The sequence below is a fragment of the Pelophylax lessonae genome (genome assembly GCF_965119305.1).
Source record: "Pelophylax lessonae genome assembly, chromosome: 11".
NCBI classification, from domain to species: domain Eukaryota; kingdom Metazoa; phylum Chordata; class Amphibia; order Anura; family Ranidae; genus Pelophylax; species Pelophylax lessonae.
The window spans coordinates 120,965,412-121,100,010 of record NC_138778.1 but is presented as its reverse complement, the minus strand read 5'-3'; the positions used below and the strand labels follow the sequence as shown (position 1 = coordinate 121,100,010).

Genomic DNA, 134,599 nt, shown 5'->3' with positions numbered 1-134,599 from the left:
TTAACCTTGTTGGAGGTACTGAACCCCACCAGTTCCATATGCGCATTCACCGAACCCTTCTAAATTGGAAAAAAAAAATATATGATTTTTTCTAATTCAAAACATAGGTATATATTTAGGTATATATTTATACATAGGTGCACAAAATGAACAAAACCATTAAAGAACAAAACCATGATTAAAACATGATTTTCACACAAATACAAAAACATAATAATGAATATTTACTGCAAATCAGTGTGACGGGGGGGGGGCATACCATGGGGTGTCAGGAGGGCACACACTGGGGTGGGGTTGGGAGGGCATACCATGGGGTGTCAGGAGGGCACACACTGGGGGGGTTGGGAGGACATACCATGGGGTGTCAGGAGGGCACACCATGGGGTGTCAGGGGGGCACACACTTGGGGGGGGGGGGGTTGGGAGGGCATACCATTGGGTGTCAGGAGGACACACATTGGGGGGGAGGTGTTGGGAGGGCATACCATTGGGCATCAGGAGGGCACACACTGGGGGGGGGAGGTGTTGGGAGGGCATACCATTGGGTGTCAGGAGGGCACACACTGGGGGGGTTGGGAGGACATACCATGGGGTGTCAGGAGGGCACACCATGGGGTGTCAGGGGGGCACACACTTGGGGGGGGGGGGGTTGGGAGGGCATACCATTGGGTGTCAGGAGGACACACATTGGGGGGGAGGTGTTGGGAGGGCATACCATTGGGCATCAGGAGGGCACACACTGGGGGGGTTGGGAGGACATACCATGGGGTGTCAGGAGGGAACACACTGGGGGGAGGTGTTGGGAGTGAAATGGCTGTGAGTTGTCCCGACCGCAGCTCTGATTTCCCGGGGTGCGCTCGGCCTCACAATCAGTAATATTTTCTTGTGGGGATGAGCGGGGCGTGTCGTCACACGAATCATATGAGTTGGGTGTGTGTCTTGACCTCCGCCGAACCCGCGAGACTGACTCACCGAACCCCTGGGGTTCGATCGAACCCAGGTTAAGAACCACTGATCTAGAGGTTGCTGACCTTTAGGGTCTCTGCTTAAGAATATACAGGGCTTTTTTTTCTCAAAGAATAGGTGCAGGAACTCCCCCCTTCTGAGTCACTTCTTGTCCCCAGCCCCCTACCCACCTCTGAGCAACGTCCCTTGGTTCCACCCCCAACCCACCTCCCAGTACCGCCCCTTTTAGAGACTAGAGACTACAGAACCAGTTATAACATTTTGGTGATAAGTAATTTGTATGGAATTTGTTAATAATAACAAGAAAAGCAGTACAGTAGATCCCCAGCAGCAATATACACTTCCCAGCAACAACAGATTTCCCCAGCAGCAATAGACCCCCAGCAACAATGGACCCCAACAACAATAAACCCCAATAGCAACAACAGATTTCCCAGCATCAACCCAGCATCAATAGACTCTCCAGTAGCCAGCAACAATAGACCAGTCCCTCAACAGTAGATCCATCCCAACAACAATAGGCCCCCCACCAGCAACAATAGACCTCCCAGCAACCATAGACTGCCACCTAAAAATAGATGCCCTCCAGCAACAATAGATCCCCCTCAACAGTAGATCCCTTTCAGCATCATAAGCCTCCCCTCCAGCAACAATAATAGACCTCTGACATGCAAAAATAGATCCCCTCCAGGAACAATAGATCTCCCAGCAGCCAGCATCAATAGATTCTTCAGCACACCCCAACTCCTCTTGCCATTACACACAGTCAATGCTGGAGGTGCCGGAACTGCGTTCCCCCACGTTCCTACTGAAAAAAAAGCCCTGAGAATATATATATAAAATGCTTGGGGTTCTGAGTAATTTTCTAGTAAAAAAAATGATGATTTTTACAAGTGGGAGAGAAATGTCAGAATTGGCCTGGGCGGGAAGTAGTTATCTGAGAAACCTTTTAGGAAAAAAAAAAAAAGGGAATTCTGAAAGTGATGGAAGCAACAAAGCACAAATACACACAGCCCTTTGCAGCTATCGATTCTTAACCACTTCTGGACCGGAAGGATTTGCCCTCTTAATGACCAGGTCGTTTTTTGCTATTCGGCACAGCGTTACTTTAACCACTTTACCACCGGAGGATTTTCATGCTTTACGTCCAGGCCACTTTTTGCAACTTGGCACTGCGCGACTTTAACTGACAATTGCGCGGTCATGCAACCCTGTACCCAAACGAAATTTAGGTCCTTTTTTTCCCCACAAATAGAGCTTCCTTTTGGTGGTATTTGATCACCGCTGCGCTTTTCATTTTTTGTGATATTAATAAAAAAAGAGCGAAAATCTTGCGAAAAAATTGACATTTTCTACTTTGACAGTTAAAAAATATCCAATACAGTATATTCAATTTTTGTCATATATTTAGGCCAAAATGTATTTAGCTACATGTCTTTGACAAAAAAATCCTCAATAAGCGTATTTTTAACCGCTTTAAGACCGGAAGATTTTACCCCATTCCTGACCAGGCTATATTTTGCGATTCGGCACTGCGTTACTTTAACGGACAATTGCGCGGTCGTGCGAGGCTGTACTCAAATTAAATTGATGTCCTTTTTTTCCCCGACAAATAGAGCTTTCTTTTGGTGGTATTTGATCACCTGTGCGATTTTTAAATTTTTGAAAAAAAGAGCGACAATTTTGAAAAAAAAACAATATTTTTTACATGCTGATATATAACATTCCCAAAAAAAATGTAAAAATCGAAATTTTTGTAACATTTTAGGCCAATTTGTTTTCTGCTACATATTTTTGGTAAAAAAATCACTATAAGCGTATTTTTGATTGGTTTACGCAAAAGTTATCGCATTTACTAACTACGGGTTCGATTTGTCATTTTTATTGTTTATTAGTTTTTAATAGTAATGGCGGCGATCTGCGATTTTTTTTGTGGGACTGCGACATTGCGGCGGACAGATCGGACCCCTAACTGACATTTTTGACACTTTTGGGGGTACCAGTGACATTACTACAGTAATCAGTGTTATAAATATGCACTGTTACTGTAATAATGACACTCGCAGGGAAGGGGTTAACTTTATTGGTGATCAAGAGGTTAAATGTATGCCTCATGCTTACTGACGTGTGTGGGGGGAGGGGATTGTGTGACACAGACACAGATCGCAGGTTCAGCTATGCTGAATCCTGTAATCTGTGACTGTCTGTCACATAGGAGATCCGCCCACTTTGTTTACACAAGCGGGCGGATTTCCTCACTCGATCCCTGACGATCGGGGAAGAGCGGCGGTGATCACCGCCTCTCCTCCCCTGGCCCGACTCCCGCTGTGTCTGAATACAGCGGGAGCGAGGCTCCGGCGGCGCGGGATCCAGCGAGGTAGGTCTACGTCACTGGACGATAACGAGCCACTTTGCCGCAGTACCAGCTCAGTGAGTGGTCGGCAAGTGGTTAGTTGCGCAATCGTGCGACCCTGTACATAAATAAAATGGATGTCCTTTTTTTCCCACAAATAGAGCTTTCTTTTGGTGGTATTTGATCACTCGTGTGATTTAGATTTTTTGCGCTATAAACAAAAAAAGCGACATTCTAAAATTCTAAAAAAAAAAAAAAAACAATATTTTTCACTTTCTGTTATATAACATAAGCAAAAAAAAAGACAATTAAAAATCATTTTTTTTCATCCTTTTAGGCCAATTTGTATTCTGCTACATTATTTATTTATTTATTTTTACTAGTAATGATCTGCGACTTTTAGCGGGACTGTGACATTGCGGCGGGCAGATCGGACCCCTAACTGACATTTTTGACACTTTTGGAGGCACTAGTGACATTACTAAAAATATGTACTGTTACTGTAATAATGACACTGGCAGGGAAGAGGTTGACCCAGGGGTGAACAAAGCGTTAACTGTGAGCCTAGGGGAGTGATTTCTAACTGTATGGGGGAGGGGCTTGTGAAATAAACACAGAGAACTGTGATCCTAAATAGGAGGATCACAGATGCTCTGTGATCGTTTCAGAGAGAACAACACAGAGAGATTGTTCCCTCTCAGCGGGGAGTGTTTGCGGGTGCCCAGCGGCCTAGTGAGGCGAGCGCATGCTGCCGCCAGTATCGTGCGCTCGCCCCCAGGAGCGCACCCGCGATACGCCGTACAGGTGTGGCGGTTCTTGCAGCCGAGCCAGCCTGCTGCAGTATATCTGCGACGGGCGGTCAGCAAGTGGTTAATTAATTGCACCCCACACACTTTTTTAAAGTATGTACCATGCGCTTTGGTGCGATTTAAAAAAAGGGTCATGCACTTTGTGAGTTTTTGTGTGTACGGCAACCTCGTAATAGAATGGGCTGCCCTCCAGCTCTGTTCACACCATGCATGTTCCTCTGCATCACGTTATGGACCGCTTATTAATTTCAATGGGCGTCTACATGTGAGAAATGTACAAAAGAAATCCCTGACCCTTTTACAAAATTGTGTCACACAGAAATACATTGTGCTATGGCACCATGTGTTTTGTTGTGTGCGTGAAAATGCACACGGTAGCAGATGTGAGGGGGTGACATTAGGAAATAATGGCACCGCCATGCATCTTCTAAAGGGCAGTGCGTTTCTGAGCGTGTCATGATTTTGTATGTGCCCCTGACCCGCACAAAGTGAGCATAACCTAATGCCCGAATACAATGTACAAAACCCATGCAACTGCATTAGATGTGAACAGTGCCTCACACTATGATTTGCAATGTTAAGCGTCGCACACAAGCGTGGGTCTTTTTTCTTTGTATTGTCATAATGTGCGCCCATTTGTTTCACTTTGCACCCAGTTTCTGCACAAAAAAAGCATGTCTAGTTGGTTTATCTACAGTATAGTATGTATTGTGCACGTTCACATGCCGCTATATTGTGATTGGTTAGGCTTTTTGCACACAGATGTAATAACTTACTGATACGTAAACTCAGGATCTTGCAGACAGAAAGATCCTGAGTAAAATGTTCCATATAGACCTTGCGTATGCATATACAGTACATGCGTAAAATTCTTCTTCCTCCTTATCTAGTTGCTAGTGTTGCAGTATAAACACACACAGGTACATGCATTGTTTTCATTTTACGGTCTCACTGTATAACTGATCTTTACACAGCTGTGTTCAGATCAGTAAGGCTCTGTTCACATCTGCACATTCTTGGAATGTACGCTTTTCCACATGCGCACTTGGAAAGAACAGAAAAATGTGCATTGAGCTTGCAGTGCCATTGTTAATGGCCCCCCAAACTCAGGAAGCAAATGCGTGTTTTAGATGGCGTAACAAACATAAGGTAAAAAAAAAAGGTGCAAATGCTGCAAAAAGTTCCATGAGCTACTTTGTTACGTGTAAGGCAGCCCATAGAAAACAATGGGCTTCCCTATGCGTGTTGTGCAAAAACAAGCAAATTGGATTTTTGACTTACCGTGAAATCCATTTCTCTGATGTTCATTGACGGACACAGCTCCTGATCTACATAACCATTGGGTTATACTTCCCCCTACAGGAGTAGAACACTAGGCAGAAAAAAAGTTTGGCTACGCCTGTGGGCAGTCCCAGGGGGTATACTCTCTCTCTCTCTGCTATAGGTACTCCGTTTTGTTACAAGCAGTGTCAGAAGAACTACAACTCCACAGAGGGGTGGGTGCTGTGTCCGTCAATGAACTTCAGAGAAATGGATGTTACGGTAAGTCAAAGATCCCATTTTCTCTTTCATTGACCGACACAGCTCCTGATCTTCATAACCATTGGGACGTCCCAAAGCAGTGTTAAGCATATGGGGTGGGAACAGCAAAAAAATTCCCAAGGCTAAACAGTAGCCAACCAGGCAACAGGAGATCAACCAAAACAACTGGAGCTCACCTGAAAAAACAATACACCCTCAAGAGGATCAGGTCCTCTAAACAGCAGCCTGCAAAACTCTGCGGCCAAAAGATGCATCTGCAGATGCCAACACATCCACAAGTGCCCGAGTAGAGTGCGCCTTGACAGGCAAAAGAGGAACCTGACCCCTGATGGAGTATGCCTGAATAACCGTCTGTCTGATCCATATTGAAATGGTCGCAGAAGAAGCCGACAACCCTTTCAGAGGCCCTTCCATTAGTACAAATAGTTAGTCTGACTTCCTAAAAGACTCTGTAGCTGCCAGGTACACCCTAATTGCTCGGACAACATCCAAGGCATGCAAGGCAATTTCCTTCGGGTGTTTTGGCCTGGGACACAGGAAAGGCAACTCAATGTCTTCATTCAAATGAATCTCAGAGACAACCTATGGGAGGAACGACGGACCGGGGTGAATCACCAGTAAGGTGAACGACAGGATAACACTGCCAGTTCTAACACCCTGCGCGCAGAGGTGAAAGCCACCAAAAAAAGGTCAAAATCTGAGCCACCAAGGAACGAGGATGAACCTCAAGAGACTCACAACACACAATATACTTCTTCCACGTATGAAGGTAAATCTTCCTAGAGGTAGATTTCCTAGCTTTTAACAGCGTTGGAATCACCGACTCAGATAAACCTCTATCCATCAGCACCTGGCATTCAACAGCCAAGCCGTCAAAGCCAGCAACTGTAACGTAGGATGGAAGATTGGTCCTGGGGACCGTAGATCCTTCCTGAGAAGAAGCTTCCAAGGAACATCAGCGACCAACTGCACCATTTCGGCGTACCAAGCCCGGCGAGGCCAGTCTGGAGCCACTAAGATGACCAGAATCCCTTTTGCCTTGATAGTGCTTAGAAGTCTTGTCAGAAGCTTGAGAGAAGGGAAGGCGTAAATCTGATGATACTGACCCCATGGGGCCCCCAGCATGTCCGTGGTGTCCGCCAGAGGATCCTGTGACCAAGCCAAAAACTTCTGCACCTTTCTGTGTAGCCAAGACTCCAACAGATCCACCTCATAGTTACATAGTTACATAGTTAGTAAGGTTGAAAAAAGACATCATTCCATCCAGTTCAACCTATGATGTGTGTGTGTGTTTGCTTTTAACCGTACATTGTATAACTCTGTATGGTGTGGTCTTTAAGGTGCCCATCTAATAGTTTTTTGAAACTATCAATGCTCCCTGCTGATACGACTGCTTGTGGAAGAGAATTCCACATCCTTACCGCCCTTACAGTGAAGAACCCCTTACGCATTTTAAGGTTAAACCGCCTTTCCTCTAGTTTTAGTGAGTGGCCATGTGTCTTATTGTATTTCCTTACTCTGAATAGTTTGTTCCTTATGCTAGGGTCGCCTGTACAGTATTTGTACATTGATATCATATCCCCCCTCAATCGTCTCTTCTCCAGAGAGAATAGGTTCAGTGCTTGTAGCCTTTCCACATAGCTGATGTCCTCCATTCCCCTAATTATTTTTGTTGCCCTTCTCTGGACTCTTTCCAATTCCAGCACATCCTTCCTGAGGACCGGTGCCCAGAACTGGACAGCAGGGCCAGATTAACGTAGGGGCTATTGGAGCTGCAGCTCCAGGCCCCTACCTTTTATATAGGCCCCGGGTTGGCCATATTCACTGTTACCGCTCTTCTGTCACTTGTAAACACAGAAGTCTGGCTTCTATGCTCGCTTCCCCAGGCAGCACCCTCAGAACCTCCCCACACAGCGCGAAGGCCGGACAAGGAGGGACAGTTGCCGATGCATGGATGTGTTTATGGGCTTCAGAGACAGCATCCCATGTTGAATTAGGCATGCATGGCTGCAGCCTTCCTCCTCTGGGTGCATGCCAAGGCACGGCCCTTAAGGCCCTTCAAAATCCTCAGCACCAAGCCCATGATGCTCTTAATCCGGCCCTGCTGGACAGCATACTCCAGATGTGGCCGGACCAGAGTCTTGTAGAGCGGGAGAATAATCTCTTTATTTCTGGAGTGAATCCCCTTTTTTTATACATCCCAATATTCTGTTGGCTTTGCTTGCAGCTGCTTGGCATTGCATGCCACTGCCAAGCCTGTTGTCAACCAGTACCCCCAAGTCTTTTTCCATCCTAGACTCCCCCAGAGGTTCCCCCCCTAGTGAGTAGCTTGCTTTCTGGTTTCTGGCCCCCAAGTACATTACTTTACATTTATCAACATTAAACCTCATCTGCCATGTAGTTGCCCACCCCGTTATTTTGTTCAGGTCTGCTTGTAAGGTTCCACATCCTGCATAGAAGATATTGGCATGCTTAATTTAGTATCATCCACAAATACTGAGATTGTACTAGATATCCCCTCCTCTAGATCATTTATGAATAAATTAAACAGGATTGGTCCCAGGACCGAACCCTGGGGGACCCCACTTTCCACACCCGCCCAATCCGAGTATTCCCCATTAATCATCACCCTCTGGATTCTCCGCTGGAGCCAGTTCTCTATCCAGGTACTCACCTTATGGTCCATACCTACCTTCCTTAGTTTGTACAGTAAGCGTTTGTGGGGAACGGTGTCAAAGGCCTTTGCAAAGTCCAGATACACCACATCCACAGGCTTACCTTTATCTAGGTGGCAGCTCACTTCATCGTAGAAGGTTAATAGATTGGTTTGGCGAGAACGATTTTTCATAAATCCATGCTGATTACTACTAATTATATTGTTTTCATTACTAAAGTCTTTCATGTGGTCCCTTAACATCCCCTCCAAAATCTTGCCGACTACAGATGTTAGGCTGACCGGCCTTTAGTTACCCGGGATACACCTCGGCCCCTTTTTAAATATTGGTACTACGTTGGCCTTTTTCCAATCTGCTGGCACCATACCCGTCTGTAAACTATCCTTAACCACTTGCCGACTGCCTAACGCCGATCTACGTCGGCAGGCAGCCCCTCACAGGCAAAGTGACGTAGGGCTACATCACTAGCTTGTGAGGGTCTAGGGAGCGAGCGCGCGCCCCCGAAGGCGCGCTCCCGCGTGGTCACGGACCCCCCCCCCCGCGCGTGTGACCGGCGGACCCGATGTCCGCCGGTCACTCGGCGATCGGCGGGAGAGAGGGAGAATGTCAGGCAGCTTGTGTAAACAAGCCACCTGTCATTCTCCTTGCTGTTAAGACACTGATCACTCGGATCTAGTATGTAGATCCGTTGATCAGTGTCCTTACAGCTGAAGCCACAGCCAATCACAGTAGAAAGCACGCCCCTAGGGATACACACAGCCCCTCCCTCCCAAATAAAGTTAACCCCTTCACTACCAGTGTATTTTTACAGTAACAGTGCATATATATAGCACTGATTACTGTAGAAATGTCACTGGTAACCCCAAAAGTGTCAAAAATGTCAGTCAAGGGTCCGATCTGTCCGCCCCAATGTCGCAGTACCGCAAAAAAAAAATCGCAGATCGCCGCCATTACACGTTAAAAAAAACAAAAATGACAAAAATCTTTCCCTTTGTTAGTAAACGCGATAACTTTTGCGCAAACCAATCAAAATACGCTTTTTGCGATTTTTTTTACCAAACATAGGTAGCATAAAACAAATTGGCCGAAAAAGTTAAAAAAATTTTGATTTTTACATTTTTTTTTTTGGGAATTTCATATAAAAAAATGTGAAAAATATTGCTATTTTTGCAAAATTGACGCTCTTTTTTTGTTTATAGCGCGTGATCAAAAAATCACACAGGTGATCAAATACCACCAAAAGAAAGCTCTGTTTGTGGGAAAAAAAGGACGCCAAATTCGTTTAGGTACAGCGTCGCACGACCGCGCAATTGTCCGTTAAAGTCACGCAGTGCCGAATCGCAAAATACCCCCTGGTCGGAATGGGGGTAAAATCTTCCGGGGCTTAAGTGGTTAAAGATCAAGAATAATGGTCTGGCAATCACCTGGCTGAGCTCTTTAAGAACCCTCGGGTGCAAGCCATCCGGTCCCGGTGATTTATTTATGTTAAGTTTCTCAAGTTTAGTTCTAAGTCTATCTTCTGTTAGCCATGGGGGTACTTCCTGAGGTGTGTTGTTTAGTTTGGCCTTACAAGCTCGGGGATGCCCCACTGTTGACACAACTGATGAAACACCTCCGGGTGAAGAGACCACCCTCCTTGGTCCAACGCCAGCTGACTGAGGTAATCCGCCTGCCAGTTTTCCACCGGGGAATGTGTATGGCGGAGAGGGCTGAAAAAAAAACTGTTCTGCCCACCTTAGAATGCCAGCTACTACGGCTACTACCAGAGCCGCCAGGACACTTCTTGTGCCCCCGTGTTGTTTGACATAAGCCACGGCCATGGCATTGTCCGATTGAATGCGCACTGGACTTCCCTGAAGACGATCCGTCCATTGGTCCAGGCACAGTCTGATTGCTCAGGGTTCCAAGATATTTATCGGTAGCCTGAAGTCTTCCAGTGTCCAGTCCAATGCCCCTGAGCAGAATTTTTGCCAAGGACGCCTCCCCAGCCGGACAGGCTGACATCCATGGTGACCACTGTCCAATACAAGAGGAGGAAGGATTTGCCCAGCTGAAGTGCCAAAGAACGAAGCCACCATAACAGGAACCACGTATGGAACTATGTAAACGGAATCACCTCGAAGGTAGACACCATCAGGTCCAGCATCCGCATGCAAGTCTGGAGGGATGATCATCTGCTGGACAGCAGGAGATGAATTGCAGCCTGCAATTTCTGGACTATTTCCAGAGGAAGGAGCACTCTGGCTAAGGCCGAGTCCAGAGTCAGACCCAGACAGTCCAGCTTTGTGGATGGAACCAGAGCAGACTTCTGAAAATTCAGAATCCAGCCGAACTCCTGTAGAGTTCATATGGTGATTCCCAGGTTTTCCATCGAAGCAGTAGGAGACTCCACTCGCAAAAGGAGGTCGTCCACGTAGCCCAGTACACTAACACTTTTGTGAAGACCCAAGGAGCAGAGACGAGGCCAAAGGGTAACTCCACAAACTGATAATGCTCCTCTCCCAACGGCAAAGCGGAGGAATCGCTGGTGAATTAATGAATGTGAAGGTAAGCATCCTTGATGTCAAAAGAGGCAGGAAAATTCCCCCTGATGCAGGGATGCCACCACCGTGCGAATGGACTCCATCCTGAACTTCTGCACCCGCACAAAGCAGTCCAGTGCTTTGAGGTCCAGGATTGGACACACCTTGCCTTACTTCCTGGGAACTGTAAACAGGTTTGAGTAAAAACCCTGAAAACTTTCTGAAGTCGGAAACCGGAACAATCACCCCTTGAAATAACAGGTCTTGTACCGCCCCAAACAGACCCTGTAAGTGGTCAGGGGACAGGCGCAAGTTGGAAGGAAAGAACCTTGCCAGGGGACAAGAGCGAAACTCAATCTTGTAGCGGACCGAATGACTTCATGGACCCACTTGTCTTATACCGGGGAAGTCCAAGGGTCCAGAAACCAGCGAAGACGTCCGGCAATACGGGTGAGGGCACACCTTTTATGCTGAAGGAGCCTTGTCTGCGGGTCTGGAGAAGCCCGGTCTCGGCTTACCAGACCAGGTTCGTTTGGATCCTTCAAAGAGGGCCCTGAACGGCTTCGAGCCCTTGTCAGTCAACCCTGAGGGAAGAAAAAACGTCTTATAAGCCGCGGAGGAGGGCCCACGTCTATGACAAGGTTCCTTGCCCTTGGTATCCTATGGAAGAAAGGTGCTCCAAACAGGCGATCTCCTTGAAAGGGAAGATCAGTCAAGGCCTTTTTAGAAGTCTGGTCCGCAGACCAGCATTTGAGCCCAGATACATTCAGTGCTTCTACCATTGCCTTTTCGTGCACAATTGCAGATGTGGAGGAATCATCCTCACTATCTGAGGATTCCGGGCATGTGGTCGCAGACCCAGCAGAGAGACCCTTGTTCACCGAATAAGATTCAGGATCTGATGAGGTAGGGGAAAGCGGGGGGGGGGGGGGGCGCTTTTTGCTAGCCCGTCGCCTTAAAGCTGACTTCACTTGGGACACAAAGGACTCCAGGATCGCCATCAGTGCACCGATGGATGGATGGGTACCAGAGGGCCTCAAAGAGGTAATCAGGTGGGGAGATGTGCTCCAAAGATGCCAAGAGTCACCAGGGGAACCCCACAAAAAGTGTAAAACACTGCAAAGGGACAACCCCCACCATGCTGGCAGCACCACCCAGTCGCCAGGCACAAAGAACCAAGCAATCCTCAGCAGAGAGGGAGAGGACCCCACCAAACTCACCATCCTGGCTAATCTGCACTCCACGAGCGGTGATCAGGAAGTGAAAAGATCCAGGAGCCAGCACCAGGGGATGAGGAGGAGCTCCCACCGCCGAAATTGCCGTCCACAGGGCTCCACTGTCATGACCACTGCTATTGTCAATGGCAAACCACTGCAAAATGGCCACCGGACTACACAAACATGGCCACAGTGCATGGAGCAAACAGGCTACAACAAAATGATGGCCCCGTGCGGCACCCTGAGACTCCCAGGGACAAAGGAGGGATCTCAAGGTCGCAAGGATAGGCCCTGGCAGAAGCCCCCACCAGGTACAACCCCCCCCCCCTGCTCATATCCCCAGTATAGTGCCCTGCCCCCACCCCAGGAGGTCGACCAGACCACCTACACAGCTCCAGCATAAGGGGGGGGGGGATAGATGAAGGGGGGATGCCTGATGGGAAGGAGGGGAACCTGGGGCTCTGACTCTGCAAATGAGGGGCCCACATTCACTCCAAAACCCTCTAGGGGAAAAGCTACTAACCATACCAAGAACCAGGCAGGCACCGCTCCAGATAGAACCCCTCTCCATCTAAATGGAGGGCTGTTGGCCAGGAGGAATGCTGCGACTCGGGCCAACACCTGGTCATATGTGACCTCGCGAGGTGTTTAACTTGCAGGACAGCCCCCAATCGAGTGGGGCTATGTCACAGCTGACCTAACGCGGAGCTAGGTCTGCGCATGCTCACTGGCCAGACTGGGGTGACCACTGGATCTAGATTATCCAGCTTGTTGCCCAGTCCGGCAGTTGATTGTAGATCTCACAGGAGAAATGTTTTTATCAAAAAAGAAAAAATTGCCAGGACTAGAGATCCCAGCAAGGATCTAGGGTCTTACTTCTGACTAGGCAAAAAAAAACTGAGTGCCTATAGCAGAGAGGGGAAGTATACCTCCTGGGACTGCCCATAGGCGTAGCCAGACTTTTTTTTCTGCCTAGTGTCCTACTCCTGTAGGGGGCAGTATAACCCAATGGTTATGAAGATTAGAGACGTGTCTGTCAATGAACCATGGAGTAAAGTTTTTTTTCACGACACGCATTGTTTTCTATGGGCTGCCTTATATGCAACAAAGCAGCCCATGCAACTGTTTGCAGCATTTGCACTTTTTTTTCCTCATGTTTGTTACGCCATATATAAGGCCTTTATATAACGTGCCATTGTTTATCTCCCATTTACAAGAAGCCTATAGAGGGGGACGGACTGGCAGTGCTGAAATGAGAATAAACTAAGAGGACACCACGACTGAAACATGACTGGAAAGCCTGTGGGGGAGAAAAGCGGGAAGACACCACAGCTCACCTCACACTATCCGAGCAATTACTTTATCCCAGCCGCACATGACTAAACTCCGCCCCCATGAGCACTTTTCATTGGACCTCGACTTCAATGCACGTCATTGGCTGTTCGAAGAAGCACCAGACGCCATGATTGTTTGCATGTTGCTAAGCGACATGCTCTGCTGCTAGGAACACTGCGAGATAAACTTGGTCGGTGCAGGCGGCTGATGTGATCTCTATGATGGCTGAGGAGGCAGATGGAGAGCAGGGACCCCGCAGTACCTTCACCACATACATGGCTGAAGGGGAACAGCTTTACCACAAGGGGGAGTACAGCAAAGCCAAGGAAAGCTTCAGCAATGTAAGAGGGCTGGGACTTGTAGTTCTACACAAGGTGGAGACACTCTGCTGGGTAGAATGAGTAGGAGGGAGAATACATGTTGAAATGTTTTTAAGTGTATACAGACATTTGTTTTCTTTTCTTTAAAACTGTAAATTTTTAAAAGTTTTGTAAAAATTGTTTTATTCCTGCTGAGGAGATTTCTTGTCACTTCCTGTCTTGGAGGTTGAAATAGTGACAGTCGTACTGCCTGTGGATTTATTGTACAATCCAGTCTGAAATCTACTTGACTGGTCAAGGCCCCCCCAGCAGATTTCACCAGAGGACATCAAGGAAAACCTACAGACATCACACAAATGCTTCCTAATGCCCCGTACACACGTGCAGATTATATGCAGACTTTTGTCTTCAGACTTACCTTTTCTATGTAGTGCAAGGGCCTGCCGGATTGCATACAAATTGAAAGTGTTTAGGTTTGACCTCATATATGGTTTTGGTAAGTCTGCAGACAATCTGCACGTGTGTACAGGGCATTAGGCCCCTTTCACACAGGCTGCAGATCCGCCTGTCAGTTTTTTTGGCGGATCTGAACGGTCCCCCCCATGCATCCCTATGGGGCATCAGATGTCAGCGGAGACATGTCCACTGACATCCGACCCGATCCGATCTGTCAAATCTGGACGGATGGAAACCCTATTTTCAATCTGTCGATCGGATGGGATCGGATGAGAACGGACCGATGGTCCGTTCCAATCCGATTTCCCCCATAGAGATACATGGGGAACTGACAGCTGTGTCTCCGCACACAGCACGGAGACACAGCTGTCATCCTCCTGCTCAGCGGGGGGATCGGCGGATTGATCACCCGCTGAGAAAAACGGAGTCCGTTTGACAGACATAGTGTGTGAAAGAGCCCTAAAGCAGACAATACAATCTAATTGTACAGCTTCCCAATTTACTAACATCTGTATGATATAGGAAGCCCTTTCTGTATATATGATTGTACATCTAGAGAGGATTGAACAATGATTGTACAATCTGATTGTAATGTGTGTAGTATACTTAACCACTTTTAAGACCGGAAGGATTTGCCCCCTTCGTGACCAGGCCATATTTTGCGATTAGGCACTGCGTTACTTTAAAGGACAATTGCACGGTCGTGTGACGCTGTACCCAAATAAAACTGATGTCCTTTTTATCCCACAAACAGAGCTTTCTTTTGGTGGTATTTGATCACCTGTGCGATTTTTATTTTTTGCGCTATAAACAAGAAAAGAGCGACAATTCTGAAAAAAAAAAAAAAACAATATTTTTCACATTCTGCTATATAATATAACATTCCCCCCCAAAGAAATGTAAAAATCAAATTTTTTTTAAACATTTTAGGCTAATTTCTTTTCTTGCTACATATTTTTGGTTAAAAAAAAATCTCAATAAGTGTATTTTGATTGGTTGTGCAAAAGTTATCGCGTCTACTAACTACAGGAAAGATTTAGGTCATTATTGTTGTTTTTTTTTTTACTAGTAATGACGGCAATATGCGATTTTTAGCGGGATTGCGGCGGACAGATCGGACCCCTAACTGACATTTTTGGCACTTTTGGGGGGACCAGTGACCTTACTACAGTAATCAGTGCTAAAAATATGCACTGTTACTGTAATAATGCCACTGGCAGGGGAGGGGTTAACCCTGTGGGTGATCAATGGGTTAAATGTGAGCCTAGGGGAGTGATTCTAACTGTGGGGGGGCATGGCTTGTGAAATGGCCATAGAGACATGTGATCCTATATAGAAGGATCACATGGGCTCTATGATCATTCCAGAGAGAAGAACGGTCGGCTGTGTTTACAACAGCCGACCATCCTTCTCTCTCAGCAGGGAACGATCGCGGGTGTCAGACGGCAATTGGAGCTGCCTGACCGCTGCATCAGAGTCCCTGCTGATGAGCGCGCTTCCCCCCTAGCCTCCTGCTCGGGACCGACGTATAGCTACATTGGTTTGCCCAGGAGCGGCTGACTGCCGCAGTATAACTGTGGCGGGCGGTCGTAAAGCAGTTAAACAGGCAGTGAGGACCCTTTACAAGGCATTGTCACTTTGCCCTGCATGGACAAGCGGACACCGGGGTTGATTTACTAAAACTGGATAGTGCAAAATGAGATGCAGCTTATATAACTTCAGATTGTCCAATTAAGCTTTGAAAAAAAAAAAAAACTGGAAGCTGATTGGTTTCTATGCACAGCTGCAACAGATTTTGCACTCTCCAGTTTTAGTAAATCAACCCCAGTGTCTCTTTAAGGTCCCTTTCACACAGGCGGACCGTTCAGATCCGCCTGTCCGTTTTTTTGGCGGATCTGAACGGTCCCCCCATGCATTCCTATGGGGCGTCGGATATCAGCGGAGACATGTCTGCTGACATCCGATCCGTCAAATCTGGACGGATGGAAACCCTATTTTCCATCTGTCCATTGGATCGGATGGGATCAGATGAGAACGGACCGACGGTCCTTTTCCATCCGATTTCCCCCATAGAGATGTATGGGGCTCTGACAGCGGTGTCTCCGCACACAGAGCGGAGACAGAGCTGTCATCCTCCTGCTCAGCGGGGGCTCGGCAGATCGATTCCCCCGCTGAGAAAAACTGAGTCCGTCCGACGGACTGATAGTGTGAAATGTGCTCAGGTGTGACCATACAAAACATGTAATATGGAAATATAAAGTGCAAGGTGTAAATAAGTACAATAAAACCAAATTATACTAAGTTCTGGTACTTATTTACATATTCCATTTTATGTACGGTCACACCACATTTGACACTTTATTCACATGTCATTTTAGCAGATATTTTTGCACATAACATTGTTGCTTTCATCCTACCTACCTACCTTCATGTCTGTGAATGTGTCTTCACTTTCCAGGGGTCCTTCTCTGCTCTGCTGTGGCAGCCGGCGCCGGTGAGGCACTGCCGAGAACAAGTGCCTTTGATTTAAAAATGGCGCCATTACTTAACTGCACATGGGCCCAGCCGAGCTTGTACGAGCTTTCCCGAGCCCGGCAGGAATCGGAACGGCATATGCGCCGTTACAATGTCTGCCTGCAACCGTTTTTTTTAAGGGCAATTAACGGGCGCTTGCCGGGACAATGTAAATTACCTAGGACAGGCTCCAATTTGCCAAGGACTGTCCTGGCAAAAACGGGACAGTTGGCAAGTATGCAAAAGTAGTGCAGAAACTATGTTTGGTAATCGGTGCGGCGTCGCACTGATTCATACGGTGTCATTGCGGGCATGCGATTTGACGTGTCAAATCGGCCCGATGTGAACGGGGGCTAAGGGGAATTTTACCTATAATAACGATAAAAAAAAAGATCTTTAGCAAGGAACATACTTTCCATATTAACCACTTAACCTCCCTGGCGGTATGATTGTTTCCGATTTTAGGTGCTGAAAGCGGTACAATTATTTTGCATGCAATTCTTAATGACGAGCAGCCCAAACCAACTATTTATATATGATTTGTTTTTACTGTGCGTTCTTTTTTATAACATCTCGGGTATGATAACGTTTGAAACACAAAATCATTATTATAATATACAGTTGGTACGGAAAGTATTCAGACCCCCTTAAATTTTTCACTCTTTGTTATATTGCAGCCATTTGCTAAAATCATTTAAGTTCATTCTTCTTCCTCATGAATGTACACATAGCACCCCATACTGACAGAAAAACACAGAATTGTTGACATTGTTGCAGATTTATTAAAAAAGAAAAACTGAAATATCACATGGTCCTAAGTATTCAGACCCTTTGCTCAGTATTTAGTAGAATCCCCCTTTTGATCTAATACAGCCAGGAGTCTTTTTGGGAAAGATGCAACAAGTCTTTCACACCTGGATTTGGGGATCCTCTGCCATTCCTCCTTGCAGATCCTCTCCAGTTCTGTCAGGTTGGATGGTAAACGTTGGTGGACAGCCATTTTTAGGTCTCTCCAGAGATGCTCAATTGGGTTTAAGTCAGGGCTCTGGCTGGGCCATTCAAGAACAGTTACGGAGTTCTTGTGAAGCCACTCCTTTGTTATTTTAGCTGTGTGCTTAGGGTCATTGTCTTGTTGGAAGGTAAACCTTCGGCCCAGTCTGAGGTCCAGAGCACTCTGGAGAAGGTTTTTGTACAGGATATCCCTGTACTTGGCCGCATTCATCTTTCCCTCGATTGCAACCAGTCGTCCTGTCCCTGCAACTGAAAAACACCCCCACAGCATGATGCTGCCACCTCCATGCTTCACTGTTGGGACTGTATTGGACAGGTAATGAGCAGTGCCTGGTTTTCTCCACACATACCGCTTAGAATTAAGGCCAAAAAGTTCTATTTTGGTCTCATCAGAATAGAGAATCTTATTTCTCACCATCTTGGAGTCCTTCAGGTGTTTTTTAGCAAACTCCATGCGGGCTTTCATGTGTCTTACACTGAGGAGAGGCTTCCGTCGGGCCACTCTGCCATAAAGCCCCGACTGGTGGAGGGCTGCAGTGATGGTTGACTTTCTACAACTTTCTCCCATCTCCTGACTGCATCTCTGGAAACTCAGCCACAGTGATCTTTGGGTTCTTCTTTACCTCTCTCACCAAGGCTCTTCTCCCCCGATAGCTCGGTTTGGCCGGACGGCCAGCTCTAGGAAGGGTTCTGGTCGTCCCAAACGTCTTCCATTTGAGGATTATGGAGGCCACTGTGCTCTTAGGAACCTTAAGTGCAGCAGAAATCTTTTTGCAACCTTGGCCAGATCTGTGCCTTGCCACAATTCTGTCTCTGAGCTCTTCAGGCAGTTCCTTTGACCTCATGATTCTCATTTGCTCTGAAATGCAGTGTGATCTGAAAGGTCTTATATAGACAGATGTGTGGCTTTCCTAATCAAGTCCAATCAGTATAATCAAACACAGCTGGACTCAAATGAAGGTGTAGAACCATCTCAAGGATGATCAGAAGAAATGGAAAGCACCTGAGTTAAATATATGAGTGTCACAGCAAAGGGTCTGAATACTTAGGACCATGTGATATTTCAGTTTTTATTTTTTAATAAATCTGCAACAATGTCAACAATTCTGTGTTTTTCTGTCAGTATGGGGTGCTATGTGTACATTCATGAGGAAGAAGAATGAACCTAAATGATTTTAGCAAATGGCTGCAATATAACAAAGAGTGAAAAATTTAAGGGGGTCTGAATACTTTCCGTACCCACTGTATATATAATATTTTTAGATATAAATTATAATAAATAACTATAAGAAAGTTAAAGTGTGTGTGTGTGTATATATATATATATATATATATATATATGTGTGTGTGTGTGTGTGTGTGTGTGTGTGTGTGTGTGTGTGTGTGTGTATATATATATAATACAGTAAAACTGCAGGCAAGGGCACTGGGGTGCAAACTAATGTCAAATTATTTTATGTAGTAATGTAATCCAATAGGATTACAATATATCACTGTGTTTTGTGTGTTTTACTTTTCAAATTTGCCGCTGGTTCCACCCCCCCCTGCGAGGTGACGCTCGCAGCAAACGTAAACCGAGGCACAGAGCATCAGGCGGAAGATCCGGCCGCCGTATGATGCAGGAATACATGGCGGGGACAAGGTAAGTAACCTCTTCCAGGATCCAGCGATGCTCCCTGGCCGTACCCCGAGTTTGGATCGGGGTTACTGCTAATGGTACTGAAATTCCACCCCGAGCCACACTTGGGAATACTGCCTAGGAGGTTAAAGCGAAGTTCCACCCAAAAGTGGAAGTTCCGCTTCAAGTGCTCCTGACCCCCTGACATGCCACTTCCGTCTTCCGCTCATGCTGCCTAAGGGGCTCGAGCGGAAGTTATCCTCTCCCCCTCCCTCCCTGCAATCTTCTGGGACACGATACAGATCCCAGAAGATTCCCTGGCCACTAAGAAAGCACAGCGCGACTCGTACATATGCAGTGTGAAGCAGCAAGCTGTCACAGCCAGGTGACCACTCTTGTGATGCCGGCGGCGCGGGGAGAAGGAGGGAAGCGAGGCTCCTGCCGGCCACATTGCTGGATCGTGGGACGAGTGAGTGTGTGTTTAATCAAAGTCAGCAGCTACACTTTTTGTAGCTGCTGACTTCTAATAAACACAAAAAAGGCTGGAGCTCCACTTTAAGGACCAAGTCTATTTCTGACACATGTTGTTTACAAGTTAAAATCAGTATTTTTTGCTAGAAAATTACTTAGAACCCCCAAACATTATATAAATTTTTTTAGCAAAGACTTTGAAGAATAAAATGGTGGTCTTTGCAATATTTTTTTGTCACGCTGTATTTGCGAAGCTGTCTTTTTTTTTTTTTTTAACTCCTTTTATTGACGGAGAAAAAAAAAAAAAAAAAAACAAGATACATACAGTAAGGCACTCAACAGGAATGCCAACAAATCAAATAAAGCACATACAGAAATGGTGCATCAATTCAATTAAGCATAAAGGTAGTGTCCACGGTATACATGATATGTAAGCAGGTCACCATGGATTACAGATTGCACTACGCAGCAAAACACAATACAAGGTAAAGCAGGCAAACATGACAGGTAGGTGGAGACATCGCGCAGCAGTCTTTAAACGCAATTTTTTGGGAAAAAATACACTTCACTAAATTAACCACTTTACCACCGGAGGATTTTGCTGTCTTAAGTCCAGGCCACTTTTTGCGATTCGGCACTGTGCGACTTTAACTGACAATTGCGCGGTCGTGCGACGCCGTACCCAAACTAAATTTACGTCTTTTTTTCCCACAAACAGAGCTTTCTTTTGGTGGTATTTGATCACCTGTGCGATTTTTACTTTTTGCGCTATAAACAAAAAAAGAGCGACAATTTTGAAAAACATAACAATATTTTTCACATTTTTTTTATATAAAATTCTCCAAAAAAATGTAAAAATCTAAATTTTTTATCATTTTAGGCCAATTTGTTTTCTGCTACATATTTTTGGTAAAAAAAAATCACAATAAGCGTATTTTGATTGGTTTGCGCAAAAGTTGCGTTTACTAACTAAGGGAAAGATTTCTGTCATTTTTGGTGTTTTTTTTTTTTTTAACGAGTAATGGCGGCGATCTGCGATTTTTTTTTTTTTGTGGGGGGAGGTGACTGAGTGACACAGGGACAGATCTCAGGTTCAGCTATGCTGAACCCTGCAATCTGTCACTGCCTGTCACTTCGGAGATCCGCCCGCTCTGTTTACACAAGTGGGCAGATCTCCACACTCAATTCCCCGACGAGCTCCTCCCCTGGTCCGACTCCCGCTGTGACTGAAAACAGCGGGAGCGAGCCTCCGGCGGCGCGCACGCGCCGCAGAGAAGGGGGAAGTGTCTGCCGACGTAGGTCTACGTCGTCTGACCTACAAGAGTCACTTTGCCGCAGTAGAGCTCTAGTGAGCAGCGGCAAAGTGGTTAAAAAAAAAAAACTAAACAGTAAAATTAGCCCAATTTTTTGTATATTGTGAAAGATAATGTTACACTGAGTAAATAGATACCTAACATGTTTAAAATTGCGCACATTCGTGGAATGGCTACAAACGACTGTACCTAAAAATCTCCATAGGCGACGCTTTAAAATTTTTAACGCTTACCAGTTTAGAGTTCGAGGAGGTGCTAGAATATTGCTCTTGCTCGGACGATCATGGTGATACCTCACGTGTGATTTGAACACTGTTTACATTTGCAGGCGCGACTTACATATGCGTTTTCTTTGGTGCGCGAGCTTACAGGGACAGGGCGCTTTAAAAAAAAATTTATTTCCTATTTATTTATTTATTTTTTTCACTTTTATTGCAGTCACAAAGAATGTAAACATCACTTGTGACAGTAATAGACTGTGACAGGTACTCTTTATGGAGGGATGGGGGGGGGGGGGTCTAAAAGACCCCAGACCACTCCACTGCACTTCAAAGTATTCAAACGCTGAAATCAGCATTTTTGAATACTGACAGTTTTTTATTTTTTAAATCGGCGCCGTTGGCAGCCGAGCAAACTAGAAGTGACGTTGGTGGGTTACATGATCGGTGACCCAATCAAAGCTGAATCTGGGACGAGACGGGGGACCCGGGCAGAGTGGAAGAAGGCGGAGGGAGGGGGGACGCCCCCTCCCGCTCGCTGGGATAACAGCCGAGCAGCTGCTGAGCCACATCGATTGTTATCTCCATAAGGCCGACCGCCGGCTCTAAAAATTGCTATTGGGGTGATGCATCTAGCTGCAGGCATCACCCCGGTACAACCACTTCTTCAAACCGACGTACAGATATATCAGTTTGTGGGAAGTGGTTAAAAATGATGCTACCAAAATTAGTGTGTACTGTAAATTCCCTTCAGCATTGCTCCTAATTTTTTCTTGCTGGAGGCTGCCATTATGCTGAAGCCCAGAGCCCCTGAACATCAGTAAATCATAAAGCATATGGGTTTGAAAAAAGGTTAAATTCCTGGAATGCAGGAATTGCTAACTGTCACATTTTGCTTGTCCCTTCAACCAAACTGTCAAACCATCAAATGGTACTGATGCCATGTGCAGCACCATGGCAGTTGCAGATCAAACAGAAGCAGCTTCTTGGCTGTAAAGGATAGTAGGGTTTAATTCTGCTTTTGGACTGTCAGAAGATTGCTGTGCCTAAAAAAAAAAAAAAAAAAAAAAAAAGAGGGAAACTGAGCATGTGCAGAGCAGAGTGAGAAAATGTATTTCCGGATTTTAAACGGTATGCACACCTATTTTTAATGTTTTACATAGCTATATCTGCTAAAGGGGGCAGTTTTAAGGGATTTAGCAAGAATTTTCTGACTAAAGTTCCACTTTAACCACTTCTGGACCGGAAAGTGTTACCCCCTTAATGACCAGCCCATTTTTTGCAATTTGGCAATTGGGTACAGCATTGCATGACTGCTCAAACAAAATGTATGTCCTTTTTTCCCCACAAACAGAGCTTTCTTTTGGTGGTAATTTGATCACCTCTGCGGTTTTTATTTTTGCGATCTAAACTAAAAAAGACCGAAGTTTTTGAGGAAAAATATTATTTTTTTTCTCTGTCATTCTTCAAACACCTGTGACAAAAAAAATTAAATATTTAATGGGCTCAACATGCCTCTCAGAAAATTCCTTGGGGTGTCTACTTTCCAAAAAGTAGTAATTTGGGGAGGGGGGGGGGGGGGGGGTTGGTTGTACTGCCCTGCCATTTTAGCACTTAACAAAATGAGATAGGCAGTCAGAAAGTAAAAACTGCGTAAATTCCAGTATATACACCATAGTTTGTAGACGATATGACTTTGGCTCAAACCAATAAATATACGCTTATTGAGATTTTTTTTTTTTTATCAAAGACATGTAGCTAAATACATTTTGGCCTAAATGTATGACAAAAATTGAGTTTATAGGATATTTTTTATAAGAAAGTAGAAAATGTCATTATTTCTCTTGCATGCCATGGGTATATGTTGAATTAAACCCCAAAATACTTTCTGCTGCTTCTCCTGAGTACAGGGATCCCCCATGAGTGAGACTTTTTGACAGTTTAGCCATGTACAGGACCCCAAAAACCAATCACTGCCTTCAGGCTTTCTAAGGCCCCCTTTCACACGGGCGATATGATCCGCCTGTCAGATTTTCAGGGGGATCTGATCGGATGCTATCTCCATCCCTATGGGGCAATGGGTGTCAGTGGAGGCATCTCCACTGACACCCGCTGCCATCCGATTCTGATCCTGTCCATGAAATCCGGACGGAGGGAAACCCTATTTTCAATCCATCTGGAGGATGGGATCGGATGAGAAAGGACAGGCGGTCCATTCTCATCCGATCTTCCCATAGAGGACAGCGGGGATCTGACAGCTAAGTCTCTGCACACAGAGACGGAGCGGTCATCCCCCGCTGAGCAGAACGGACTCCGTCGGGGGCACCGCCCGTGTGAAAGAGCCCTGAGGGTGTAAATTGTTGATTGGTTTTCAGGGTCCTGTACGCAGCTAGACTGGTGTGTCCCCGTACTCAGGAGAAGCAGCAGAATGTATTTTGGGGTGTCATTCCACATATACCGATTGCCATGCGTGAGCAATATATCAGTGACAACTTTGTATAAAAGAAATTGTTGTTTTTCCTGAAACTTGTGGCAAAATATAAAATATTCCATGGACTCAACATGCCTCTAAGTAAATAGATTGGGGTGTCTAGTTTCCAAAACGGGGTCCTTTCGGGGTTGTTTGAACTGTCCTGGCATTTTATGCCCCATTATTAGAAGCTTATGCCACACATCCGCCACTCTTCTAACCACTTGAAGACGAAATCTTTTCTGATACTTTCTGTTTACATGAAAAAATTATTTTTTTTTTACTAGAAAATTACTTTGAACCCCCAAACATTATATATTTTTTTAAAGCCGAGGCCCTACAGAACAAAATGGTGGGTGTTAAAATTTTCTTTGTCTCAGGGTATTTGCGCAGAGATTTTCCAAACGCAATTTTTTGGGAACAATTTTTTAAATTTAATGCACAAATACACTATATATTGCCCAATTGTTTTGTAAAAATATAAAAGATGATCTTCTGCCGTATACATAGATACCAAACATGAAATTCTTCAAAATTGCGCATGCCCATGCAGCAGGAGCAAACTATGTACACTTTTAAAAACCTTTACAGGCTACCACTTTAGATGTACAGAGGAGGTCTACTGCAAGAATTACTGCCCTCGAATCTGATGTTCGTGATGATAACTCACATGCATGCTGCAATTGCTGTTTACATATGACACCAGACCGACGATTGCGTTCGCCTTTGCGCGCAAACACGGGGGGACGGGTGCTTGAATTAGTTATTTATTTATTTCTTTAATTATTTATTTTATATTATAAAGTAGAGTAAGAACAGAAAATTAACTCAATAGAACGACAACTGTTTTTGGCTTTTTACATTTTTTTTTTTTGTAACTTTTTATTTTTTACACTTCTTTTTTTTTGTAACTGTAAAAAAAACTGTTCCAGGCTAGAGTCTCTCAAAATGCAAAAGCCATTTAACATCTTTCGAGACCCTGTGTGAAAGTGTGCCCTAGACTGTGCTGTGCTGTCCCCTATACTAATGGTCTACTAGTGTGTGATATCGACAGAAACAGTCCCTGATACAGAGACCAGGTTGGCCAGGACAGGAGGGACAAAAATAGTGGGTGTCACGCCTATATCCGCGTTTTCTAAAGACACAACATCTTCTTTGGGGTGCTCTTTGGGTAGGGGTACCAGGGAGGACATCGCAAAAATGCCTGTCATGCAGCTGGCTCACTGCATCTGGATTGTGAATTTGGGCTACAGCACCTTCTAGATACAGAAGGGCTGTGATGATCTCTTCCTGGAATTTTAGGAAGGATCCATTTCTTCTTAGGAAGGATCCATTTCTTCTTAATGCTTTGTATAGCACATAGGCATTCAGCAGACCCAATTGGAATAAGTATACAGACACTTGTTTTTTGTACCAGTGTCTAGCCTTACAGGCAAATAAGTACGGCGCCATCATCTGGTCAATGATATCCACCCCGCCCATGTTAAGGTTGTATTCGTGGACACAGAGGGGCTTCTCAACACCAGTTGGCGCTGCAATTTGGACTGTCGCATCTGAATTAATGGAGGGCAGAATGAAAAAGTTCCGTGTGTCCCTCCCACTTCACTGCAAGCAATTTATTACACTTCAAGCAGGCTCTCTCCCCTTGTCTAAGTCGGGTATCTACAAGCCGTTGGGGGAAGTCCGTCGATTAGGTCGCATGGCGCCAATTCCAAAATCAAAAAAGTGGCACGCTTGTGTAATTGTCAATGTATAAATGGTACCCCTTTTCCAATAAGGGTGATACCAAGTCCCAAACAATCTTGCCACTGCTCCCCGTGTAGTCTGGGCAGTTGGACTCCACATTGCTATCCTTTCCCTCATAAATCCAGAAACTACATGTATAGCCTGTTGCCCTGTCACAGAGCTTATACATCTTGACCCCATATCTGGCACGCTTGCTGGAGAGAAACTGTTTGAAAGCAAGGCGGCCAGAAAATTTAATCAGGGACTCTTCAACGCAGACAGCTTGTTGGAGCATATACAAGGCTGCAAACTTCTGGTTTAAGTGCTTTATGAGGGGCCGAATTTTGTGGAGCCAGTCATATCCAGGGTCACCCGAGGATGACAGAGTTTATTGTCACTCAAGTGCATGTACTGCAAGATTTGCTGGTATCTAGTCCTGGCCATGGCAGCAGAGAACACGGGTTGGCTGGACCTGTGTCTTTACCTTAGCAAGTATGTACATCCGTTCCCGCCCACCACAGGAAACTGCATAGTAAGCTTGCTGTCCTAGCCTTACCCCCATTGTGTATAGTCACTTTCCAACTCATATGTCAAACTATGTGTATTCAACCCCCTACTTTCACAGTTTATGTCAGGTCTCTTCACCCCCACCCCAATCTTATCGCCCCATTCATAAACAAGCACACATTTTTTAGTAAACTATAAGGAAACATATTACCTAGTAAGAAATAACTGTTACAGCTCAGAATAAAAACAGTTACTTTGTAGTAATGTATTGTATAGCTGTAGTTGAACATCAGCTTTCTATGCACAACAGTTCATGTTGAAAAATTCCTCCTGTTGTAAGTCCTGCTGAGTGCACCTACTGCCTGCTTCATATTTCACAACACTGAATTTTGTACCATGTTACTGAAAGCATTTTATAATAAATATATTCCTTTTGTCAGCTCAATTGTTTTTTTATTTCTCTCTTTTATAGGCTCTGGAGTTACAGCCCACTGACAAACACTGCCTGGTAGCACGATCCAAATGTTCCCTAAAACTTGGAGATCCAGAAGCAGCTTTTAGAGATGCAGAAACTTCTCTGCAAGAAGATGCAGACTTTTTTAGGGTAACATGGCATGCAGTATTTTCTGCCAATGGGAAGATCTAGAACCTGTCTACAGTGGGTACGGAAAGTATTCAGACCCCCTTAAATTTTTCACTCTTTGTTATATTACAGCCATTTGCTAAAATCATTTAAGTTCATTCTTCTTCCTCATGAATGTACACATAGCACCACATGCTGACAGAAAAACACAGAATTGTTGACATTGTTGCAGATTTATTAAAAAAGAAAAACTGAAATATCACATGGTCCTAAGTATTCAGACCCTTTGCTCAGTATTTAGTAGAAGCCCCCTTTTGATCTAATACAGCCAGGAGTCTTTTTGGGAAAGATGCAACAAGTCTTTCACACCTGGATTTGGGGATCCTCTGCCATTCCTCCTTGCAGATCCTCTCCAGTTCTGTCAGGTTGGATGGTAAACGTTGGTGGACAGCCATTTTTAGGTCTCTCCAGAGATGCTCAATTGGGTTTAAGTCAGGGCTCTGGCTGGGCCATTCAAGAACAGTCACGGAGTTGTTGTGAAGCCACTCCTTCGTTATTTTAGCTGTGTGCTTAGGGTCATTGTCTTGTTGGAAGGTAAACCTTCGGCCCAGTCTGAGGTCCAGAGCACTCTGGAGAAGGTTTTTGTCCAGGATATCCCTGTACTTGGCCGCATTCATCTTTCCCTCGATTGCAACCAGTCGTCCTGTCCCTGCAGCTGAAAAACACCCCCACAGCATGATGCTGCCACCACCATGCTTCACTGTTGGGACTGTATTGGACAGGTGATGAGCAGTGCCTGGTTTTCTCCACACATACCGCTTAGAATTAAGGCCAAAAAGTTCTATTTTGGTCTCATCAGACCAGAGAATCTTATTTCTCACCATCTCGAAGTCCTCCAGGTGTTTTTTCGCAAACTCCATGCGGGCTTTTATGTGTCTTACACTGAGGAGAGGCTTCCGTCGGGCCACTCTGCCATAAAGCCCCGACTAGTGGAGGGCTGCAGTGATGGTTGACTTTCTACAACTTTCTCCCATCTCCTGACTGCATCTCTGGAGCTCAGCCACAGTGATCTTTGGGTTCTTCTTTACCTCTCTCCCCAAGGCTCTTCTCCCCCGATAGCTCAGTTTGGCCGGACGGCCAGCTCTAGGAAGGGTTCTGGTCGTCCCAAACGTCTTCCATTTGAGGATTATGGAGGCCACTGTGCTCTTAGGAACCTTAAGTGCAGCAGAAATCTTTTTGTAACCTTGGCCAGATCTGTGCCTTGCCACAATTCTGTCTCTGAGCTCTTCAGGCAGTTCCTTTGACCTCATGATTCTCATTTGCTCTGACATGCATTGTGATCTGGAAGGTCTTATATAGACAGGTGTGTGGCTTTCCTAATCAAGTCCAATCAGTATAATCAAACACAGCTGGACTCAAGTGAAGGTGTAGAACCATCTCAAGGATGATCAGAAGAAATGGAAAGCACCTGAGTTAAATATATGAGTGTCACAGCAAAGACCATGTGATATTTCAGTTTTTCTTTTTTAATAAATCTGCAACAATGTCAACAATTCTGTGTTTTTCTGTCAGTATGGGGTGCTATGTGTACATTCATGAGGAAGAAGAATGAACCTAAATGATTTTAGCAAATGGCTGCAATATAACAAAGAGTGAAAAATTTAAGGGGGTCTGAATACTTTCCGTACCCACTGTATTTATTTATTTGTTTATTTATTTATTTTTTAACTGTCTTGTGTACCTTTTGTGGAGATTTGTTCTCACTTCCTGTCTGAGCTGTGGGAGGCAACCTCTGACACAGTACCATCAGAAGAATAAATAAGGGAAAATCTCACAAATGGGGATACCCAAAGCCATAGAAGGCTAAGAAATATTCTAACCCATCTTCACTCTTTTAGGGCTTGTTCGCACAGGCAGGCAGGGAGGGGTGTGTGTAAAAACAGGTGGCTAAGCTGTGGTTTTGCCGTCCACCTAAATGTTAGCATTAACCACTTTAAGACCGGAAGGATTTGCCCTCTTAATAACCAGGCCCTATTTTGCGATTCACACTGTACCCAAATAAAATTGATATCCTTTTTCTCCCACAAATAGAGATTTCTTTTTTTGTTATTTGATCCCCTGTGCAATTTTTTATTTTTTGCGCTATAAACAAAAAAGAGCGACAATTTTGAAAAAAAACAATATTTTTGATTCTATTAAAAAAAAAAAATCAAATTTTTTTAACATTTTAGGCCAACTTGTTTTCTGCTGCATATTTCCGGTAAATAAATTGCATTAAGCGTATTTTGACTGGTTTGCGCAAAAGTTACTAACTACGGGAAAGATTTATGTCATTTTGTTGTGGGTTTTTTTTTTTTAACTAGTAATGGCGGCGATCTGCAATTTTTTTTTTTTTTTTTTTTTTGTTTTGCGGGACTGCGACATTGCAGCGGACAGATTGGCTCCCTAACTGACATTTTTGACACTTTTGGGGGTACCAGTGACATTACTACAGTAATCAGTGCTAAAAATATGTACTGTTACTGTAATAATGACACTGGCAGGGAAGGGGTTAACCCTGTGGGTGATCAAGGGGTTAAATGTAAGCCTAGGGGAGTGATTCTGACTGATGGGGGCATGGCCTGTGAAATGACCATAGAGACATGTGATCCTATATAGAAGGATCACCTGGGCACTATGGTCATTGCAGGGAGAAGGACGGTCGGCTGTGTTTACAACAGCCAACCGTTCTTCTCTCTCAGCGGGGAGCGATTGTGGGTGTCAGGCGGCAATCGGAGCCACCTGACCCGTGCATCGGCATCCCCGCTGCCGAGTGGGGGTCATTTGTCATATTTTTTTTTTTTTTAAAGGAACTTCTCATTTAAAGCCTGACAGGGCTCAGTTGTGTCGCTATGGGGGTGCGGACCGCACTCGGGTGACATCCGCCTGAGGGGGTGACACCAGACCCAGACTGGCATGTACCAGGGCAGCACCCACATCATCCCTTACCCCCTGTCATGCTAGAGGAGGAGCCTGAAAGGACTTACCCCCCCCCCCCCCCATGACCAGCCCCCTGCATTCAGAGGCTGGTGAGTGTCCTGGCTCATCACTACGGACCATCATGATCAGGCTCTGATGAGCAGCCAAGGCCCTCACCCCCTCCGGAGGATCCATCGGGAGCTGTCCTTTACATCGTTCAGGTCTGCTATGGTCTTCAGCATGGTTTTCATGGTCTTCAGCATGGTGTTCCAAGCTGTCTATCCCCTTGCACCATGCCATGAGCATGCCCTCTGACTCCTTACCACCTGAGATGGGCATGAGCAGCACTCACCAAGCCAGCCAATGCCCCCTATCACCACTGTGTCAGACAAGTTCCACCACCCCCATGCTCAAACTTACAGGCCCGTGTTGACATCCAGCTGTGACAGGCCACCCTCCTTCTCCAGGTCCCAGCTAAGTAACTTTGGACAGTTGGAAGAGCTCAACACCAAAGAAGTGGTGCAGAGAGTCACAGCCAAAATCAAAAGGTACAGCATCCCCTAGGCTATCTTCGCCTAGAGGGTGCTGTGCCAGTCACAGGGAACCCTCTCAGACCTTCAAACCAACCCCAAACCTTGGAGTAAACTGAAATCTGACAGGGAGATCTTCAGGAGGATGTGGAAGTGGCTCCAGGTGCCTGAATTCCACAGAATATCAGATCTCAAGCTTGCAGGTGAGTGGGGTTTGGGGTGCACAAAACTAGCATGCCCACTTGGAGTGACACCATGTTTTACAACACCAGGTGACCCCAACCCTAATGAAGCCACTGACAGGGCTATACACTTGCTGTGGCTTGGATACTTTGCGGCCTTGGCATTTTTGCGGCCTGCAGAGTTTGACCGCTGCGCCGCTTACCAACTTTTGCTATACCACCCTCTAAAAAGTTATCCACCACGGAATGCCAATGTGAAAGAAGCCCTATGGAAGTGTTTATATTTCAGTTTGTGTCTGCTTTGGGAAATTTCACCTTTCACCTCTCTCAGTAATAGGGGAACAGGAAGTAAGGAAATCTCCTCAGCGGGGGCAAAGCAGACAGTGTGCAGTAAGAAATGTAGGCAGGAATATAATTTTGTAATTTTTATGCTTGCTTTATTAGTTTTTACCCAGCAATATACAGTATTTCACAAAAGTGAGTACACCCCTCACATTTTTGTAAATATTTTATTATATCTTTTCATGTGACAACACTGAAGAAATGACACTTTGCTACAATGTAAAGCAGTGAGTGTACAGCTTGTATAACAGTGTAAAGTTTCTGTCCCCAAAATAACTCAACACACAGCCATTAATGTCTAAACCGCTGGCAACAAAAGTGAGTACACCCCTAAGAAAAAATGTCCAAATTGGGCCCGATTAGCCATTTTCCCTCCCCGGTGTCATGTGACTCGTTAGTGTTACAAGGTCTCAGGTGTGAATGGGGAGCAGGTGTAGTAAATTTGGTGTTATCGCTCTCACTCTCACTCATACTGGTCACTGGAAGTTCCACATGGCACCTCATGGCAAAGAACTCTCTGAGGATCTGAAAAAAAAGAATTGTTGCTCTACATAAAGATGGCCTAGGCTATAAGAAGATTACCAAGACCCTGAGACTGAGCTGACAGAACAGTGGTGGCGCTCCAAAAAAAACGTCATTTATAGAAGAAATGAAATTAAGAAATGCTTTCTTCTATAAAGGACTATTTTGGAGTGCCGCCATCCAGTCCATTTCTTCCATATGCTTCTGTTGCAACCAGAGCGTGCACCTGAATTTCCTCTCTGAGGCTGAACTTTGGAGGCTTTTTGTCCTGGAGCAACCCAGTGTTTTGACATGGTCTGCCAAGTGTTTACTTTGGCAGACCGCCGTTCTGTCTCCGTGGGGAGCGATCGCGGGTGCCCAGTGGACATCGTGTCCACTGGACATCGTGTCCACTGGACCCGCTGATTGGCTCCCCCTGTGGCTAATCGGCGCGTGCGCGCACCCCCACTAGCTGTCTCATGAAGCGGCGTACAGGTACGGCGTTTCCCGGGACAGAACCCACCTGCCGCAATAAAACTATGGCGACTGGTCGGCAAGTAGTTAATTAAGCTTTAGCAATAAAACCTGGAAGCTGTTTGGTTTCTCTGCAGAATTGTGACTCATTTTGCCCTCTCTAGTAAATAAACCCTATCTGTGTGTATTTTTGTGTAATCTAGGTTTGTTAAACAGGTCAGTTGATCCGTTTGTTTCCACAGACTGCAAATGTACTCTGAAGCTAGACCCAATGGTTGTATTTTTAGTAGATTATGAGATCCCTTGTACAGATCCTTGTCTACAGGCTCTGGCTAGCTTTGTATAACTGATCTCTTCTCTCTGACTTGCAGGGCCTTTATCAGAAAGCAGAAGCTCTGTATGCCATGGGGGACTTTGAGTTTGCCCTTGTGTTTTATCATAGAGGGTTCAAACTACGCCCCGAGCTTCAAGAATTTCGCCTAGGAATTCAGAAAGCCCAGGAAGCCATTGAGAACTCAGTTGGAAGTGAGTATGGATGAATACAATAAACTCTGTGCTTTCAAGAAAGATGTCGACTGTAGTACCATTATGTTAATGTTGTTGACATTTATTTGCGACCTAAAGTCAATTTTCTTCTTGCATTATACATAGAATATGTCTTTCTGCTTTACTAAGGGAGCCATGCTAAAAGTTTTCACCAGCAGGTGGCACCATTTCATTCTGAATCCTATGAAATTCATTGTCTATGACATAAAAATAATTAAAAAAAACATACTGTATATATTCTTTTTTTTTATACTATTAATATTATTGTTATTATTGGTATTGCCATGTTGAGTAGCATAATGAGATTCCTACAATATTAAATAATTGTACTATATTCAGGTCAAAAGTGGGTAAATGCAACCTTCACTAAGAGTAAGAGTAACAGTAATACGCTCATATATGGCACAACAGAACATATCGGCAAAAGTAGAATGCATCAGATTTGCATGTTGCCTTCATTATGTTTTGAGTTTAAATTGATCTGGGTCTCTAACCTGTTAATATTTGCTTAATTTTCCAAAATTAGCTCCAGCATCTGTGAAGTTGGAAAACAAACAGGGAATTGCATTCCTTAGCAAGCAAGAAGAGGTGAGTTCTAAATCAGAAAAAAATATTCACCAAAAATCTACTAAAATAAAACGATTATGCCTGCAAAACTAATGGCCTTTTAGTTTGATGTTTTGAGAAAAATTTAGTTAAAGATACATACCATTCAAAATAAAAGCTGGTCCAAACAAACTATTACCTTCACTAAGCGCCCATTCAGACTGCCGCGACACGACTTGCTGGGGCGACCTGTGAAGTCGCGGTGCACAAGCGTGCACCGCGACCTCGGCGCGACTTGCAGGGACTTCATATAATTGAAGTCAATGCAAGTCGCCTCCAGGTCGCCCCAAAGTAGTACAGAATCCTTTTTCTAAGTAGGAGCGACTTGTATCGCTCCTATTAGAATGGGTCCTGTACTATTCAATGGCGAGCAACCGACCGCGACTTGTCAGGCGACCAAGTCGCCTGACAAGTCGTGCTAGTGTGAATGGACCCTAACCGATGCAGCGACTGCATGTGTTTTATAAACTGTATGTAGCCTCAGCTACATACAGTAAACAGTGCTGTGCTCCAGCAGTGGGATGGTAACTTCCCTGCCCACTACTACAAAATCAAGTTGAAATGATTGGTACTCAGCCATTCACAGGGAGCTTTGTATTTTATGAATGAATTCTGGCTAATTTGGATATTGTGACATCATCTGCCTACCTCTCGGACCCAGCCAATCAGAGGAAGCTTTGTATTCATTCATAGAATGCAAAGCTCTATGTGAAAGGCTGAGCGATGTTCAGCTCAACTCCATTTTGTTCTTGGAGTGAGAAGGAACGTTTTCCCATCCCACTTCTGGAACACTGTGCTGTGCACTCCTAGCCACTGCATTTGTTAGTGAATGTTCTAGTTCATTTGGATCAGCTTAGTCCAACCAAACTACTTAAACTTGTCTTTAAAGTGGAGTTCCACCCATTTTTAATAACTTGGATTACATAGATGTATGTAATCCCCTTTTAAAACTACTTTTACCAATGGAAACTTTTTTTTTTGCTAGTAAATACCTTATTTTCTTCTTTATTCATCCTCTCCTCACTTCCGGGTCCGGCCGCCGATTGACGATTTACGTCATACAGCGATTCGCAGGGGGTGCTGGGATGTATCTCATGGCATGAAATCTCGCATTATTACACAGGAGTCCTAAGGTGTAGTGTTTGTATTGAGGCCGTGCTCTGCCCCGCTTCCGCCCCGCCTCCTCTCAGTGAGCTGTACTGTATGTATTGTATTGAGGCCGTGCTTTGCCCCGCCTCCGCCCCGCCTCCTCTCAGTGAGCTGTACTGTATGTATTGTATTGAGGCCGTGCTCTGCCCCGCCTCTGCCCCGCCTCCTCTCAGTGAGCTCAGTGAGGATATAATGCTTTCAGTCCTCGCTCACTGAGAGGAGGCGGGGCAGAGCAAGGCCTCAATACAAACACTACACCTTAGGACTCCTGTGTAATAATGCGAGATTTCATGCCATGAGATACATCCCAGCACCCCCTGCGAATCGCCGAATGACGTAATCGCCGATCGGCGGCCGGACCCGGAAGTGAGGAGAGGATGAATAAAGAAGAAAATAAGGTATTTACTAGCAAAAAAAAAAAAGTTTCCATTGGTAAAAGTAGTTTTAAAAGGGATTACATAGATCTAAAGTTACTAAAATGGGTGAGAAGTAAGCTTTAAACCTTTAAAAACATACAGAGAGCACGGTCTACCTGTTGGGCAGTTCAGCTTTTCATCCAGACGTTGCTGAAGTGCACCAGTGCTCCCCTTCCACTATAGTTTGTGATATAGTGATCCTGGAATTAACCTGCTTGTGCTCTACTTTATGCTCTCGTATACAGAAAGAGAAAATCCATTACATGTTCTAAGGCCTTGGAAGTTTAAATTTCAATCTGTTTTTTTATTAGGTTTTACAAATAATAACCTTTTAGGAAACTGGTATATATATCAATATAAAAAATGTAAACATCATAGTAAGAAAGGTACATAGCGTATCATTTTTTCAATTACAGGTTTTATAGCACTTTAATCAGATTGCATACATTATTCCTAAGGTAACTTATCTATAGCAAATATTTTAAGTGCAGACTGACCAATTGTTGGGGGCCTTACAATGGAGTCCCCAAAGAAGGCCTCAACTTCTAAACTTACCCGCCTATCCCTTTTAATCATACCAGGGGTCCACCTTGGATATTAGAAAAGGGAAGAAAAGATGGAAAGAAGGTAAAGGACTGTTAAAAAGAGTAGGAGTAGTTTTCAGTAGTCAGGAAAGGAGGAAAGTCAGTGGAAGGAAAGAGGATCGTTCCTCCCACGACTCTTGAGATGAATATCTGATTCTTGGCTCACACATTTTGTCAAATTTCTGTTTCGTAGAACACTTGTCAGCTTATCATTTAGCATGATCCAACTGAGTTTTTGTTTAACATATTTGTGGGTAAAGTCACCCTTTTCCAGTTTTCCTATTGGGCAACCAGTAAGACATATGACACAGTCCTTTTCTCTTTGAATCTGAGAATTAAAGCAGTTTCTGGTAGTTTGGGAAAATTCACTTTAGTTAGATCAAATTGTAAATCCTGATCCAAAACCTATTTATTTGGTCATTTTCCGCTAATATGAAACATGGTGCCCATCTGGCCACTATTGCTGAAATATTGAGGCGAGGTCTGGGGTAAATCTTTGCTAATCTGACTTGTACCATGTACCATCTCAATAGCATTTTATAGTTGAATTCTTCTAATTTGTGTTGATACCTGCATTAAGCTATTTGTTATTTCCTGCCATTCTTCAAGTTCTCTGGTCTTTCCAAGGTCCCACTGCAGCCTATAGGATAATTTGCAAATAGGTTTGGTAAGCATACTGTATATAGAAGAGATGCTCCCTTTTTAATGCTTCTTTTAACCATACAAGTCGATTCAAATATATTCACAGTTAAGTGCCGGCTTGTCTGTCTAATATTTGACTTTAAAGTATAAATAAAGGCAAAAACTTATTTTCTCAAGTCGTCTTCCAGGACAGCCCATGAGACCTAGTGCTCCTCCTACCAGGACAGGAAACGCATTCCAATCAAATAAAAGGCATTGCCCTAGTCCTCACCTTCAGTATTAGTGTTTCCTCCGGACAGGGGTAACATGTTCCTAGGAACTGAAGCTCCTGGTCTCATGGAACTGTCCTAAAAAGACCGGGATTGAAAGAATGCATCTTCTCCAGCCCAAGTGCGGTACCCTGATTTATTGCAATGGGGGCTTACCGCTCTGTCTCCTGTATCTCGTGGTCCATAGGGGCAGGACCGTGGATGTCGCCAGTGGAATTGCAGGGGGAGTCTTCTCCATTCGTGGCGGCGTCCTTGGAGCAGCACAGGCTGTGTACCCGTGATGCCGCCAATTCAACAGGGAAACCTGCAAGTTTGAATTTGGCACCACGAGCGGAGGGGACGGAACTCCGGCATTGCACTCTGGCCCCAGGAAGCGGCACAGGTCATTTCCGGCGCAACGACGACATCCGCGGGCACCGGAAATAGTAGTTCCGATTTCCTAAAGGCGCTAACAGGAGATATCTGGGCCACCGGTGTAAGGTGAAGACCCAGCACAGGCTGCGGACCACCACACAGAGCAGGATGGATTGCGGCATCCGCTCAGGCGGTAGAGGCAGGCTCTGGCACCGGCATCTCCCAGGTAAACGATGGGGAATTTACCCTTCCAGCATATACCCGTGGTGGTCTTTTCTCCTTCCCTTCTCTTGTAAGTTAAATCGGGTTGGTAGAAGGGGGCACTATTTCTTTACCCTGTACACACTATGTGGGGGGGGGGTGAATTTGGGAGTCCTAACTAATTATGTTTTTTATCGTTAAAGACCAGGGCACAGGACAAGATCCAAAGACGCAGCCCCCAAAAAAGAAATGTGCAGTTTTCGGGAGGCTAAGTTCCACATAGAGCAAAAGCGTGCCGCACATGTATTTGATAATCTTGTTAAAGATGAATCTAATGTATCCACCCAAAAAGAATGTTGACCTTTTACTTGGGTCCCTACATCTGTGTCTAAACCAACACAGAGAGTGTATGGTGACGACACAAGGGAAGAATCGGAGTCCCCTCATTTCTCAGTTGAGTCTAATCAGGGGAGGAACCCATGGAAAGGAGTCCCGTGAAGGTTCCAGATTCAAAATTTTCCCTTAAAGATGGGGATGAATTGCTTAAAACAGTGTATGTTACACTAGAAATTGAAGAGGAGAAGGTGCAAGCATAATCTTATGTATACAATCCATAAGAAAAATGCTAGAGTTTTTCCCTGTACACTCCTTGCTAGAGCAGGGTATGTGTGTGATTACCAATCACTGGCAATCAATCAGCTCATTGCTAAAATACAATCAAGCTGCCATGGGAAAATCCTGAAAGGTGGAGGAGGATGAGTGCTGATTATACCAAACCTCCCCCACCACCCTGAACCTACGATTCAGGGTGTGTGTGTGATTAACAATCACTGGCAATCAATCACTTAGCAGTAGATTTTTTTAGCATGATCTTATGTATACACAGCTCCTTGCTAAAATACAATCAAGCTGGAATGGGAAAATCCTAAAAGGAAACCATTTTTCTTTAAATTTTAAAAAGAGGTTTGCCTTTGATGACAGCAAAGAACTATGGAAAAAAAATCCAAAATAAATTGTCAGTGAGGTTTATCCTTACCTGTTCCTCCTTATGGAAAAACAGAAATGATGAATGGAGGAGGATGAGTGCGGATTACACCAATCTCCCCCACCACCCTGAACAGACAACTCGGTGGGTGTGTGTGATCTTGTTACCAGTCACTGGCAATCAATCTCTTAGCAGTGAGGCAGTTAGAATGACAGCCAGAACCTCAGCTTTGGCAGGAGAAGTTTCTGGCTCAGGTCATGGTCTGGTGACTGTAATTCCAAACTATGCCTCTGTGGTCGTGACCATTTCTTCAGGCCCCGGCTGACAGAAGCTCTGGAACGTACTACTGACAAAAGTAAGTAATTTCCAGAAAAGAAAATATCCCCATATACCCAAAAGTTCTTTCAGGGCAGGGGTAAACGACACGGGCCATGTGAGGTTCAGGCCATGTCCAAGCAGGCTTGGCGGCGTAGGTGATAGAATACCAGGCTTGTAATGATAAGAGCTGTGAGTTCAAGTGCCCTGCCAGCCAGTGATTTATTAATTAAAGAAACACTGGACTGGACACAAAGGTGGGGGTAGGGAGAGCATCCTGTTTAACCCTCCTCAAGCACCCTGCCAAACCTCAAGGACTCCTTTCGCAGAGTGGGCAAAAAATTAAGGGCCTTCCTCCCACAGTAGAAGGAAATTACATCAATCCCTTTTGAATTTGGACCTAGTGTCCACAGGGTACAGACTCGAATTCAATTCCCAGAGAAGCTATTAATTACCAGTCTCCCCAAGGATCAAGCCAAAGCAGTTGCTCTAAGTCTCCAGGGAAACTTAGTAGATCAGAGGGAACAGGGCAAAGGGTTTTATTCCCACAGTTTGGTGATAAGAAAACCCTTGGAGAAGTTATCGATTGATTTTAAATCGACGCACTTTTAAATCTCTCGATAAGGTACAAGCATTTTCACATGGAATTGGTGCATTCCATAGGAAGCCTGCTGTATCTGAAATATTTCATGACTATACTGGATTTAAAGGATGCTTATTTCTACATCTCTATTCACCTGGCTTACCAGAAGTTCTCACGACTACAGTGAAGCTAGGACCAGAGGTCAGACACTATCACCTTCGGCTTATCCTCAGCCCCTCATATCTTTACCAAAGTCCTGAGGGAAGCTTTAGCCCCGCCGAAACTGAAGTCCATTAGGATCATCCCCTACCTGGATGACCTCCTAGTAGAGGTGGATTCAGATCAGAAACTGGAAAAAGATGTCCTGGTAGGAGGAGCCTTCAAACAGTTCAGAAGTTCCTTGAGTCACTGGGATGGATGGTCAACAAACCAACCAGTGGGTCTCACTTAGGTACATAACAGGAGTCATAGGCCTCATGACCTCCTGTTTTCCAGCCGTCCCTTGTGCACAGTACCAACAGCATCCCCTCCAATGGTTCCTGTTAAAGAACTGGGACGGATTTCCAGACTCCTTGGAACCGAGTGTGAAAGTTCCCACCAGGGTAAAAAGAACCCTATGGTGGTGGAGATCATCTCAACCCAAGGAACTTTTGCAGAAACTGCGGCCAAGTGGGGCCTTCCAGAAGTGGACCCTTTTTGCAGCTCAAACAAACCTCAAAACAAGAAGGTTTTTTTCCCTGAACTAAGGGGACCAGTCCCTGGGGGTTGATGCCTTTGCGAACCCCTGGTCTTTCAATCTCTGCTACGCCTTCTCTCCAGTCAGGCTAATAGACTGTACTGCAATATCCTTACCATAGACATATAGAGGCAATCTCCCTTATGAATTGCCTACATAGATGTCTATACACTATAGTGGCAATGCCCTATTGACTGCCATGCTGATACTATTGTTACATGTGTTCATTTGTTCTAAGGTATCTCTGACCAAGAATTCTTGGTGGAAATTCACAGTGTGTTGTCTGTCTCTAGATCCTTGGTGTATGGTTTTTGCTCCAGCATACATGGGTACTTTTACAATCTATATCCACTTCAGTTTAGGTTGTCATGGTGGAGTTATGTAATGTTTTGTCATGGAATGTTCGTGGTCTTGGCACCCCCTCGAAACACATTCGAGTTTTTAATGTTATCAAACAATCCTGAGCTATGCTTGTATGTCTACAGGAGACCCGTTTAACCAGTGATACCGTGGCTTATTTGCGCAAGCCATGTTGGCAATGGTCCTCCCATTCTTGGCATACGTCTTATTCCAGAGGAGTGTCCTTACTGGGGCATTGATCGGTATCTTGGGAATGTGTTCCTGCTCGTGCTGACCCAGATGGCAGATATAGTTTTCTGTATGCTAAACTATACTCCAAACCATACGTCATTTTATATATATATATATATATATATCCCCCCCCCCCCCCCCCCGGGCCTCACTGGTGGTGGTAAAAGAGGCGATTACATTTGTTGCGCAATATCCTGTTGCATACATATTGTGTAGGGGAGATTTTCAATTTGTTACAAGACCCAATTTTCTTGGACAGGCACGGGGGACGCGGCATTAGCCCAACCTTCCAGCCGTACAGCATTCGCTCATTTGCTTTTTGAGATTGGATGGTATGGCATGGCGATTTTATAACCCTAATGCCAGGATATAATCCTGGTCCGCCCCGGGCAGGGGTAGACTTTCTCGTATAAACTTAGCTCTGGGCAATGATGAAATACTACCCTTATTCGCTCAGTGATGTATTTACTCAGGGGAGTGTCAGATCATTCCTCAGTATCTATATCTTTGTTAGTTGGCGACATTGGTCCTAGGCCTGGCTGGAGGATACACCCCTTTTGGCTGTCCCAGATTGGATCTAATGACTATATCCCAGATCAACTTCAGGTGTTCCTGGAGGTGCATGAAGGATCACCTTCAACAGGAATGTTTTGGGATGCCGTTAAGGCCTATTTGAGGGGGGCCACGCTTAAATCAACTATATCCTTCATTAAAAGGTCCTCTAGACAGGAGGAGGAGTCCCTATCCAAAACCCGAGCACTATCGCCCTCTTGAATAAGAGTAATATTTATCTATTTGCTTTTAAACTAAACATCAGATTTTGAAATTAGAAACCTATAATTATATTTATACGTTATACCGATTCATCTATCACCCTTGAAGCGCAGTACTCCCCCTATATTAATTGTTTCATTAAACTGTCTGAGGTACCAGTTACTGTACGAACAGCATCAGGGGTACAAATTTATGTAACTTTCCTATGACAGCGCAAGAATCACACCCATAGAATAAGACACCCTGATCAAACCGGGCTTATGCTGGGCAAGTCCACATCCATTAATATTTGGAGGACACAGATCTTAGCACAACTGAATGCCTTTATCCCTAAGACCAGTGCCTTGGCGTCTCTGCAAACAGCCAAGGCATTTTATTCCCTAGAGTGGCCCTTTCTGGAAGTGGCGCTATGACATGACATTTTGGCTTTGGGGAGACTTTTCGTCGATAGGTCTCTATATTATATGCTAACCCTACATCCTATTTACTGGTAAATGGTAAATTATCCACTTTTCTGACTTTATATCGTGGTACAAGACAAGGGGTGTCCACTCTCCCCACTTTTATTTCCCATAGCCATGGAACCCTTGGCCTTAAGATTTAGACAATCTCCCCTATTTTCAGGTATTATGATTGGGGACAATACTGACTAAATAGGTTTGTATGCAGATGACATTATCCTGTATATGCCAGATACTACAGCATCTCTGGATATTGCTATGCACATTATTGAGAGATACGGTACTATTTCTGGCCTAAAAATGTACTTGCTGAAGTCAGCTTTAATGCTGCTTTGTCCCCAACCATCTGGCTTTGACACCCTGGCTTCTCCGTTTAAGGTAGTATCAGCTTTTAAATATCTAGCGATTGTAATCGTGGCTACCCCTTCTAGTACATTAGAGGTCAATGTAACCCCACTTTTAAAACTTGTGAAAAACAAACTAACAGTGTGGACTAAATTTCCATTATCGGTGGTTGGCCTGATTAACCTTATTAAAATGGTTTGGGAGCGATTCGGAGTGGCGTTTGGAGGAAATTGCAGATTCTAGAGAAGAGATGATGGATGTCATGGATATAGACTGGGCACTGGAAGATTTGGAGTTTCTAGCCAATCAGGAATGGGAGCTGGAGATCGCCTACAGACGGCTGCTTGACTCGACAATGTGGCACAGTAATAGTGTGCTTTGCTCACCTGCAACCCCAGCTTTAAATACGGAGGTTTTATGGCAGATGCAGCAAGTGATGACTCACCTGGATGAACCTGTTTCTGCACAGGATGAGATTGGATGGAGGAATGCATCTGTCCAGCAGCAGGGTAAATGTATGGGAGAAGAGGAAGCCATCTTCATTCCCCAACCACTGATTACAAATTTAATGGACTTTCCATCGGAGGATGATTTGGCTTATAAATCATCTGCAAAAGTGTTGGCACTGGGCCCAAGTGCCACCAGTCTGGGTCCTGGACTTTCAGCAATTCCAGAGACTGGAGATTTATTAGACTTTTCTGCTGAGGAGGTCTCTCTACCGGCCCTACAGGGAGGCTGGGCAGCCGGCCCAGGTCCCCAGCTACAGCAAGAGTTACAGGGACCCGAAAGTGTCGCCCTTTCTTCCCAGCAGCAGTGTACCTTCCAGGAAGAGGAGAGAACTAATCCCTCTCCCCAACCACAGGGAGACAACAGACCTGACCCCAGTGGTGCAGTTGGGACCGTGGTCTCTGCACCAGACCTACAGGGATGCTGGACGGCCGGTCCAGATCCCTAACCTACCCCCCAGGAATACCAGGAGGAGGTAAGCGATCCCTCCTCTCTACAGCAGACCCCCAACCAGGTTCTGGGGGTAGTATTCACCAACCCCAACCCAGCAGAAGAGCTGGCAACAGGGCAGAGTGCTACCAACCTCTGCCCAGCATCTGCAAAAGCTACAGTCTTCATTTGTACACCCCAGGGATGCTGGACAGTCTGCCCAGATCCCCAACAGCCTGACAAAGTGAGCCCCACCACCCTGTCTTCTCTCCAGCGGCTGAAAGGGCTCCCAGGAGAAGGGCCAGTCCACACTTATCCCCAGCAGCGGGTATGTTCTGCGAGAGAGGCAGAGGTTGGCTGGGTGAGTAACACTGTTTTCCCGACAATTTGTTTGGGGTACTGGTTGGGTGCAGACATTGGGAGGGCCTGTGCAACACAGCCTACCTTAGAGAGGTTGGAAAGTTCTTCTCTCAGCCTGCTAGGCTGTTCTTATGTCTAAATCACCCTGTGTCTCTTAGGGACACAGGGTGCCCAAGAAGCCCAGTCTGGCCTGCCCAAACCAGACTTTCACAGACTGATCGGCTATGAGAGCTCCATGGGCCTTGCCAAGACAAACTTACAAACTATGTGGCATTTTGTCAAGGAAGCTGCCATGATGGATTGACTCTTTGGGACTTGTTACCCGACTAACTCAGGCACAGAACGATTGGAGGTCTGGTACCTGGTTTGTCTACCTTTTGGGGGGGAAGATATGTGACAGTACTCACCATCACTGGAAGTTAAAGACAGATGATTAATGGTCTGAATTGCTTCAGATGGGACGGTCATATTTGCCAGCCATATCTCATATAGGAATATAAAGATTTATTCCCATTTGCCATGAAATCTGTTCTTCCTAAATGCTGTGTATCTTACATATCTTTCAATGTCAGACAGGTTTTCCTTTTGTTGTGTATTGGGAGGGAATGTGGATTGCTCTTTCGCATTGTTAAGTGTTAATGAGCTCCCATTGTTCTGTCTGTCTGCCTTAAGAGAAACTTATAGGTATGTGGATAGGATGCTAAGGGGGAGGGGGATTGTCCCACATTGTATATTTTTGTGTACACTGTATGAGAGTGTAAAACTCTGTTCCTATTGTATTGTGAATATCACGTCCAGTCTTCAACAAGGTCCACCTAGGCGGTAACCTTGTGGGTGAAAACTGTATATAAGTCTGTTCAACAAAGAAGAAGAGAGTTATTCTCACTTGACCTCAATACGGAGCCTTGTCTCGTACTTGGGGGGGGGGGGTGTATTTGTATGGGCTTCATGTATGGTGGATTGGAGTGGTCGATAACTGTCCTGGTGTTCGGGAGCGGATTATCCTAGACGACTGTAACCCCTTTCAAACTTTGGGGTGGCGTTACACTCCTGTTCAGGCAACAGTTATTGTGGGCTTCTGTTGGACAACATAGTCCCTGAAACCAACTCCTCATTTTAAATTATCTGAGTATAGCCCAAGACACAGCTCAAATGTCAGGAAAGACTTCAAACTTTCCAGTCTTGGATTCAAGATTTTCAGTCCAGGAGTCACCGTACTCTTTGCTTTCACATGAGAGTCCTGGTCCTGGGACAGTTTGCCCTGCTTCACTGTGGACCTAAGTTTAGCTAGGTTCTATTATCATGGGAGAAGTCAATCAAGTCCCTGAGAGATCAATTTATTTGGCACGAAGGGCCAGGTTGCCCTGGCCTGGTAGCCCAGGAAGATCCCGTATTCTGGAAGATCCTCAAGGTGGATGCCAGCTTGTTGGGCTCTGAAGAAGTCCTGAGCACTTGGTTATTGGAGTCCCATCTTCCCAACAATATCCTGGAACTTTGGGATAATATAACCATCTCTGCACCAGTGGACCATCCTGATGAAAGGTCATCTGATCCAGATTCAGTCAGCCATGTTGGTGGCATACATCAACCATGAGGGAGGAATCAGAAGTCTCACTTCAGCAAGACAAATGTTCGGATCCTGTTCTGGGCAGAACTTTGCTTTTTTTGCTTTTTTTTCACGACAAGGCATTGACAGCTGGCAGGTAAAACTCCTCAGTAGACCTGGAGGCGTTACAGATCTTGTGTCACAGGTGGGGGGTGCTGCACATGGACTTTATGGTCTGCAGGTTTAATGACAACTGACAGGTTTGTCTCTTGGTGCAAGGATTTTTAGTGGAAGAAGTTGATGCTCCATGGAATCAATGAGCCTAATCTATAATTTTTCCTCTCCTGAAAACGTATTGCTTATGTACTTTGCAGGATCAAGGACATTCTGGTGACAGTCATTGCTGCAGCCTGGCTCAGGCAAATGTGGTATGCATATCTGGTAAAACAGGTGCTGCTGGTCTCAGTTAGATCATCATCAGGGTATCCTATCGTTCACCTTACCTGGTGATTCACAGGGATAAGGTGGTTCTTCGCCCCTGTCTGACGTTCTTTCCAAAAGTTGTCTCTGATTTTCATTTGAATGAAGACCTTATGTTGCCTTCCCTGTGTCCTAGGCCTAAACATCTGAAGGAAATTGCCTTGTATGCCTTGGATTTGGTCTGGGCAATTAGGGTGTACCTGGCAGCTACGGAGTCCTTTAGGAAGTCAGACTCTTTCTTTGTTCCCGCGGATGGACCTCGAAAAGGGTTGTCTGCTTCCTCTACGACCATTTCCAGATGGATCAGACAGACAGTGGTTCAGGCCTATTCCATCAGGGGTCAGGTTCCTCCTTTCCCTGTCAAGGTTCACTCTTCTAGGGCGCTTGGTGCCTCCTGGGTTTTCCGTCAGGCGTCAGTGACGCAGGTCTGCAAGGCGGCCACCTGGTCGTCGGTGTACACTTTTACAAAGTTTTATAAAGTGGATGTGTTGGCATCTGCAGATGCTTCCTTTGGCCGCAAGGTTTTGCAGGCTGCTGGTTAAGAGGACCTGATCCTCTTTGAGGGTGTGTTGTTTGTTTTTTTTTTCAGGTGGGCTCCAGTTGTTTGGTTGAGCTCCTGTTGCCTGAGCTCCTGTTGCCTGGTTGGCTAATGTTTTTAGCCTTGTTGTTCCCCCACCTCATGTCTAACACTGCTTTGGACATCCCAGTGGTTATGAATATCACGAGCTGTGTCCGTCAATAAAAGAAAGAGAAAATGGGGTTTTAACTTACCGTAAAATCTATTTCTCTGATGTTCATTGACACAGCACCCACCCCTCTGTGGTGTTCTAATTCTTCTGACAAAACAGAGTGGCTATAACAGAGAGAGTGAGTATACCCCCTAGGACTGCCCATGGCTGTAGCCAGAATTATTTTCTGCCTAGTGTCCTAATCCTGTAGGGAGCAGTATAACTGGTTATGAATATCAGGAACTGTGTCCGTCAATGAACATCAGAAATTTATTTTACGGTAAGTCAAAAATCCCATTTTATTTTTTTTGTACTCTTTCCAGTTTTTTCGAAGGACACTGGTCTTTCCTCCTTTTTTTTTTTTTTTTTTTTGTTTCATGCTCTTTGTACTACTATGTTATGCAACAGAGGATTATACTGTGCTGGCCAACCGCTTTATTGTTGCTGTCCATTTCAACTGTAAGTCTAAGTCTAAGAATTTCTGTGTCCCTGAAAATAATTTCATCATGAGCACAGAAATGCTATTATTCTGAAATCTGTTATTAAGGATTTCAGATGATGATAAAAAAAACTATGCCTCTCTAGGTCTACTGTATAAGGCCCCTTTCACACTTATGCAACGCGATTTTGCCGTGATTTTGCGGCGCGATTTTGACGCGATTTTTGAAAGCAATGGCTTTGGCTCAAAACGCGATCAAATCGTGGCAAAGTAGTGCAGGAACTACTTTGAAGTCGGTGTGACTTCAAAACGCACTGATATGAATGGGGCTCATTGAAAATAATGGAAAACGACTTGTCATGCGATTTTGCGATCCAAAATCGCGGGACAAGTTGCACTAGTGTGAAAGGGGCCTAAATGGGCTTTACCCTCTTTACATCTCTATATTTGTGTTTCAAGATTGTGTTTTTTTTTTTTTTTTTCTACAACTTTAAAATGTTTGTTTTTTAAATAAATATTACCAGGGTCAGGATACACTATTGACAAAGAACCCCCAGAGTATTATGGGTTCTCATTGGTTACTATGGCAGAGAAAACATCAGGTGCTTTTTACTTTTTATACTTGATTAAAACCTTGTACAAAACCCTCTTTACAGTGCAGGCGAGGAGGGAGATGAATTACTCTTTGATATGTTGTGGGTTTACATTTGCTCTCTAAACAATTTTTCAGCAAAGCAGAAGAAGTTCAGGTCTATATGTGAGTTTTGGTTAAACATGACACTTTTGCATTGTTGTGCGTTACACGTTCGAGAATTATTATTCTGAACGAAGTATAACAAGTTCTTTTTAATCGATTAATTTCTTTTCAACAGCATATACCAATCACGGTGAATACAGACTAAAAATAGAGAATATATCGATATATTTATTCACAAGATTCACAATAAATAGTTAGATTTGGGGGTGACACAAAAATATAATTTCACATAAAATACAGACTTAACAATAAATGCGAATGGGATATATTTGGCTTAGTAATATAAGTAAAAAGAAAACCGGATTACTTTTTCCCAGGAATAGTAAAAACCATAAATCAAGTGTTCTGAATATCAGACAAAAATTGTCTGCGAATTACGTAGCCAACAGTCACTCCTCTGCAGTTGGAGTGAGAATAGGCTATGCAAAACTGAAGACTAATTCGCTAATATAGCATGTAACCGGTAATAAAAATGTATAAAAACAAAAATAATGTTTTAAAGAAAAATCTACTATGGTTAATCAAATTGCTTTTTGTGTGTTACAGAGCAAAAAGGCTAAACAAAAAGCACCAACAAAGGTCCCCAAAAAAGACCCCAAGCAGCAGAAGAAAGCAGACCCTTCGAAAAGTCAAAAGACTACACGTCAGCTACTGGGAAAAATATACAATGATATGGAGTATCTGGAGACACTACTAAAGGATGAAGGTTGTCATCAACTTATAATGTGATCAAAATGTCAGGAAGGAGAAGTGAAGTAAAAGGCTTTGGATCTTGCATATACAGTATTTCACAAAAGTGAGTACACTCCTCACATTGTTGTAAATATATCATTATATCTTTTCGTGTGACAACACTAAAGAAATTACACTTTCCTACAATGTAAGTTAGTGTACAGCTTGTATAACCGTGTAAATTTGCTGTCCCCTCAAAATAACTCATCACATTAATGTCTAAACTGCTGGCAACAAAAGTGAGTAAACCCCTAAGTTAAAATGTCCAAATTGGGCCCAATTAGCCATTTTCCCTCCCCGGAGTCATGTGACTCGTTAGTGTTACAAGGTCTCAGGTGGGAATGGGGAGCAGGTGTATTACATTTGGCGTGATCACTCTCTCTCTCTTACTGGTCACTGGAATTTCAACATGGCACCTCATGTCAAAGAACTCTGTGGATCTGAAAAAAAAAATTGTTGCTCTACATAAAGATGGCCTAGGCCAGTGATGGCGAACCTTGGCACACCATGTGTTTTGGAACTACATTTCCCATGATGCTCAACTACACTACAAAGTGCATGACCATCATGGGAAATGTAGGTCCAAAACATCTGGGGTGCCAAGGTTCACCATCACTGACCTAGGCTATAGGAAGATTTGCCAAGACCCTGAAACTGAGCTGCAGCTCGGTGGCTAAGACCATACAGCGGTTTAACAGGACAGGTTCCACTCACAACAAGCCTTGCCGTGGTCGACCAAAGAAGTTGAGTGCATGTGCTCAGGGTCATATTCAGAGGTTGTCTTTGGGAAAGAGACGTATACGTGCTGGCAGCATTGCTGCAGAGTTTGAAGGGGTGGGGGGTCAGCCTGTCAGTGCTCAGACCATATCCCGCACACTGCATCAAATTGGTTTGCATGGTGTCCCAGAAGGAAGCCTCTTCTAAAGATAATGCACGAGAAAACCCGCACACAATTTTCTGAAGACAAGCCGACTAAGGACATGAATTACTGGAACCATGTCCTGTGGTCTGATGAGACCAAGATAAACTTATTTGGTTCAGATGTTGTCAAGCGTGTGGGGCGGCAACCAGGTGAGGAGTACAAAGAAAAGTGTGTCCTGCCTACAGTGAAGCATGGTGGTGGGAGTGTCATGGTCTTGGGCTGCATGAGTGCTGCCAACACTGGGGAGCTGCAGTTTATTGAGGGAGCAATGAATGCCAACATGTACTGTGACACACTGAAGCAGAGTATGATCCCCCTCCCTTCAAAGACTGGGCCACAGGGCAGTATTCCAACATAACGGCCCCAAACACCCCTCCAAGACAACCACTGCCTTGCTAAAGAAGTTGAGAGTAAAGGTGATGGACTGGCCAAGCATGTCTCCAGACCTAAACCCTATTGAGCATCTGTGGGGCATCCTCAAACATAAGGTGGAGGAGCGCAAGGTCTCTAACATCCACCAGCTCCGTGATGTCATGGAGGAGTGGAAGAGGACTCCAGTGACACCCTGTGAATCTCTGCTGAACTCCATGCCCAAGAGAGTTAAGGCAGTGCTGGAAAATATTAGTGGCCACACAAAATATTGACTTTTTTGGGCCCAATTTTTACTTGGGGGGGGGGGGGGGGGTACTCACTTTTGTTGCCAGTGGTTTAGACATTAATGGCTGTGTGTTGAGTTATTTTGAGGGGACAGCAAATTTACATTGTTCTACAAGCTGTACACTCACTGGTTTACATTGTAGCAAAGTGTAATTTCTTCAGTGTTGTCACATGAAAAGATATAATAAAATATTTACAAAAATGTGAGGGGTGTACTCACTTTTGTGAGATACTGTATGTTCTGTATTACCTTGTTCTGACACTTTGTAAGCATGCATCTGTTGGTTTCTATGGTGGCTATACATTTTTTTATACAGCTGGTAAAATAAGTAAAGAAAACGTCACCATTTTTCTTGGTAAATATATTTTTAAAGGTACTATTGACATGAAATTTTCACCAAATGTCGGTAACAGCCCATGCAATCCACACATACAAAGAAACCAAAACAAATACATTCAGAAATTAAGTTGTGTAGTAAAATGGAATGACACAGGGATAAAGGTATTGAACACATGAAGAAAGGGACAAAGTCAAGACACCAGCTAAAATCTATCGGTAATTTGAAAGCAATCCTGACTCTTGTTGTTGAAAATTAATATCAGTTGGCTCAGTCTCAATGGATGGCCTATAAAAAGGTGTTATTACCAAAGTGTCACACAAGAAACCTCTCATGATGGGTAAAAGCAAAAAGCTCTCTCAAGACCTTCGCAACCTTATTGTTGCAAAATATGCTGATGGCATTGGTTACAGAAGGTTTTCTAAACTTCTGAATGTTCCAGTGAGAACTGTTGGGGGCCATAATTCGGAAGTGGAAAGAACATCTTTTTACCATTAAACTGGCCATCACCATGTGCTCCTCGCAAGTTTTCTGACACACATGATTGAAAAGAATTCTCAGAAGTGTTGTCCAAGAGCCAAGGACTATTTGTGGAGAGCTTCAGAAAGACCTGGAATTAGAAGGTAGAATTATTTCAAAGAAAATCCATAAGTAATGCACTCAACCGCCATGGCCTGTATTCATGCTCACTCACGCAAGACTCCATTGCTGAAGAAAAAGCACTTGAAGCTCGTTTAAACTTTGCTGCACAACATTTAGACAAGCCTGTGAAATACTGGGAGAATTTAGTCTGGTCAGATGAGACCAAAATTACACTATTTGGATGCCACAATACACACCATGTTTGGAGGTCAACTGGCACTGCATGTCACCCCAAAAAACACCATACCAACACTGAAGTTTGGAGGTGGGAACATCATGGTGTGGGGAAGTTTTTCAGCATTCCGTTATGCCAAACTATATCATTGAAGGAAGAATGAATTGAAAAATGTACCAACACATTCTTGATAACAATCTGCTGCCATCTACATGGATGATGTAGATGAAACAGGGGTGGATATTTCATTCAGCAAGACGATGATCCCAAACACAAATGCAAGAAAACTTTCTATTGGTTTCAAAGAAAGAGAAATTAAAGCTGCTGTAAGGCCCAGCCAATTACCTGTGTTGAATCCAATAGAACAGGGCTTCCCAAACTTTTTTGGGCCGAGACCCACTTCTGAATACGTTATTTTTCGGGACCCACTTGCTTGTAATTGAATATTGTAAAGTGCTACAGAATTTGTTGGCGCTATATAAGTGCAAATAATAATAATACATATTTTAAAGGGCGGGATGTTAAACTAAAAATATCAATTTACTACTTTTCAATTTATTATTGAATACACTTGCCAAATGTTTTAAGTGAAGGGTCAGAAACCTGTGGCATGTGTGGTAAGTTATCAGCACCCTCATATAAGGCAGGCAGAAGACAGAAATCAACCACCCCAGGACAGTGATCAGCAGGCTATATGGCACTCACCCTCCTTCCTCTCCTAGCGTTCCACAGTGAAGGTGAAGCCTCTGTTTGCCCTCTCCAGGGCCCTGCACACCTCACCCAGAGTCTCCATGATGAGGAGCCCTATGCTGGTCTTGGTGTCCTGGCTCCTCTCCTTCAGATCCTCTACTGGGGTCACAGAAGCTGCCATGAACTCCTGACACTGGCGGGCCCCCTGGTCATCTTATGACACTGAGGCTGCTGTCTCTGCCCGCTATAGCTATGAGAATCCTAGCCTTTACCGGTGCCGCCAGCAGGACTGAGTAGCTGGCTCTGCACTCCATGAACATATCCCACATAACAGCCCACATACGTACTCACTGATGCAAGTATCCTCGTCGCAGGAAATGCAGACCAGCCTCCGTAAACCTGAATCCATTGCAATTTGACTGCTTTGGCTCTCTGTAATTTGCGCGGGCTCGCATAGAACAATTTAAGCAGGCCTGCTCTGTGATTTCCGGCTCAGCCGACCCACTCAAACGCAGCTCGCGACCCACCAGTGGGTCCCGACCCACAGTTTGGGAACTCCTGCAATAGAAAATCTATGGAAAGAACTAAAGATCAGAATCCGCGGAACCTTCAAGAATTGAAGACCGCTTTGTGTGGAAGAATGGGCTAAAATCACACCTGAGAAATGTATGCGACTAGTTTCTCCATACAGGAGGCATCATGAAGCTGTCATTACCAACAAAGGGTTATCGTTTCCATTACTTTTTATTCTGAATTTCAGAGAAGTACAAAAGCCAACTGGAAAAACGTGGCGGAAAGGGTTGGATAACAATCATCTCGCATTACATTCATGCTTACAATAATACAATAATCAAAGTTCAGATTGTATCCACTAATCCTAGGGACATCTGTAGTGTAATATGTTTTAGCTTCAGAAAATAACTACTTAACAGAAGTTGCTTCTCCAACTCTCTGTTAGAAGTTTGACTATTGTAACAAAGGTTTTTTGTACGAAGTATTAAAGTGGTTGTAACCCTAAAAAATGTTTTTTTAAATTTGACCCTGTTCCTTTTAAAGCATGACTAACAGCACAGTGCTTGTGCTGTGTGATTTGTCCCTTTCTATCATCTAAAATACCTGGTTGTTCCTGCCTGCTGGTGCCCTCCCTTCTGTAAACTGACCATGTTTATCATGGCTGCTGAGCCATAATACCATGGTCAGTTTACATGCCTCCGACATCCCGCTGTCTCTCCCTTTTACCCCTCTTCCCCCCCGTCTGTCAGCTGGTCTCCGTGCGGGTCTGCTCCCCTCCCCTCCTGCTGCTATAATAACTGTGTTTTCTTAATATAATTCTCTGTGGTCTATTAAGTTATGTGCCCCAGTGTATGGGGTTTATAAAAAATATGTAGCTTCATACCTTATTTCAGAGCGCTGCTTGGTGCTCACGCAATCGCCTGCCACTCTCCTCCCCACTCATGTCAGCGGAGGATTCTCAGCCCCTCCCACTGTACTTCTTAGGTCAGGAAGGAGAGCTGCGGGCTGTTACGTGAGCGCTGATCAGCGCTCAGAAATAAGGTATAAAGCTACATACACTGGGGGAATGGGGCACCTAATGGAACACAGGGATTCTATTAACAACTACTTTAAATATATTTCAGTTAGCATGTACAATACTTTTTCCTGTGCCATTCCATTTTATTACACATAACTTAATTTCTGAATGTATTTGTTTTGGTTTCTTTGTATGAATCGCATGGGTTGTTATCGACATTTAGTGAAAATTGCATGTCAGTAGCACCTTTTAGAAATATATTTACCTGGAAAAATAGTGACTTGTTCAATCCTTTTTACCTACCGTGTTGCAAACAAAAACGTAAATGTATTTTATTTGGATTTTATGTGATAGACCAACCCAAAGTGGCACATAATTGTGAAGTGGAAGGAAAATGATAAATTGTTTTAAATTTTTTTTACAAATATCTGAAAAGTGTGGCATTCGTATTCAGCCCCCTTTACTCTGATACCCCTAACTAAAATCTAGTGGAACTAATTGCCTTCAGAAGTCACCTAATTAAGAAATTAGAGTCCACCTGTGTGTAATTTAATCTCAGTATTATTACAGTTGTTCTGTAAAGCCCTCAGATTTTTTTTTTTAGAGAGCAAACCACGTCATGAAGGACAAGGAACACACTAGACAGGTCGGGAATAAAGTTGTGGAGAAGTTTTTTAAAGCAGAGTTAAGTTTTAAAAAAAAAAATATCCCAAGCTTTGAACATCTCACAGAGCACTGTTTAATCCATCATCCGAAAATTGAAAGAGTATGGCACAACTGCAAACCTACCAAGACATGGCTGTCCACCTAAACTGGTAGGCTGGGCAAGGAGAGCACTAATCAGAGAAGCAGCCATGAGGCCCATGGTAACTCTGGAGAAGCTGCAGAGATCCACAGCTCAGGTGGGAGAATCTGTCCACAGGACAACTATTAGTCGTGCACTCCACAAATCCGGCCTTCATGGAAGAGTGGCAAGAAGAAAGCCATTGTTGAGAAAAAAAAAAAAGCCATAAAAAGTTGTTTGCAGTTTGCGAGAAGCCATGTGGGGGACACAGCAAACGTGGAAAAGGTGCTCTGGTCAGAGGAGACCAAAATGTAACTTTTTGGCCTAAAAGCAAAATGCTATGTGTGGCGGAAAACTAACACTGTGCATCACCCTGAACACACCATCCTCCCTGTGAAACATGGTGGTGGTGGCAGCATCTTGTTGTGGAGATGCTTTTCTTTAGCAGTGACAGGGAAGCTTGTCAGAGTTGATGGGAAGATAGATGAAGCCAAATACAGTAAAACCTTGGATTGCGAGCATAATTCGTTCCGGAAGCATGCTTGTAATCCAAAGCACTCTTATATCAAAGCAAATTTCCCCATAAGAAATAATGGAAACTCAGATGATTCGTTCTACAACCATTTATTCATAAATCCTTCAATTTATAGACCATATTAAAAGATTATAGCATTGCGATATGTTATATAACCATAAAATGTCCATCCACACATAGCCGCTTCCACAAGGGGATTGGAAGCAAAATCCAGCAGGAGCTACAGGGTAGCAATATGGATACATTTAATGAAGGTACAACATTTTGCAACTCACATGGTTGATGAATAAAACAGGCACATCCAAGTATGCAGGCATCCGGGGTAAAGCTGTCCACATAGACCGTCCTCTGCACCGCCGGCTGCTAGTCTGTAATCCTGACCGGGAAGATCACCCTGCAGTAAAGCGATCTGAAAGCGAGGGGCAGCATGGAAAGGATGACGTAGATGACGGTGCGGAGGATGGTCCTATGTTGACAGCTTTACCACTGATGCCTGCATCCTTAGATGTGCCTGTTCCAATCATCAACCATGTGAATTGCTAAATGTTGTACCTTCATTAAATTTAACCACATTGCTACACTTAGAGGCGCCTCTCTTCTCTTTTATACTCAGCTGTGATTTGAGGCTACTTGTATATCAAGACATCGCTTCTATATCAAGTCAAAATTTATTTGAAAATTTTGCTTGTCTTGCAAAGCGCTCTTAAACCAAGTTACTCTCAAACCAAGGTTTTACTGTACAGGGCAATCTTAGAAGAAAACCTGTTAGAGTCTGCAAAAGACTTGCGACTGGGGTGGAGGTTCACCTTTTTATAGCAGGACAATAAACCTAAACCTACAGCCAGAGATACAATGGAATGGTTTAGTACAAAGACAAGTGTGTCTTGCCTACAGTCAAGCATGGCAGGGGGGGTGTCATGGTCTGGGGCTGCATGAGTGCTACCGGCACTTGGGAGCTCTAGTTCATTGAAGTAACCTTGAATGCCAACATGTACTGTGACATACTGTAGCAGAGCATGATCTCCTCCCTTCGGAGACTGGGCCAAAGGACAGAATTACCACATGATATCGGCCCCAAACACCCCTCCAAGATGACCACTGCCTTGCTAAAGAAGCTGAGGGTAAAGGTGATGGACTGGTTAAGCATGTCTCCAGACCTAATCCCTATTGAGCATCTGTGAGGCATACTCAAACGGAAGGTGGAGGAGTGCAAGGTCTCTAACATCCACCAGCTCTGTGATGTCATCATGGAGGAGTGGAAGAGGACTCCAGTGGCAACCTTTGACGCTCTGGTGAACTTAAGAGGGTTGAGGCAGTGCTGCAAAATAACGGTGGCCACACAATATTGACACTTTGGGCCCATTGGACATTTTAACTTTTGTTGCCAGCAGTTTAGACATTAATGGCTGTGTGTTGAGTTATTTTGAGGGGACAGCAAATGTACACTGTTTATACAAGCTGTACACTCACTACTTTACATTGTAGCAAAGTGTAATTTCCTCAGTGTTTTCACATGAAGATATAATTACAAAAATGTGAGGGGTGTACTCACTTTTGTGGCATTGTGTGTATGTATGTATGTATGTGTATGTATATGTATATATATATATATATATATATAATATACTGCTCAAAAAAATCTGAGTATGGCATCAGGTCAATTATACTCCTAGGATATTGATCTGGTCAGTTAAATAGCAGAGGGGGTTGTTAATCAGTTTCAGCTGCTTTGGTTTTAATGAAATTATCAGGGACACTAGATGAACAACAATGAGACAACCTCCAAAACAGAGTGGTTTTACAGGTCGAAGCCACTGACATTTTTTCCCTACTCAATATTTTCTGACTGTTGTTCACTACTTTCGTATTTGGCTAGGGTTAGTGTCCCTATTTGTAGCATGAGGTGATACCTGGACCCTATAGAGGTTGCATAGGCATTCCAACTTGATGGCATATTGATCTTTTTGAAGATTGAGTTTCTGTAGAATTTAATCATTTAAAGCTATTTTGCAATGCTGATGAGGACTACCTTAAGGTTTAAAGATTTTTTGTTCAGAAAAAGACTTGCATAGAAAATGGAGAAGTTGCTGTCTTAAAGCGGAGTTCCACCCTGGGAATACTTTTTTTAATAAAAATACCCCCGGGACAGTCAGGGCTAGTACATTCCACAATGGCTAGCCTCTGATCTGTCCCGGGTTGCACTTACCTTTTAGGGGAAATACTTACCTTGAAAAAGTATTGTCCAGCGCTGCCATCTCAGATGTGGGCAGCTTGAAGCCAGCGCGATCCTCTTCTGCGTCCTCTTCCGTCTTCTTCGGTCCCACGATGCACTGCACCGGCCCCGCCGTCACTTCCGGTGCGCGTGCGTCATCCCTCCACAGCTTCTGGGCATGCCCAGAAGCTGTTTAGAAGGGAATGACGTGCGCGCACCGGAACGGACGTCGGGGCCGGTGCAGGCGCATTGATTTCTGGGAGCGATGACGTTCAGCTCCCAGGAATCATTGCAAAGCCAGGAAGTGACGAATCGCCGTGGCCGCCGAGGGGAGGAAGAAGGAAGTAAGGTAAGTATATTTTCTTCTATACGAGGTAAGTAAAAAAATAAATAAAATTGCGATTATCCATTTCTTTTTCAGGTGACCCGGAGCGAGAAGATGGAGGTAAGTATAAATTCAGGGTGGAACTCCGCTTTAAGTTTAACCACAAGTCTTTTGTAAATATTAGGAACAGAAAGTAATCAGTTGGGAGGTAAATTTTGTAGCTGTGGTTTCAGGTAATGTGTTCACAAATGTAGGTGTATTTTGGAGAGCTAAAGGAGCACATCCCAATTAGTTGAATGTGTCCTCATTTAGGAATATATCATAGATAGGTGGCACGCCCCATGTCAAATGATATCCTGAACTGTATATCCTGAATTGTAGCTCTTTAAAAGAGCCGAAAAGAGGAAATAAAGCTTAGTGTTGTACCAACCTGATTGTAACCCACTGTGTTGTGTATGGCACTCCCCGTGAGCGGTCTCTGAGGATGCTGAATTGAGGTAATATATTATTTAGATAAGGTAAAATAGGCGAAATAGTGAATTACAGATGGTGTCAGAAGTTATTTAATGCTCAGTAGATTGTTTGTTTATTAAAAGTAGTCTTGCTGGAGTATTGTGCGGTGGGGTGGGGTGTGATCGCCCAAGGTGGCTAAATTGGTTAACTCCTAAATTGCACCTTGGTTGCCCCCCTACTAGGGCAGACGCCTCGAATGCTGAGAGAGCATTCAGGATATGTGTGCACACAAGTTGTACCAGTGGTAGCGTGTAGAAGCTCATAAGTACAAGTACTACTGGTAGTGTGTCAAGGCTCATGAGTACAAGTTTGGTAGGTAGGATATAAGCATAGGTAAACCTAAAATGTAGTGTCAGTGTAGTTTAGGGAACTCTCTTCAGCGTGCTCAGAAAAACAATTTCATGTACATTGTACAGGACGCAAGGTTGGGTCCTGGACAGTCGCTATATACCTCCTGTATTTGGGTTATGGTCCCTTTAAGGGAAGTTTGAAAATGTTCAGGGGGTCACCCAGGACGGGTGAGAAATTCCTGGGAATAGTAAAAATCAGGAGGACTGACTCGCAGTTCTCTATGTATTGTAAAGAGAGATATTTGGGACCCGGAGTTTTGGGGGCTCTGTAGTGATATTCGGGTGGGAAAGAGCCCCACCCCTGACTAAAAGGGATTCCAGCACACACGGGGTTAAGGACTGCTACAAACCTTGGGGTGAAGACCCATCTACAAAACTGTATGTGCCTTTTTCCTTACATTGCTCCTGTGTGCTGAAGATAAGCAGCCTTTATTTTGTGTTTTATTTGTGCGCTGCTGGAAGCCATGTTTTGAGTTTTGCTGAAATAAAGCCTTTTTGTTTATATTTTAAACGGTTGTGCACTCAATCCGGTGGAGCTAGAACCCCAAACGTTACAACTGGTGTTTCGGATGCGGGCAGAGTGCATTTGCAGCCGCAAAAGCCGTTTAAAACTTAAAACTGACATTTAAAGAGACAGTGTACTTATGGCATGTCTTGGATGAAATCAGCTCAGACACTGCAAACAGCAGGAAAAAGCACGGAGTAGGTCATCAAAGCTTTGGCGCAAGCCACCGTGACCCAGCAGCAAGCCACCGTCACCCAGCAGCAAGCCTCAGCAGAGGCAAACCGTCGCCGTGAGGAAGCGATGGCCCAGCAGCAGCAAGCCCTGGCACAGGCTATAGCTGCACAACAGGAAAGCACATGGTTGCTAGCTGCTCAGTTTACTGCCCAGCAGGAGTCCACTCAAGCACAGGTGGCTGCCTTGCAGGAGGCAGTACAGCATTTGGCTCAGGGACGAGAGAAAGCGGTCATTGCCGCTAGCAACCCGGTATCTGTGAGAGCCAGCCATTACTTGCAAAAACTGACCCCCAGTGATGATGTGGAGGCTTTTCTCACAACTTTTGAGAGGATAGCAGAGAGAGAGGGGTGGCCCCGTGACCAATGGGCTGGCATTATCTCCCCTTTTCTCACTGGTGACCCTCAAAAGGCCTACTTTGACCTCCCATCAGAGCACATCAGAGACTATGAGCGGCTGAAGGCAGAGATCCTGGCCCGTCTGGGAGTGACCACGGCTGTCCGGGCTCAGCGGGTGCACCGCTGGAGGTACAAACCTAGCCAACCACCCCGTTCCCAAATGCACGAACTGGTACAGCTGGTCAAAAAATGGCTGCCACCAGAAAAGTTAACAGGCCCACAAATGGTAGAACAAGTGGTGATGGACTGGTATCTGCGGTCCCTGCCAGAGGACCTACAGCCCTGGGTAAGCCATGGAGACCCTGCAACCGCTGACCAGCTGGTAGAGTTGGTCGAAAGGTACACTGTGGTGGAGGACCTGCTCGGACCTGCCAAGCGTCAGGAACCCACACCTAGGACAACCAGGCCAGCCACCGAACCTAGGAGAGGAGCCCGGCCAGATGGTGGAACTTACAAACCTGCATCACCTTCCGCAGAACCACGAAAGTTGGTTCCTGTCCCAAGGATGGGGGACATACAGTGTTGGCGATGTCGGTCCTGGGGGCATACCCGGGCACAATGCCCACTTCAGGAGGAGCCTATGGAGTGGGGGACTGTTCGGAGAAGCTCTTTTTATGTGCAAAGAGCATGTGCCACCCATCTTGATCTAGCTGGTGGACAGTTTAAATGTGAATTATGGGTGAACCACCTTCCTGCCAAGGCTCTGCTGGACTCTGGTAGCATGGTAACGCTGGTACATACCAGGGTGATCGGAAGACTCGGCCCAGTAAGTAAGACTCTACGGGTAGTGTGCATCCATGGGGACACCAGGGAGTACCCCCTGGTGCCAGTAACTGTTGCCTATGGTGGTACCTCCTGTGATACAAGAAGTTGGAGTGGTAAGAAATTTGATACATGATGTCATAGTGGGGCGGGACTTCCCACTGTTTGTTGAACTATGGAACCAGATACAGTGTGAACTGCCTGGACAGCCAAGGGGACTGGCGACACTCGGCCTTGAGTGGTCCGGGCCTGAAATCCCCACAACACACCCCTCTAATGGGGAGATACCTGTCACTAATAATGACATTGCAGAAAATGTTAATGTGGACGATATTGTTTCTATTTCAGGTCTCAAAACCGAGTTGACCTCTGAGGGGGGGGGGAGTCTCCCCATTACAGGTTATACTGGGAGAGGATGATGAGGAACTCTCCCCGTCGCAGTCCCAGGTTGAGGAGAGTAAAGGGGAAACCTCCTCCAGGCCAGTGCATCCAGACCTGGATGTATCCAGGGGTGCGTTTGGCACCACTCAATTGCAGGATCTTACCTTGGTCAATGCTAGAGAGCAGGTTACTGTTATTAATGGGGTCCCACAAATACCAGGTGCAGACCAGAGGTTTCCTCATTTTGCATTAAAATGGAACTTGGTTTATCGAGTGACTGAAAGCCAAGGGGAAACTGTAGAGCAGTTGCTGGTTCCTCAGCCTTATAGGCGGATGCTCCTTGATCTTGCCCACAACGATGCACTAGGAGGACACCTGGGGGCGGAAAAAAACAGAGGCCAGGATAACTGACCGGTTTTACTGGCCAGGGGGTAAAGGCAGAGGTTAAAAGGTATTGTGCGTCTTGTCCGACTTGCCAGTTAACTGCCCCGGTGTCCCATTACAGAAACCCCATGGTACCCCTGCCAATTATTGAAGGAATTGCGATGGATCTCGTAGGACCCCTGGTGAAGTCAGCAAGGGGGTATCAATATATACTAGTCATCCTAGACTATGCAACTAGATATCCAGAAGCAGTCCCTTTTAAGGAAAACTTCCTCTAAGGCCATTGCCAGGGAACTATTTTTCAAATGTTTTCACGAACTGGGTTCCCCAAAGAAATACTGACGGACCAGGGCATCCCTTTCATGTCAAAAGTGATGGCGGACTTGTGCAAACTGTTCCAGATTAAGCAGTTGCGGACTTCCGTCTATCACCCGCAGACCGATGGCCTAGTTGAGAGGTTTAATAAAACCTTAAAGTCCATGTTAAAAAGAGTGGTCCAGAAAGACGGGAAGGATTGGGATATGTTACTCCCTGCCCTGTTTGCCATCCGGGAGGTTCCACAAGCATCAACAGGTTTTTCACCATTTGAGTTAGTGTATGGGCGAAGGCCCCGGGGGTTGCTAGACCTAGTAAAGGAAACATGGGAAAGTGAGGCTTCCCCACACAAAACCGTGGTAGAGCATATCTCCCAAATGCGAGAGAGAGTGGCTAAGGTAATGCAGTTGGTGAGGGAGCATCTGCAGAAGGCTCAGGATGCCCAAAGAAGGGTGTACAACCGGTCGGCTAAAGTCAGACAATTTCAAATAGGAGACCGGGTGGCCATCCTAATACCAACGGTGGAGAGCAAGTTCTTGGCCAAGTGGCAAGGTCCATTTGAGATAGTGGAAAAAGTGGGGGAAGTGAACTACAAGGTACACCAGCCTGGGAAAAGAAAGCCATACCAGATCTACCACATAAATTTGTTGAAACCCTGGAGAGACAGAGAACAGGTGTCCGCAGTGGTAGGTGTCCAGTCAGGGGACCCTGCAGGGATTGACCTGGTGCAGGTTGCTGCTACCCGGTCTAGTCCCCAAACCCAACAGGCAAAAGAATTTCTGCAAAGAAATAGGGACATGTTGTCAGGGTTACCTGGTCTCACCAACGTCATCGAGCATGACATTGTAACCGAGCCCAATGAGAAAATCCGGGTAAAGCCGTATCGTATCCCAGAAGCTCAGAGGGTGGCAGGGTCTTAGGAGGTAAAAAGAATGCTTGAGCTTGATGTCATTGAAGAGTCGCAGAGCGAGTGGTCGAGTCCAATTGTGTTGGTGCCTAAACCCAACGGCACTCTTCGCTTCTGCAATGACTTCAGAAAGCTGAATGAAGTCTCCAAGTTCGATGCACATCCTATGCCCCGGGTAGACAAGCTAATTGAGAGGTTAGGTCCAGCCAGGTATATTACCACGCTTGACCTCACAAAAGGGTACTGGCAGATTCCCCTAACCAAGGAGGCCAGGGAGAAAACAGCCTTCTCCACCCCGGAAGGCCACTTCCAGTACAAAAGGATGCCATTTGGTCTACACTCTGCCCCTGTCACATTCCAACGGGCCATGGATAAAACTTTATGTCCACATCAACGATATGCTTCCGTCTACCTGCATAACATAGTCGTCTTCAGCACTGATTGGGAGTCTCATCTTCCCCGGGTTCAGGCAGTCATAGACTCCTTGAGAAGAGCAGAGTTCACCATCAATCCGGAGAAGTGTGCAATTGGAGCAAATGAAGGAAATGGAGGAAGCCAAGTACCTAGGGTACATTGTGGGTAGAGGGCTGGTTAAACCCCAAATGAGTAAGGTAAAAGCCATACAGGACTGGCCCCGCCCTCTAACAAAAAAACAGGTCAGAGCATTTTTGGGCATAGTTGGCTACTATCGAAGGTTTGTCCCCAACTTTGCCACCATTGCTGCACCATTGACTGACTTGACCAAAGATAGAAAGTCAGTGATGATAAAGTGGAGTGCCAATGCCGAAGAAGCTTTTCAGAAGCTTAAGGGCGGCATTGTGCCAGCATCCGGTGCTCGTAGCTTCAGATTTTTCCAAAGATTTTGTAGTGCAGACAGATGCTTCAAGTGAGGGATTAGGAGTGGTCTTCTCTCAAGAGGTCAATGGGGAAGAGCACCCTGTGGTTTTTCTGAGTAGGAAGCTAACGACAGCAGAGAGAAACTACGCGGTGGTGGAGCGGGAGTGTCTTGCCATCAAGTGGGCTTTGGACTCCCTACATTATTTTCTCCTAGGTAGGAGGTTTCGCTTGGTGTCAGACCATGCCCCATTGACCTGGATGAGACAGAACAAGTACACCAATGCCAGGGTGACAAGGTGGTTCCTTTCTCTCCAGTAGTTTAATTTTGTGGTGGAACACAGACCCAGCAGACAGCATCAGAATGCAGATGCCCTCTCCCGAGTCCACTGTATGCTATCGAGTGGTGCCTCCAACACCTCCGCGTTGAGGCAGAGGGGGGGGGGATATGTACAGGACGCCAAGGTTGGGTCCTGGACAGTCGTTATATACCTCCTGTATTTGGGTTATGGTCCCTTTAACCACTTAAAGTGGAGTTCCACCCAAAAGTGGAACTTCCGCTTTAGGGAGTCCTGACCCCCCGACATGCCACATTTGGCATGTCATTTTTTGGGGGGGGGGAGCGGGTACCTAGTTTTGACAGGTACCCGCTGCCACTTCCGCTCGGAGCGCCGCGGCGCCCTGAGCGGAAGTTCTCCTCTCCCCCTCCCTCCCTGCAATCTTCTGGGACACGTCAGAGGTCCCAGAAGATTGCCGGCCAATCACGGAGCGCAGCGCGACTCGCGCATGCGCAGTGGATACCCGGCTGTGAAGCCGCAAACTGTAACAGCCGGGTGCCCACAGCAGTGATGCCGGCGCCGAGGGAGAGGATCGAGGCTTCCGGCGGCCGCATCGCTGAACCGTTGGACAGGTGAGTAAATGGCTGGAACTCCGCTTTAAGCCCCGGAAGATTTTACCCCCTTCCTGACCAGGGTTTTTTAGCGATTTTTTTTTTTTTTTTTTTTTTTTTACTGCGTAACTTTAACGGACAATTGCGCGGTCGTGCGACGCTGCACCTAAACTAATTTCACGTCCTTTTTTTTTCCCACAGACAGAGCTTTCTTTTGGTGGTATTTGATCACCTGTGCAATTTTTTTTTTTTTTTTTTTTTTTTTTTGATCATACGCTATAAACAAAAAAAGAGCCTAAATTTTGCAAAAATAACAATATTTTTCACTTTTTTTTATATGAAATTCCCTCAAAAAAAATGTAAAAATCACAATTTTTTAACATTTTCGGCCAATTTGTTTTATGCTACATATGTTTGGTAAAAAAAAAAAAAAATCGCAAAAAGCGTATTTTGATTGGTTTGCGCAAAAGTTATCGCGTTTACTAACAAAGGAAAAGATTTTTGTCATTTTTGGTGTTTGTTTTTTTTTAACGAGTAATGGCGGCGATCTGCGATTTTTTTTTTTTTGCAGTACTGTGACATTGCGGCGGACAGATCGGACCCTTGACTGACATTTTTGACACTTTTGGGGGTACCAGTGACATTACTGCAGTAATCAGTGCTATACATATGCACTGTTACTGTAAAAATGACACTGGCAGGGAAGGGGATAACTGTATTGGACAGGGAGGTGTTAAGTGTGTCCTAGGGGCGTGATTCTAACTGTAGTGGGACATGGCTACTAGTGTAAAAACAGAGATCAACGGTTCTACATAGTAGAACCGTCTGATCTCCATTTTTACACAGGGGAGAATGACAGGCGGCTTGTTTACATAAGCCGCTCCGCCTTTCTCCCGCTCTACCGACGATCGTAGTGTGACCGGCGGACATCGGGTCCGCCGGTCACACGCCCGCACTCCTCCGTGAACGAGCCGAGGCGGGCGCGCACCCCAGCGGGCGCGCGCTCGCCCGCTATTGGCTCAAAACCCGGTGACAGGCGAGCGACGTAGACCTACGTCTCTCTGCCTGGCCGGGGCTGACTGCCGCAGTAAATATACTGTGCTCAGTCGGCAAGTGGTTAAGGGAAGTTTGTAAATGTTCAGGGGGTCACCCAGGACGGGTGAGAAATTCCTGGGAATAGTAAAAATCAGGAGGACTGACTCGCAGTTCTCTCTGTATTGTAAAGAGAGATATTTGGGACCCGGAATTTGGGGGGCTCTGTAGTGATATTCGGGTGGGAAAGAGCCCCCACCCCTGACTAAAAGGGATTCCAGTGCACACAGGGTTAAGACCCATGAGAAGCAGATCTTAAAAGACAGGAAGCAGCAATAGGTGAGTGGTGAGGAGGAGTAGTTGATGGTTTCACCTGTCTGGAGATCTGTAAGTCTGCTGGAGTCGGCCAAAAGCTGCTGAGAGGTCTTTTAAGGACTGCTACAAACCTTGGGCTGAAGACCCATCTACAAAACTGTATGTGCCTTTTTCCTTACTTTGTTCCTGTGTGCTGAAAATAAGCGGCCTTTATTTTGTTTTATTTTTGCGCTGCTGGAAACCATGTCTTGAGATTTGCTGAAATAAAGCCTTTTTGTTTAAATTTTAAACGGTTGTGCACTCAATCCGGTGGAGCTAGAACCCTAAACATTACAACATGTTTTGCTTTGCTATTTTACAGTAATTAGTGCTTAATTTTGATGCATGCAAAAAGAAGTGCTAAGTAGTTGTATTATAAGTCTCTGAAAGCTCTCAAGACGCATCATTGTTTTACGGAAATGCAAGTGGGGAGCCAAAGGCTTTATAGCCTAGCGTATTGTCAGCATAGCGTATTGTCTGTGTTCGGCTTTAAGCGGAACTAAGCATGAGTGTGGTCAATAGGTTTTGTAGGCGCTATTTCAGTGTCTCCTCCGGGCCACTCTATGCATAGCTTTGCACACGACAAACATGGGTCCGCTCGCATAATCGGCTATTTTTGCTTTAAGGATGGGCAAGTCCCACGGTAAGGGGATTGAGCCGCCCTCTGTATCCCCTAAGCTTCCACGTAAAATATTAAGAATTAACAAACAAGAGCATAATGTTCTGAATAGATTGCTTAAGACTGCATCCCTCTCTGACAGTGCCATTCCCAGGAAATGAAACATGCAAGGAATTTGTTGCAAGGGTATCATTGTATAACTATTTTTATGTAGGGTGGAGTGAAAGTGTGGGATCCTCCAACCCGTTTCCTGTGATGGATCTAATGATGTTTCACATGAACATTATTAGAGGTTTATAGTTACATAGTAGTTGAGGTTGAATAGAGACAATAGTCCATCCAGTTCAACCTGTGTAGGGGTGTGTGGCCGTAATAATTTCCCATACCCCCGAATGTTCTGATCCTTGAGATGTACATCCAAGAGTCTTTTAAATGTAGCCATACTCCCCGCAATAACTACCATTTGTGGTAGGGAATTCCACAATCTTGTAGCCCTTACTGTACAGAACCCACTGCGTAGCCTGAGGTTATAACGCTTCTCCTCTAATTGCATTGTATGGCCTTGTGTCCTCATACATTCTTTGCGACTGAATAGTTTTTTTCTATGTTGATATCACCATTGAGGTATTTATAAGTTGCAATCATGTCCCCTCTCAGGTGTCTCTTCTCCAGGGAGAATAAATCAAGCGCTTGTAAGCGCTCGTTATAATTTAGGTCCTCCAATCCCCAAATCATTTTAGTTGCCCTTCTCTGGACTATTTCCAGCCCCAACACATCCCTTCTGAGAACTGGCGACCAGAACTGTACAGAATACTCCAGATGTGGTCATACCAGTGTTTTATAAAGTGGTAGGATTATAGTTTTATCTCTGGAAAACATCCCCTTCCTAATGCATGCCATTATTCTGTCGACTTTGGCAGCTGCAGCTTGACATTGCATGCAATTGCTAAGTCTATCTTCTACTAAGACTCCCAGATCTTTCTCCATTTTTGATTCCCCCCAGAGTTTTCCCCCCTAAAGTGTATTTTGCTTTTATCTTTTTTGTCCCCAAATGCAACACCTTACACTTCTCCATATTCAACCTCATTTGCCATGTATTTACCAATTCTGCGATTTTTTTTTTTTTTTTTTTTTTTTTTTTTTCCCAGGTCACTCTGTAAGATTCCTGCCACACTATGTGCAGTTATTGCCCTGCTTAATTTTGTGTCATCTGCAAAAACTAAAATTGAGCTACTGATCCCGTCCTCATTGCTATTTATGTATAAATTGAACAAGATTGGTCCCAGGACTGAGCCTTGGGGGACCCCACTTTCCATCTCAGTCCAGTCTGAGTATACGTTATTTATTGCTACCCTTTGGACACGCCCCTTTAACCAGTTCTGAATCCAAGAGCAGACCTTGTGGTCGATACCTGCAGATCCTATTTTATATATTAAGCGTTTGTGGGGGACTGTATCAAACGCCTTAGCAAAATCCAGGTAAACCACATCCACTGGTCTCCCCCTATCTAGCTCACCGCTCACCTCCTCATAGAATGTTAACAGATTGGTTTGACAAGAAGGCCCTTTTGTAAACTGTACTGATTACTGCTGACGATGTTGTTCTCTTTAGCAAACTCTTGGATATGGTCCCTTATCATCCCCTCCAGAAGTTTACATACTATTGATATCAGGCTTACCGGCCTATAATTTCCCAGGATATGCCTCTGCCCTTTTTATTTTGGAGAAAAGAAGGTATTTCCTTTTTTTGACCCTAATCCAGCTTGGGACATAGAGTTTGAGTCCCACAAACCCCTTTTAAACAGCCACCCCAATACACTCTGATGTATCCCAATCTATCAAAAATACATGATTTGGATGAAATCATGAGATTATATAGGGCATGTCAGCAACAGATAAGACTATATTTTTGTTCAGTCTTGAGTTTCTGTAACCTATAAGACAGGCAGCTAGTCCGTATCCAGTACAGTTACCCGACTTATCCTAAGTTGATTCTGAGCTTGTGATGGACATAATGGAGATATAATTTAACCCCTCCCTCCCTCCCCTCATGCTCTGGTGCATTCAGGGGTTGCCCCAGTCCCGACTCTTAAGCCCCGTACACACGTACCGAATTTCGGCCGAACGATCGGCCGTCTTTTGTCCGGTGCTGTCCTGTCGGCTGAAAAGTGCTAAAGACTGCACACTAATTTTGTCGGCCAACAACAGCCGACTGCAGAAGTGATGTCATGTGATGGTTAACTTTCCGTGTGTTTTTTCTTTTCTGAGCATGCCCAGTCTTGCTAATCTGCTGTTTGTCGGCCGAAATCTGTACTGACTGGCGAACAATCGGCCGTTCTGGTGTTGGCCAACAAAAATTTTAATGCCTGCACAACAGATTCTGTTCAGTCGAAAAGTCGCTGTCGGTTGTCGGGTTCATCATACTAACAAGCCGACAATCGGCCGATCGTTCGGCGGCCGAATATTTACGGCCGACAATCGCTACGTGTGTACGGGGCTTAACTCTACACAGCCTGGAGTTTGTGACCCCTTCTACATATCAGTTTGTGCAGGAAGAACACAGGTAGTGTAAAAAGAGGAACTACATTTCAGTCTGACAGGACTGGCAGAGCTGAGAACCAAGATCAGTCCCAATATACAGTAGAGCATATTGTTATGGGTAATGATATTGTTATAAAATGGGTAATGATATTGTTATAAAACCAACAGTCAAAAAAAAAAAAACAGTCAAGAGGTAAATTAAATTATAAAAATAGTGCTGATCTGCGCCATAACCCATCAGCTACTATTAGTACAGAATTAAATGAATGTCTTTTGAATATATTTGGGGATTCACTTGCCCAGTGTGAATATATTGAGATATTCAAAGCCCTCAAATTACCCACATTTGTGACTATACCCATGCTAGTACACTCATGATCCCAGGATTGGTCAGTATTTCCATAGATGATTGTGTTAGGACATATGGAGTATTTTTTTTATTATTTTGGAAATAAAAGCCCCTATTACATATTTGTAGAGCAGGTGCAGCAATTAATAAAATAATGCAGTAATATTTTCATTGTTTTGTACTATTATTGAAACCTAAGGTTGGAGTACCCCTTAACCACTTTACCCCCGGAGGATTTTGCTGTCTTACGTCCAGGCCACTTTTTGCGATTCGGCACTGTGCGACTTTAACTGACAATCGCGCGGTCGTGCAACGCCGTACCCAAACGAAATTTACGTCCTTTTTTCCCCACAAACAGAGCTTGTGTGGTGGTATTTGATCACCTGTGCGATTTTTACTTTTTGCGCTATAAACAAAAAAAGAGCGTAAATTTTGAAAAAATAACAATATTTTTCACATTTTTTCTTATGAAATTCCCCCCCCAAAAATGTAAAAATCAAATTTTTTTTTAAATTTTTGGCCAATTTGTTTTATGCTACCTATGTTTGGTAAAAAAAAAAATCACAATAAGCGTATTTTGATTGGTTTGCGCAAAAGTTATTGCGTTTACTAACCAAGGGAAAGATTTCTGTCATTTTTGGTTTTTTTAACGAGTAATGGTGGCGATCTACGATTTTTTTTTTTTTTTTTTTTTTTTTTTTTTCTGCGGGACTGCGACATTGCGGCGGACAGATCGGACCCTTGACTGACATTTTTGACACTTTTGAGGTTACCAGTGACATTACTACAGTTATCAGTGATATACATATGCACTGTTACTGTAAAACGGACACTGGCAAGGAAGGGGTTAACTTTATTTGAGAGGGAGGGGTTAAGTGTGTCCTAGGGGCGTGCTTCTAACTACGATTGGATGTGGCTTGAGGTGTAAGAACAGAGATCAACGGTCCTACATAGCAGAACCGTATGATCTCCATTCTTACACAGGGAAAAATGACAGGCGGCTTTGTTTACATTAGCCACTTGCCTTTCTCCCGCTGTAACGGACAATCGCGAGTGCCCGGCGGACAACACGCGCGCTCGCTCCCTACAGCCTCACAGTCTAGCAACGTAGGCCAACTTTTGGGGGTACCAGTGACATTACTACAGTAATCAGTGCTATAAATATGCACTGTTACTGTAAAAATGACACTGGCAGGGAAGGGGTTAATTTTATTGGTGATCAAGGGGTTAATGTATGCCTGGTGCTTACTCCGTGTGTGGGGGGAGGTGACTGAGTGATACAGGGACAGATCGCAGGTTCAGCTATGCTGAATCCTGCAATCTGTCACTGTCTGTCAATTAGGAGATCTGCCCGCTTTGTTTACACAAGCGGGCGGATCTCCAAACTCGATTCCCCGACGATCGGGGAAGAGCGGCAGTGATCACCGCCGCTCCTCCCCTGGCCCGACTCCCGCTGTGACTGAATACAGCGGGAGCGAGCCTCCGGCGGCACATGTGCGCCGCCCAAAAGGGGAGGAGTCTGGACGGGAACTAACCACTTTAAGTAGAGCTCCAGTGAGCGGTCGGCAAGTGGTTAAAGAATATTATTGAGTCAGAAGTTTTGAAAAAAAACATTTATAGAGGAAGTCTTGTTGTAACCACAAAGAAAGAACAGAAAAAGCACCTCTGAGTGTAGACTGTTTTTTGTAACAATGTAAAAAATGGCAACTCACAAAGGCCCACAGGCAACAGGCTGTGGGATTAATATGGTGATATCGTTCCTCCTGGTGAGAGGTCCTGTCTGTCTGTTCAACCCAAAAGCTTCCCGCCGGTGGCACCATAGTCTATCAAAGAGATGCCGGCAATCTCCTGTAGAACATCTGGGCCTCAGACGGAGGCCGTGAAGGGATACCATACACGGAACAGAAGTGTGTGACGTCAACGGGGGAGCTATGGCAACGCGACGCGTTTCTGAGCGTGCGCTAGGCTCTAACTGAGCATGCACGCTTTTTCATCAACAGAGCAAACAGTTCTTTGTGCTTAAATATAGTAACCATGATCTGTGAATGGGCGGGAGATAAGGAGTCTAAAGCCAATAAGCTAGCAGATAATTGGCCAATAGCACTACTCTAGGACTATATAGAAGAATATATATATATATATATATATATATATATATATATATATATATATATATATATATATATATATATATATATATATATGAATTATATAGCATATAGCGCCGAGAGTTTACGCAGCGCTTTACAACTTGAGGGTAGACAGTACAAATACAATACACCACTTTAATACGGTAAGAATCAGAGGGCCCTGCTCGTTAGAGCTTACAATCTAAGAGGGAAGGTCAAGAAATGCAAGAGATCTATATATATATTATATATTATGTATGTGTACGTACAAGGATAAAAATATATAAATCTATACTGTATAAACCATATAGCTATATGAATCAAAATCTTTAACACACACAAAAAAAAAAAAAAGAGGAGGTGTGAGACAAAAGAGAGAAAAAGGCAAGAGAATAAATATACGGAATTTGAGATACTATCTATATCTGTAGATACTTACAAAAGAAAAAGTTGTGGGGAGTATTCTCTGAAATCTTAAAAGGATATAGGACCTGAAACATTTTAGATAATACTCCCTATAACTTTTTCCTTTGTATCTACAGATATAGATAGTATCTCAAATTCCAGTGAAGTCAGGAATCAAGGAGCTAACTCACACAGAGAGTGTTCCAGTAAAGGGGGTGCCATGTAGAAAGACCTGAAGAATAGGAACAAAGGGGGTGCCAGGAAGGGCCCTGAAGAGTGTTCTGCAGTACAGTACAGCTTATCTAAAGTGGTTCATTAATTACTTCTTCATTGCTAGTGACAAGGTGAAGCAGCGGCCTTGCTGCAATCAGCAATATCTAGTCATCCCAGCAAACTGTGCATAGGTTATACAAGTTGGAGTATCCCACTCATTCCCTTCTCCTATCCAAGTTCTCAATAAAACTACAAAAACCAAAACTCCTAGACTGTTTCCTGACTGAGCCAAAGCACTTTATGCTGAACTGTCATGTCGTTGCTAAGGGTAATCCAGGGGAACCTGTAACCAGCAGCTCCCAAGGAAGTAGTGATATATATATATAATCTCTATCACCTTGGACGTATATATAATCCTGGAGTAGTGCTATTGGCCAATTATCTGCTAGCTTACTGGCTTTAGACTCCTTATCTCCCGCCCATTCACAGATCATGGTTACTTTATTTAAGCACAAAGAACTATGTTTGCCGTGCACCTGATGAAAGGGCGAGCATGCTCAGCTAGAGCTTAGTGCATGCTCAGAAACGCGTTGTTGCCATAGCTCCCCTGGTGAGGTCACACACTTCTCTGACATGTATTGTATCCCTTCACGGCCTCTGTCTGGGACCCGGATGTTCTACAGGAGATTGCCGGCATCTCTTCTTTGATAGACTATGGTGCCCCCGGCGGGAAGCTTTTGGGTTGAACAGACAGACAGGACCTCTCACCAGGAGGAACGATATCACCATATTAATCCCACAGCCTGTTACCTGTGGGCCTTTGTGAGTTGCCATTTGTTTTTTTTTTTACATTGCTACAAAAAACAGTCTACATGCTTTTTCTGTTCTTTCTGTATATCTTTCCAGAGTTCACCTATACTCCGGAGAAGAGCTGCCCAAATCGAGTGTAACCAACCATTTACCATCATTGGCTATCTTGTATAGACTTTTTAACCCCTTATGGACTGACCCCCTTTCCTTTACTTTATGTATTTTGTTTTTTTCTGTTGTAACCACAAAGGATAGAGACTGAAGGTTTAGCTAGCAGAACTGATCATTTTAAAACAGGTTTGTATACTTGCAAAATATCTTTGTTGGGCTAGTAGAAAACAAAGAGGGATTATGAATATAATGTAGGGAATTAATAATAGCTGGGATTTACAGTCATATTTCAATTATCTTATCTGAGTCTGATTAACATTTAGACCCCTGATAGATAACTTTTTGTTGAGCTGCCTGTGGTCGCATGAATGCAGGTTGGGGGCAATTTGTGTATTAGATTAGTATAAATGATGAGATTGTTCTGAACTTACTATTAGATTAGTATGATTGTTCTGAATTTACCCCAATGTGTACACTTAATTGCATTGGGGTATTTTCTTTTTGTGCGTAACCAGTCCTGGACCAAAATGATTTGCCCCCTGAATGACCAGGCCATTTTTTTGTGATTCTGCACTGCGTTACTTTAACGGACAATTGCGCGGTTGTGCGACGCTGCACCCAAATAAAATCGATGTCCTTTTTTTCCCACAAATAGAGCTTTCTTTTGGTGGTATTTGATCACCTGCACGTTTTTCATTTTATGCGCTATAAACCAGAAAATAGCGACAATTCTGAAAAAAAAAAAAAACAATATTTTTCACATTCTGCTATAAAACCTTCCCAAAAAAAAAATTTAAAGATCACAATTTTTTTACATTTTAGGCCAATTTGTTTTCTGCTACATATTTTTGATAAAAAAAAATCACAATAATCGTATTTTTATTTGTTTGCGCAAAAGTTATCGCATCTACTGTATGTCATTTTTATTGTGGTTTTTTTTTTTTTTTTTTTTTTTTTATGGTGATCTGCGATTTTTAGCGGGACTGTGACATTGCGGCGGTCAGATCGGACCCCTAAATGACATTATTTACACTTTTGGGGGAACCAGTGACATTACTACAGTAATCAGTGCTAAACATATGCACTGTTACTGTAATAATGACACTGTGGGTGATCAAGGGTTTAAATGTGAGCCTAGGGGAGTGATTCTAACTGTATAGGGGCGGGGCTTATGGAATGACTATAGAGACCTGTGATCCTATATAGAAGGATCACAAGCACTATGTGATCATTCCAGAGAGAACGGTCAGCAGACAACAACAGCTGACCGTCCTTCTCTCTCAGTGGGGAACGATTGCGGGTGCCAGACGGCAATCGGAGCCGCCTGCCCCGTGCATCGGAGTCCCCGCTGCCATGACAGTGCATTTCTCTGTGCATTTATCACTGTAGAATACATATTGGTAAATTTAAACTCCCTATAAAAAGTTAGTTATAAAAAAAAAAAACAGGAAATTATGTTTTGAATAATTGTGACAATGAGCCCATTTGTTAATATTGAAACTAATTCTGATCAAGAAAAGAGGAACTTGGTGTTGAACAGAGATATATATATATATATATATATATATATATATATGTCTGTTACAAAACAGCGGAAATGGTTTATTGAAACATTTTTAAACATTTTAAAAAGGGGGCGGGGGGATAAGGCTTGGTTGAAAAGAAAAAATATATATATAGCAAGAAATGTGCAAATATGTTTCAACCATAATGCCCAGAAGTGGTGGTTAAGAAAGGGGAAGCAACTTAACCACTTGCCGACCGCTTACTGTATATTAACGTCGGCAAAGTGGCACCTCATCGTCATCTGCCTGGGAGGAGCTAGGGGGCAAGCGTGTGCTCTCGCCCCCGATCGTCAGTGGGGAAGCTGGTGCGTGTGTCCGGCACCTCAATTTCTCCCCACTGAGAGAAAAGGACAGGCGGCTAATGTAAACACAGCCGCCCATCCTTCTGCCTGCAATGATGACAGAGCCCATGTGATTCTGCTATATAGGATCGCATGTCTCTATGATCATTTCAAAAGCCCAACCCCCCCACAGTTAGAATCACTCCCCTAGGTTTACGTTTACCTCCTTGATCACCAACAGTATTAACCCCTTCCCTGCCAGTGTCACAGTGTCATTATTACAGTAACAGTGCATATTTTTAGCACTGATTACTGTAGTAATGTCACTGGTCCTCCCAGGTTCGCCGCAATGTCGCAGTCCCGCAAAAAATCGCAGATCGCCGCCATTACTAGTAAAAAAAAAAAACAATAAAAATGACATAAATCTTTCCCGTAGTTAGTAGACGCAATAACTTTTGCGCAAACCAATCAAAAAACGCTTATTGTGATTTTTTTTTTTTTTTTTTTTTTTTACCAAAAATATGTAGCAGAAAACAAATTGGCCTAAAATGTTAAATTTTGATTTTTTACATTTTTTTTTTTTTTTTGGAATGTTGTATAGCAGAATGTGAAAAATATATTTTGTTTTTTTTCAAAGTTGTCGCTATTTTTTTGTTTATAGCGCAAAAAGTAAAAATCGCACAGGTGATCAAATACCACCAAAAGAAATCTCTATTTGTGGGAAAAAAAGGACGTCAATTTTATTTGGTTACAGCATCGCACGACCACGCAATTGTCCGTTAAAGTCACGCAGTGCCGAATTGCAAAATAGGGCCTGGTCATTAAGCAGGAAAATCTTCTGGTCCAGAAGTGGTTAATGTTGACATTGTGTAATGTATGTCTTGGTTTAATGTTGAAGAACAAAATATATCTTTTGATAGTATGGATTTGGCACATATATAAATGATGGAATGGAATAGTAAAATGAATGAAGGAATGAGAAGGTGTTTTATTGTGTTAAGGAAAACAGAAATCAAGGCAGAATAATGATGCAATAGTGTTATGTAACTTATGTTCAATGAATTCACAAGATTTACCATTTAATCTGTTAAATACCTAAGGCAAGGGTTTTCTGTGTATGCCTTTAAAAAGTGTGAACAAACAGGTGTTTACATCATGAAATATTGTGTTCTCTTGTGGGAGTAAAATGTTACTTATGGAGGAAAGTTGAATTAGGATGAATACCTATAAAAGTTTTGCAGAGTGTTTAAGATGCTAAGGTTTCTTAGTGGGGAAGTTCGTTTGAATACAGTCTTAGTGACTATCTTTTCTATATCTACTTAAAGCGGAAGTGCCGCCTGATACCTGAAATTCTCCCTTGCAATCATTTTTGTGAGCGGAGTTCAGCTTTATGTGTCAAAATATAAAAAAATCCTAATTTTTCTACCTGAATTTTTAATTTTTAGTGTTGTCACATGACTTCAGTTCCTAAACCTGCTGAGTCCAAGAGCAGCAAGTGGGTGTGGTTACTGAGAGCTAGTGACATCACTTCCAGGGAGGGGCACTCTTCCTGTGTAGCCAGTGGGCGTATACAGAATGGGAGGAGCTGATCATAGGTTCTTGCCCAGTGATCTCTCATCAGTAAGGATGCATTGAACATCCCAATTCATGGGAAAATGAGGAAATAATTCACACAGGACATGGGGGGAGGGGCACATATACAGTATAGCTGTGCTGGGGGGGAGGGGCACATATACAGTATAGCTGTGCTGGGGGGGAGGGGCACATATACAGTATAGCTGTGCTGGGGGGGCACATATACAGTATAGCTGTGCTGGGGGGGGGGGAGGGGCACATATACAGTATAGCTGTGCTGGGGGGGGGAGGGGCACATATACAGTATAACTGTGCTGGGGGGGGCACATATACAGTATAGCTGCGCTGAGGGGGGGCACATATACAGTATAGCTGTGCTGGGGGGGGGGGATGCACATGTACAGTATAGCTGTGCTGGGGGAAGGGGCACATATACAGTATAGCTGTGCTGGGGGGAGGGGCACATATACAGTATAGCTGTGCTGGGGGAAGGGGCACATGTACAGTATAGCTGTGCTGGGGGGGAGGGGCACATGTACAGTATAGCTGTGCTGGGGGAGTGGCACATATACAGTATAGCTGTGCTGGGGGGAGGGGCACATATACAGTATAGATGTGCTGGGGAGGGGCACATATACAGTATAGCTGTGCTGGGGGGATGGGCACATATACAGTATAGCTATGCTAGGGGGATGGGCACATATACAGTATAGCTGTGCTGGGGGGGAGGGGCACATGTACAGTATAGCTGTGCTGGGGGGGAGGGGCACATATACAGTATAGCTGTGCTGGGGGGGAGGGGCACATATACAGTATAGATGTGTTGGGGAGGGGCACATATACAGTATAGCTGTGCTGGGGGGGAGGGGCACATATACAGTATATCTGTGCTGGGGGGAGGGGCACATATACAGTAGAGCTGTGCTGGGGGAGAGGGGCACATATACAGTAGAGCTGTGCTGGGGGGAGGGGCACATATACAGTATAGATGTGCTGGGGGAGAGGGGCACATATACAGTAGAGCTGTGCTGGGGGGATGGGCACATGTACAGTATAGCTGTGCTGGGGGGAGTGGCACATATACAGTATAGCTGTGCTGGGGGGGAGGGGCACATATACAGTATATCTATGCTGGGGGAAGGGGCACACATATACAGTAGAGCTGTGCTGGGGAGGGGCACATATACAGTATAGATGTGCTGGGGAGGGGCACATATACAGTATAGCTGTGCTGGGGGGAGTGGCACATATACAGTATAGCTGTGCTGGGGGAGAGGGGCACATATACAGTATAGCTGTGCTGGGGGGAGGGGCACATATACAGTATAGCTGTGCTGGGGGGAGGGGCACATATACAGTAGAGCTGTGCTGGGGGGGAGGGGCACATATACAGTAGAGCTGTGCTGGGGGGGAGGGGCACATATACAGTAGAGCTGTGCTGGGGGGGAGGGGCACATATACAGTAGAGCTGTGCTGGGGGGATGGGCACATATACAGTAGAGCTGTGCTGGGGGGATGGGCACATATACAGTATAGCTGTTCTGGGGGGGGGGCACATATACAGTATAGCTGTGCTGGGGGGGAGGGGCACATATACAGTATAGCTGTGCTGGGGGAGAGGGGCACATATACAGTATAGCTGTGTTGGGGTAGGGGCACATATACATTATAGCTGTGCTGGGGGGAGGGGCACATATACATTATAGCTGTGCTGGGGGGGGCACATATACAGTATAGCTGTGCTGGAGGGAGGGGCACATATACAGTATAGCTGTGCTGGGGGGAGGGGCACATATACAGTATAGCTGTGCTGGGGGGTGGGGGCACATATACAGTATAGCTGTGCTGGGGGGAGGGGCACATATACAGTATAGCTGTGCTGGGGGGAGGGGCACATATACAGTATAGCTGTGCTGGGGGGAGGGGGCACATATACAGTATAGCTGTGCTGGGGAGGGGCACATATACAGTATAGCTGCGCTGGGGGGCACATATACAGTATAGCTGCGCTGGGGGGCACATATACAGTATAGCTGCGCTGGGGGGCACATATACAGTATAGCTGTGCTGGGGGGCACATATACAGTATAGCTGCGCTTGGGGAGGGAGAGGCACATATAGAGATAACCGGAGATAGTGTTGCCGGTGAAGAACTGGAAGAAGCTGATTGTCCAGCTTAGAGAAGACTTTGTAAGCTACACAAGCATCTAGGCAGAAAATGAATAATATCAAAAATTAAGCTATTTAACATACTATTAATAGGAAAAATTTCATTTTTGACGAGTTTTTTTCCTTGAATTCATTACTGTTTTATTCTGGGTCAGAATATGTGTTAAGATGTTCTGGTCTGGAACCCCTGGTACCAATCCTGCTGCAATATTGGGATTGAGAAAGATGTTCAGGTTAAAATGTATTGAATCTATACATGTCTAGTAATTGAAACTGCTAGGAACACTTTGAAAACCCATCAGATCTCGACAATAGGGAAAAATCTCATGCTGCATAAATCTATACTGATATGGACTGGGTAATGTGTTAGGAAGGGAAGGATGCCACATCGTTTGATGGAAATTAAATTTATCAACCTACAGAGGGCTGAATTTAAAGACACCCCGAAAATCAAAGTGAAAAAATGATGCAGCAGGCTAGTTCATTTTGCTAAAAATTTGTTGCAGCAACTCAAAATGGTAATCAGTAGTTTGTAAGGCCCCCCACGTACTTGTATGCATGCCTGACAACATCGGGGCATGCTCCTAATGAGACGATGGATGGTGTCCTGGGGTGTTTCAATCCCCAGATCTGGACCAGGGCATCACTGAGCTCCTGAACAGACTGAGGGGAAACCTGGTGGCGCCAGATGGACCGAAACATAATGTCCCAGAGGTGTTCTATTGGATTTAGGTCAGACGAGCGTGGGGGCCATTCAATGGTATCAATCCCTTCATCCTCTAGAAACTGGCTCCCTTCTCTCGCCACATGTGGCCGGGCATTGTCGTGCACCAAGAGGGACCCACTGCACCAGTGTAGGGTCTGACAATGGCTCCAAGGATTTCATCCAAATACCTAATGGCAGTCAGGATGCCATTGTCTAGCCTGTAGAGGTCTGTGTGTCCCTCCATTGATATGTTTGCCCAGACCATCACTGACTCCCCACCAAACCAGTCATGCTGAACGATATTCAGAGATGTATAGTAACGAAGTAGAACTACTTAAGTACCGAAATGCAGTATCTGTACTTTCCTAGAGTAGAATTTTTTTCTCCTACTTCTACTTTTACTTCACTACATTTTTTCGATGATTTCGATACTTCTACTCAAGTATTTTTTTTTTGTGCTGCATAGTTACTCGTTACTTTTAAAAAAATTACCACTGCCAGAACAGTAGATGGCAGGTTGCATAAAGCTCAAAAAAATGTGTATAATGTCATTTGTAAATCAGCGCATACGAAAATAAAGGCTGTGTATAATAAAAGCTGCTATACCAAATCTTTCCAATAAAAAGAAAATATGAAACAAACAAATAAATGGTGCTACAGCGCTTAAAGTGCATCAAGAAACTACTAACAAACACAGGTTAATCATTTGAATAAATCATTTGAAATAATAAAAACAATATGATGTTCATACTTTTGACTTCTTTCTTTAATAACTACATAACACAGTACTTGTACTTCTACTTTCAGTACTTGAGTAGAAATTTTTTTTCAAAACTACTGGTACTTTTTACTTTTAGTACTTAAGTAGCAAATTTTTTGAAAAAACTACTTGCAATACTTAAGTAAAAAAAATGTTGAATACTTTAGTACTTCTACTTAAGTAACTTTTTCTGCGAGCACTTCCACTTCTACTCAAGTAATTTTTTGATCGAGCACTTGTACTTTTACTCAAGTAGAAATTTCGAGTACTTTATACAAGTCTGACGATATTACAGGCAACATAACGTTCCCCACGGCTTCTCCTGACTCTTTCACCTCTGTCACATGTGCTCAGGGTGAACCTGCTCTCATCTGTTAAAAGCACAGGGCGCACGTGGCGGACCTGCCAATTCTGGTGTTCAACAGACTTGTATAAAGTACTCGAAATTTCTACTTGAGTAAAAGTACAAGTGCTCGATCAAAAAATTACTTGAGTAGAAGTGGAAGTGCTCGCAGAAAAAGTTACTTAAGTAGAAGTACTAAAGTATTCAACATTTTTTTTACTTAAGTATTGCAAGTAGTTTTTTCAAAAAATTTGCTACTTAAGTACTAAAAGTAAAAAGTACCAGTAGTTTTGAAAAAAAATTTCTACTCAAGTACTGAAAGTAGAAGTACAAGTACTGTGTTATGTAGTTATTAAAGAAAGTCAAAAGTATGAACATCATATTGTTTTTATTATTTCAAATGATTTATTCAAATGATTAACCTGTGTTTGTTAGTAGTTTCTTGATGCACTTTAAGCGCTGTAGCACCATTTATTTGTTTGTTTCATATTTTCTTTTTATTGGAAAGATTTGGTATAGCAGCTTTTATTATACACAGCCTTTATTTTCGTATGCGCTGATTTACAAATGACATTATACACATTTTTTTGAGCTTTATGCAACCTGCCATCTACTGTTCTGGCAGTGGTAATTTTTTTAAAAATAACGAGTAACTATGCAGCACAAAAAAAAAATACTTGAGTAGAAGTATCAAAATCATTGAAAAAATGTAGTGAAGTAAAAGTAGAAGTAGGAGAAAAAAATTCTACTCTAGGAAAGTACAGATACCGCATTTCGGTACTTAACCACTTGCCGACCGCCGCACGACTATCTACGGCGGCGGTCAGCCCCTCACAGGCAAAGTGACGTAGGTCTACGTCGCTCGCCTGTGAGGGTTTAGGGAGCGAGCGAGCGCCGCCGGAGGCGCGCTCCCGCTCCCGCGTGGTCACGGACCCCCCCGCGCGTGTGACCGGCGGACCCGATCGCCGCCGGCCACTCTGCGATCGGCGGGGGAGAGGGAGAAAGTCAGGCAGCTTGTGTAAACAAGCTGCCTGTCATTCTCCTCTCTGTATGAGAGATGATCACATGGATCTACTATGTAGATCCATTGATCACTCTGCATACAGTTGAAGCCACAGCCAATCACAGTTAGAATCACGCCCCTAGGGACACACACAGCCCCTCCCTCTCAAATAAAGTTAACCCCTTCACTACCAGTGTATTTTTACAGTAACAGTGCATATGTATAGCACTGATTACTGTAGAAATGTCACTGGTAACCCCAAAAGTGTCAAAAATGTCAGTCAAGGGTCCGATCTGTCCGCCGCAATGTCGCAGTACCGCAAAAAAAATCGCAGATCGCCGCCATTACGCGTTAAAAAAAAAAACAACAAAAATGACAAAAATCTTTCCCTTTGTTAGTAAACGCAATAACTTTTGCGCAAACCAATCAAAATACGCTTTTTGCGATTTTTTTTTTACCAAACATAGGTAGCATAAAACAAATTGGCCGAAAATATTAAAAAATTTTGATTTTTACATTTTTTTTTGGGGGAATTTCATATAAAAAAAAGGGAAAAATATTGCCATTTTTGCAAAATTGACGCTCTTTTTTTGTTTATAGCGCGTGATCAAAAAATCGCACAGGTGATCAAATACCGCCAAAAGAAAGCTCTGTTTGTGGGAAAAAAAGGACGCCAAATTCGTTTAGGTACAGCGTCGCACGACCGCGCAATTGTCCGTTAAAGTCACGCAGTGCCGAATCGCAAAATAGCCTCTGGTCGTTTAGCAGCCAAATCCTCCGGGGCTTAAGTGGTTAAGTACAGTACTTAAGTAGTTCTACTTCGTTACTATACATCTCTGGTGTTCAATGGCAATTGATCACCATGGTGCCAGGCAGTGAGCAGAGGGCCAACTGAAGGACATCGGTCCCTCAGGTCACCCTCATGAAGTCGGTTTCTGATTGTTTGGTCAGAGACATTTACACCAGTGGCCTGCTGGAGGTCATTTTGTAGGGCTCTGGCAGTCCTCATCCTATTCCTCCTTGCACAAAGGAGCAGATACTGGTCCTGCTGATGCGTTAAGGACTTTCTACTGCCCTGTTGAGCTCTGTAACTGCCTGTCTCCTGGAATCTCCTCCATGCTCTTGAGACTTCTGGCAATGGCATGTATTGATGTGCTATCCTGGAGGAGTTGGACTGCCTGTGCAACCTCTATAGGGTCCAGGTATTGTCTCATGCTACCAGTAGCGACACTGACCCTAGCCAAATGCAAAACTAGCGAAAAACAGTCAGAAAAGATGACTAGGGAAAAAAGTCAATGGTCTTTACCTGGAAAGCCATTCCTGTTTTGGGGGTTGTCTCATTGTTGCCCACCCTGGTGCACCTGTTGTTAATTTCATTAACACCAAAGCAGCGGAAACGAATTAACAACCCCTACTGCTACCTAATTGACCAGATCAATACCCCCAGAGTTTATTTGACTTGATGCTATACTCTGATTAAAAAGTGTTCCTTTAGTTTATTTTTTTAACAGTGTATATATGAACACATGAACTTTAATGGCATTTTAGTCCATAGGGTTCAATATTGAGTTGGCCCACCCTTTGCAGCTTTACCCGCTTTAACTCTTCTGGGAAGTCTGTCCACAAGGTTTAGGAGTGTGTCTATGGGAATGTTTGACCATTCTTCCAAAAGCGCATTTGTGAGGTCAGGCACTGATGTTGGACGAGAAGGCCGGGCTCGCAGTCTCCACTTTGATTCATCCCAAAAGTGTTCTATTGCACTGTAGCAATAGAAGGGGGGTTTAGGGACTTTAAATGAGGCATGTGCGGCATAGAAAAAGTAGTCAATGTTACATGATAAATGCATATCAGGATACAATGTGCATACATAAGTTTGTACCATCCATATTTCTAGTTTTTTCTCTTAGATGATAAATGCCTATCATGTTACAATGTGCATATGTAAGTTTTAAACCAATATACATAAGAACTAAGTCACATAATGGTACATAGCATGATAGGTGTAGAGCAGCTATCCTAGATGACATGAACCACTTCAACAACAGTATATAGTAGTAAAAACTGAATAGATAAGGCATAATGAGCCATCTGATAAAAAAAGAGCAGATAAGGCCTACGTGTTTCGTGGAATCGCTCCACTTCCTTAGGGGCAGATGCAGAAAATATCTTTTTGCACTGGTGTGCAGTCATGTTGAAGCAGGAAGGGGCCATCCCCAAACTAGTCAGGAGCATAAAATTGTCCAAAATGTCTTGATAGGCTGAAGCCTTAAGAGTTGCCTTCATTAGCACTAAGGGGCCAACCCCTGATAAACAACCCCACACTATAATCCCCCCTTCACCAAATGATTTGGACCAGTGCACAAAGCAAGGTATGTTTTTATACATACGCTAGGTCAGCAAAGCATCAATAAGTAGTGATATAGCTGTATACATCTTTGAAAGAGATATTTTATAGAGAACAACTAGCATGAATGCACAATGAGTCCAAAGAAACACCATGTATAGGAAGACTTGGATATGGTGATAGAAGTGTGCTTGATCAAACTGTAAAAGCTGATGAATGTATGCTAGTAATCAACCCTATTTAAATTGCATTTTCATTTTCATAGGCCTGGTGAAAGGAAATACTCGAAGTGGGTTGAAGCTGCAAGACCTGATAATTAATGCAATCACCTACCTGGATACACGCACAGAGTTCTGGAGGCAGCAAAAGCCTATCTATGCACGTGAGAGAGACCGCAGAATAATGCAGCAGAAGTGGAAAAGACAACAAATCAAATCATCTGATCCCCACCAATATGTCCTTAACAGCATGGAAGAGATTGACTTGTGTATGTACTTATATATTGTATAGATATATATACACAGTATCTCACAAAAGTGAGTACACCCCTCACATTTTTGTAAATATTTTATTATATCTTTTCATGTGACAACAATGTAAAGTAGAGAGTGTACAGCTTGTATAACAGTGTAAATTTGCTGTCCCCTCAAAATAACTCAACACACAGCCATTAATGTCTAAACCACTGGCAGTAAAAGTGAGTACAACCCTAAGTAAAGTGAAAATCTCAAAATTGGGCCCAAAGTGTCAATATTTTGTGTGGCCACCATTATTTTCTAGCACTGCCTTAACCCTCTTGGGCATAGTTTACCAGAGCTTCACAGGGTGTCACTGGAGTCCTCTTCCACTCCTCCATTATGACATCACGGAGCTGGTGGATGTTATGCCCCGTACACACGTGCAGATTATCTGAAGACTTTTGTCTGCAGACTTACCAAAACCATATAATATGAGGTCAAACCTAAACACTTTCAATTTGTATGCAATCCGGCAGGCCCTTGCACTACATAGAAAAGGTAAATCTGAAGACAAAAGTCTTCAGATAATCTGCGCGTGTGTACGGGGCATTAGAGACCTTGCGCTCCTCCACCTTCTGTTTGAGGATGCTCCACAGGTGCTCAATAGGGTTTAGGTCTGGAGACATGCTTGGCCAATCCATCACCTTTACCCTCAGCTTCTTTAGGAAGGCAGTGGTCATTTTGGAGGTGGGTTTGGGGTCATTATCATGTTGGAATACTGCCCTGTGACCCAGTCTCCGGAGGGAGGGGATCATGCTCTGCTTCAGTAAGTCGCAGTACATGTTGGCATTCATGGTTCCCTCAATGAGTTGTAGCTCCCCAGTGCCGGCAGCACTCATGCAGCCCCAGACCATGACACTCCCACCACCATGCTTTACTGTAGGCAAGACACACTTGTCTTTGTACTCCTCACCTAGTTGCCACCAACACACGCTTGACACCATCTGAACCAAATAAGTTTATCTTGGTCTCATCAGACCACAGGACATTGTTCCAGTAATCCATGTCATTTGTCTGCTTGTCTTCAGCAAACATTTGCGGGCTTTCTTGTGTATAATCTTTAGAAGAGGCTTCCTTCTGGGACGACAGCCATGCAGACCAATTTGATGCAGTGTGCGGTGTATGGTCTGAGCATGGACAGGCTGATCCCCCCACCCCTTCAACCTCTGCAGCAATGCTAGCAGCACTCATACATCTATTTCCCAAAGACAACCTCTGGATATGATGCTGAGCACGTGCACTCAACTTCTTTGGTCAACCATGGCGAGGCCTGTTCTGAGTGGAATCTGTCCTGTTAAACTGCTGTATTGTCTTGGCCAACATGCTGCAGCTCAGTTTCAGGGTCTTGGCAACCTTCTTATAGCCTAGGCCATCTTTATGTAGAGCAACCATTCTTTTTTTCACATCCTCAGAGAGTTCTTTGCCATGAGGTGCCATGTTGAACTTCCAGTGACCAGTATGAGAGAGTGAGAGCGATGACACCAAATTTAACACACCTGCTCCCAATTCACACCTGAGACTTTGTAACACTAACCAGTCACATGTCAACGGGGAGGGAAAATGGCTAATCGGGCCCAATTACGACATTTTCACTTAGGGGTGTTGCCAGCAGTTTAGACATTAATGGCTGTGTGTTGAGTTATTTTGAGGGGACAGCAAATTTACACTGTTATACAAGCTGTACACTCACTAATTTACATTTTAGAAAAGTGTTTTTATGTTGTCACATAAAAAGTTATAATATATTTACAAAAATGTGAGAGGTGTACTCGCTTTTGTGAGATTGTGTGTGTGTGTGTAATACATATATATATATATATATATATATATATATATATATATATATATATATATATATATATATATAATAGTTTGACAGCCACTCCAAGACTTGTCAAATTAAGCTATTCTGTGTCTCCAGAATGTCCAAGCTGTGAACTTGCCACAGAGCCCTTTCTGCTCTTTCAGTGGTTTTGTTGTCAATTTTCCAACCTTCTACTGTCTATAATAGAGAGATGCCGGTTTTCGGTAATTGGATATATCGCGGTATTGCATACCCACGGTATTGTTGTTGTGGTCATTTTTAAAATACCGTGCTTTTCTGCTCTCCCAGTCTGCCTTTTGGATTGATACTTTTCAGTGAGCTGACTCCTATGAAACAGTTCACTCACTCAATAGAGACAGGTCTGCTAATATGATCCTAGAGCGAGAGAGCTCAGCTCCTCCCTGTAACCAATCAGACGGCTCCCAGCACACGCGCACATGCTTCTTCCAGGGCTCAGACACAGACAGAAACACTGCCTAATACAAGGCAAGTCAATGCAAGTACCTTTACATAGATTAGGATAGATAGATAAATTAGGATGGATAGATCTAGATAGATAGATCTAGAAAGATAGAGATATTTTATATATATATATATATATATATATACATAGATAGATGGAGCTATATAGATAGAGATATAGATAGATGGATAGATAGCTATATATAGATAGATTAGATAGAGCGATATATAGATATAGGCACAGTGGTGTAGTGGTTAGCACTTTCACCTAGCAGCAAGAGGGTCGCTGGTTCGAATCCCAACCACGACACTACCTGCCTGGAGTTTGCATGTTCTCCCTGTGCCTGCGTGGGTTTCCTCCGGGTACTCCGGTTTCCTCCCACACTCCAAAGACTTGCTGAAAGGTTAATCCTGTATAAAATTGGCCCTACTATGTATGTATGAATGTGAGTTAGGGACCTTAGATTGTACGCGCCTTGAGGGCGGGGACTGATGTGAATGTACAATGTAATTGTAAAGCGCTGGGTAAATTGACAGCGCTATACCTAAAATAAATAAATATATATGAGAGAGGTAGATGGAGATGTGTGTGTGTGTATGTATATATATATATATATATATATATATATATATATATACACACGCATACATACACGGGCATAGCAGCATATATATTATATGCACATGCATAGCAGCCCACATTACATAATTATATATCCATCAAGCAGTGTCTGGCCTACTTGGTGACTGGTTTTGGCGCTCGGCTCCGATCCGATGGCCTGGTCATTAAGGGGGCAAATCCTTGCGGTCCAGAAGTGGTTAAACCTGCAGGAGGACCGGTGTTTTTATCTATAAATTACTTTACTATTGCTTTAGGCCTTGTTCACATGTATGCGGGTTGGCGGCATAGCAGCCCATTGATTCGAATGGGCTTGAGCTGCGTTTTCAGCTGAAAAAAGGTGCATGCAGAATTTTAAAAATGCACTGGCAGTGAAATCCATCCTTCTTTTACACCATGCGGCTTACCTGCAGTTCCTGCACATGGAAACAGTGTTTTTAAATGCTGGGCCCACATATATAAAAAACGCAGAAAGCTTGCCAGAGCAGGAACTGCAGGTAAGTCTTATGGTACAAAGGCAGGATGGATTTCACGGCCACTGCATTTTTTTAAAATGTTGCATGCACCTTTTTTTCTGCGGAAAATGAGGGCATAGCAGCCCGTTCGAATCAATGGGCTGTTATGCCTGTGCAAATGTGGGCCGCCAACCCGCATACATGTGAACCAGGCCTAAAGCAATAGTAAAGTAATTTATAAATAACACCGGTCCTCCTTTAGGTTTAACCACTTCTGAACCACAAGGATTTGCCCCATTAATGACCAGGCCATCGGATCGGAGCTGAGCGCCAGGACCAGTCCTCACCAGGTAGGCCAGACACTGCTTGATGGCTTATTTTAGGCCTAGTTCACAAAGTCTGTCCTGACTGACTAAAAAACATATAGGCAGCGCTAGCAGGTAAAATCTATAAATAAGTGCTATATGATTAAAGATTGGTATACTGTGATAAAAGATTTTCTAAAAATTAGGTGTATATAAATTCAATAAATATAAATTCATAAATATATAAAGTGCAACAGTAAATATGATTAAGTGTATACAAAATCAGTGAATTTAAATTCATAAAGTGCGACAATAAATATGATCCAGAGTCCAAAATGTAATCATAAATAAAGTGCAAAATGTATTTAAGGTGCAGTCCAAACTTATATTCTTCCAAAGAAGTTATGGTGCCAAAAAGGTGCTCAGAATCCCAAATAAAGTGCCCAAGTGCTCTTCAAAGAAAATCCCCCTATGGGGATGCACTCACCAGATTTGGGATGTAAATGAGCCTTAAACGTATGTAATATTCCGGTTGGAAAGTAAAAGCAGCCTCACGGATCCTTAAGGTTTCCCTTGCCCGGATGGATGGATGGCTGCAATCTTTTACTATTGGCTCCTTACTAGCTCCTCTCCACTCTCTCCTCAATAGTGTGTTCAGAAGAAAGGAAAGAAGCCAGATATCGTGAAGCCCGTAATGTATTTATTAATATAATTAAAAAAAGGTACTCACAAAGGTAATAAATTGTTAGGCGTTAGTCAGCATATACAGCAGAGTCCTTCACTTCCGTGTCCGCTGCCGGCGTGCGGTTCACGGTGGTTCTCAGGAAATGACGCTGTAGCGTGCCGCTGCCCGGAAGTGCGTCGACGCGTTTCGCCCGCCTTGTGGGCGTTATCAAAGACATTACTTTCCAACCGGAATATTACATACGTTTAAGGCTCATTTACATCCCAAATCTGGTGAGTGCATCCCCATAGGGGGATTTTCTTTGAAGAGCACTTGGGCACTTTATTTGGATTCTGAGCACCTTTTTGGCACCATAACTTCTTTGGAAGAATATAAGTTTGGACTGCACCTTAAATACATTTTGCACTTTATTTATGATTACATTTTGGACTCTGGATCATATTTATTGTCGCACTTTATGAATTTAAATTCACTGATTTTGTATACACTTAACCATATTTACTGTTGCACTTTATATATTTATGAATTTATATTTATTGAATTTATATACACCTAATTTTTAGAAAATCTTTTATCACAGTATACCAATCTGTAATCATATAGCACTTATTTATAGATTTTACCTGCTAGCGCTGCCTATATGTTTTTTAGTTTTTCCTGGTGTTTTACTTGGTGAGCAGCAGCTTCAGGATATATATATATATATATATATATATATATAAAAATATTTATCCATCACAGCGCGGGTATTAATTTACTGTTTTACATGTACTGACTGACTGACTATATAATGTGCAAAAGTGAAAAAGTCCCTAAATTCAGCAATGAAATTCAAGTGAGGTAGAAATTAAATAATTTAAATTTAATAATTGAATACTGTGATAATATCGTATATACCGTGGCGAAACCTTAATCAATTAATCGCAGCATGAAAATCTGATACCGTCACATGCCTAGTCTATAAGTGCCTTTGTTGTAAGAAATGTTTTGGTCTTTTTTCCCATCTGTGTATTATCAGATATTACTACCACTGGCATAAATCAAGGTTGTTAAATGTGAAGGTTAACTATGGTATATTGATAGTATATAACTTACCATATTTTGGATCTTCTTCTAGTACTTTCCAAAGGAGATGCAGAGGGAAGCTACAAAAAGGCACAGCAAGTCCTAAAGAACATCAAAAGCTGGAAAGATGACATGCCTAATAAGCAGGAGATAATTGGGAATCTACATAGTTGCATAGGGGCTGCTCAGATGGACATGGGGCAAATGGATGAGGCTCTAAAAAGTCACAAAAAGGATTTGGAGATAGCAAAACAATGGTATCTTCATCTTAGATAACAGTCATTGCTGAATGTTATATTTTAATGCAAAACTTTAATGGCTTGGGTGAATTTTATTTTATCTATTTTTTTTTTTTTGTAATTCTATATGTTCTTATGCTTGTGTATTATTGTATTATTACAGGTTTATAAATGTATAGATTGATGCCACTCTTCTGGATGTGGTATTCGGCAGAGGTGAATGAATCACAAAAAGTGCATAGATCTGGAAAAAATACACAAAGTCCATCAAGATTCAAGGAACTATATACATAATTCTTGTATTTTGACAATATTTGCTTATCCCGGGGTTCAACTTTAACAATAAATGAAATGCAAATATAAACACATGTATTGCATTTAACCACTTCTAGTCCGCCCTATAGGCGATAGACGGCGGGAAGGTGGCTACATTATCCTGACCAGACCGGGGGCGTGCAGAGCGGCAGAGTGACACATTGCATCTCCGATCTCAGTAAAGAGCCTACTGACGTAGTCTCTTTACCATGTGACCAGCTGTGTCCAATCACAGCTGGTCACATAGTAAACAGGAAGAGCTGTTTATCAGCTTTCCTTAGTTTGTGCCTGACAGGCATGAGTATAGGAGAGCCGATCTGCGGCTCTCCTGACAGCAGGGGGGGGTCTGTGCTGGTAATCAGAGCATTGATTTCCAGCTCAGACCCTTGGGGGGGGGGGGGCACTACAACCACCAGGGATGGCCACCAGGGATGGCAATCAGGGCTCAGGGAGCCTGCCACTGGTCACTGGTGCCCTACCCATCAGTGCTGCACCCCATGCCATCAGTGCTGCCCATCATTGCCATCTATCAGTGCCGCCCACCAGTGCCCATTATTGCCCACCAGTGCTGCCTATCAGTGCCCACCAATGCTGCATATCAGTGCTGCATATCAGTGCCCATCAGTGCCTATCAGTGCAGGAAAAAATGTATCTATAAACAAAAAAAATTTTTTTTTTTTTAAACATTTTTCAGTCTTTTTTTTATTTGTGTAGCAAAAAAGAAAAATCCTTGCGGTGATCAAATGCCGCCAAAAGAAGGCTCTACTGTATTTGTGGGAAAAAATGACATAAATTTAGCTTAGGTACAGTGTTGCATGACCGCGCAATTGTCATTCAAAATTCAACAGCGCTAAAAGCTGAAAATTGACCTGGCCGGAAGGGGAAAAAGTTCCCTGTATTGAAGTGGTAAGTAATGAGAGGTATTTTTACATACGAGTAGAAGTATCTAAATCAGTCTTGATATCATCCCGTGCACAGCAGCATTTGGGGAGAGGAGGAAGGGCAGATCCAGGAGCCAATCAGGCTCTGGTGTGTGCACATGTGCTGACAGGGAACAGGCTGAGAGGTTAGGAGAGCAGAGTGAGCTGGGCTACTGAATTTTTAGTTTTTAGTGTCCATTCAGCAGGTGGGGAGGTGGCACCACTGTATTTCTTTAAAGCTCATCTCAGGCTCTAAAAATACACCATAAAATATATGTAAAGACAAAACTTTTTTTTTTTTTTGTTAAATAGTTTAGCACAGAGCATGGAAGGTGTAGTACCCCTGTCAAGTTTCTTTTTTGTGGTCTGTGTCCTGTTGGGGACGTTTTCCCAGAGATACAAGTAAGAGCAGATCTCTCCAAAAGTGAGGGAAATCCCCCTCTTAGACAGTTGTCAATGGAATAGGTGTGACCACTGAAAAATGTCCCTCATCTCCTGTTCCTGTGACCACTCAAAATCTTTAAGACTTTCCTTCATTTCCTATATATAACACAATGGTCACCAGGACCAATAGAGGTGGGGAAATCTTCCTAGAGGAAACCCAGACAGGGGTTCTAATCTTTTCTATCAAACAATAAAAGACCCTACAGTTTACCCTCCCTGGCGGTCTGATTATGTCAGTGTTTTTGAATGTCAAAGTGGTACATTGATATGCATAGAAATCTGTTGTTTTTTACTATTGTAGGCCTGTAATTCTTAGAAATAATTCACTTAAATCTGTCCAAACAAGAGTCTAAAAGACGTCCTGGGTATGATAAAGTTTGAAACAGGAAATCATAAATAATAATATAATACATTTTATTCAATAATGGAATCAAACCAAAAACACTGAAATTTGTCCAAACAAGGATGCAATATTACTTATCACTGTAATGCTAGACACTGCATATTGGTTTAGTAAACATCCCGGGTATGAAAAGTTTTGAAACATGGGACTGCACAAAGTCGGGACAATAGAACCTGGTTTCCTTTCTGATTTTCCTTCCACTTCATCTCGTTTTGAGCAACAAACCACGCACATCCTTGTAGGTGCTGACTTTTTCTCAGTTGGTGGGATGTAGCCCATGAAGTGACGATCAGTCAGACGTTCTGGGTTGACAACGCCAACAGCACGACGTCCATCTCTATTCACAGCCATTGATGGTGTTTGGTGGTTCACAAAGATACATTCGGCAACTTTCCAAATGAAGTCCGAATGAATCACAGGCTTGTCACTTTGTTTTTAGTAGAATGTAGGCATTTCACAAGCATTGCTCAAGATGTTTGAAGATCTTCTTGTAGTCCTTATTTTGCGGTTTCCTCATTGCTGGGTAGAATGTCATTGCTTGGTCGGCTCTGTTGACACCTCCATGGTGTTATTGTAGTCTATCACTACTTGTAGCTTCACAATTTCTTTCCCACCTTTCGTGCCTACCATAATAGTGGAGGTATTATGAACTGTACTTATTAGGCACACATCTTTCTTGTCATGCCATCGCAGTGCCATCAGTTTGCCTTTCTGCCAGGCAACCATTTCTCTAGTTTTCAACTTCTTATTGCCAAACGTTGACGGCATGTTGCGCCGGTTAGCCCTAACGGTTTCATAGGCATCTGTTTTTTTTTTTTTGCAGAAGAAACTCATAAAGTTCAGGAGACGTATAAAAGTTGTCGGTTGTTGCATAATAGCCCTGATTTGGCAATGGCTCAATGAGTGAGCGAACGAAAGATGTTTCCATTCCATAGTTGCTGTATTTTGGATTGAATTTTGTTCCTTTTCCAGTGTATATGACTGAATTCCAAAAGTTGCCAGTTGACGCTTCGCATAGCATGTAGGATTTTATGCCAAATCGCTCCCTCTTTGATACAATGTATTGTACCCAGCTGAGCCTTCCCTTGTAGGCCATTAGACTTTTATCTATGCTGGTCTCTTTCTGGCACATAGCTCAGTTGGAAATTCTTTAGAATCACTTGAGATACTTCCTAAATTTTCTTTAGTTTTGTTGCAGAATGAGTAGTTTCATCAAATTCTTAGTTGTTTTCGAAGTGTAAATATTTAATGATCAGGGAAAATCTGTACTCTGACATGACCGTGCCAAAGAATGGAGTGGCAAGTAATGTATTAGTTGTCCAATACCACTTCTGCTGGGGTTTCCCCACCACTCCCTGAAGTCTTATTGGGCCCAGAAATTTCCAAATGTCCCTTTCTGGTTACTGGTTCCACTTTCTGCTTCTTGAAAACTTCAGATGCAGAGTAGCTAATTGTTGCTCTTTGTACCGGTTTGTCTCAGTAACTATTTTTTCAATAACCTCATCGGTCAGAAATAATTGTAAGTATGTCAAGGGGTTGTTGTGTTCAACGTCTACTTTCATACCAGTTGCTCCAGTAAATGGGAATCTATGGGGCGCTGCCTGATCCGTACCGCAGTCAATAGAGCACCAAGTTCGCGCATCACTGAGCTCAGTCGCAGAATTGTCGCTGTCCTCACTTGTGACGAATTTCCCCACGAATCACTATCGCTCAATTCTTAAAGTAATTCCAATTCACTATTGCGGTTTTCTAGCTGGTCTAAAACCGCTTTTGACCTAAAGGAACGCTTTTTGAACGCCATGGACGTTCTCAAGTTTCCAGGCAGAAAGCACACTAAAAGTGCAGGCAGAGCACTGGACAAATCACTAGGGACAAAACTGAGGTGAAATGGTTTCACACAGTAATGTAATCATGACCGATTACAAGGTATTACAATGTGTATGTGTATTTTTTGTTTATTCATTTATTTTTATTTTTTCTTTGTAGTTCCATGTGGATTTTTCATCAGGAAAATATCTACTAAAAAAAGCTCAAACAATATTTTAATAAAATCAATTTTCTTTTTAGTGACTTACCTGAAGCAAAATCACGGGCACTGGATAATATAGGAAGAGTATATGCCAGGATTGGGAAATTTAAGGAAGCCCTTAAAGTGTAAGTATGTGGAAATAAAAATTGAGCAGGAGAAGAAACTAGATTGGAATTGGGTCTACCTATTGTATTTTCATTTAGGATATAAATACAGGGCTGGTTTATGCAATTTTTAAATCCTCAAAGAACCATTAAAGTGGTTGTAAACCCCTACATATACCCAGTATAGTATAGAAGTGACTGGCTTCAGGTGATATACCGAGATGAAACAAATCCTCATACATAAGTTGTACCTGTTTATCTGCAGTCTTCTCTTCTCTACAGCAGTTTAAAGTCCAGAATGTATAAGGCTTGTCTAAACTGTCAGAAAAAAGGGGATGGAGAGCTGAAGTTACATCCTGCAGAGGTCAGTGTGGAGAGCTCTGAGAAATGATTGGAAGGAGGGGACGCTCGACCCTTCCCACAGCACACGGGAACAGAGCTAAGGCTGCCAATCAGCTGAAGGTCCGTCCTCTGTCTCATGGTTTCAGGGAAACTTGTCAGAAGTGACTCATTCTGATAGCAGAGTAACGCAGCAGCAGACAGAAATGACAATCTGAATAGAGACGAGTACACACTATAGAGGGATGTGCTTTGTTCATATTTTCATGTCTGAGGTTTACAACCACTTTAAACTTGCATGCTGTGTTAGTCAGCTGCCACATGAAGTGTAGAACAATGATGTTCTGGCACTTACTGTCTTGATATGGTGTGTATTAGATTTATATTGCAATATTCTATGTTAATAATGTTTAGCTATAGCTAAGGTCCTGCCCTTAGACAGTTAACCTTAAAATTGCAGACTGGGTATTGCCTGTTGCTGATCGGTACAAAAAAACTCCCCATTCTGTTATTTCAGGGCATCCAAGGAGCATCTGAAATTCAGGTGTCTGCAGTATGCACATGTTTGTTGCAAACTTTCTAAAGCTACTGCACCCAGCACCTCCTGCAATGCAGGGCCACAACAGCTTACTGAAGGGCACCCTACATTGCATTGTGGGAAAAGGAGGAGGGTTTTCTGCATGAATGGATTGGAAAGTTATTTAATTCGACCAGCACCTAGTGATGTCTAGTCTGCATTCAGGGTTCGTTCTGGGGGATGACCAGATTGATTTAGGTTGCTGGTCAAGCATGGCCAATTCATCAAACTTGTGTTCTCAATATATTATAATATAGGTGGGAAGAGAAGATTCCCCATGCAACATCAAGCCTAGAGAAGACTTGGCTGTTTCATGAAATTGGGAGATGTTATTTAGAACTAGGCTTGCTAGAGGATGCAAGAAACTATGGAATGAAATCTCAAGAGGAAGCAGAAGAAGCTGGAGATGTAGAATGGCAGCTTAATGCCAGTGTCCTTGTGGCACAGGCACAAGGTAACCTTTGGTGTTCTGTACAGTAATGTTACAAATCCAAATTGGCACATTTGTTTTACAGAAACTTTTATAACATACTAATATACAGTGAGGGAAAATAATTATTTGATCTGCTTTAGATTTTGTAAGTTTGCCCAATTACAAAGAAATGAAGGGTCTATAATTTTATCATAGGTGTATTTTAAATGCTAGAGACTAGGGCTGCACGATATTGGGGAAAAAAATCACATTGCGATATTTGTTCCCCAACGATATATATTGCGATATTACCCACCTCTTCCTGGTGTACATGGTACAGTCGCCTCCCCTCCGTATTTGGTACCTTCTTGGCAGCCTCGGCCCAGGTGCGCTCCCTCCGCCTCTTCTGTTTGTCCCTCATGGTCGGGCTGTGAAGTCAGGGGGGAATCTCTCTGGATGACGGACACGCGGGAAGTGGGGGTCACGCTGGAAGTTGCAGTCCTCTTCACCAGGCGACTCCTTCGCACCGTAAGCACACTCCCAGTTCCCCACAATACACTTCCGCCCCACAGCACAGCGAACCAATCACGTAGTGAGTAGCGGCACAGCGAACCAATCAGGTGTGCAGGCACGCTTGATTGGTTCCCTGTGCCGCTGCTCACAGCGTGCTGCTCACCGCCCAGTCAGAAGAGCTGCAGAACACCGGATTTAACATGTGGGACGGCTGTATTCGTCTGCCTTCACTGAGTCCCCAATATCGCATGATCCGGCGATGTGAATATCGCCCACGGCCGCAGCACGATATTCGATGTTCCATTGAATATCGTTCAGCCCTACTAGAGACAGAATATCAACGAAAAATCCAGAAAAAAATGAATAAAACCAATGGTATAAATTAAGTTGTAGTTCAGTGAGTAAAATAAGTACATGATTTAGTACTTGGTTAAGAAACCCTTGTTGGCATGCACAGAGGTAAGACATTTCTTGTAGTTGGCCAGGTTTGCACACATCCCAGGTGGGATATTGGTCCACTGTTCTTTACACATCTTCTATAAATCCCTAAAGTAGAACTATAGGAAAACTTTCTAAATTCATTTTGGATAGAGCAAGGGAGGGTTATAACTAGTGATCGACCAATATTGTTTTTTTATTGCCGATAGTGATATTTTAATCATCGGCCGTTATTTTCGTACATTAAAAAAATATTTTTTTTTTGACAGGTACTCTTGTGGAGGGATCTGGGGTTCTAAAAGACCTCAAACCCCTCCTCTGCACTTAAAAGCATTCGAAACGCCAAGTTTGGCTGTTTTGAATGCTGTAATTTTTTTTAATTTGGGGCCGAGTACCCGGAAGTGATGTCATGACATCACGTCCGGGTTTTTACATGGAGACCCGATCAGAGCCGAACGCGGCTGTGATTGGGTCTTCTCTTCAGTGGCCATGCAGGCTGGTTGCCCAGGTCTCCCAGTGGGACGGGAGACCTGGGTGAGCTGCAGGAGGGGGAGGGACGTCCCCTCCGCTCCTTGTAATGACAGCCGAGCGGCTTCTCAGCCGCATCGGTTGTCATTACAAGACAGCTGACCGTCGGCTATGGACGCCGGTACCGGGGTGATGCCTCTAGCTGCAGGCCTCACTCCGGTACAAGCACTTTACCGAATATCGGTAACCTCAGCGGCCGATTCTGATATATTGGGGAAAGTGCATATCGGCCCCAGTATATCGGCTTTGTCGATAATCGGTCGATCCCTAGTTATAACCCCTGTCAGATTTTTCTTTTTCGCCATCACTATCTCATTGTGGAGATTTCTCTTCGCTTACTGTCCCATTACCAAAAGGGAAGTAAGAGGAAATCCCTGCAAATTAAGGGAATTGCTTGGGGCCCCCCAGCTCACCAGAACTGGTGTCCTCATTGGAAGATTTCCCCTCTATTACTTTTCTAGGAACAACCCAAAATTTTGGATTTTCTTTTACTTTCACTTTCAATGATAATGGCAAACAGAACAACTAGAGAGGGGAGAGGGGAAATCTTCCTAACAGAGGCACTGACCGCAATAAAAACTGACAGGTGGGCAAGCTTACAAAATCTGCAGGGGATCAAATAATTATTTTCCCCACTGTATGGTCACATGTGAGAGTCACAAAGCCCAGGATGTTCTGCAACTCTTTGAGCGAAGTTGCATTCAACCCAGCCCTTCTATGTTTTTGGTTTTAATTTGTTCTTTATTTATGCATTGTACCATCAGAGACGATATTTTGGGTCAAAAGTACAGTCTGCATAATTGCATCCCAAATACAGTACTGTCTCATAACATGTATGCATGTACACAAGGAGTGTGCACCCAACAAACAGATTTGTGAAAGCACAAAAATGTACAGTGCACTTGAAAAGTATTCACAGCGCTTCACTTTTTCCACATTTTTGTTTTGGTACAGCCTTAGTCCAAAATGGATTAAATTCATTATTTTGTTCAAAATTCTACAAACGAGGGGCGTGGCTGAGCAGCGGATGTAGCCGAACGTGTGTAGCTCCCGCATCCTGCACTTTCATCCTTGAGGACACCCGATCGGCTCGCTGTTTCTTCGGCAATCGCTGCTCCGTGACCTCCTGAACGCCCGGATTAACCGGTGAGTCATCCTCCCCCGCTGCACCTTGTCTTCTCGGCAGACGACAGGCCGCCATGCTACGGACAGACAGCTCCAAGATGGCGCCCAGCCGAAGCGTGGCTCTCAGAAGCCATCCTACAAAGAAGCTGCCCAGAACCTCTTTTCCAAGCCTGCCACAAAATCTGCTTCTGTTGTAGCGACCACTTCTGCTGCCTCCCCTACCCCTCAGTCGGATGCCGATGACACTGCCCCGCTGGGGATATTTCTGCAGCGCTCTCTGCCTGGGACACTGCAGGTAATCCTCAGCCTCCCTCCCCTGTGCTTGATGCTGAGCCCACTCTGAGGGACATAATGGCCGCGGTTACAGCCTGCAACACCTCTATTGCTGCTCTCACTATGGAGATGAAGGGAGTTAAGACTGAAATCCCCTTCCTTAGGCATGACATGCAAAAACTCAGGGAACGAACTGCAGTTGTGGAAGGCAGGGTCAGCTCCATTGAGGATGATATGCCCTCCCTTCAGAGGGAGGTTAAACATACTGCGCTCCTGGCTGCTCAGCAGGCAGCCAGGTTGGAGGATCTTGAGAACAGGATGAGACGTAACAATGTGAGAGCTATTGGTATCCCAGAGCGGGCTGAGGGGAAGAACCCTGTTAACTTCATTGAGAAATGGTTGCTAGAGACTTTTGGCCAGGAATCCTTTACTCCCATGTTCTCTGTGGAAAGGGCGCATCGAGTTCCCATGCGCCCCCTTCCTCCCGGAGCGCCTCCCCGCACTTTCATCTTTAAATTGCTCAATTACAAGGACAGAGATACTATCCTGACCAAGGCCCGGGGCCTGCAAGACAAATTGGTGTTGGACAATTCCAAAATTTCTCTTTTTCCAGACTACTCGGCGGAGGTGCAGAGGCAGAGGGCGAAGTTTGGGGAGGTGAAGCGGAGATTGAGAGCGCTGAACCTGCAATACGCCATGCTTTATCCTGCTGAACTTCGAGTGGTAGCGCGGGATGGTGTGAAATTCTTTGACAACCCGGCGGCTGCGGCACAGTGGGTGGAAGTGGAGGGTAGGGCGCAGCGCCCTGACCTGTCTCCACGACCGGGGGCTCCTTGAAACCTACCTTGTGGCATGGATTTGAACTGTTGCTGTCGTTGATGATCGGGTGTCCCCTGTGACACCCTTCTTTGGGCGGAAGCTGCCCTATATGCACGGACTACCGTTATCACCCTTGTTGGTTTTACACACTGTTCCTGTGGAGACTGCTGAGACAGCTGCGTCTCCCACCGTTCTCCCCCCTATGGGTCCTGGTTGGACGAACTTTGCTGATGACCGATGCTCACCTAACCACGTTGGCGGTGGGCGCTCCGAGGATCCCCAACCTTCTGTTGTCTGTTACCTTCTGGCACCCCTGTTTTTCCTGATTTCCACCCCCTTCCTAACCACTGGAGATGACTGCCCCAACCTTGCTGTCCCATGGAGGGCCTACTTTCCTGATGCCTGGAATCTCTTCTGTACCTGCTGGAGATTCGGACTGCCCCTCCCTTTTCGAAGTGCCTGGCTGATGCCCTTTTTTGGACATGCCTTTTTGCCCCTATTTGGTCTAATGGGATGCTGTGTCCTCCATTGCTCTGAACTCCTTCAATGTCCACTCTGCCCTGTGCTCTGTCATGGCTGATACTTTGTGCATTGTTTCCTGGAATGTGCGTGGACTGAACAACCCGGTGAAGAAAACTGCTGTCCTACGGAACCTGAAAAGACTGCAGGCGGACGTAGTTTGCCTACAGGAGACCCACTTGTCTGCTGATCCCCCCCCCCCCCAGTATAGCCCCTGGCTTGTATCCCCACCAGTACCATTCTAGTTTCTCTACATATTCTAGGGGTGTAAGTCTGTTGGTACGGCGGGGGGTTAATTTTACCTGCTCTTCTACCTATGTTGATCTGGAGGGTAGATTTGTGCTGTTACTGTGTAATATTGGGGGACTGTCATGTGCGATACTTGCAGTGTATGTGCCCCCACCGTTTTTGGCAGGGGTAATTGGCTTGCTGGCGGAGAGGATTGCTGGCCTTCCGGCGGTCCCTCTGTTGGTAATTGGTGATTTTCACACCACTCTGGATCCCCATTGGGACAGGTTCACCCCTCGCTCCGAGCCCCCTCCGCCGACCGGTAATGGGTCTCCCTTTGCTCGGTTGATGGGGGAGTTGGGACTGACGGATGTTTGGCGGATGGGACATCCGGGCGACCGGGTGTACTCTTGCTACTCGGCTGCATGGTCTGGCCTCTCCCGAATCGATTTGGGGTTTGGCAATCCGGCCCTCTTGCCTCTGGTGGTTGAGGCTGAGTATGGGCCGAGATTGGTCTCGGACCATGCTCCGCTCCGGATCAGACTGTCCCTGCCGTCTAGGTCGGGGAGACCCCTTTGGAAACTGAACCCTTTTTGGCTCACACTTTTTCCTCGTCCTGACCCCATACCTGATTTACTGAATTCCTTCCTTGCAACTAATTTGAACACAGCTGAACTGGGGGTGGTGTGGGACTCTGCGAGGGCAGTTTAGTTACTTGATTAATAACATTAAATCCTCTACTAAGGCGTGGGAGACTACCGTACTGGATGAGGTGACTAAGACAGAGGCAGCTTATGTTAATGACCCTTCGGAGGAGTCTCAACGCTCCTGGCTAGCGGCTCAGTCCCTCTCTAAGACGGTGGCTTTACAGCTAGCTGAAAACAAGCGTTTTTTCCTTCAACAGAAACATTTTGAGGAGGGGGAGAGTACGGGTCACGTGCTGGCTATGTTGGTTCATTCCCAGCAGCCGGCGGCTTTTATTACTGCGCTTCGGGACCCTTCGGGTGTCCTGTGGAGTACCACTCCTGAGATCTCTAGGGCTCTGTGGGAGTTTTACTCGGATTTGTACTCATCTAAGGTGTCGGCCCCCCCCGCAAGTGGTGGAGAACTTCTTGGACGCATGCGATCTGCCGGTGCTCTCTGCCCGGGAGGTGGAGGGCCTGGATGCTCCTCTGACTGCGGATGAGCTTCTCACGGCATTGCAGGCCGCTCCGCGGGGTAAGTCCCCGGGAGTGGATGGCCTGCAATCTGAGGTGTATGGGTGCTATTCTGAACAGATGGTCCCCGTTCTCTTGAAGGTGTTTAATGACGCTCTGCAGAGAGGGTCCTTGCCTGATTCTATGTGCGAGGCAATCGTAGTCTTGATCCCTAAACCTGGTAAGGATCAAATGCTAGCTGACTCTTATAGGCCCATCTCCCTGTTGACATCGGACGTTAAACTCCTAGCCAAAATGCTGGCCACTAGACTGTCTACGGTTGTGCAGAGCATTATTCATAGAGACCAATCGGGCTTTATCCCCACGAGAGCTACAGCCTTAAACCTGCAGCGCTTGTTTCTTAACCTCCAGCTCCCCGTAGATAATCCTGGTAATAGAGCGATCTTTTCACTAGATGCAGCTAAGGCCTTCGACAGTGTCGAGTGGCCTTATCTCTGGGCGGTATTGAGGCGCTTTGGAGTGGGGGACACCTTTTATTAATTGGGTTAAATTGTTGTATGCCAACCCCAGAGCCAGACTTAGGGTCAATGGGGACCTGTCGGAACCCGTCGGTTTGTTCCGGGGCACTCGGCAGGGGTGTCCGCTTTCGCCCCTGTTGTTTGCCATGGCGTTGGAGCCGCTTGCGGCGCGTATCCGGGCCCATCCGGAGATTGTTGGCTTCCGACGGGGCCCGCATGTGGATGTTGTTTCATTATATGCCGACGATACCCTACTTTACTTGGGGGGACACGGGGAGGTCGCTGAGTGAGGTCATGAATTTGATTGATTTTTTCGGTTCCTTCTCCGGGTTCTCTATAAACTGGGATAAGTCGGTTCTTTTGCCTCTAGATCCTATCACGGCCCCCCTGCCGGAGAGGACTAGGGATGTGCGTGTGGTTGATCAGTTTAGATACCTGGGTGTCCAGGTGACCCCAGATGTCAGCCGCTATTTAGAACTTAAACTAGTGCCCCTGCTTCATAAATTTCGACTTAAATGTACAGCTTGGTGTAGAATCCCTCTGTCGGTGGCGGGAAGGGTCAACCTGGTTAAAATGATTTGGGCACCTCAGCTTCTCCCTATGTACTACATAATGCCCCTCACTGGATTCCGAGACGTTGGTTTCTTCGTGTGGAATCTTTGTTTCGCGACCTAATTTGGAAAAAAAGGGTGGCCCGTATTAGACTGACTACACTTCAGATGAGTAAAGACAGTGGGGGCTTGGCGGTCCCTAACCCTAGGGTGTACTTTCTCGCCTCCCAGGTTCAGCACCTGGGTGGTTGGGAATTGCCTGACCCTTCTGACCCCATCCATGCTCTCCTGGTTCCCCCTGACTCACCGTATACTGCGTTTACGCATTTAGAAGCAGGTTTCACGCACTTGCAGGCCTCGCTCCCGACGATCAGACTTCTCCTTACCTTATGGCACTGTGTGTGAAAAATGCTGTGAATACAGGGGTTCTTCCATGATACTTTGCTGTGGCGGAACTCCAACTATCGGGAGTTGTCTCGGTTGGAGGGGGTGGGGTGCTGGGAGTCACGGGGCCTGGCATTCTTTGTACAGATTTACCGCAGGGACGGGGTGCTGAAGTCCTTTCAGGAACTTCAGCAGGAGTTTGACATCCCTAGGCATTTATTTTTTAGATATCTTCAGTTGCGCCATGCTATAGATATCCAGTCACGGACAGTCCCCGTTAGACTGACGGAATACATTTTGACGACAGATGTTTTTAAGTCTACTGACAGACGAGGTATGATCTCTCAGGTTTACCTTACTTTGTTGGCTGCCCTACAGGACCCGGCCTCTCTTCCGGCCTGGGCTGGCTGGGAGAGGGACTTGGGCCCCATTGATGGGGAGACGTGGGAGCTGTGTCTTTCCTCTATACCGTTGGTCTCAGTGTCGGCATCGCAGAAGGTTTCCCATTTATTTTTGTTTCATAGGGCATATCGCACTCCGGTTCAGCTGTTCAAATGGGGGCGTAGGGACAGTGATACCTGCCCCAAATGTGACAGAGACCAGGGCACGCTGGTTCATATGCTTTGGAGGTGTCCCAAATTATTTCGACATTGGAGCGAGGTTATTGACTCTATATCCAGAGTTTATCATTTCACATTGCCCAGAGATCCGGTTGTGTGTCTACTTGGGGCGCTGGAGGATGAAACCTTGACCCCTCATGCCCATATGGCGGTCCTCAGACTGCTGTATGTGGCACGCAAATTGATTGCTAGATATTGGATTACCTCCAGGGTCCCAACGACTGCGCAATGGATTGAACAAGTTAATAATTTGTTGATTAGGGAAAAAGTTACCTACCAGCATCGTAGGGCACATAAAAAGTTTTATTCCTTTTGGCAACCATGGTTGGATGATCCGACCCGGGCCCCTCCCCAGCTGGTGATGGACAGGCTCTTGATGGGATAAGTGCGGTATATCTATTGATTGTTATGTGTGCTGCTTTACTTTTCTCTCCAGTGGTACTATCTTCCCCTTCCCCTTCCCACTTTTCTTGTTTATTGCTCCTAAACCTACAAATTGTGCTTACTTACTTGTACATGTTATGGTTACCTCAACAGTTTTGATGTGATTGAGCCACGATCTCTACAATGTGTTTGCTCTACTACTGTTGCAATTTCTGGTACCTGTGCCCTGACTGTATGGGTTGCTCGATATTTTGAACCTTCTTGCATTGGTCTGTATATCTTTTGTACCAGTTGTACTTTGTACCTTCTTCTGCTACTGTTTGCACTTTGGAATTATTTATGAGCTCAATAAAAGTTTATTTTCTTGGGAAAAAAAAAAATTCTACAAACCATACCCCATAATGACAATGTGAAAGCAGTTTGTTTGAAATCTTTAAAAGTTTAGTAAATTTAAATCCCTTTTGCAAAAGTATTCACAGCCTTTGCTCAATACTTTGTTGAAGCACCAATTACAGCCTCAAGTCTTTTTGAGTATGTTGCTACAAGCTTCGCACACCTACTTTTGGGTAGTTTTTCCCATTCTTCTTTGCAGAACCTCTCAAGCTCCATCAGGTTGGATAGGAAATATCTGTGCACAGCAATTTTTAGATCTCTCCACAGATGTTCTATCCCTTCAGGTCTGGGCTCTGGCTGGGACACTCAAGGACATTCACAGAGTTGTCCCGTAGCCGCTCCTTTGTTACCTTGGCTGTGTGCTTAGGGTCATTGTCCTGTTGGAAGAAGAACTTTCGCCCCAGTCTGAGGTCCAGAGTGCTCTGGAGCAGGTTTTCATCAAGGATGTCTCTGTACATTGCTGCATTCATCTTTCCCTCAATCCTAACTAGTCTTCCAGTTCCTGCCACTGAAAAACATCCCCACAGCATGATGCTGCCACCACCATGTTTCATTGTAGGAATGGTATTGGCCAGGTGATGAGTGGTGCCCGTTCTGCTCCAGACATGAAGCTTGCCATTCAGGCCAAAGAGTTCAATCTTTGTTCTGTCAGACCAGAGAAATTTGTTTCTCATAGTCTGAGAGTCCTTCGGGTGGCTTTTGGCAAACTCCAGGCGGGCTGTCATGTGCCTTTTTACTGAGGAGTGTTTTCCGCTTGGCCACTCTACCATGCAGGCCTGATTGGTGGCGTGCTGCAGAGATGGTTGTTCTTCTGGAAGGTTCTCCTCTCTCCACAGAGAAATGGTGGAGCTCTGTCAGAGTGACCGTCTGGTTCTTGGTCACCTCCCTGACTAAGGCCCTCCTCCCCCGATCACTCAGTTTGGCAAAGCGCCCCGCTCTAGGAAGCGTGCCGGTGGTTCCAAACTTCTTCCATTTACGGAGGCCACTGTGCTCATTGGGACCTTCAATGCTGCAGACATTTCTGAACCTTTCTCCAGATCTGTGCCTCCATACAATCCGGTCTCGGAGGTCTACAGACAATTCCTTGGACTTCATGGCTTAGTTTGAGCTCTGACATGCACTGTTAAATGTGGGACCTTGTATAGACAGGTGTGTGCCTTTCCAAATCATGTCCAATCAACTGAATTTACCACAGGTGGACTCCAAATCAAGTTGTGGAAACAGGATGCACCTGAGCTCAATTTTGAGTGTCATGGCAAAGGCTGTGAATAAGAAATACAAATAAATTCACATCTAAATAATCCGAATTGTTGGTGATTCCCACACAATATGAAAAACCTTTAAATAAAGGTGTAAAGAAAAAATAGTGTAAAAATAAACAAATAAAAAGGCATGTTATCCATAACACACATGGGATGAATAAAGCCCTCGGATCATTCACACTGATCCCAAAGAATGATCTTCAATCCAGTCATCAATGAATCAATATATCCTTATATGTGAAGTAGAGGGAATAGCCTCTTACCAGATAACGTTGCAATGTGAGCCTTAATCGTGAACAAACACTTTCCACACGTGAATAAAGTGAAAGATCACCCAAGTGTTAGTGCAAACTTCTTACCAGAAGTACAGTATGAAGAGGGTAGACATGAACCAATGTGGATGTATGGATGCGCCCGGTGAAAGGTGTCCAATGGCGGCTCCAATATGTGTATCAGCACAGGAGATATATATTTCTTTGGTTGCATCTCTGTATCCTTTTGGATGGGATGCTCATAGATGAGCGCCTATGGCAGGTTGACCCCAATACAGGTGGTCCCTAGATTGCAATATATTTTTTTGACCTCATACACACCCATCTAGCAGCCCCCCCTTCTTGTTGAACACAGAAAATTCAGGGTGGCGGTTGTAAAAATATGTTATTCAGGAAATTAGCTGGTTGATATCCATGATGACAATGGCTCCCCCGGTGGGTCTGTGAAATTTGCCCCATGCACGTGTTCTCAAATTACAAATTTAAACAAAGACTGATCTACAGCCTGGTCTTGATAAAGCTAAGGTCTGCGAAACACGTCGACCCATTGGCTGTATCAACTTTCTGTCACTGGAACGGGGTCACCTCATGGTAATCAAGTGGGGGATATGGGATCATCCCTGTCTCCCCACCAGGAGCTAGTGTCCTTTGTTCCAGTTCTTTTTCACATGTCCTGTTTCACTGGTTTTATATTTTGTATAGTGTGATGTTCTTGTCATATGTTCATTGTGGAAATATCTTCTATATGTCGATATATGTGTTTTGTCCTTTTTAAAAATAAGTATTGAATAATAAAAATTACACATTTTTTTTACTATTTGGTCTCTTGGTCGTGCCAATAAAGTTCACCTTACGAAAGGCAGAGCTCGGGTTCTGCCATTTTTTGCAATAAATTTTCAAAGATTTCAAACAAACTTCTTTGACGTTGTCATTATGAGGTATTGTTTGTAGAATGTTGAGCAAAATAATGAATTTATTCCATTTTGGAATAAGGCTGTAACAAAAAAAAATGTGGAAAAAGTGAAGCACTGTGAATGCTTTCCAAATGCACTGTACAGTCAATGGGACATCAGCATGCGATGTACTGCATGTTACAAAACAAAAGTGGCAGATGCCTAATGAAATTAGTTGACCTAGGACCGCATCATCAGTCTTAGAACTAAAGGAAGGTGAGTATCTTGGTCAGCACAATGCGTGAGTTTTTAGTCATATGGTAGGCCTCATTTCCTAATTATATTGGGAACGAGGGAAGCAAAGGGGAACTTGGGGAGTATGGATCCTGAAACTAGGTGGGAAGTCAAAACAATAGAACAGGGCACAAAGACATAAGAGGAAGAAAAAGCGGGGTAGGAAGATGGGGGGGGGGCGGGGTTGGAAAGGGGACTGGGAGGAAAAAATTACAATAAGGGGGATGTGAGAAGCAGAGAATGGAAACCATTCTCCATCAACTCCCATCCTACCTCCATGGGAGATTGTTGAGGTAGAGGATTAGTTATGGCAGGGGTTAGGTACCCAGCTGATCAATGTAGGTAATTTACCTAGAGCCCGGGTTCCAAGTATTAAGTCTAGGTCCTGTAAAGTGCAAGTATAATCCGTCTATGACAGCCAGGTGTCCCTAAATCTGTCCTCTCTATTTTAGATTGCGGCAGTTAGGCTCTATGTGGATCTGATTTCATTCAGTCTAGCAAACTTAATGTTGGTGTAAAGGTATTGAGTTAATATATCCCAGGGGATCTGTGCCGAGATCTACAGATGTCAGTTGGAGGCACACGTTCTTAACTCCCATGCAGAACTGCTGTAATAGAGGATAATGTCAGAAAATGTGTACCAGTGTACCTGGATCCTCATGACAACCCTCCAGCACAGCTTTGAAACTTAGGGACAGAATTTATTCAGTCAAATTGAAACCCTGTACCACCTAAACAGTAGTTTGTAACCCTGTTTTTGGAATCTATTTGCAATTGGGGATTTGTGGGCTAAGCAGATAGATCTTTCTATTTCTGCTTTAGTGAAAGAAATTTCTAAGTCGAAGTCCCATTTGCAGATGTGTGGGGGCACCTCCGTAGGTGCATTCAGCATCTTGTATATTAAGGATAAGAATTAGGATAAAAACTTGCTCTTGTTACACAAGCATTTAAAGTGGGTCACTGGTTTGGTGAAGAGGCGCGGAGCAAGGATTTATTGCAAAAAATGGCAGAAGCACAGTGGGAGACTGCACCAGGTCACAGATGTCCTGCAGTGTCAGCCAACCTTGCTAAGTTGTATACTGTATACATCTAGTTTGGCCAGACTCTGCTTGGCATAACTGCTTTCTATTATCAGTGCCCAGAGCGAATATATGATTAGATAGCACTGGTGTCAGCGAGGACAACTATGGAGATAGCCCCTTTAGTAGGAAAGTGGGTGTCCTTTTGAGTAATGAATAATGTTTAACCATTACCCAGGGAAGGGCAGAAAGGGTGACAGGAGAGGAATGTTTTTTTTTTTTTTTTTTTTTGTCTGCCCGAAGCGTGTGAAATCACACTCAAAAAAGACTTAGCACCCGGTGCATAAAAAAGTGCACACACGCAAACGTGAACACACAAAAACTGCACAGGGTGTGCGAAAATGGTCTGGCCTCCGAAGAGGTTGGACCTATACCTTGATCCCCCGGGGCGCAAGACTCCTGACAGGGACTGAGGTACTTCCTATGGTTTGCCTAGCCGAGACCTGGCAAACCCCGTTCTCCAGGGGGACTGCCGAAACAGCCCACCCCAAGTACTGGGTGGGGCTCCCCCGAAGGGAGACCCCCATGAGAGAGGGCGAACTAAGCCAAAAGGCCATGTCCACCCCCTCCCAAGACTTTCAAGGTAGGCCCAGAGACCCACACCGTACTCGTCGTGCAGGAAGAGAAGAGTGATAGTGAAGTGACACACCACAAAGAAAAATACACACAAACAAAAAGGTGGGGAAGGGGAGGTGGAGGAGTGAATTAGTGCCTAAGTGAAAAACAAAGGCAGGCCTTCCGGCCGGAATAAAAATTCCTCTGGTCGAAGACAAAAGGCCTTGCCCAAGAGGCAGGTGCTTAAAAAAAGTGTGTAGGTGCAGTGACCATGGTGCCGAAAAACTCAAGGCGAGCTGCCCCTCACCAGTGAGAATTAAGGCACCCCTGGGCTGCCACCCCAGGGGCACATACACTACGGGCTTTTTTCTACCCCGGCCCAATAGCCAGACCGAGTGTAGCCCTTACCTACCAGGAGGTTTGGAACGTGGACAGCTTAGGGTGAGCCTGCCTTCAACTGGGGACAAGCCTTTTGCAAGGCCAGATTCAACCCAGGAGGAAAGGCCCTCCCACCGCCATCCTAATTCCTCACCAATTACATCCAGGAGCAATACAGACTGGCCTCCATGACGAACCAGCCCTCTTGCTCCCTTCAAACTGGTAGGGGCGGACCTATTCAAACCAGAAGGCAACGGACCCATCCGGCTTTCTCTGACAGTGCCTACTTCCCGGTCCCCCAGTGACGTCTGGAGCGCCCCGGTTCATTTCAGCCCCTGCCGATACTAACCCTCAGGGTCCATACCAACTGATAAGAACAGATACTACACTTGATCTTAGCCAAAAGGCCGAGAAGCGGCCACAGGAGAGGAATGTTGTTCAATCCAAGCCCATAATTTGGATTACGGCGTAGAACACCATGTCACCACTCTGAATAAATGTAATAGTTTATAGTATTGTGCCAAGTCAGGGAGACTCATGCCTGTAGGAAAGCGGGTCTCGTCCGAACCACCTTGTCATTCCAAATGAACTTGTTTAACATAGTATGCAAAGAGGCGAAAAGGGATGAAGTATCCTAATGGGCAACGCTTGAATCTGGTATAAGATCTGGGGTAATGTCTTAATTTTGAAGGCATTGCAGCGACCGAACCACGTGAGAGTTAACATATGCCATTTGCAATGAATCGATCAGATCCTCGCTAATAGGGGATTGAAGTTGACCTTTTATAATGTTGATGGGTTTGGAGTAATTTTGGTGCCTAGATACTTTAAGGCAAATGGGGCCCAGTGGAATTGCTAAGTTTGTTTTTTGTTTTACTTTTGGCTTTATCTGAGAGAGTAATGGTCAGGGCATCAGATTTTGATTGTTTAATGGAAAAATTTAAAAGCTCCCCATACTGCGTAAACAGACTTGGAGGCAGGGAGGACTCCGGCTCCGTGAGGAAAAATAAGAGATCCTCAGCAGTGATCTTATGGTCTTATGGTCCCCGGATAGCAGGGTTAGAACGCATTTTACACAAGAAGGGTTTGAGGGACAGGGGACAACACCAACAAGTCCTATTAGAAAGGGAGAAATAATTAGATTTCGTTCACTCTTACTACAGCCATGGTATAGGAATAAAGGGCAGAGATCCATGCCATAAATTGATGTCTCAGACCAATATACATCAGGGTGGACTGCAAAAAGTGCCTGTCCACGCAGTTGAAGGTCTTCTCCATGTCAGTTGACAACAGCATGAGGAGTTGTGCCTTTAATCAGGTGGAGTGCATCAGGTCAATGACTTTTGTAGTATTGTCTCTGTGGGACAAAGCCTTCCTGGTCGATTGAATAAGCTGTGGAATGTGGAGGAAAGGTTTTGAATCCACATTCAGGATAGTAATGGGTCTATAGTTCCTGCAAGTGTGGTCCTTGTCATCATATTTTGGGATACCTGTTTATATGAGCCCTAAGTGTTTTTGGTGGGGGGGGGGGGGGAGGTGGCCTGCAGTGATAAAATTATATGCACAAATGAAATGAGGGGAGAGTATGTCTTGAAATGCTTTGTAATAACTAAGAGATCACCTGTTGGGACTTGGAGTCCTTACCTATTTTATTGGAAGCGTGGGCAATATCCAACTACTGAAATGGGGCTCCCCATTTCCTTGCCAACTTGCGTCGGAAGGGAAGGCATACCTGACAACGCCAGATAGGAAGCAATCAGATTGGTTCTTCAGGACGGGGACCGCAGCCCAGAGTTGTTGAAGTTGTATAACCTGTGATTAAAATGTGTAAGGGATTTGGCTATGTAGACCAAGTCAGTTACCTGGCTTAGAACCTTCATGGGTGGTTAGTTGCATCACAAGTTGCTTACATTGCATTCTTCACAAGGCCCACGCTCAAAGGTTTCCCAGTTTATTCCTGAATTCATAAAGGGAGTGTTTACATCTGTAAACTTTATCCCAGACCTCCTTGTATAGAAACTGATTGAGCTTCTGTCTTAAAGCCAGCAACTCCTTCTGCGTAGAAAGAAACTGTATATGTTCGGTGGCCTGATTTGGGTATATAAAGCAGCGGTCTTGTTCCTTGATCTTGCTCCTCCCTCCACCTGGCCCCATGTTTAAGGAATATTTCCCTACATGGGCCATTTGTGGGCCTCCCACAGAACTAGTGATTCAGTCTCAGAAACATTCAGTTAGAAATATGATGTGCGTGCCTGGGATACCTCAGTCAAAGTGGTACGGCTGTTAGTAGTACTTCATTCAATCTCCAAGATGACGTTTTGGTCATGGTGAGTAACTTGTCTAACTCCATTGGTATGGGAGAGTTGTCTGAAAGGAGGATTGAATCAATCAAAGTGGAACAAACCCTAGACTGTTCCTTTGGGGTAAAAATAAGTAATCTATTAATGAGTATGTCTGTCTCATGGATGGAGGTAAAGAAGATGTAATCTTTCATTAGGGTGGCCGAAATGCCAGATGTCCTCCAAATTGAGGAGGTAGAGTTCTGCCTTCAACCATCTGAAATAAGAGTAGGAATGATGGCAATCATGTCCCATTGGAATCTGTATAGATACAGCATGGCACTGAATGATCCTTGTGAACCATCTGCACCATTACATTGTTTTGCAGCACTAAGTTACAGGGTAACTTTATTTGAGATGTTGATTCTTCACCCTTCCTCATTTTTAGTGAAACTAAAGGATTACCAGTCTGCTGTTGGCAACTTTGAAAAAGCATTAGAAAAAGCAAGGATGGTAAAGAATACGGAGGCAGAGCAAGCCATCCTTACTGTGAGTAGCCCCTTCCTGACTTTTATTTAAAACAGATATAAACCGCTAAAACCATTAGTGAAAGAATTGTGTACGTGATCTGCTTCCCATGATCAATCTTTACCCTTCTCTGCAGCATCTAGTTAGAACGTTATACCCTTTTTTAAAGCGGAATTGAAGTTCAGCTATAGTAAACAGTTAGCAGGTAGGCTTTTATTGCAGAAAAAAAATACGATGCCTCTTCTGCAATAAAATGCCCCTACTTGCCTGCTCAGTCTTCTCCGGCACTGTAAACTGAGCTGCACATTACCATGTAGTGTATATATACGAAATTACCATGTAGTATACTGTATATGAAACAATGTAACAAATCATGGACAGGTAGTTTGCCAGCAGCCCAAAATGGCTACTAACCTAAAACAATTGGTAGTTTTACACATGTATTTGTAAATGCCACTTGTAGCTCACACAAATTTTGTTTTAGGTTTATTGCTCATTAAAATGTCCTGAAAATGTAAACAATTTTTATGTATATTTTTGTAGGCCCTTGAAAATGCAAAAAGGGAAAGTGAAGAGCAGCTGAATTCAGAACATAGTGACAAAGAAGATTCTCCTAGAGGTATGCCTCAAAATGGGGTCCACACTCCTTGCCAAATCCCTGTCTGTTGGATAGATCAGAAGGTCTCCCAGATGGCTGGTGGGCTTTACCTGTAGCAATTCTCTGGCCTTTCATGTCCTGGTTTCCCCTCTACAGCATTTGTAGAGGTGTCTAGGGTACCCCACCTCCTCCATGATGTTGTTATACCTGAAGGGTTTCATATGTACTGTTACTCTAAGGCTGGCTCCACCCAGGAGTGATGACAAGGGTCAAGGGGCAGAGTGGCCATCTTAGAGACATGTAAGAGATGCATTGATATACAGAGCTGTCCTGTAATGCATGTTGGAGTGTACAGAGAGTCCTGAATAAACATCCATTGTTCCAGATCAGAGTCCTGTGTCTCTCACAACACGGAGAATATAACAGATGTCCTTTTTGGGTATATGGTTGCTCAGCTGTGTTGGAACCTTATGCCATCCTCCCCCCTTCCCATTTATAGGCCGCTCCCCCTGAAGTTCTCTGGAAGGTGTCAGGCACCATTTGACACCTTTGGGCACAACAGAACATGATCCATTCCAGCTTAGAGCTGGTGTGCAGTGCCAGTGGCAGGGCAACCAGTGGAGCAGTTATTTTAATCTGTTTTGTGTGCAATGCTTTGATTTGAGGCTGCTTTCCATAGAGTAGACAGTAAATGACCTGCTTATTTCACTTGACAGCTGATGCTGTGATGAGGCAGTGGGGGGCACAAGTTAGGAGGCCACTGACAGGGAAGCAGCTGTGCATGGCACATGCCAAAGGGTGTGCAAGTGGAGGACTTTAGTGACAAGTCCCTCTTAGTTATCATAGTTTCCCCAACTTCAGTCTGTATTATGATTTTGAATGTTCACAATGCCCAAACCTTTTCAACATTTAGGATGTTAAATTCTACAGTACCTTTAGCCAAGTAGATTAAAAATGTAGCTAAAGACAATGTGATTGCTCTACAGATGTGCAAATATGTAGAGTTGATGTCAATAAATAACCACATGTATTGGGATATCATATGCAGGAGAATAAGAGCCAAAGGTTTCTTGTTCAAAAAGCAATTAAAGATGCTTTTTCCAAGGAGTGGAAGCATTAAGCCCCCTGTTCACATGCAGGTGACGCTACCTCGCACCGCGACCTCCGAGGTCGCGGTGCGAGCAGCGTGCCGCGACCTCGGAGCGGCCGCCACGGACTTCATAGCATTGAAGTCTATGGCGGTCGCCTCCTGATCGCCCCAAAGAAGCTCCGGACCCTTTTTCTAAGTCGGAGCGACTTGTGTCGCTCCTATTAGAACGGGTCCGCAGCTTCCCTATGGGAGGCGACCTACGGCGACCTGTGAGGCGACCAGGTCGCCTCACAGGTCGCCCTAGTGGGAACCAGGGCTAACAGTCGAGAATGTATTTTACCTTTTTGCATAAAGAAGAGCTTTTACTTTTCAGAGGGCACAGCAGCTATCTGGTGACAGAAACCGTTAGTATGTCCTATGGCCAAATGTGTCCTAAATAGCCTTATATTCATATATCTGCAACAAAATTTCTAAACTGGATGCTTTCCCACCCTGATGATATTGGCTATTATAGAGGTTTTATGAATGATCAAACTGATTTTCTGTTCAAACTGGTTTGGGAAACAGCCGTGGCTTCAACTTGCATAGCAAAGAAATACTGTCATTGGCTGTAGCAGCTTTACTCATATCTCAGCTGATACTCCAGCAGATCAGATTTCAGGGAAGGTGGTTAGTTATTTGGTTGATACTTCATCCTAGGTTATTTAAACAATGACCTATTCTACAGTGGTCATCTTTTGAAGACCTATCTGGAACACTATTCTTCCTAGTCCTGAATGCATGCTATTCCTTTCCAAGAAAGGATTCTATTTGGATTCAACAGAAATACAGTTCTTGGACATACTGTGGATGACGTTTTCCTGCCAAACTGTGCATTTTCAGGAACCGTTTGCGGATGATATACGGACATAATGAATGTCTATGGGATTGCGGATGTCAGCGGATGACTATCCGCTGACATCCGATTTTCGTCCTTTCAGTTCTGTTCCGTTTTTTGGAACGGAACAGAACCCTATTTTTGTTCCGTTTAAAAAACGGAACGGATGCAAAATCGGATGTCAGCGGTGTCATCCGCTGACATCCACAATGCCCATAGACATACATTATGTCCTTATATCATCCGCAAACGGATGGGATGTTATGCGGACATACGGAGCGGATGACACTAGTGTCATCCGTGTCCGTGAAAAAAAAAAGTGCCGGAGCGGATCACAATACGGTACGCTCCGTGTGAAAGAGCCCGTTGTCCCTTCTGTATTCCAAACAAGGAACTTGCTAAAAATCAACCAGAAGCAAAAAAATAAATAAAAAAGGATAAGGAAAAGGTGATTTACCTTATCCCACCTCCAAAGAAAGGTGCCAAGTGTAAGGTATAGCTCTGTTCCAGTCAGAGAAAAAAAACTGGGCACCATCTTTTTCGTATAGGAATAGGTTACATCCCAGTATTATTTACCAAGGTAACCAGCAGAAGTTCTTTTTCAGGTTCCTGCTCCTTACCTTACATAGAGCCTGGTGACAGCTTCAGGCTTGCTGAGAGTCCTCTAATAGATGTTGTCTCAATATATAATTCTCCTGGTAATGGACATCAAATAAAGTACAGGTTTTTGTAGCATAAAAGCCATCCAGGAAGTGTCATCTGATCTTCAACCTCTTTGCTGCAAAATATTTAAAATTCAAATATTTTTTTCAACAAGGAAAATAGTCCTACCACGTAATTTTGGATTTATGGAATGCATATATTTTTTTTTGTTTCCGTTCACCAGGATTTTCAGCACTTTTTTTTTTTATTTCGGAGGCCTTAAAGGAGTATCACACTCTATCCTCAGTTTTTAGCCCTTGATTTTAAGTCTACTCGGTAGAGTAAGCCGGCCATAGACCATTTGAATCTCGACCGGTTCAGCAGGGATCGGCCGAGATTCAAACCATATATGGGCAGGCTGATTGTACCCAAGTTGATCGATCAACTTGAGTACAGCCAGCCTGTTGAATTTTACATGCGATAATTGTTATTGGCTATTAAAGCTGCTAACAGTAATCACTGTATTCTCTCGGTGGGGATGGCTCCCCCTGCCCCCCATCGGGTGAACTTAATGGCTCCGTAGCAGGAATTCCCCCATCAACACTGACTGTGTTGATGGGGGAATTAAATGGATTTCTTTCCTGCAGCCCATAGTTGCAGGAAAGAAAATTTGCTCTGTCTATGACCAGCGTAAGTAGTTTTTCACCACCGTCATTTTATCCCTTTGTTTGGTCGCACCAAGGAAATTTTGACAAACCTGGGGTGGATCCCGAATTTCTTTCTTTGGAAAATATTCCCCCAAGAATAAAAGATTCTAAGGTTGAAAACCTTGGTGGTTGTTCTATGGTGTCTTCCTTTTTTCTTCCAGTTTAAAAAGCTATGGCATGCATAGGTCCCATATCCTTGTTCTTAGCCTATTTTTATCTCAAAGCCACTTTAGGTCGTGTTTCGCACGCTTTCCGGTCCTCCAGGGCAGGGTTTTTTTTAACCTGGGTGCCGCAAGGAGTCCTCAGGGGTGCCACGGACACATCCCAATCTGAGCACTACTCTGTTAACTCATGTGCAGCGCAACTCTGTCTGGAGAGAGAGCACAGCCCACACATATCTTTCCTCCTCCCAGCAGCTATGTGTACTATTGCCGGCAAAGCAGAAAGCTGTGCAGGCCATCCACCCACGTCCTGCCAACCGATGACGTTGTGCGTTGTTGAAGACATGTAGGGCGGCAAGAGTACACATAGCTGCAGAGATGGGGAGAGAACCGTGTAGGCTTTGCTCCCTCTCCTCGCAGACTCGCACTGCACGGAATTTAACACACACAGCCCACGGTTGGGGAAGGGGGGGGGGAGAGCAACAGCTGCTGATCACATTTTCCTTGGAGAGGATACAGAGCAGTAGGTGGTCATCTACTGGGGAATAAAAGAAGAAAAAGCAGAGAGAATTGATCGGGATACAGGCAGGGAGGGAACACTGCACGGGAGTTAAGCACAGCTCACATTTGTGCTAGGAGGGGGGATTTGGGGGGGGTAGGGTGAGGGAATTTGAGAGGATTTTTCTGGGAGGGGGGATTGGAGTGGGGTTTGTGCTAGAGTGGGGATTTGGAAATGGGGGAGTGTGCTAGGAGAGGGGAGTTGGGGGAGAGGGCTTCTGCCAAGACTTCTACGCAGGATTGAGGCAGAAGGGATTCCCGTCATCTTAGTGCCTCCAGACTGGCCTCCCTGGGCTTGTTACACCAATCTGGTGTGGCTGGTCACCAACGTTCCTTGGAAGCCTCTTCTCAGGGAGGTTCTTCTGTCCCAAGGACCGATCTTCCATCCTGTTTTACAGTCGCTGGCTTTGATGGCTTGGCTGTTGAACGCCAGGTGCTGAAGGATAGGGATTCCTACCCTGTTGAAAGCTAGGAAATGTATTTCTAGGAAGATCTACCATCGTACTGGGTGGCTCAGATCTTAACCTTCCTTCAGCGGCGAGTTGAACAGAAATTGGCCTTGCGTACCATCAAGGGCCAGGTGTTGGCTTTGGCGGTCTTCTTCCAATGACCTTTGGCCTCACACTCCCTTTTGGGGAGTGCGTACCTTTCTTGAGGGTGTCTGACATTTGGTTCCTCCAGTGCTGACTCCGTTGCCACCTTGGGATCTGAATTTGGTGCTTTCAGCTCTGCCTCCTTTTTCAAAGCCTCCTTTTGAAAATATTCCGGAGATTCCCTTGCTTACGTTGTCTTAGAAGGTGGCCTTTTTAGTGGCTATTACTTCTGCGCACAGGGTGTCGGAACTGGCGACGTTATCCTGTCGTTCAACTTACCCGGGGATTCACAGGGATAAGGTGGTTTTTCGCCTCTGTCCTTCGTTCCTTCCAAAGGTTGTCTCTGACTTTCATTTGAATGAAGAAATTGTGTTGCCTTCCCTGTGTCCCAGGCTTAAATTTCCGAAGGAAATTGCCTTGCATGCCTTGGATGTAGTCCAGGCAATTAGGGTGTACCTGGCAGCTATGGATTCTTTCAGGAAGTCAGACTCTCTCTTTGTGCTCACGGATGGACCTCGAAAAGGGTTGTCCACTTCCTCTAAGACTATTTCCAGATAGATCAGACAGACGGGGCTTCAGGCCTATTCCATCAAGGGTCCGGTTCCTTCTTTCCCTGTCAAGGCGCACTCTTCTAGGGTACTTAGTGCTTCCTGGGCTTTCCGTTATCCAGCATCAGTGGCGCAGGGTTAAAAGGCGGCCACCTGGTCATTGGTGCACACTTTTACAAAATTTTATAAGGTGGATGTGTTGGCATCTGCAGATGCTTCCTTTGGCCATAAGGTTTTGCAGGCTGCTGTTTTAGAGGACCTGGTCCTCTTTGAGGATGTATTGTTTTTTTTTTGTTTTTCAGGGGGGCTCTGGTTGTTTTATTGAGCCCCTGTTGCCTGGTTGGCTGTTTAGCCTTGGTAATTTTTTGGTTGTTCCCACCCCTCATGTTTAACACTGTTTTGGGACGTCCCAATGGTTATGAATACCAGGAGCTGTGTCAGTCAATGAACGAAAGAGAAAATGGTATTTTTGTGTTACTGTAAAATCCATTTTTCTGATGTTCATTGATGGACACAGCACCCACCCCTCTGCGGAGTTATTATTCTCCTGACACTGCTTGTTACAAAACTGAGTGGCTATAGCAGAGAGAGGGAGTATACCCCCTGGGACAGCCAATGGGTGTAGCCAGAATTTTTTTCTGCCTAGTGTCCTACTCCTGTTGGGGCAATATAAACCAATGGTTATGAATACCAGGAGCTGTGTCAGTCAATGAACATCAGAGAAATGGATTTTACGGTAAGTCAAAAATCCCATTTTTTTTTTTTGCAGGTAAAAAACATGTGCATTTATCATCCTTATTTGTTTTGGGAGCCTGTAAAGCATTGCACCAGCGATCAGCAGTTCGCTGGTACCATGCAGGACTCCTGCTGACCTGTCAGTCTCTCTGTTTGCTTAGTAATACATGTGATATCAGTTTGTGGTAATCCTTTTTTCATTGTATAGTTTGTAGTCGTATACTGTATGTACATAAGGGTGGTCATATTTGCTCATTACTAGAGATGAGCTCAGGCGTGTTCGGGATCCTAGTCCCAACCCACCTGCCCGATCCCGCCAGGAAGACGAAACTGCACACCGCTAATCACAGGCATTGAGACATTTCCCGGTCTGTGCAACTACAGACCGGGAAATGGCTTACTGGCTGTAATTAGCGGTGTGAAGTATCGGCTTTCTGGTGGGATTGGACAAGTTGGTTGGAACTAGAATGTCGAAAACACCTGAGACCATCTCTACTCATTACCTATACAGGTTCTTATTCCTGGCTGTACCTTGCTAATCCTTTTTTCTCATTGAAAGTCTAACAGTGAGGGTCAGGTTAATTTAATGGTGTCTCTGCAATTTGTGATAAAACCTCCATAATGTTTTCTAATGTTTCTACCACATGTAAAGGATTGATAAGCTGCAGTATAATAAATTTTTGCTTTTCGGTTTAATACCACTTTAGGGTAATTGCTAGCAGAGAAGTTATAAGTTGAAGGGCATGTTAAAATATTAATTTAGGGGTTCATTTTTGTTCATTCCATTTTTATTATTCTCAAGACTAGGTTCGACAAGCTGAACGATATATAGGACATCGACATGCTTACATAAGCCAGTGTTACATGGGAAAATGACCTAAAAGCATTATGCAATCAGAACAGAAATAGACCAGGGCGTGAAATCAGGTAGGGGTTTAATTTTAGGAGTTTTAATGCACTTTAAATTTAATTCATTGCAAGTGTGGATGCCAGAGTTCAAGGGCAGGACACAGTTTGTTTTCATAGTAGTGTGATATAGTAGTTCATTTTTTTTTTTTCTGGAGCTGGAGCTCTAATCAAGGGACACCTGATCTATTCCTCCATACCACTTTACAGCAACAAACCAGTTGTATTAGTGATTTTTTTTCTTGCTCCTTCAGCAGAAAGTAGGTTACTTTTGCAAAGATCTTTTGCTGCAGACTTTCCTCTACCACTGTAGATACTGTTGTACAGCAAAAGGTCCCACCTGCTGCTACACAAGTTTATGGTCAGTGCATGCCTCTCCTGCCTACTTTTGTACCGATATCATAGTTTTAGAATGGCACATGGTAGAAAGATTGCTTGCCATGAAAGCAAGCAAACCTAGGCATTTATAAATTGTTATATAGCCTGGATTTTGATGATGTCATCTTTGTGCCTTCTAGAAGAACATGCGTCAAGTGTAAAGTATCAGGAGGAACATATGTCAAGTGGAGAGAATCAGGAAGAACAAATGCCAAGTGGAGAGAATCAGGAAAGAGAGAGCCCAGATAACTCTGCTTAAATATGGAGTCTGAGGATGTATGATTAATTTTCTTTGGGTAAATTACAGCAGAATGTCAGTGCAATGGTAAATTGTGCTAATTGTCTGTACACGTAAATAAAACATTGAATTTACTATCTTTATTTCTGGGTGTGCATTATTTACATGTGAAGATGGTACAGCGCCACTAAATTGAGTAACTAACTAACTAAATGTAAAGAGGTGAACCAAAGTCCATAAGTCCATGTAGAGGAAAGATTCAGATGCTGAAAATGTGGCCGCAAATCCAACAACTATCTTGCAAATGGAGTTTCTGGCAGAGATCACACAAACAATAAAGGGTGTACCCTTACCGGACAGTTGGACCCCCTGTTACGGAAGGTCAAACAGGCGTGCGAAGTCAGTCACCAGGAACAAGTAAACGTCCAAATTCCTCTCCGAACAACCACAGAACATCCGGGTAGGACCATGGAACCGGTAGACCTCAATGGACCCCAGATGTGTATAAGGGATGACCTCCAAAAATACAAATGGGGGCGCACATGGTGAAGTATGTACAGATTTTTATTAAAAAGAGAAAGGTAAAAAACTCACATGTAGCTGCTTGATACAGGCATGTTAATCAATTGATTGGCCGCGGCTCGAACAGCGTGACTGCATGGGGGACGCGTTTCGTCCTGCAAAGGCGTTTTCAAAGGCAAAAGCCCCCCTCATGCAGCACGCTTTTATATGGTACCCCAGATCGTTTGGAATGCGGCCATGCAACCACTTCCGGTGCGTGATGACGCACTTCCGCTTCCGGTGCGTGATGACGCACTTCCAGTGCGCGATGACGCACTTCCGGTCGAGGCGTGCGTGATGACGCACTTCCGGTTTACCAATCAGCATCGCTGTGAGGCGGAGCTGAACTAACAGAAGCCTGGCATAGGAAGGTCGGAAAAAAGACAGAGAAGACAATCAGCAATGGAAGATAGAGGTCCCCCGACCGCCCAAGGCCAGCCAGAAAAGACCCATCAAATTGCAATCTGTCCCCCTGAACATAAACCAACCTCCAGCCAGCAAATTAGGGATTGTGGTCAATATACATTACAAACGATCTTTAACACAATGTATAATTACATATTAAAATCAGGTGAGTTTGCAACCAGGTTAAATGCAAAAAGCACAGATATAAAACAAATGCATTATACATATAAAACCAAATTGAATAAGTTACAAACCATATCAGACAGTAAAAATCCAATCCCATCTGCCCGCAATAAATTGAAAGTCCAATAATGCATATGAGGTACTATAGTACTCAATCAAGTGCATAGCCCAGTGGTTCCTAAAAATCAACTGGGACAGCAATACCCTCCCAAAACTGTTCAAAGCAAAGAAAGGAAATTGGGATAAACAAATTTACAGCAAATAAGTAGTGCACCCCTAACGGTAATAAACCTAGGCGTGCAAAAGGCTCCCAGACAGTGCACTCAGGATAATATCTGCTCAGATGTGGGTGCAATGCCGGGGAGGTTGGGACAAAAGAGAAAGAACCAATAGACAGCAAAGGGAAGAGGGTCTAGGGAGTCAATCTGCATATCAGCTGTTATTGATAAAGCAGTTGACATCCCAATCCACGTTGAGACCAAAAGGGGTGTAACACTTCAGGTCAAAAATCCACCTGGTCTCAAGCCGTGAGATCTCCCTCCTCACATTGCTCCCCCTCCAGTGTGGGCTAAATTTGTCAATGGCGATAATCCTAGTCCCAGCAGCTTTTTTATGGTGACATTCCAGGTAATGTCTCGAAACGGAATGTTTGGGGAAACCCCGACGGATGTTACCCAGATGTTCATTCACCCTAGTTTTCATGGCACGGGTGGTCCTGCCCACATACTGGTACCCGCAAGGGCATTCCAACATATAGACTACGTTCTCTGTTGTGCATGTAATGAACGTGTCGATAGGGTAACTCTTCTGTGTGGCTTTGGAACGAAATGATAGAACCTTTCGTTCCTTAATGGCATTGGCTCTGCAAACCACACACCGCCTACAGGGGAAGAACCCTTTTATTTCAGGAAAAAGGTGAGTGGTCCTAGCAGGAGGGTCCACGATATTTGGTGCCACCCTAAGTCTCAAAGGCGGAGCGCCCTTAAACACCACTGTGGGCCGTTCTCCAACCACAGGAGCCAAAACCCTGTCATTTTTCAATACATTCCAATGTCGGTTAAAGATTTTCCTGATATCCCGAAATTGGTGAGTGTATGGAGTCACAAAAGCAGTGGTAAATGCTGTATTTGGCTCCCTATTAGCCCTAGAACCTGCTAGCATGCTAGTTCTATCTAGGCTAGCCACTTCCTGAATCGCTAAATCCAGTTCAGAGTTGGAGTACCCTTTATCCAGGAACCTCCCTTTAAGGACTCGTGCTTGCTGGAAGTAGTCCTTGTAATGGTGTTGAGTGTTCGGACACCATCTTGTCCTCTCAACGTCCATTTTGTTTAGTGACCCAGGCTCCTTGAGCGAAGTAGCCCCCACCTTTTCCTAATCAGAGGAACCAAAAGGCACTCCCTCACCCCCTCCCTCACCAGGTTCCTGCTAGGCTGACATTTTTCACACCTTTACTATACGCAAGCTTTGATCACGCAGACATTCAGTCTCCTCAGGCTTTGAGAGTTGATTTGTAGTCTGAACTCAGCATATGGCTACTGGGTCATTTCGGAAGATGACACAGTTGACCATGAAACTTCATATCTTTTTAACCAAACATAACCTATTAACAAAAAGTAGATATTTTGGTGCCCCATAAAATACCAATCGAATTAAGTCCAAGCACGGACACCGTCATGCCGAGGAAAGGCAAGCTAGCGATCCAAGGGCGTATAGGGCAGAGGTTAGTCCGAAATACCCCATGTTTAGTGTCTAAAAATAGGACATTCCAAACCGGAGCATGAAATATCGGTTTCCAGCGTGTCTCTGTTTCATATCTCCGTATATGAGTGCTTTTATGAATCTGTCAAAGCGGGCGGTCATTTAGAGGTTTATAGACTCAGAGCCAATTGGCTAAGTACTTCTGGTGACACCCCCTGGAGAGTCAGGGAAAAAGGCAGGAACTGATAGAGAGCTCAGTTCTCATCCTAAGATCGATGGCATAACACCGCCCCAAGGAGAACCAAACATACCTGTTCAACTCTGAAACTTAAGGTAATACTAGGACTGTTTTAATGCAAGTATTTTCATTCTTTTATTCTCCTTTTTCTAAATTGCTGTATATTGTGTCTCCATTTCTTTGTAACCCATTTTTCTGTAAATATTTTTATTCGCACCAATTTTAAACCTTTCTTATAATTAAACCTTATTTTGAAAAGTGTTAACTTTTGTCTCTAAGCTCTTAAACGCAACTTGACCCAAACGACCCTGCCTCCTGGAGAGCGCTATTGTGTGTTATAGACAGTTATTTTAAAGTCATAATTGATATTTGTACTGTTTAGGCTAACCTATCTGAAACATTCTTGTCAGGTGACAGTGTGTGTTACAGACGGTTATTCTAAAGTCATAATTGATATTTGTACTGTTTAGGCTAACCTATCTGAAACATTCTTGTCAGGTGACAGTGTGTGTTACAGACGGTTATTCTAAAGTCATAATTGATATTTGTCAAACCATGAGCATCCCCTAGGCTCAGTCAGTATAACGTAGGGGTGGTGGCAGTGAAAGGGTTAATCGTAATTAACCCGGTGACAATCGCTCTCAGTCTGCTGGCATCTAGATTGTGGTCCCGCAAGCTGGACAATCTGTGTGCTGGGTGCAGCTGAGAGTGGCATTGTTACGCAAGTGACGGCAGGGTGTGAGATTGCTTGGTCTTTGGTCACGAGGTGGATGAGAAGGCCAGGGGTCTGATACCCGTATCCGTCACATATTGGTGGCAGCGGTGGGATAGTCTTGCATTTAAGAGCATTCAGTGCACTGTTAGGAATTAGCTCTGCACTGAAGGATTGTAACGGTTGAGGAAAGCAGTCCTTAGAGACAAACTGGTGCATATTTTTGTTTTTTGAAAAGAGACACACAGCAATCTCTACTTTCTACAGCTCCTTCCTATCTTTGCTTTCTGTTCTATCTTTTCTGCTTGCAAACATGCCTGGTTTATCGGAATATAAAAAAATGAACAAAAATGAACTTGCTACGGAGTGCACATCAAAAGGACTTGACGTCAGTGGCAAAACTCGGGAAGTAATGATTCAGGCCCTGCAGGAGTATGATATGCAGGCAAGCCGACATCTGGCGGAACCAGAGGAAGAGGCTTCCATTTCTTCAGAGCCAAGTGATTCAGGCACGGCCGCGCAGGATGGGCCAGCAGAGACTGACACTGGAATACCACTGGATGTCACCGCCACTCCACAGCATGTGCAGACCAGCCCCAGCTTGCCTGCAGCCAGCATAGACTCTCCTCTAATGCAGGAAATGCTGCAACGTGTCAAGGAGATGGATCCTATGGCTTACCTGCAATTTCTAGAACGCCAGGCTGAGAGAGCAGAGCGCAGGGCTGCGAGAGAGGCTGCAGAGCGCCGGGCTGAGAGAGAGGATGCACAGAGGGAGGCTAATCGTCGGCATGAACTGGAGATGGCTAAGCTCCTGCCGAAGCCCCAGGCTCAGAACCTCGGATCCCTAGAGCACAGGGACACCTCTTTGCTTGTGAGCCCGGCAGCCAAATTTCCAGTCATGGAAAAGGACAGTGACATTGATGTGTACCTGCTGTCATTTGAAAAGACTTGCCGTCAGTACCAGTTGCCCCAAGCACAATGGGCTCGGTACCTGACGCCAGGGCTGCGAGGCAAGGCCCTGGACGCTTACGTCGAATTGCCAACAGAACAGGATGGTGATTATGAGGCCATCAAGGCTGCAATCACCCAAAAGTACCAGTTAACCCCGGAAGTGTACCGGAAGCGATTTAGGTCCCTGCAAAAGGGACCTGGGGACTCATATATGGATGTGGTAAGCCGCTTACGCACCACGTTCCGTCAGTGGACTAAGGGCCTGAAGGCCATTACGTTTGAGTCCCTGGAGGATCTCATGATTGGAGATCAATTGTTGCACATCTGTCCTACAGACGTCAGACAGTTTGTGCTGGAACGAAAGCCAGCCTCTGCCCAAGAAGCACCAGAAGTGGCAGATGCCTACATCCACACTCGGGTATCTGACCATCGCAAGGCTCCTCTGTATGGCGCGAAAGGAGGGAAATCGCACATGGAAACACCTCCTTCACCTAGGAGTCAAGCTCCCCAGCAACCAGCCCCTGCATTTCCTGGTGTCACCTTCCCTACAACTGACACCCGCAGATGCTACACTTGTGGAAAAGCGGGACATCTCAGGACACAGTGCCCTGAGCAGAAGCAGATGACATCACCTGGTCAGCTGGCCAGCAACTCTTCCTCTGTGCTGTTTGTCCGCAGGAAATCCCGGGTGACCACCGCCAACTTGCAGCCCGTCACCGTGGGCAACCGGACTGTCACTGGTTTCCGGGACACAGGAGCTGAAGTCACTCTGGTCAAACCAGAAGTGATAAGAAGAAGGGATATCATCCCTGGAAAGTTTTTTACCCTCACTGGAGTTGGGGGGACCCGCTCACAGGTACCCCGTGCCCGTGTTTTCCTTGATTGGGGTGCTGGGAGTGGGATGAGGGAGGTGGGAGTCTCTGAGGAAATCCCCACAGATGTTTTGTTGGGTGCTGACCTAGGCACCCTTGTTTCTTACTACACCCCTGCTAAGAGCACCCTGGATGCCTCCACGGAACTCTCTGGACTTGAAAAGGTACTGTGTGCAGATATTGGGTTAATGTCTGGGCAACCTTTGGATGGACAGAGGGAGGGAGAGGGGTGGAGTGGTGTTGAATTACCAGGTCCTCCATCTTTTGAAGAAGGAAAGGAGGCCCTCTTGCCTGTGAAGTTACCAGGGGTATGCTGTAGTAATGCTAATGATGATGCAACTAATGTTGATGATGATGATATTAATGATGGAAATGTTGATGATGATAATGTTGATGCTAATAATGCTGGAAATGATGTTGCTGATAATGTTGATGGAAATGATGATAATGCTAAAGACGTTTTGTCAATGTTGGTGGTCCATCGCAGTGTGGCAAAGGCAAGGGGGATGCAGGCCCTGGTCGCAGAGCAGCAGGAGGAGGTCTCTATGTCCTCTCCTTGTTCTGACCCAGTGGACTCCACCTCTGTTAGGCCTCAGCAGCTGTCTTTGTTCGCCACAGGACAGCTGGCTGGGACTTATAGTACTGCCTGTCAGGCAGCACTGCGGATCGACCAGGCTATCCGATCACTTAGGACTGGAGCTGAAAGGCCCCCAGCTGTGATGAGTAAACACCGGCTTGACTGGGACAATGGGCAGATAGGTGTGGCAGGACAACTGGCAGGAGGCCTGGAGACTGAAGGGGTTAAACAGCTGTTCATTGTGTCCAGTCAACCTCACAGACATGTATTGAAGGTGTCACATGATCTGTTTTGTAAGGATCTCTGTGAGATCAGGCGGGCCGGGCCTGGAGTGAAGCACCAGGGTTTGTGGCTTGACCTGATCCTCACACAGCATCCTAGCCCAGCACATGCCAGGGACAGAGTTAGCACCCCTGAACTGGGAAAGACAGGGGTCCTGTTAGCAGTAGCTGACACTCAGGGCGTGGGTTTGGGCCTTCAGCTAGAGCCCCCCTTCCCCCTCCAGGTATCTATGCCGCTGGCAGTGCTTACCGCATGCCGCATCAGAGATATTGGAGACCCTGGGAGGACACACCCGGACGTCCACGAGATGGGCTCCTGGGCGTCTGCTCCCCCCATACCTGCGACCTCTCCTGTCTCACAGGAGGTGCAGGCCGAGGGGAAGCAGGAGACCGAGAGAAGGCTTTGTGGAGCCTTAAGCAGGCTGAACGTCAGCCCTGCGATTGTGGCCTACCCCATGCCCAGGAACCATGAGGTGTCAAAGCAGCTGGCTGGTGCCCGCTGTCGAACCACCTTGAACCTGAGCAGGGGGCGTGGACCAAACCTTCTAACCTGGAAGGCTCAGGACGAGCCAGCCTTCCCCAACCCATGTGGCTTAACTGCGTATACGGCAGTGCTAGATGGGGTTGGGAACGCATCAGACACCTCCCTAAGGGTCACGTGTGATCCACGGGGAGAGGTCGAACCTGGTGCAGTGGCCTGCTTTAGGGGCCTGGTAGTGTTTGGCCCGGTCTGGGTGGAACACCCAGAGCTCTTGTCCACAGTCCCAAACGTTCTGGCACGGCCTAGTTTGACAGTTCTGCATAGTAACTGTCAGATGGACCTGTCAGCGGTTTGGTACTGGGGAAAGCAGGAAGGAGTAGGCACCCAGAGATCTGGAACTGAGGATACCAGGACCTGGCCTATTCCTCAAACCCCAACTTTGGTTACGTCATTCCTGGGTGCAGCTGGCCACAGGAGGATGCTGGGATGCGACGAGAGTGGCTCAACTAAACCCGTGACTGGCTTAACCAATGGTATCCTGGTTAAACTGGCATCCTTAGCGCCAGTGTGGCAGAAGGACCGTCCGGCCCTGACGGAGGTACTGGCCCATGCACCTGGGACATGGGGCCCGGAATTTAAATGCCCAGTCCCGGCACCACCCTATGCCATTACCTTTGGGCCAGATGCAGCCCTAGGCCGGAGGGATGCTAAAGGAGAGGAAACTATCATCCTCTATTTGAGCCGGAAGCTGCTCCCCAGGGGAGTAGCCCCTGTCACCCAGCAGAAGAAAGGTAGCACCCATGGCCACGCTGATGGGTTGTCACGTCAAGCCGAGCTGCAGGAAACGGGTGCGTCCGGAGGGGAATTGTGCTTCCCCTCCTATGCACCCACAAGAAGGGGAGGTGTAATGGTGTTGAGTGTTCGGACACCATCTTGTCCTCTCAACGTCCATTTTGTTTAGTGACCCAGGCTCCTTGAGCGAAGTAGCCCCCACCTTTTCCTAATCAGAGGAACCAAAAGGCACTCCCTCACCCCCTTCCTCACCAGGTTCCTGCTAGGCTGACATTTTTCACACCTTTACTATACGCAAGCTTTGATCACGCAGACATTCAGTCTCCTCAGGCTTTGAGAGTTGATTTGTAGTCTGAACTCAGCATATGGCTACTGGGTCATTTCGGAAGATGACACAGTTGACCATGAAACTTCATATCTTTTTAACCAAACATAACATATTAACAAAAAGTAGATATTTGGGTGCCCCATAAAATACCAATCGAATTAAGTCCAAGCACAGACACCGTCATGCCGAGGAAAGGCAAGCTAGCGATCCAAGGGCGTATAGGGCAGAGGTTAGTCCGAAATACCCCATGTTTAGTGTCTAAAAATAGGACATTCCAAACCGGAGCATGAAATATCGGTTTCCAGCGTGTCTCTGTTTCATATCTCCGTATATGAGTGCTTTTATGAATCTGTCAAAGCGGGCGGTCATTTAGAGGTTTATAGACTCAGAGCCAATTGGCTAAGTACTTCTGGTGACACCCCCTGGAGAGTCAGGGAAAAAGGCAGGAACTGATAGAGAGCTCAGTTCTCATCCTAAGATCGATGGCATAACACCGCCCCAAGGAGAACCAAACATACCTGTTCAACTCTGAAACTTAAGGTAATACTAGGACTGTTTTAATGCAAGTATTTTCATTCTTTTATTCTCCTTTTTCTAAATTGCTGTATATTGTGTCTTCATTTCTTTGTAACCCATTTTTCTGTAAATATTTTTATTCGCACCAATTTTAAACCTTTCTTATAATTAAACCTTATTTTGAAAAGTGTTAACTTTTGTCTCTAAGCTCTTAAACGCAACTTGACCCAAACGACCCTGCTTCCTGGAGAGCGCTATTGTGTGTTATAGACAGTTATTTTAAAGTCATAATTGATATTTGTACTGTTTAGGCTAACCTATCTGAAACATTCTTGTCAGGTGACAGTGTGTGTTACAGACGGTTATTCTAAAGTCATAATTGATATTTGTCAAACCATGAGCATCCCCTAGGCTCAGTCAGTATAACGTAGGGGTGGTGGCAGTGAAAGGGTTAATCGTAATTAACCCGGTGACAATCGCTCTCAGTCTGCTGGCATCTAGATTGTGGTCCCGCAAGCTGGACAATCTGTGTGCTGGGTGCAGCTGAGAGTGGCATTGTTACGCAAGTGACGGCAGGGTGTGAGATTGCTTGGTCTTTGGTCACGAGGTGGATGAGAAGGCCAGGGGTCTGATACCCATATCCGTCACAGTCCTCAATTAGGGTGCAATTCCTACGGATCCTTGTAAACTGGCTTTTGGGCACCGACTTAAGCCATGAGGGGTGGTGGTAACTGTCGGTGCCTATATAGCCATTACGATCCGTGGCTTTAAAAAAGGTTGTAGTCACCAATTCATTGTCTTTGACTGTAATGTTGAGGTCGAGGAAATTAATATTGGATGTACTTGCCTCATGTTGCAGGCGTATCCCAAAGATGTTAGTGTTCAAATCCTCAAAAAACCGGGCAATTCTTGTTGCACATGTAACAGTAAATTGAATTTGAATGTTTGTTGAGAAAAAAATGCTCTATGTCTAATTAGTTAGTGTTAGTGTGTGTGTGTATATGTGTGTATAATATATATATATATATATATATATATATATATATATATATATATATATATAATATAGATAGATAGATAGCCAAGCTGAGACTACTGTATATGTATATATGTCATGAGTGTATGTATATATATATATATATATATATATATATATATATATATATATCATTGAGTTACCATTCTAATGCAATTAGAGTGCTTCTTTAAGAGTCTATAAGGAGGATCGGCTTTCCCCAGAAAGGGACGAATTGAATTGTGGGATATGTAGTTTGGTGTGGAAGGTGGATTGCTACATGGATGGCAGGAGGGACTATACTCCCAGGGAGCGATGGGAGAGTGAAGGATCATGGGAGAGTGGATATATCTCTGGGCGGGGCCCGAGCGCGCGCTCTCTTGCTGTTGGGGCTCGTGGAGGACGGATGGATCTGAGAGGTGCCGGAGGACACCGTCAAATGAAGGAGGCCTGAGAGTGCAGCCTAGAGAGAAAGCGGAGCCCACCCTCAGCGGTGCGGAAGCTGAAAATCACAGGGAGGTGGCGGATCCAGTTGAGCTGAGTGCAGAGCGGGTAAAGCTGAACTGACTGACCGAAACAGTGAGAGCCGAACATTCCCAGTGACGCAGCATCGTGAAGGGATATTCTGCCTGGGTACCGGATTGTCACATGTGGACACTGCTGCTGTAAAAGAGTGCCTGGTGACATCTGCAATCGCAAGTATAAATCTGCATCCACCATACACTGATAGCAGATAGGATTTCATATACACCACTACATTTGGATTACAAATATCACACTGAAGAGTGATAAAGAGCTCCAACTGCCAAGATTCTGCAAGGCCTTGCTAGAGCAGGAACTTCATTACTCACAATTCTTAAAGGGGACCCATTGACATAATGATAGATTCTCATTAGATAAACATGAGATATTGCCAGTTCTGATTTTAGTAGAGCTTAGTACATTCAATAGTAGCTCTGATAGTTAAAGCTGATAGTTCTTTCAGTCACTCTCACTTATTGAATATAATACTTTGTTGATTAGGCATTTATTCCTGCAGTGTTGGTCTTTTGAGCCCCTTTTGTAGTAATTGGGGTTTGATGGAGTGACACTGCAATATCTGCTATTACAGAATCCTATTTGTTCTTATTAAGTTGTTTTATTTACCTTTTATCTCAGTAAACAGTCAAACTTGTATTTTTTTTTTTAAATAATCTTTATTTAAAGCGGAGTTCCGGCCTCGAAAACAACTTTGCACCATCCGCTGGATAGTTTAAATTTTTTTTTTTTTCATTTACTTACCTTGTTTTTAAAGAAAATATGAAAATGTCATAGATGTTTGACGATAAGCGCAAGGCGGACGTATCGGTTTTATCCATTGATGCTGTTATATGATGTCTACTATGTAAGTGCATTACTTTTTAATAAATTTATGTGCCTCGATGTACTTCACGATTGGTTGCCCCTCTGTCTTTTTTCTGAGCCTGCATGTGAAAGACACTTCTGTGGGGTCCTGTGAAGGCATTGTACATCAGTGAATTGTGAAGTTCTCTCTCCCTGCTAAGGAATGTGCGGAATGTGACTAGGAACCATCATTTACGCCGAGCGCTGTTTGCTCTTATGCCTGTTTGACCACTCTGTGACAGGAGGGTCAAAAGTTCCGGTAAGAGGCTACAGGTGTCAGCACAGGGTGTAACTCATCTCTCTCACTATTCACTGGTGATTGGCTGATTGGATCGGGTCCTTTCTTTCTACCTGCAGTTCTACTCCATTAGATTGTTCATGGACTGTATTACTGTGATAGATTGTTTAATATATGTCTGGAGCAGCTCCTAATATACATCTACTATTTAAAGAAAATATACTTACTTTCCTTCCTCTTCCTCCCTCTGCGCCGTCTCTTCCTGCTTGCATTGACTGGGAGATGAGCGTCATCGCTCCCAGGAGTCAATGCGCCTGCACCGGCCCTGCTCGTCACTTCCAGGGCAGGCGTGTCATTCCCTGCTAAACAGCTTCTGGGCATGCCCAGAAGCTGTGCAGGGATGATGTGCCTGCCCCGGAAGTGACGAACAGGGCCGGTGCAGGGCATTCTGGGACTCCGACATCACCGAAGAGGACGCCCTGGCTTCAGCTGCCCCCACACCTGAGATGGCAGGGCTGGACAAGACATTTTCAAGATAAGTATTTCTTCTAAAAGGTAAGTGAAACAGGGGACAGTTCAGAGGCTATCGTTGCTGAAATGCACCAGCCCTGACTGTCCCGGGGGTATTTTTAGTTAAAAAATGTTTTTCAGGGTGGAACTCCGCTTTAAGCAATTTCAACATATAAACAAAAAAAAAGGTAAGTTATACAAGAAAAAAAAACAAATAGAAAAAAAAGGGAGGATTAACAGAATAAATCCATTGTAATAGTGGCAAAATACACAAAATCAAGGTCATGCACATATTGGACAGTCGTAATAACATGAAGATTGTGCCTATCGGCCAAACAGAGGTGTACCTCATAAAACTTCTGTCTCAATGCCCGGGTATCAGTGCCAGAAAGGAATCTCCGGTGAGACCCGGTAAGTACATGAGCTCCATCAACCTAAATTCACCTGTGCAGTTACCACCCGGTTAGCAGCCCATAGGAAGAACAGGGAATAGAGCGAGAAAAGAGGAAAAGAAGACAAATAGTGCTCCGTGCAGCCACGAGCATCAAGAACAGAAAGGAGGTGAGAAGGGAGAAAGGGAAGAAAGAAACGTCCTAGGGAAATCACAGACCCCCTAGAGCACACGCCCCAAGGGCGAGGTGTGGGGACAAGGACAGTAGCACCTCCAGATCTTGGGATCCCACCCCAACCAATCTACATATCAGGAATCTCCTCAGAGTAAAACATCCATCCCGCCCAAGTATCATGGAAGCGAGACTGCTGCCCCTGAAGGGTCAGCACCCTCCTCTCTGCCTCCATGATCCCATTAACCTCCCATTTCCATTCAGCTAAAGTAGGTCAAACTTGTATTTTATTGTGTCGGTGTATTTTTGGAGAACATATCTGAAATGTCTGAACCTATAGTGCCTAGCGGGTTGGATACTTTGACATTCAATTTTCACTACGTCGGTAACAACCCATTCAATCCATACACACAAAAAATCCAAAACGAATAAGTTCAGAAACTAACTTATGTGTAATAAAATGCAATGACCGCTTCAAGATGCCTCGTGTATGGGGAAACTAGTCACATGCATTGATCAGGTGTAATTTTGGACCATTCTTCTACACAAACCCAAATCTTGAAGGTTCCGTGGACCTCTTCTTTGAACTCCCCTTTTGAAGATCCTTAGTTCTTCCCATTGATTTTCTATTGGATTTAAATCAGGTGATTGGCTGGGCCATTCTAGCAGCTTTATTTTCTTTCTTTGAAACCAACTGAGAGTTTCCTTGGCTTTGTGTTTGGGATCATTGAAGTTTATTTACTAAAGGCAAATCCACTGTGCACTACAAGTGCGCTTAAAAGTGCAGTCGCTGTAGACTCGAGGGGGACATGCAAGAAAAATAAACAGCATTTTTGCTTGCACATGATTGGGTGATAGAAATCCGCAGAGCTTCCTTCCATTTAAGATCTTCCCTTCAGATCGAAATCAACTGCTTATCAAAGCGCACTTGTAGTGCACAGTGGATTTGCCTTTAGTAAATCAACCCCATTGTCTTTTTATAATGTCCACCCTCATTTCATCTTCATCATCCATGTAGATGGCAGCAAATTTTTATCAAGAATGTCTTGGTACATTTTTCCATTTATCCTTCCTTCAACAAAATAATGTTTGCCAGTACCGAATGCTGGAAAACAGCCCCACACCATGATGTTCTAACCTCCAAATTTTACTGTTGGTATGGTGTTTTTGGGGTGATGTGCACTGACATTTCACCTCCAAACATGGTGTGTATTATGGCATCCAAAGAGTTAAAATTTCGCCTCATCTGACCAGACTATATTCTCCCAGTATTTCACAGGCTTGTCTGATTGTTGTGCAGCAAACTTTAAACGAGCTTTAATATGCTTTTTTCTTCATCAATGGAGTTTTGCATGGTGAGCATGCGCACAGGCCACGGCAGTTGAGTGCATTACTTATTTTTTTCTTTGAAACCATTGTACCTGCTAATTCCAGGTCTTTCTGAAGCTCTCCACAAATGGTTCTTGGCTCTTGGACAACTCTTCTAATAATTATTTTCACTTCTCTGTCAGAAACCTTGCGAGGAGCACCCGGTCGTTGCCGGTTTATTGTGAATTGATATTTTTGCCACTTCCGGACTATGGCCCCATTAGTGCTCACTGGAACATTTAGAAGTTTAGAAATCCTTCTGTAACCAATGCCATCATTAGGTTTTGCAACAATAAGGTTGCGATGGTCATGAGAGAGCTCTTTACCAATCATGAGAGGTTTCTTGTGTGACACCTTGCTAATGAGACACCTTTTTGTAGGCCCTCAGTTGAGACTGAACTAGCTGATATAAATTTCCACTGACAAGGGGCAGAATTGCTTTCTGATATTTTAGCTGGTGTCTTGGTTTTTACCGCCTTTTTGCACCTCCCTTTCTTCGTGTCATTCCATTTTATTACAAATAACTTAATTTCTTAACAGATTTGTTTTGGTTTCTTTGTATGTATGGATTGCATGGCTTGTTCTACACACACACACACACACACACACACACAAACACACGCCTGTGCAGATGTTTTAGGTAGGTGTGAAGAAATCTACGATTAAGCCTCGAGGAGGACGAAACGCGTCTCAGGAGTTCTCTACAGCTGAAGAACAGGAGCTGAAGCCATCTTTTACCAGCTCCTCTATATTTATGCAACAGGGGGGAGTCTCAATTTTGTTGAAGTCTACTGAAGCCTGACAAGCCGATTCTGTCTATCTTGCACCAGTCTTTTCACATGCTGTTCCGATTGACACAGATTTGGAAGGGCATTCAAGCTATATTTTCTCTTGCGTCCTCTGACAGTCGCCGCCGATCCATTTAAGCTTTCACTATTGGGTAATGGCGTCCTCTGCAGGAGTAAGCTAGGCAGATAGAAATGTTAATACAAAACTTTTCTATACTTAGACACACCTCTAGGGGGCCGTCCCCAGCCATTATCCCTGATCCAGTCACAACTGGTCCTCAGTTTTATGCTGCCTAGCTTAGGAGTAGGCTAGGAGTAGGCTAGCTTTTCTAGCCGGGACCTAGTGTCTCGGTTTTTCTTAATTTTTTTTTCTGAAAACAGGTTTTTATTTCTCTCACTATCACTAGTTAGTCAGGGACTTTTTCCTGGAGGATTACAAGTGACTGCAGAGCTGGGTCTCGCACTGGGTAATATAGATCCTTATGGAGTCCCAGCCTGCCAACAAGCGTCGCAGGTTACTGGTGCGCCCAGGCCTCACAACGACAGTGCCTCTCGGAATGGGGATGAGCCTGCAGGGCTGCGTCTTCGCTGAGGGTGTCTCAACCCGGAAGGCCCGCGTGTTGCCAGCATCCCTCCTTGGCTGACGGCACCCCCCCACTTAGGGTGGGAGGTCTCCCGTATCAGAGCGGTGCCCGCTTCCCTGGACTGGTGAGTACTGATACCCCCTTGTCCCTGGGGACTTTTGGGGGGTTTGTGGGCCCCATCTTAGGGGATGGCAGGGCTGGTGGTCTCTGTGGGATTCCCCATCTGGCTGGCTTGGTGTTATTTCCCTCCCTCGCTGGCCCTGCTGAGGGCGCTGTGTGAGGTACTTGTGGTACCTGGGGGGTTTTGGGAGGGGCTCCATAGCGGTGTGGGGTCTCCCTAGGGTCCCCTGTGGTGGTCAGACCGCGTTTTAGCGCGGCCGCCATTTTAGGTGAGGGCAGGCCACTGGGCTCTGTGTGTGGGCAGCAGCCATGTCATGTATACTATATGTGTATATATATATATGTGTGTGTGTGTGTGTGTGTGTGTGTGTGTGTGTGTGTGTGTGTGTATGTATATATGTATATATATATATATATATATATATATATAAAAATTCATACATATATATATATATATATATATATATAAAAATTCATACATATATATGCTACATAGATGTGAGGAAATGTTGTATTGTAAGAATACTTTCAAAAATATATTTTCATTATTTATTTTTATCAATTTACAAAATGCAAACTGAGTGAACAGAAGAAAAATATCGAATCAATCAAATCAATATTTGATGTGACTACCCTTTGGCTTCAAACCAGCATCAATTCTTACACATGCAGGTGTTAAAGTGATTGCAAGGTCTCGTTTTTTTTTTTTTAAATAACAAACATGTTATACTTACCTACTCTGGGCAGTTGATTTTGCACAGAGCAGCCTGGATCCTCCTCTTCTCTGGTCCCTTGTTTCTGCTCCTAGCCCCTCCCTCCTATTGAGTGCCCCCACAGCAAGCATCTTGGTATGGGGACACCCAAGCTGAGCTGAAGCTCTGTGTGTCCATTTAGACACAGAGCTGCCATTTGGCGCCCCCCTCTCTCTCCTGATTGGCTAACTGACTTTTATTGACAGTCGCAGGAGCCAATGGCGCCGCGGCTGTGTCCCAGCCAATCAGGAGGGAGAGTCCCGGACAGTATTAGGGCAGCTGGGGAGGCTGCTACACCCAGAAGATCTTTTATCTTAATGCAAAAAATGTATTAAGATAAAAAACCTTCTGACTTTAATGATCAGCAATTTCATATGCAGGTTGAAACAGTCATTAACTGAAATAGAGACAGCTGTGTAGATGGCTTAAAACTGGGTGAGGAACAGCCAAACTTTGCTACTAAGGTGAGCTTGTTGAAGACAGTTTAATTTCACAGGTCATACACTATGGGAAGGCTGAGCACAGTAATCAGACACAAAGTATTTATTCTGCATCAGCAGGGTCTCTCCCAGGCAATGGTTTATTTTGCACGGTAGTTTACGTAATAAAATATATATTTCTTTACTGTACATCATAGGACACAGAGCAGGCCATAATAATGACTAGTTGGGTTATACGCCACCTATAGGGGAATGGACACTGGCAAACCAAAAGACGGCCGGGAAGTGGCGGAAGGGGGGTTGGCACCTCTCCCCCTGCCCATAAAAGTGATCCTGCTGCAAATCTGCCGCTGGGAACACTTTTATGCGAAAGTGGACTGCCGGCCGTGTAAAAAGAATGCTGGGAGGTTATGGCAGCTATCTAACCTCAAAGTACTGATGTAAATACATGGTAGGTGGTCCGGAAGTGGTTAAAGTAAGCAATCAGTTGCTACTTCCACTGACTCTGCCTCATCCTATGGCATAAAAGATGACTTCAGCCTCTCACTCTCAGGTTGCTGATTCACTCTCTTACCACTAGAGGTGTCAGAAGCCGCCTCTTCTTCATTGGGCTCCTTACACCCTCAGCAGAGTTCCCAGACTTTCCCTTTACACCCTCTACTGGAACAACTGGTGTATACGGACTGGGATCACCCTGATAGGGTGTTTATGCCTCCAAAAAGGTTTTCCTTGCTGTATACTATGGAGGAAAAGTTCAAAAGAAAGTGGTGTA

At 44.6% G+C, this 134,599-nt stretch overlaps 1 protein-coding gene across 2 annotated transcripts; it reads left to right on the top strand.

Moving 5' to 3' along the window:
• The first annotated feature begins 13,417 nt into the window (after positions 1-13,417).
• On the top strand, positions 13,418-117,574 carry ODAD4 (outer dynein arm docking complex subunit 4). 2 transcript variants are annotated; one of them, XM_082271452.1, is made up of 12 exons: positions 13,418-13,759; positions 26,514-26,645; positions 31,983-32,136; positions 32,684-32,745; positions 46,961-47,120; positions 82,000-82,221; positions 87,721-87,925; positions 92,057-92,143; positions 93,296-93,492; positions 109,361-109,461; positions 109,984-110,059; positions 117,377-117,574. In XM_082271452.1, the coding sequence occupies exons 1-12, from the start codon at positions 13,637-13,639 to the stop codon at positions 117,490-117,492; spliced, it is 1,635 nt and encodes a 544-aa protein (XP_082127578.1). In that variant the 5' UTR covers positions 13,418-13,636; the 3' UTR covers positions 117,493-117,574. The 2 variants fall into 2 exon arrangements, with proteins under 2 accessions (XP_082127578.1, XP_082127577.1); XM_082271451.1 differs by having other exon boundaries at positions 117,374-117,574.
• The last annotated feature ends 17,025 nt before the right edge of the window (positions 117,575-134,599 follow it).

Excerpts from the sequence above, each read along its gene's own strand:
- ODAD4 (XM_082271451.1), top strand. The coding sequence starts at position 13,637 with ATGATGGCTGAGGAGGCAGATGGAGAGCAGGGACCCCGCAGTACCTTC. Across the intron at positions 13,760-26,513 it reads CCAAGGAAAGCTTCAGCAAT|GCTCTGGAGTTACAGCCCAC; the intron begins GTAAGAGGGCTG and ends TCTCTTTTATAG. Across the intron at positions 87,926-92,056 it reads TTGGAGATAGCAAAACAATG|TGACTTACCTGAAGCAAAAT; the intron begins GTATCTTCATCT and ends TTTTCTTTTTAG.